This window comes from Hyalella azteca, unplaced genomic scaffold (genome assembly GCF_000764305.2).
Source record: "Hyalella azteca isolate HAZT.00-mixed unplaced genomic scaffold, Hazt_2.0.2 contig15854, whole genome shotgun sequence".
NCBI lineage: Eukaryota > Metazoa > Arthropoda > Malacostraca > Amphipoda > Hyalellidae > Hyalella > Hyalella azteca.
The window spans coordinates 37,021-144,621 of NW_025945688.1; the positions used below are offsets into that span (position 1 = coordinate 37,021).

The window sequence follows — 107,601 nt, forward strand, 5'->3', positions numbered from 1 at the left end:
GCCTTACGCACACCGGCCTGCCACCCACACACCGGCCTGCCTTACGCACACCGGCCTGCCACCCACACACCGGCCTGCCTTACGCACATCGGCCTGTCACATGTCCATCACGTTTTTCACGATATCATCACCGGAATCCATATAGGTTGATCGAACTTTAAAAATATTTTTAGACTCTACGCCTCCGCAATAGGCTGAAAATATAAACGTCGCAACACCAAAATAAATTTACCAAACCAATCACTCAAAATTTCCAGCCAATCCGCTCGACCTCCGCTGATCCGTGAACCAATTTCTCTCGGACATGTGCCGGTCGTCGCTTGGCGAGGTCGGTGAAGTAACGGCCTGCGATGCTGATATGTCGTCTGGTAATTGTGAAGTCGTCTCGGCACAAACAGCAGCACAAATTGAAGTAGTTTAGACACAAACAGCAGCACAAATTGAAGTCGTCTCGGCACAAACTGCAGCACAAATTGAAGCAGTCTCGGCACAAACAGCAGCACAAATTGAAGTAGTCTTCAAACAAACAGCAGCACAAATTGAAGTAGTCTTTAAACAAACAGCAGCACAAATTGAAGTCGTCTCTGTACAAACACCTTAACAAACAGACTCTGTAAGAACACATGCGCAATTTTACGCCGTCTCTGCACGAACACCGGCACAAATTGAAGTCATCATTACACAAACACCTGCATAAATTTATGTCATCTCCGCACAAACACCTGCACATACCGACGTCGTCTCTGCACAAACACCTGCACATACCGACGTCGTCTCTGCACAAATATCTGCACAAACCGACGTCGTCTCTGCACAAACACCTGCACATATTGAAATCGTCTCCGCACAAACACCTGCACATACCGACGTCGTCTCTGCACAAACACCTGCACATACCGACGTCGTCTCTGCACAAACACCTGCACATACCGACGTCATCTCTGCACAAACACCTGCACATACCGACGTCGTCTCAGCACAAATATCTACGTTTGAATTTCGTCCGAGTCTCGCATGCAAATATCACGGCAACGTCGACGCGCTAGCTTTAGATTATGATGGACCTATGGCATTAGGTTTGAATGACACGTGAATTTACTCCCGTTTTATAAAATCCGTCGCCTTTTATAGATCGGAAAAAAGCTATCATATTTGAAACGTGGAACTCGTTATGAGTCTAAGGCTGCCATGGAATATCTTTCGGATCTGGTCTTTGGAAAAATTTTGCATGAGATTGAAATAATTTAATTTCAAATCGCAAGAAGGATCCGTATTTGATCTTTACATTCAATTTGCAATAATGTATTTCCTGGCAAGGTTCAGACGAATTAAAAAAGGAAGTTAAAGTAGAAGTCAGTTAAGTCTTAAGGCCCGTAAGGTTAATAACAGATATAATTATGGGGGCATCATATATGGCCACTATAGTGTCTATGGAAAACCACAGCTGTTCAATTTCAACCTTAATATTGTAAAGACAGCAATAGGCTAAAAAAAATTACCAATGTCTAACAGACGTCTTCAGTTTTGAATATTATAATTTCAAAACCAGTATTTTTGTCCTATTATTTTCTCCAAGAAGTTACGCACTCTGTGCAGATAAACAAAATCATCTTTTACTCAAAAAACAAGCTCCGACCTGCCAAAGGCAACAATTTCCCGTATGTCATCAGACGGGCTTGAGATCATCGAGCTAAGAGCGCAAATTGCAGCTGCGGCTCTGGATCTGATCTCGCGCTGGAGTTCCGAATTCTTGTTTTTTTTAGACGAGTTGGCGCGAGTAATCACGGAGAGCGAGGCATGGCTTTGGTGGTTCGCTGATATGTGTGGCGTTTGGATAATGCGAGCTATAGCAAGTTTTAATTTAAAAAATTATGAAGCTTAAATTACTAATTGTAACTTTGTCAAAATATTTGCCAGAAGTATTCTCTATGAAGTATTTATATTTAGGTTTGAAACATTGCAGACGTTCCATCGACAGATTTAGAATACCCGATCCGTCTTGTATTTATTTTCCTTTTAACGGATGCATCTTATTTAACTTTAAGCGTCATCAGCTTTGATGATTGCCTTGTCACTTCTAATATTCCGTGCGCATTAAATTGCGTCTGCATATTACAAACCGCTGTAAAAATCTGGCAAACATACTGAATTTTCCAGACTAGCAGTTGTGTCATGTGCATTACAATAATAAACATGTCGCACTGCGCGCATAAAAGATGTCTGCGAGCTGTCCACGACCACCCCGCGGTTTATATACATCGCTCGGTGCGGTCTGATGTCTTCCTCCCTCGCGAATTACGCAAGCCCACGCGAGATATTTTGTACGGTATGAACGCGGCTGAAATAATACATGTGCATGCAAGAGATTGGCGCTCGGTGTAAACGCAACGATAAGAATACAAGAGCGTCCAAAATATTCGCTCTCGGTGTGATGGCGGCTGAAAGAATGCATGTGCAAGCAAAATTTTGACGTTCGATGTAAACGCAACTATGAGAATACATGAGCGCTAAAAGTATTAACTCTCGGTGTGATGGCGGCTGAAAGAATTCTCTTGGGTAACAAAAACAAGCCACTTAGCGAAGAAACTTTGTCTGTGGTCGCACAGGTGCAGCACCAGCGAATCTAGTTGCGAATAACATTCATTGATCTCCTTGACGCGCGAGGGAAGGGCCGGTGAAGTAGCGGACTGAAAATAATAGAATTCGATAAATAATTCTTCTAATAACAAAAAGATTTATTAGTGAATAAGTTGAAGTTTATCAAAAATCCAAGTAAAAAGTGGCTCTCGTGGTCCGTCATTTTTTCTGCGATTCTTCTAATAACAAAGAGGTTTATTAGTGAGTAAGTTGAAGTTGATCAAAAATCCGAGTAAAAAGTGGCTCCCGTGGTCCGTCATTTTTTCTGCGAGGAATCATCTTTTCCAAGTGTCGTTTACGGGGCCAAGTGGCAGCAAGTGTCCAAACAATATCTCGTTAGCAGACGCTTTCTTCTCTAAGCAATCAAACGGTGTAGCGAGCAATAAACGCTCCTTGTGGTTGATGAAAATTGTTTTGTGGTGACGCGACAACCTCAACAAAGAGCTCTGTGGTGACGAGATCATCACGGAGCATCATCTAAACTGCTAGGCGCAAACTTTTATTTGACAGCGCCCACGCGTGCTTCTTTACTTATTGAACTATGCATGGCACTTGTCTCATATACATGTCTGTTCCTATATAAAACTGTTGATTTTATGATTTTAGGTAATATTAACCTGAAACCAACTTTCCAGTTGACACTAATGTACTTCTTTCTCAATAAATTTAAGTTTACATAGGTAAGATGTGAGGTTTTCACACGTAAATACAATCGTTTCAGCTTCACTTGATTTGACTTTGGAACAATTATGCACAAGTTGATAGACGGCGCATAGTTTGTGTGTGGCAAAAACTCCCACGCCGAAATGTCGCTGGCAGAAGTCGGTGGTCCACACAGTAAAGAAAACATCAGCCCGCCAAACAAAATAATTAAGCTTAAAAAGGAGCAGCTAACTCTTCAAAGAACTTCAAGTGCCTCTTGCTGCAGCTCTTAGGAAACTGTTGAAGTTATGTTTTCGCTATAGCGAAGACGTTCATTTTATTTGAAACGAGTTAAACCAGCAAGGCTTGAGCTATTGTTAAACAGCTGTGATTGGGGCTACGCCCGAAGCCATCTATTTAATTTGCCTATCTGATTACAACATTATCGTAGAGCCCAGAAAATGCCCTTGAAAATACATCCCTTGAAAATACATAAACGAATACATGAAATAGCAATTGAGAGTGAAGGGTGCTGTGGTGTACTTGTATAATTTTGACACGTGTCTATTTGCTCGAGCTATAGTGTTCTAATAGAGAATTGAGATATCCTGCCAATCTAGCGTACAGATGAACTGCAATACGAGCTCGGAGAAATACTGCAATCGCTGCCAGTGAGTTAGAGATAGGAGATCCCAACATATTCCTAGCGTCCACTATTTCAAATTTATATAAAGATATTCAAATTTACATAGAGTACATAAGGTACATAAAATATATTTTATTTCTATCTGATTGGCTCATATTGTTGTATAATTCCTTTAATCATCGCAAACAGGATCCTGACCTGACAGGATCCAAAACCTGAAGATAGTTTTGTGCGTGCAATTGAAGGAACATATTCCTTAATTAGTTTTCATTGCCGTTTAATAATCTCCATTTGTAATTTTGTTGGCGCGCTTAAAATTCACTTCATTATAAGTGGAAAATTTAAATAATACCTGTAAATTGTGCATGACTGGAGGTTCATTTTCCCTTACCGTGCAACGATAACAGAGGTAGCGAACTTTCTTCTACAACGAAGGTAATTAAGGAATAATTGCATAATTAAATTATTATAAAGTTTCAGTAATTATTCTAAATTATTTAACGAGCAGCAAAGTAATCACTATAGAAGCGTCGGAGGGCTTGAGGTTAAAATATTCACGAGGACAAACCACTCGCTGGGCTCGCTTGTAAATTAGAACAACAAGGAAGCCGCTCGCCCACGGAGACCTTAATATAAACAAATTTTAAATTATTGAGCGAGTTTTAATGAAGAGAAAACAACGATGCCTCATTTTCGACATAATAATTTAGTAAATGAGATTAATTTTTATGAGCTTGCTAGGTAGTTGAGACAATCACAGGTAAAAACAATGAAGTTATAAAGGTATATGCGACGATTGCAACGCAATAATTGTTTTTTATGTGTTGATGAAAACATGTTGAATAATTTGATGTTTGCCCGTTAGGAATGATAATTATTTACCCTTAATCGTCAATAAATGACAAAAAATGTCAAAGTTAATTTTATGACAAACATTTTGCCATAAAAAGCAATTGAAATGATATTTAGTTAAAGCCGAAAATGCGTCTGCCATTCTGTCGCGTTTATTAAAGTTGTTCAAATATTTCAATATTTATTGTATCCTAACTACATATTAACCCTCGTCATATTATTACTATAAGGCACTATAGTATCAGGTATGTCAGTGTCTGTATATTACTCATCATATTCGATGAGAAGCGTTAATTCGACGCAGGACGGCAGGCGGGAGCTGCATGATGTACCGTCAACTCCCGCGGTGCATCATTAATAGAGAGTCTCCAGAGCCCATCATGCCTGAAGCAGGCAAGTCAATGCTTAATAATTCATATCGTAAATGAATATGGCTCATGTATTATGCACGTGACTGATGTTCATGAATTATGCACGTGACTGATGCTCATGAATTTTGCACGTGAATTATATTGAATAANTTAAGTTATAAATCTTGAAATATGCCAGTTTAAAATAATTATGGTTATGAGATATTATCAAAATATCACTTGTGCAGGGAAAACACTACGAACCTAAGGTTTAAATGCCCAGTGTGATGATCACTTTATGGGGGAAGAAAAATTTTAGGAAAATAGTGGAAATCAGCATCAGGGGTAGGAAGATAGACAGGAAAAATCTGAAGAACAGTTGAAGCTTTTGGTGCTTTGGAAACCGAGATGGAGACTTGAGGCTTGCGTTTGATTAGTGATCGTCGCAGGTAGCGTAGTAAAGTGACTCACTTCAAGAGCAAAAAACGCTAAAAAAGTGAATCTATTGATTTGATTTAGATGAAGTTATTAAATTTAAAGCTCGAAATTTGCATTTGAAATAATTTGAAATTGTTAGCCTTTACACGTTGAGTGCGGCTCGACCCATCAGTGGGTTGCAGGGTAGTTTTTTCCGGACAAATTCCGCGATTTAGTTTTTTTCCAATTGCGTCTGTCCACAAAAATTTCTGATGGCAGGATTACATCCTTAAATTTTAAAAATTAGGGAAAAAATTAAAATTTATTTATTGCCCCGCAACCTACAAATTTACGAGTATATTTTTAATAATAGGTCTTTGTCCGCGGACTTGGCAGTTTTCAGGCCAACTTGCAGCGCTGGTGAGTCGTGCGGCACTCAATGTCTTAAACTATGCCCGACTCCCCGATAGATTAAAAAAAATGAATTTAATAGAGAAATTAATTTAGTAGAGTTTATCGTATATTGAGGAAGTATCAAATATCGTCAACAGAACTGAGGAAACCAAATCAAACTTTTCTAAAACCATTAGAACTTCTGCAGCTAAAACCTTTAGAACTTCTGCAGCTAAAACCTCCAGAACTTCTGCAGCTAGTAAATTTATGATATTGATCGAGTTTATCGAGCAGTGTGCAAATTAATTCATTATTGTTTATAATGACATTATGATCGTGTGGAAATGAAATGACCTCTAACAACCATCTACATTTAAGATTGAAATGAAATTGTTTCGTTAAAAAAAGACAAAACTATTGGACGGACTAATAACCAATTGATTGAAATTGTTGAAATGCAAATATAATCGCTCCGGTTGTTACACATGCGTTATTCAAATCTGCATCTTTTTTCAGACGTACTCGAAAGAAAAAGGTCGAAGTAAGAGATTTACTATCAACAATCGTTTGATTACATTTGATTGAAAAATTATAGCATGCACTCAACACGTGTATTTATTCGGTGAAAAAATTCTTTACAGATATTGTTGCAAACATAGCACAACTGGGATAAGATTTATTGTTATCTCACTACAGACATTTTTACATCGTTTTGTGTTAATTAAGACAGGACGGCAGTGAGAGAATTGTACGTTATGGAGGTGGAGAACATTACTGTTTTTAACAGAACTCAATCAGACGTTAATATGAGCATTATAAACTCGGTGTCGCTTCAAACTGCTGAAGACATATTAAGAATGTGCGACAACCAACTACCGTACATACTGAAGCATCTTCTCTTGAACTCCAGCTACAGCCTCTCCGCTGCCGAAGTGACTCACCTGAAATGTGACAGCTGTGTACTGACTGATGCCCAGCTCGACATCCTCTACTCGGACCAGACGTGCATCAAATCAAAGTACGACAACCTTTTTCTGTTGTGCTTCCTCTTCAGCTTGATCTTCTTCTTCGGTTTGGCGGGGAACTGGCTGGTTTTATGGGCGGTCATAACAGGAGGGCGAGCCCTGTCTTCCGTGATGCATTTGTTCATAGTTAACCTGGCGGTGGGGGACTTGCTGATGGTCGTGTTGTGTGTCCCGGCCACGACGGTGTCGGTGTTCGTGCTACACTACTGGCCCTTCGGCGCCGTGCTGTGTGTTGGCTTCTCCTATCTACAGGTAAGAGGTCTCATACACGAATAATTGTATATTATTACAATTCAGTATCTTCTTTGAAGTGTCAATGTATGAATAAGTAATTCAATTATTTAAGATTTTAAGTAATTGTACTGTTGAAAAATCAGTTGAAACGTTTTTGTAGAATGCAATTTGTAAATTTTCTTTCACAGCGATAATATTACTAATATTACTCCTATTATTATTATATATTATTTGGTAAAATTTATCAAAATTCAAATTAAAGGGAAAAATTGAAATAAGAATAGAAAATTTAAGAGACAAAAAATTCTTTTGAATATATTTCAGGATGAATTACTAATCCATTGACTCCTCTATATGGATATTAATCCAGGTTACCTTTAAATGTCACATTGGTGATTAACATTTCAACTAAAGAAAGTAGGTGTATATAGGAATTAGTCAACATTTCACGTTTGCATATAATTTCGTTTGTTTACCATCGTCACAATAGGATTTCGTGTCTAGCATTGTATAAAAATTTGGAAATTACATGGATGTGAGCTTAGCTACTTCAGTTAACTGAGTGCAAAAAAGATAAGCAAGCACAGCTGATCGGAGCTATAGTGCAACTATAAAACTAGCTGATTTCTTAAGATGTGACGCCCTTAAAGCATTTTTTAAATATATTTCAACTCGTCATCATAGCATCCTGCACAGATCTTCAAAACACGGCAGAGCGCCTGCTCTTCATGTTTTGCGTCTGATTTAAAACGTCAATCATTGATCAATCAATTCAACCAGAGAAATTTACCGTAAATTTTTTTGGCAAATAATACGTTGATTATGCACATGCAGTCCGTTCAAATTCATATTCCCTATTAGCATTGTTGTAAGGTTAGCTTTCAGGGGTGAGACTGTAAATGATATGTTAGAAACAATAATCATTACAATGTTTTTTGAGGCAACTAATGACAGTTCTGAACTATAAATTTTGTGAGCTATATTTTTTTGGAATGGGAATGAAAACAAATGGCTGAAATATTCACTGTATATCATTTTAAATTAGCGATCGTAAACACTGGTCTTTTATTCACGGACTAACAGCTACTATTTTATTCATTATCCACTAGCAGGTGTTTCATTCACGGACCACTAGCAGGTATTTCATTCACGGACCACTAGCAGGTATTTCATTCACGGACCACTAGCAGGTGTTTCATTCACGGACCACATATTACGCCGTATTTACTGGAATGATAAAAATTTTGCATAAATAAGTAATGTTGATTAGAGAACTACTCAGGTGAGCTTTTTGATATGTAAACCTTAATTTAATTCACGATTTAAAATTTAATTAATTGCTTAGCTTTTACTCGGTGACTAATTATTATACGTTTTTAATGAAGCCGAGCTTCATGTTCCAAATCCCTTCCCTGCTCACCCCTCTTCCCCCCCCCCTCCGCTACACAATGCTTAATGATTTCAACCCATATTAAAAGTGTAATTGCAGTTCCCTTCAATATGATTAAATAACACAAAAATTGCTGATGACATGAGCACGATTAGCCGGCCCTATTGTATTTAAAGTGGAAGGCCTCAAGCGAACTTCCTAAAAGTTATTATAGATTTGACAAATAAATCTCATCAGGTTTAAAATATGAAAAACGAAATGCGTTCCCGACGCTCACTCAGGTAAAAAGCAGCTTTAGTCCTTAAACAAAAGATCACGAACGTTTAAAAACATCATTTTAATGATGCCCAAATATGGCCGGAAGAATATAAGTGACCGACAGAAGATTTTCAAGATTTTCAGCGATGGCTGCCGATTTCATTCATTCTCATTTGAACGGTCGCATATCGTATATCAATTTCCAGTAAATATAAAACATAACGAATTTAATCTACGAACGATGTTGACTCTCATTCAAGTTCGATGAAGTCGATTTACTTTTGCAGCAATTTTCTATAGAAAACCCTGTCTTGAATTCGTATGAATTTTTTAAGCCCCATTAAGGCTAGCGCTCCGCTCCACTTAGCAAATAAAATCCTATCTCCAATAAAATTGCTTTCGGATGACTTCTCTTCAAAAACCGTCGCAAGTCGCAGTTCCTCACACACGGAGCGGAAGCTCATGCTAAGCGCTCTGTTGTGCTGTAAAATTGCGAGTAAAATTCACAATGATTCCATTCGTGCTTATAGCGATCATGCATAATTTCATTTTTAATTTGGAGACAAAAACGACTTTATATAGACATAGAATATTACATTTTTCACGATGCAAGAACTTAGTGTATTTTTATGAACCAACTACCGAGTGCGTCTAATCGATTCTCTATACTATAGTATGCAGCGGCGCTTGAAATGTTCAGGACTTAAGGCGATAACACAAGCCACTTGCGAATCCGCTTAGTGGGAGCTTCACATGAGGAACTTTTGGTTAAAAGCAACATCGTGAAATCATCAGTTCACTTTGAAATTTGCTCGACGGCCTTATATGTCACACATAGCAATTTTGTATTTTCGTGATATACGCTTGCCTTATTTCACTCAAGATCGAGTTTTTGCGGTAATATCAAGTGCCTCTTTCATAATAGATTCGAATCAGTAACGAGCATCCACATTTACAGTCAGAGCAATTTTGGTGCATATATTAACAGCGAATATGGTAAATGCGTCGTAATATAAGCTAGAAATGCAATAATTTTGGTAAATCATTCCATTCCATAACATTTTTCAATTCCATTTGTAAATCCGAGGCATGTTTCGTGATATAATAATAAGAGCAAAGTATATTCAGTTAAATATATGTCCCTTTTAATTGTAATTCTGAAATATATCAGTTTAAAACACAAAGAAGATCTCCAAAAGTAAGTTTCCAGGACATTTCGAATATAAATTAAAATATTTAGACATATAGTATTCTCTTTACCGTAGCAAATATGATGGTAAGGATTAAGCTGGCGCCGAATAAACTACACGTTTAAGTTAAGGCGTACAACGGGCCGCGTTCTTTACTTCCTAGCAATCAGCGGCATTCAGTGCAGTATTTCTTGAGTACATGGCGGTGATCACCGGCGTATACGCGGTTCTTTCAGTGGATTTTCTTCGTCTACACGAAGGCTAAAATGTACGCTGACTCGAGTCGGCCTGGCGACTCCGACTCATTAGCAATAAATTTGAACGCAAATTACTTTTAACCTTGTTTCTAAATTGCAGTTGATTGCAATTGTTGAAATTACTCCGTCAAAAAAATTCCAGCCCTTCAACTGCGTTTGTATACTGGACCCGACGTACAGTGCGAGGTATGAAGTATCTTTCAACTTTCAGCTTATAACATACAGATATTACTAATCTTCACAATATTATAATAATACGCAATTTTACACGTAGAATGTGGTCCTCACAGGCACTTATAAGTCTCTTCTGCATTTCATTATTAATAGAACACTCAATGCAGTAGACTGTACAACACACTGTGTGCATTAATTGTATTACCAAGCATTGTGTGCACACTGCCTATTGTCCAATGCATAAATCGTTCTGATGCATTGAAATTTAAGCCACCGTCAATTCTGAGGGTGCTTGCAAACAAATAAATATAAATATGTAGAAAAAATACAACCTTAATGATAGATTCTAAAATGCAGCTCGACAGATGGCAGCTTGGTTGGAGATCACGAGGCTTAACTTTTGTTCACATTCAAAGAGATGCAGCGAACCAAACAGGACACTATATAGGATGGATACGGCCAGAGAATAATAAGATAGCCACGACTTAAAAGCCTATATCAATACCATTTGTCTCAAATGCCATTTGTTGACGTCTAAAACAATTAGGGAAAACCTTTGTCGCTGCGTCTCAGGTTGCTCCAGAACAGAGACCATTGCTCAGATTTTCAGACAAATCAACGCCAAAGTCACGAAGACGCGACAGAATCTAGACCTGATCCAGCGAGAGACTTGTGCTCATCACACATCCCCCAAGAGAGGCGCGGCCATCAAGGCTCTTGAGAAGAACTTGACGTCGCTCGTTCACAGATCCTTTATCTTGCCGAGGGTCATCATTTCGACTGCGAGCTTCGCGTCGATGACTCACTAGCGTCGGGGCAACGAACGCAATCGAGGTTCGCAGGAAAGTTTATGCGCTTGTGTTCTGTTCGTGGTTTTAGGAAATACGTCAGTTTATATTGAGAAGACATTTCGGGATGAAACAAAATATTGATTCTTTAATCATTTTTCTGGGCGAGGTTATTATCTAGAAATATAACTCCAGTACTCACTGCAGTGAGTGACAGAGAGTGCATTGTCTAGTCGACGAAAACGTGAAGTCACGGACGGACAGACAGACGGACAGACGGACGGACGGACGGACGGACATGGGGAGCACAAAAGTGAATTTTTTTTCATAAATGAGAAAATGCGCTAAAAAGGCGTCTATGTCGTAATTATTGGTTGTCAGGCTCCCATTTCAGTCTGGGTTATTAAATGAATGTCTATGAACAGCGTTGGAGTCGAATAATGATGGTCAATAATGAATTACAGCAATATCGAAATTTTTCTTTCACTTGGTCCCATGGGAGTAACAGTTATCGAGCTGAATTCATTTCCACAATGAACAGTTACATAAATATTACTGATAAGAAAAACGAAAACGAATTTCTTCAAGTCTGAAATGAAAATCGTGTTGTCCTATGTTTGTTTTTCCCACGTCGTATTCAACAGCGAGGAGAAACTGCAGTGGACAAAACTTTGTCTTTTGAATTTAAAATTAATGTTAAACGAGATTAAACACTCTAATATCACAGCTCACTCTAACATCACGCATCACGTTCACAGCTGAAAGTTATTTTTCATCTCTTTAATGGTTATAAACAGATTTGCACGCTAAATTGAGAAAATTTAACAGACCCATGGCACCATGTTTACAAAGTATGGTACTCGCAATTTTGTACAACAATTTAAACGAATACGAATCATGCATTATATCACTCATGTGACGTTCTTCACCAATTGTTATGCCTGCCAGAGTAACATTAAACACGGAACCCTGTTGAGGATAGACTCATTAGTCGGATGTCTGCTTAGATAACACCAAGACGCTAACGTCACATTACGCCTGAAGTCTGTTAGCTCGTGAGTCAAACTGAAAGGAGGCGAGACGGAGAGGAATGATGAGGTGAAGTCTTTAATAGGATGAGAAAGTGTCCTGTAAGTGTTTACAGTTCGTTAGGAGTTCCTCAGTTTGCCGAACAAGGGTTTGTGATTAAACCTTGCTCGAAGCAAGAACAATCCGCAAGTATCTGCATGCCTGAGATAACAAGTTTTCGAATGAATTACACATAGGTATTTCAGCTTCAAATTTGTTAAACATTGCATTAAAGATAGTAAATTTTGCGCCGAAAAACATAGACAAACTAATAAATGTACAACATTTCTGCTACTTTTCCTACGAATAATTGAGACCGTGAATACGGAGAAAAGTACAACGCTTGGTCGCGCAACCGTTATGTTATAAAATAACTTCATGATTTAAGGGTAACTTGAACCGCGTATTGACGTCATTTTCATTAATTTAATTTAATATTTCTAAAAGAAACTTTATGCGTTATTTTGCCGCGAATCTTTAAACAATTGAATAAAAAATTTCCGTTTGGTTAACAAAATGACCAGCATCAATTTTTGCAACGGATTTCACATGTTATTTGGACGAAATTCTCGCTCGCGATGCTTTCGCTTTCGGAACCTTTAATCCCGACTCGCTGAATTGCAACGTTCAAATGGAGTTTGGCTCGGAAATGTTTTTTTAGTTTTGAATGCATTTTTATAGACCCGATGAATCTGACAACTTTTCAACTCTCAGTGGACACCGGGAACGCGCTCATTTTTTCTCTAACTTTTTCGTTCGTATAGCACTTCCACTTCTTATTTTGTCTATTGTCTACTTCAAACTTTTTCTTACATGGAATGTGAGGATCCTGTCAGTTTTCCACCGCCAAAAAGTGCTGTTCAAAGCGCCTTACTTTTATGGATTATCATTGAAGTTCATGTGATGGTATATCTCACCGCCGGATGATAGGGAGGATAATATCGCAGCCGGATGATGTTGTTGATAGATTCGTAACTGGATGATGGTAAGGACATCATCGCAACCTGATGATGGTGTTGATAGAATTGCATCCGGATAACGGAGTTGATAGCAAGTAACAGTTACATGCAGAAAGAAATATTAATATAGTTCTGCGATAAATGATGAAGAGCTTTTAATCTATAGATATAATAATCAAATCTTCAATAAACTTCTAAAATCAGAAGATTATTACACCCAAAATGAAACAAAATCGAGGAACTCATTTGTCAGCGAATTTGTCACAATTAAGTAATTAAGTCTGTTCTAAATGCGGCTCTAATATTTTCACCTGAATTGCTGCACATTGTGGTCGTCGATATTTTTTATATTGCAGCTGAAAACAAAGCAGAAACTAATTGGGAAGATTCTTAGCAGTGTAGATTTTTATTAATATGAAGTTCTGATGAAGTTCGCAAATGCTTAATTAATAAAAGGCAAAAGGAACAATAATTATCTTAATTGATAAAATATTTTTACAAAATTCAAATATATAAACTAAGTTATGTTAAAAATTAAGGTAGGATCAACTTTATATATGGGATGAATGCTAAAAAAATATTGATGAATTCCCGATCTCTTTCGAGTTACCGGAGTAATTTGTCAAATGTCGGTAAAACCTAATCAATACTGATCATAATTCTCATGAATTAATCAAACTCTATTGAAAAAGAAAGTGAAATCCACGTGAATAATATTTTTTGAAACCTAAAAAATTTGTTGTAATGTTTTTCAGAGATAATGATCTTCAGCAAATGAGATTTCAAAATCTCTGTCAAAAATTCTAGATGGGGACAAAGTATAATATAATTTTTTCCTCACAGTAATTAGTGCCCAGCTCTCATTGTGCAGAGGTACTGTAAATAAACCTATGTTGATCATAAGTATTGCATACGATTTAGAAGCCGCACGCCCATTTAGAAGCCGCATCGACGCTCTCGCTTCACTTAATGGCAAATCTGATTATTCTCCATTTGGATTCTAGACCTGCGATTAAAACAAATCATCTCGCATTATTTTAGTTCGAAGTTAGCTGGTACTGGACAGACACAAATGGACAGAATCTGTAACGGTCGCAACTGCACTTGAGTTTCTATTATGTCAATACCTGTTGAAAAAGATACCGTATCAAGATAGCAACTGCGTATATAAAAAAAATAAATTGCAATTAGGACTTTAAAATACTGCGAATAAAATGTCATCCTTTAATTGGAAAGCAAACATATTTTTTGACCGAAGACAATTCTCAATATCAACAAACACATCAGAAATACTTAAAAAATTTTCGAAGCCCTCTTTGATATCCAACAAATTCTCTAAACTTAATTCAGTTAATCAAATTTTAGAAATTCTAGATCCTGGCGACTGTTCCTCAATCCCTTTGTTCTCTAAAACAATATAAATCGACATTTGAATCAACAGCGTCTCAAAGTTTGCAAAAACTTTTTTGATCTGGCTTCCTTCCCAATTTTGTCATCCCTCACTCACTGCATCGATGAATGTCAGCGAGCGACTCAATCTTTCGGAAGTGAAGACCTTCTTCATCTGATAGGAATTTATCTGAAGTTTTTGTCTCGTGGAACAGAGGAATTAGTTTCTGTATTTTGTTTCCTGAAAATATTTTTTGTGCGTTCTTGTGGTCTTGCAATTAGAGAAGCCTGCTGAATGCTGAGGCAGGTACGCATTTGTTCTTGATCAGAGTGGGATGTTTATCGAGACAAATTCTTGAAAGTTATGAAGGCGCGCGAAAAAAGAAGGTTATCAAGAAAATCGTTGCAGTGTTTTTCTCCTAAGCCAATGTGCATTCCATTGTGTATATGTATAAAAATTTTAGTTTTTTATGCAAAGCAAAAGAAAGTGAGCCAAAGAAAGCGTCCACTATGCTTAAGGGCCTTATTTTATGTAATTTTTACATGAGAGATTTTATCCTGAGTTAAGTGCCCGACCAAACGATGCCGTAATTTGAGCTTAAAATCCGAAAATATTTTTTAGAAGGTTCGAAAACATTGGATGTAATGGTCAGATTAGTTGAAAAATTCATCCACTCCCAAATTCAAAGTCTGACATACATCATACTGATTGTCATCTAGAGTGGCATGTTCACCATATTGCCTGACGAGCAGGGTCTACTGAATAGAAATGATCCATAGACCTAACAAATGGGTTCCGTGTGTCCTGCCTACATCAGCGTCTGCAACTGCGTAGATTACGACTCATGAACAAGGATAACAACCTTTGCTGGTATCTCTGTTGATGACTCGGCGAAACTGGCCGACCGAAATCACCAATAAATGAGAGAGGACTCCGAGTATAGTCCTTCAAGGCGCTGGCTAAAAATTCAACTAACGTTTTTTTTTGTTGGATCTCAAATTTCATGTGTCCAATTATTCACTCAGCGCCTGAGGGAAATGCAAATCAATGTTGTTGGCTTAAATTTTAGTATCTACTATGCTTACACATCCTTGCATCTTTTGCTCACGTCGTTTCATATAGAGCTCACAGCTTTAATACTCGATGTTATGCGTTTAAATTTTTAGGGAACACTCGCCGATTATATTATAAAATAATCCATGAGCGCTGTTGAAAAAATCCAAAGTTAGAGCGCTGTTGTTTATATGATTAAGAATGTGTTATTAAACCCTGTAGTGTATGTGTGGGATGGGAGTGCTCCGAGACCGCGAGGGTGTGTTTGTTCAAATTAAATTGCGTCGAACTTTCCGCGCGGGACGTTTCAAAGGCGTTGCCGAGAGACGGGTCGTCTACTAAGGGGTGTAGGTAAACTGTGCGCGGCGACTGAGCATATATGCAATACGCACCAGAGATGTACTGCTGAATCTCCGGTGATGCAACTGACGGGGTTGATGCTGCTGGTAAAATGCAAGCTACATGCAACCTTGGATGCCATTGTTTATGAAAGTTGTTTGATTTTACGTGTTGGAATTATCAATTCCGTTTTAAACCCCATTAGAAAAATATTAAGGTGAATATGTGTCAGGTAATTTGCACTCTAATCAAAGTTATTTTTTGCTATTTATCGTACTTGCGTCGGATTAATTCATGAATTTTATGTTTTCTATCATTGATTCAATACCGACATTGATATGGAAAATTACTTTTCATTTGAACATTATACCTTAATGAAAAATTTTTATTATTGCTTCAATTCATTGGTATATGAAAGGATCAATGACAAATTTTGAGCCTAGTTGTTGCGGAACATGTCTATTTGTAATTAAATTCTATCAAATTAAACATAATTGTTCGTTTCAATTTTTTTTAATTCTTCATTTGCGATCGGTGCAACGTTGGCTGAACCCTATATTCAGAAAAATCCATACGATTCAAAATCGGTAAAATTTACTTCAGTTCTATTTTCTTCCGCAATGTAAAGATAATGATTATATAGTAACGATCGCCAGGAGTTAAAACTAGGAGCCCACCGTTCAATGAGAAGTGGATTCTCTGATTTTTTTTTCAGTTTTGGTAGAATATTCATGTCAGTTTCTATGTTAATTGAATAAATGGTTTTATTTTCAAGGCCTTTTATTATTCAACGCTGAAAAACAAGAATATTTTTCCCTGCAGCAGTTCTATGCTATCAGCTCTATCATTCAGCTGCGGTGCTCTCAGCGCCATCACTCAGCTGCGATGCTCTCAGCGCCACAAGCCGACAGAGAAATGAACCCTCACATGAACTTCAATGATAATCTGAAGAAATAGGGCTCTTTGAACAGCACTTTTTGGTGGGGGAACTGACGAGATCCTCAAATTCCATGTTGAAAAAATTTGAAGTTGACAACTTAGAAGTAAGATTATGAAGACACGTGTGTTCTATGGAAGTACGATCGAGCAGTAGAAAATAGTTCAGCTGTGCTGTAATCGTTTTCTGATGCATAAATTTTGAACTCAGCATTCCGTATTTACGGACTGTGTATAAACTTTTCTCTCTACGATATAGCTATCGATTTCAAAATATTATAATTGAATTTTGAACACAATACTGTCCCTAGGACAGTAAGGGTATGATGGCATATCAATGATCTAACACGTATTTCAGCTGTTCGCTAGCGGCTGAGTTACATTAAGTGAGAATACGATGCGAACTTACTTTGTAACTACTAAAATTTTTTATCACTTTAATGAAGGCGTTATAGGGACTTTTTAATTGAATGAACTTTTTTTCGTGCCAAAAACCTGAACTCGCATCAGTGTATCGAGGATCACTACTTAGAATTAATTGTATTGGTTATACCCATTAACAGAATTTCATTAATGCGTAAATTTATAACTGAAACAGTGTACAACTGATTGGATGCTGAAGTAAATTTGGAGACATCCCATGCAGTCACCAACGAGTAATGTTGGTTATGAAACGTTTTACTTTGAAGTTGTTCATGTTCGTACGCAAAAATGCTTTACGCGGGGCGATTGCCCGGGACAACAACGGAGCTGGCAGGTCGGGCTTAAAACTGCCGTAGCCCGGATGACGAGTTAAATTATAAAACTGTAAGCACAGAATGGTATTATGTCAATAATAAAGCATAACTAAGGACCATTTGTAATATGTACTATTACGGTGAGCCAGCATTCGCTGGGCGCAAAATAAGACCTATTCTACAAAAACTCACCAGTTCATCCCACTTCACGCGGTTCAACAGACAAAATTCAGACAGTTAGATATAAAGCCTTCAATCAACAACGATAAATAAAAAAGAACAGTGTGTGTATGTGAGAAGTCTCATGCTTGTAAACTGATCTTAATTAGTTGCAATACATTTTTACTCCTCGGTGTACATAAACTTACTTTATACTTTCTAGTATGATGCTTAAAACACAGATCAGTATCATTGAATTGCGCTTGACCTTCGTTTTGTAAAATCGCAGCTTCGGATAGCTGAATTTCATCCACCGTAGTTTCTTCTCGCTGATAAATAAGGACGAGGAAAACAAACGTACCATTACCATTACCATTTTTAAGTTGGGCTGCAGGAATTATACTTATAGTTTCTTTTCCTCATCAATATTTTTAAACGGTTCAGAGCAAAAATGCATACAACACTATAATTTATACTTCCATGAGGCTAACTGGAAAAAATTCAGAATTATTGCATATCAATACTGCCCGTCTTAATGCAACGTCAACGCAGTTCGTTAATGTTTATTTAGCAAACCAGATTGAAATGGAAGCTTTAGAACCAATAATAATGACATAATGACCTCTTTTTGATAATAACCTCGTCAAACATTTTTGTAAATCAATACATTAAGCACCAGTAACTGACATTAAGAATTAATCATTATTATGCACCAATAGAATTGACGCTCTGACCAGTCTTTAATTTATCAAGTCCAATTAAGGTAACAAGCGTGGTGCTATGTTTTCGCAAATAATATAAAACCCAAATGATTGAAGGCTGAAGAAGACCACTCTAGAGAGGTGTAAATCGAATTTGAAAAACTTTGTGAAAGATTTTATTTGGCGATAGAGATTGCGACGTGTAACAAAGCCAGTAAGATTAAAATTCAAGAAATTACTACGCATGGCCGGAGTCGCCAGACAGGCTCGAGTCAGCGTGCATTAAAGCTTTCACTTAAGTGGACAAAACGCGCGAAAAGAACCTCAGGCGAAAAGAACGTAAAATATTGCACGGAATGCACCTGATTACCGGGACCCAAAGAGCCCTGTCTGCTGTACGCCTTAACTGAAAGGCATTGTTTGTGTTAATTCGCAGCCATAAAACTGGTCATTAATTTTTAGCAACGAGCTTCTGTGATGAGAACGCTAGGCGGCTAATTTCAAAATTTCCTTATAAAATGTCGTAGAAACATGATTTTGGGGCTCCTATTACAGTAATCAATTTCAGAATTAGAGTTTGAAGGAGACGAATATCAAATTAATATATCTTGCTGTAAATAGTTGTGACTCATTTAATAACTCGAATGTAAAAATTAATTCGATAAATTTATGGAGAAATTTATATAATTGTTGAAAGAAGCATTTTAATGTGCAGATAATCCATCCAATGAGAAACAAAGTAAGCCAAAAAATACTGAATTGCCATGTATGATATAAAAAATTATGCTGCAAATAGTTTTAAGCAGAACTGACACAATAGGATTCAATGTTGCTTTTAACCAACAGTTCCTCTTGTGAAGTTCCCACAAAGAGGAACGAGGCTTGCTGCATCGCTCGAAGCCCTGAACATTTAAGCGTCGCTGCAGCGACTTAAAAAGAGCCTCGGATATAAAGTACGTAGCAGTAGGTTTTCAAAATACTCTAAGTTCTTTGGTCGCCAGAGAATGTAATTTCGAATGATGAAGTAAAGTTGTTCTTGCCTTCATATTGCAAATGAAACGATTGCAGGCTTGCAATAAGCATGGTGGGAATCGAAAAGAAATATATTCGAGGTTATATGGCACAAGAAAGCGCTCAGCATGAGCTAAAGCTCCGTTTGAAGCAACTGCGACTAGCAAGAGTTTTCGTAGAGCATTCATTCGAAAGTAATTTTAATGCTGATTGAATTTTCTTCACCAAAAGGAGCGGAACTGTTGCATTAATAATGCTTACACTATTCATGTTTACACAAGTCAGAATTTCCTTTACAAAATTGCTTCAAAAGTAAATCGACATCACAGAATCTGGATGAAGGTTTATTCGACATATTATGTCGAATCAATAATATATTATGTTGAAACGAGATGTGTCTTCACCGTTAAACAAAAATGAGTGATGCCCGATATCAGACATCGGTGCAGTTCTCAGTTATAATAATTTTTCGATTACTTGTCCACCGCTAGCAGCTAAAGGGCCACCTGCATCTTTCTGTGATGCTTTTAAACGTTCGTGATTCATAGCTTAAAGACCAGGGGCCATACTTTCAAAACTCGCCAAGTGAACGTAAGTACTTACGATCTATTTTCTTGTCTGTGATTGGTGGATTTTGCTTGAAAGGCCGTCAATGATTGACTGATAAACTTACGATCTCTTAAATTTTTTTTAAATGCCCCACAACTGTATAATACCTTAGTGACTAGGCTGAGTTCGCTCCATCGCACATGACACTAAACTGCATGTTACGTTACATTTGTATAACATATAATTGCGTGTCTTAACTTGGCCAACAAGTGAGCGTTTGGGGTTAATTAGGGTTATTCTGCGGTAGGCGAATGTGTCTGAGTTCGATTTTTACTTTGTTTAGTGGTGGTGAACGTAATGAGATTTATCTGTGAAATCAATTATGTATTTTATGAAGTTTGTTTCAAGACAGTCACTTGAAATATAATGGGCCTATTTAATAGTCCTCATTACCTATTGTATCGGGATATGGTAGTAAGGAACTGTTCTTTTTTGCGAGCGTCTCAATCATTACGCATTGTTGAGCTGTGATGGGAAATTTAAGAAATGAAACAGTTTCAATAAAAATGAAATAATTTTTTTTAAAAGGGGAATTAAATAGTAGTTCATTGTTAAATGAGTGCCACAATGCACGTTTGATTCGCATTACTTTAGTTTGAACATTTTGTTCCTGCTGTAAAGACGACATAATTACGGGATTTGCTGACATCTGGGACTATTTGCTCGGGTCAACACCGATGTAACAAAACCACGAACTTTATAAAAATCATATTTTTTTAATAATAATAATAATAAATTTTAGTAGACCACAAATAAATACTTACTGGCTAACCATAAATAGGAGAATGGCTAGTATTGCATTAATAAAATCTTGTCCAATACTAAAATACTCGCTAGAAGTTCATACATTCTATATATGCAGGTAGTCTATCAATGGAAGATTTGAAAATAGTTCAGTATTAAAATATTTGCTCTGGTTTATAAAAAATAGCTTGCTAGCAGATCATTAATAAAATTCTTGCTACTAGTCTCTATTAGTCAATAAATGAAATATTTTCTACAGGATCCTGAATGGGATGCGTGATAGTTCCTAAAATTACAAGCCATGAGTCAGACTGCCTACTATATACTAGCCCAAGAATGATGTATGTACTTGCGTGTAGTCTACAAATAAATACTTACTGCAATTGAATAAAAGCATATTCATATTTAAATATATTTATAATAAAGAGATTACTTGCCTCAGGTCCATGGATAAAATACTTGCTCGATATTTATTGAATATACAACTTTTTTTAACCCATTAATAACAAATTAGTTAATGATATTTCAAATTAAAATATAATTCAAAGCTTCTTTTTTTTCGCAACCGCAGTTCCATTAGACTTGAATTTGCCCTTGAATGTCAATCCAATTTGCGGGAGCAAAAATGATTGATGAGCTGTCGCTGGATCGCTTGCACGGATGATGCTTTGAGGCTGGCGTGGACAGGATACGGAGGGCACTGCAACACTCAGATGGCTGACTAATTTATCCATGCGCTCGTAGGAATACCATAGAGATGGTATCACATGAGGAGAGGATTTCGTTGCGCAAGTTGTAAAGGATTGCATGGGAGCAATTGAAGTTTGAAATTATATTGACTGCAATTCTGTATTAGCAAGCAAGATGCGTGTGAAATTTTCTGGGAAGAATGATGATTTAAACAACAATAACAATGACAGACAACTTTTATAGTTTTATGCTTTCCATTACGAGTCCTCAGCTAGCCGCGTACAAAATTAGCTGAGACTATTCTAGTAATCTCTCTACCAAGTCAAAAAACAACTGAAGTAAAAAACAACTGAAACAACAGAGAAAGTAATTCAAAAACCTTGAATCAATTGGGATGATTGCTTAATTCACCATAATCATTCACGCGTCGCGCTCACAATGATTCAGGATTTCAGATAAAATTTAGAATTCCGGGCAATGAATTTTTCGCAGAATTTTGTGAAGTCCGTTTCCCAAGTATGGCGGAGATTCTCGTCAAGATCCTCAAACTCAGCGATAAAAACCCAGCGATGAGCAAGAAAAGTCTACGAACTGTCCGCTTATTTGAGAAGCTGGATAATAAATTCGACCATATATGGAGCAGAAAAAATTTCTTGAGACTCGCAAACGCTCAATTGTTCTGATGTCGACGCTTAATGCGCGTTTACTTACGCATGTTTTGCTCTGAATAAGGTTGACATGAATTAGAAGATAAAATGCAATTAAGGGTTCATTGACTCTTCTCAATTTACAAAGAAAAAATATATCCAGAAATCAAGATGAAATCTTGTTTCTTCTGAAAATTTTTTCTTCTTTTTCCTCAATTAACTATTTAACGGTATTGGTAACATTCCTAAATCATATTAACCATACATGTATGTTGATATCTAATGGATAAATAAATAATTTAATTGATAATTGAGCTAAAAGGAATACAAAATAAGATCAGTACTCACTGAAGTGACTGACATGCAGAGAGCGCATTTTCTCGCGTCCGTCCGTCCGTCACCGACGGACGGACATGACGAACACAATAGCGCCTTTTTTCCATAAATGAGAGAATGCGCTAGAAAGTCGATATTTATTCATGTCTCTAACTGCAGGGCATTTATAAAATGCACTTTGCGCAAAGGGCATTTATAAGGACACGAAGAAAACGATCTTGGAGTCGTCATCAAAGCATTAATTTCTGAAATTATTTGAGATTAAAAGTCGATAATTAAATTTAATAATGAATCTCCGCTTAATTGCAGATGGCCAACAACCAGCAACAATTATATAGATATAAGCCACCTATATATTCTTCCAGGGTAAGTCTCCAACTGAAATAGCATAAGAAAACTTTTGTTTATGATGTCAACAACCGCAAACTGACGACTTTGGAAAGTCAACATTAAGTTTTATATTCTGGGCAAAACTAAGTGAAAAAGAAAATTAGATACATGTGTTTTTTCCATTACGTGCTAAAGTAAATGTTCCATGTGAAGATTCCTATCCTGAAAATATGTTTACTAATAAATTGCTATTTCTCATACGGGATATTAATTATAGCAGGAGATATTTGTTAGCAATGATAACTGTTCGTATGTTCTAAGATCTTCAGTGCGAGAACATGTGTACTGTTGAAAGCAGTGAAAAAAACGTATAGAATGACGAGAACTATGATATGATTTTTTCTAGCGCTTGTTAAAGTGACTTTAGACCTTGTTCTCTTTGTTTCAAGTTGCCCTTCAAGTACATAAAATCAATCGTTGAATTAGAGATTGGTATATTTTTCAGATAATCAATAGGCGTGTAATAACACATCACAAAGCAAACGTAATTACTGTTTGAAAGAAATTGAACACGTAAATAGATTTCAAATACCGACAATAATCTCTTTAGAAATTCATTCTAAATTCTTATATAAGAGTTGGCTCAACCGCTTCGATATTAAAGTCCCGAATCACTTTACTAACTCCGAGACTTCTTCGGAACTTCAACTTGATCCCCCCAATTAGAGTGGTGCGACTGCCACTCTTGACCGTACTTATCATACACGAACGTCTCGGCCGTATAGTGACTGCTATAATGTGCCACATGGCCGTACCGCTGCAAGAGACCGGAGTTGTAGCCGTACTGACGTACCGTAGTCGATGTGCCTCCTTCACGGCTGTATTTTCGTCCCGTCGCGTCTAAAGATGACTCACGGTCGGCCTGGCTATAAAATAATAACGAAGGCACTTTGAATGGTTGCGTTGTCATCAACTTCTATGATATTACTTCCGTATTGTTGCTGCTATTGGCTGTATGCGTACGTCCTAACGATAATTGTTGTTCGGGACCCGTAAATTGAATTGTGTTAAAGAAGCCTCCTAAATAGCCGCACTTCTCACTGCTAGCGTAGTTTCGATGTTCACCGAATATAAATTTTGTAGAGATCCATCCGCGACTTTGCGGGTAGATTGGTGTTGCTCTTCTACTAGAGTCAAATGTGCAATTTTATGTTAACGTTTTAAAGTCATCGGTTTACATAGGTTAACTTTATGAACTCAGCAGATTTCTTATCTAGATTTTTTAGAGCCTGACTTACTAGTAGACAGACGACAGAAAGTAGCACTTCACTGAAGACCACGACACCTTTTTCCTCAAGTCGGGAAAAGAGCTTGGTAAGCTTGCAATGAGCTTCGTTAAAATGAGAGACATGAATAGATTTCTCGGTTTCCCTTCAGAGTTTTTTGGCTGACTCTGCCATCAGATGTCATATGATATTTGTACTTGAAATCTTTAGAGCATTGAATATCACTTTAAAAAATTTTCCTTAAAACAATTTTATTTTAGTAAAAAATATTCATCTGGCTTATGTGAACGTATTCTCTCCCCAGCATGCTGAACAATTCACATAGAATTGCTATATCCCCTAATTCCTCACAATCCTTTCAGAGCAAAGCATGCATAAGTAAACGCGCATCAAACGTCAACTTCAGAACAATTGAGCGTTTGCAAATCTCATGAAATTTGTCCTGCACCAAATTAGACCAAATTTATTATCCAGCTTCTCAAGTCTCAGTGTCTGGACTTTCCAGCTCATGGCTTGGTTTTATCGCTGGGTTTGGGGATCCTGAAGAAACTTCGCGCAAAGCGTTAAAAGTATGAGATAAAATTTTGCTAAAAATTCTTAGCCTGGAATTCAGAATTGGCTGTGTAATTTTAGATGAATTTGATGTGTAATTTTAGTCCGAGTGTTGCATCATTACAGCCATAAGAGTTACAGTGCTCTCCGTATCCTGTCTACGCCAGCCTCAAAGCATCATCTGTGCAAGCGATGCACCGACAGCTCATCAATCATTTTTGCTCCAGCAAATTGGATTCACTTCAACTCTAATGGAACCGCGGTGGGAGTACGCAAAATACATGCCATAGAAAATTAAATCTTAAAATTTCCTACAACCAAGTGGCTGAAGGTCTGATTGATAGAAATTAAATAGCGTTCTTGGTCTTGAAACCACTGATTTGAAACCAATTGATTTTCATTTGAAGTTTTTTGAAGCGTTCAAATTGATTTGAATTCGGGTTGCGTGCTCCATCCCATAAATAACTTTTATTTATTTGCTCAAAGATATTTATGAGAAAATTTCATTATAATAAAACTTCTTTTGCTGAAAACACTGCGCACTTTGCTTTAAGGAAAGCGATACGCTGCACAACGAATATCTACCAAACTCACGATAGCGTGGCAACGGCTCTAAATGTTTTATAGCCAAAATTAAAACGCGCTGCACTTTGAACGACAACTTGCAAAAATTATGAAAATTAGTGAAACATAGAACGTGTTATTGAATTATACCATATTTTGAATGTACAGCCATTGAGTTGGATGAGTTCAGAATGATACTTATACAGAGACTAATTCATTAAAATTTTCACTCCCATCAGCAAGAAAATTAGCATGCATCATTTCACATAAAATTGTTTGAAACTCTCAATTCAAAAGCCTTTATTTATGCTCAGATAATGACTGAGTTTGTTTTCAAATAATGTTTGTTTTCAACCAAAGATTTTCATCTGCATCGTCATAAAACCTCAGTTCCTGTGATGAGTTATTACATGTCGCTATCTTACTGGCATAAGCGTAACACTTAGAGCTAGATTAATTGTTCGAATAATAGCTATAAGAAAAAAGTTTACTAAAATTTATCATAAATATTTCATGTTGTAATCATAATGTGAATGATGTATGCACTATAGTAATAAACATAGTAATCAACAACTTTTTAGGGATTTCCTGAAGCGAATATAAACTTTGGAAAGGTATCAAATATGGTCTTGATTTTATTCAAACGCTTTCTGTGGTTGCGATCTCTTGAAAATTGTTTTATCTCGCGTCTATATACTGCCTCCAATTGAAGATATTCGTCACGCATTATAACCATTCATTCAACGACACGTTTTCATTTAGTACATTTTAACGGAAAATTTTCCAATAAAAGATTAAAATGTATTGAAAAAAATACAATAAATCATATACATAAAAATACAGTAAATCATATCATATCAATGATATCATAGTGTCATGATAGTGATGTCCGCGCTGAAAAGTAGGCCTGCTGTGGCCTGTCGTCGATTCTTATACTTTTCGTGACTTAATTGTTCAAAGGAAGTCTAAAAACAGGTACTTTGACCGGATCTTTTCAAAACTGAAGATAGTTTGAAATAGCTACTAGACTTCCACCGGGCTTGATATGGTGCTAGGCATTTCCTGTCTGAACATATATTTTTCCATAGCTTTATTTAGTCTGTTCTTGAACGCGTTCATACTCGGAGCGCCAACGATGTAATCGGGGAGGCTGTTCCACATGCAGGTAAAAATATTTCTGTAAAAAGTAAAAAGAATCGAGCAATAAGTATGAAATTAAGCTCATAGAAGCCCAAGTCACTTCCAGCTAATTAAATGGAATGACCTAAGTGTTTGCATACGGTTCCGTGAGCTCCGAAGTAATTTTCTATGAACTAGTAAACCACTTAACCACTTGAATTGTACTGCAAATAAATTGAACACATAAATGGACTTCAACTATCGATAATTATCTATATCGAAGTTCACTCTAAATTCTTTGTAAAACATAATAATGCAGAGTAGTAGTATATTATAATTTATAATACAGAGTAGCCAATTATATATGTTTCCAACCAAGGTTCTTTGAAATTTTTTTATCAACAAATACTAAGAACAATCACTTGTGTCGAGGTAAATTTCAAAGCTCAGTTTGTTCTAGAAGATGGTGCATGCTTTAATTAATTCATTAATAATTTTATTAATTTGCCATGTCAATAAATACCAAGTTGCCAGTTTTTAACAAAATCAATTACGACATGTGTTTGTGTATGTCGAAGCGTTTGAATCCTGGCGCTGTTAAAATACTGGGGCTTTTCGAGCGCCTATCCTCAATACCTATTGTCACGGGATACTATATTCGATCAAAAATTAATTATAAATAATTATAAATGTCATTTGAAAAGGGAAAATTTCAATTTCCTTCTAATTTCGAAGCGGGACTTGAATGTATGTTTCAACGGTCATTACTTCAACAGACAAAAATAGGGTATTGAGGTGATCAACAGGATTTGTAATAAGAGCAATTTCTAGGGTCTAGCTGGTCAAAATGATTTTCTAAGAGTAATCTCCACTTGAGCAGCGAGGGAGTCGTCTTTTAGTTGACATATAAGTTTGATGCAGCATTTACGTAAATTGGGGGTTCTTTACATGGAAGCAGACTTAAACTAGAACGCTTGAATGGAAGCAGGCTCCAGTATGGAAGCAGGCTTTTTGATCAAAATGACCCTAGTTTTAGCCGAATTTTGATAATCTGGAAAATGTAGCTTTTTCCGCCAAGATCAAATCAGTCATAAAGAGATGAAGCATTCAAAATAAGAAGCCGTCTTGTGTGGGGCCCACAGTGTACACAATGGGGTGCAGTTATTCTGGGTTTCATTAATTAATGGCACTTGCTGTTCGAGATTTGCCACGCAGAATAATTGCGTTAAGTAACCTTGCTGATACTTTCTTTACTGCGTCTCCAAAAGATGTCGCTTCAACCATGACGCTAATCGTGCAGGACGTTAGCCATCAATTTACGATATTAGACAGTAAGCATTCATTCCTGTCTGTTTGATGGCAAAAAATCTTGAATCTTTATTTCTGCCATTTGGGTGAAGTTTTGTCGGAATTGCGAATAACAAACTTTTATTACGTACAATCTTTACAATAAAAAATTCATACAAATTTTTTGCTAAGCGCAATCTTGGCAGAATTGGATAATTTGTTTTCGAGCAATCCACTTTTCACGAAACTGTTGCTAAAGTTTCCGATTCAAAAGTTAGTTTAGTTTTTATAAAGCGACGATTTTGGCAAGTTGATAGTTTGAAGGCCACAAGAGCATTTGCAAATAATGCTCCAGCTCGCGATCACGATAAAAAGAGTATCTACGAATTTCCGGCTGGTAATAATGCAGGGAATAAATTTTTCATTCATACTGAAATTCCAGCTGTCAATAAAATATTTTGTAACTAAGACCAGAATTTTTTTTTGTTTGTTTGCAGTACAATACGAAGAAACTAGCCGACTGACAGATTTTTCAATGTTGCATAGAAAAAGTTGTACGTTCTGGAATTGAAATCGGAATAGTTTTTGCTCGCATTCTGAACTTTGAAAATGGAACTTTGAACAGACATGCCAGCACTCAAATCTTGGAGAATGGAATTTTGAACTGGTCTGCACTGTAAGCTCGGTGCATCAAAGATGATATTTGTTAGAAGTGGTGCTATGTGTTGACAGAATGTGAACAATATTTTTGAACAAATAACCTTATTTTGCCAATTAAACATTGTTGAGATTGCGCTCTTTTTGTGTTTCTTGTTTTTGTAAATTTTTAGCTTATAATTCAGCAGAGGGCAGTGAAGAATGTTTCACTAAATAATTTGTTTCTTCATATGCCTGGCATTAGAATGGAAAAAGAATACAATCTTTATTGAGTGAGTTTGAGATGATAACGATGTTCTCCTGCATCGCTAGCAACCCAATGAATCATTTTAAACTTATTTTCGGGAAATTGGAGTTTAAATTACCGAAGGTAATATTCGGTTTAATTAATTTCACTTCCGTTTTAAGACATCCATAAGTTATTTTGACATGGCGTACACGACAGGCTGGAAAATATTGCGTGGCATTAATTGCCATCGGACTTTTGCTCGGAAGCGCATGGACGTTTCGAGGAGTCGATATTTTGGAGCAACTTCGCTTATTTTGCAGGGAAAAGGAGATTGCCTTCTCGGTATCGGCTACCTGATAAATATTGCGGACAGGATGACTTGCAGGACACCATAGGCCTAGGAATTGGATGAATAATTATGATATGAAGAACAGTATATAAAAATGCTGCAAGTTAAAACACAAACTTAGACCACACGACTATAGCTGGGCAGGTATTGCTGGACGCGCTTAACTTCATGCGCAAAATGTGCTACGCACGCAGTTCCGTTACTGGAAATTATGTGTCCCACAGGGCCCATACTTTGAAGGTATGGCCCAGGGCCCATACTTTCAAAAAAAGTTAAGAGATCGTAAGTTCATCTGCCAATCGTTGACGGCCTCTCAAGCAAAATCCACCAATCATAGACAAGAAATAGAGCGTAAGTACTTAAGTTCACATAGCGAATTTTGAAAGTATGTGTCCCAGATGTATAGTTGCAGGATGCCGGACTTATCTTTTTCTTGCGCAGATTCGGCAATATCCTCGAATGTCCATTTCATAATCATTTTACAAACTTTGATTTGAGAAACAATGTGTCGTTATGAAACGGGTCGCGAATGAATAATGCCTCTGAGGAAAAACGAAGTATCTTAAAGTTACAGACTTAGAAAAGTTCCAGGAATGAGGTTTTGGAGCGTAGAATATTGTCAGACATTAGTTGCAGCTCAGTTATTCATGTTTTAGTATATTGTATTATATTACCCGAATTAGGTTCTCTGTTTAGATTCATGAGCTGTCTCTTATACACATCTAGATGTGTATAAGAGACAGACCTTGCTGATACTTTCTTTACTGCGTCTCCAAAAGATGTCGCTTCAACCATGACGCTAATCGTGCAGGACGTTAGCCATCAATTTACGATATTAGACAGTAAGCATTCATTCCTGTCTGTTTGATGGCAAAAAATCTTGAATCTTCGTTTGCGCCATTATGGTGAAATTTTGTCAGAATTGCGAGGAACAAACTTGTATTACGTAAAATCTTTACATCAAAAATGCATACAAATTTTTTGCAAAGCACAATCTTGGCAGAATTTGANTGCTGAAACAGTTCAAACAGCTGAAAACATATTGGTTTACTAAATGGGTTCTATTTGTGAAATACACATTTGTGTTTAACCTTTATCTTTTAAAATTTCAGCGTACTAAATTTCAAGAGAGTGGCGTATTTCTGTGGGGGGCGCTAGAAATTCACTAGGGGGTCAAAGGGGGCGCCAGCCTGAAAAAGTTTGGGAACCACTGGGTTAGGCGAAGACGATATTTGCACTCAGCAGGCGATAAATCCCTTTAATATTTTAGATGGTTGGGCTATACCGGTGATAGCGAATAGGTGACTCTTTAGCCTAATTTTAATTATTCAGTTGGTGACAATATTAGTGTACAAATGCCTATTTTCGCCCCTTTAATAAAATAATTCAAGTGGTCTAGACGGTGTCGGTGTTAGCTATAATAGATGACTCTTAACACTCTCTTTAATGTTTCGGGCGATCAGGTGGTGTCGGTGTTGGCTAATATGTGACTCTTAACACTCTCTTTAATGTTTCGGGCGATCAGGCGGTGTCGGTGTTAGCTAATATGTGACTCTTAACACTCTCTTTAATGTTTCGGGCGATCAGGCGGTGACGGTAGCAGCTAATATGTGACTTAACACTCTCTTTAATGTTTCGGGCGATCAGGCGGTGTCGGTGTTAGCTAATATGTGACTCTTAACACTCTCTTTAATGTTTCGGGCGATCAGGCGGTGACGGTAGCAGCTAATATGTGACTTAACACTCTCTTTAATGTTTCGGGCGATCAGGCGGTGTCGGTGTTAGCTAATATGTGACTCTTAACACTCTCTTTAATGTTTCGGGCGATCAGGCGGTGACGGTAGCAGCTAATATGTGACTTAACACTCTCTTTAATGTTTCGGGCGATCAGGCGGTGACGGTAGCAGCTAATATGTGACTTAACACTCTGCTTAATGTTTCGGGCGGTCAGGCGGTGTTCTTGTTAGCTAATTGGAGACTCCTAACACTCTCGTTAATATTTCGGGCGGGCAGGCGTTGTCAATGCATAATACTTTATAATCTCCCATTCAATGCGCCGGGCGGGCAGGCGGTGTCGGTGTTCGTGTCGGCGTACTCACTCGTGGCCATCTCGCTGGACCGCTACATGGCCATCATCTACCCACTGCGGCCACGCATCACCCGCCACCAGGCCTGGGCAGTCATCGCAGTCGTCTGGGCCTTCGCCTTTCTCACCTGCGTTCCTGTCGCCCGATATTCTGAATTAGCAATTCCAAGTAAGTAGTTTTGAGTGAACGATCAACACACGTAATGGTAGTTACGGGAAAGTTCAATTGAAACCAATAAATTCTTTAATTAGTGTCTTTAGTATCTGTTAAATATCTTCCCAATTAAAGAAACATAACATACTACTTGCATTTGCCTGAATATTGTTTTTAATCGTGATGTTTCATTTCTGCCCGTTAATCTATTCGTCCGTTGGCCAATTTGAAATTTGACTTATATCGCATTATAACTTACGGATTATAAATAATGTGATTTTCAATTTTCTGACCGATCGAGTAAAAAATATTTTATAACTCTTATCGATTTATAACCTGTCAATACAGACATTTGATTCCAAGGGCTGTGCTATCAAATAAATAAAGTAAACATAAATACACGTAGCGGCCTCAGTCCACGAAGCGGCCCAATTTCTCGTCTGTGATTGGTGGCTCGGTGGGTTTAGCTTAAAAGGCAGTTAGTGATTGTCTGACGAGGTTATCAAATTTTTATAATACGGCCCATGTTAATAAAGTAACCTTCCAGTAATCCCCAACAGCTGAAGGTTACCACGTGCACCACAAGGTGCCGGTGTGCAGCGAGGTGTGGCCTGAGCACCTGAGCGTCTGGAGGAAAGGGTACGACATCACCCTGCTGGTGCTGCACTATTTCCTGCCTGTCTTCGTAATGATATTCACGTACAGCAGGTGTGGGGGTGTGCTTGTGGTGGGTGTGCTTGTGGTGGGTGTGTGGGGTGTGCTTGTGGCATGTGTTTAGGGTGTACTTGTACAAGGGGTGTTGGGTGTACCTGTACAAGGTGTGTTGGGTGTACCTGTAGAAGGTGTGTTGGGTGTATCTGTAGAGCGTGTGTTGGGTGTACCTGTACAAGGTGTGTTATATGTACATGTGAAAGTGTGTTAGGTGTATCTGTATAAGGTGTGCTAGGTGTATCTGTAGCAGGGGTTTTGCGTGCACCTGTAGCAGGTGTGTTATGTGTACCTGTAAAAGGTGTGTTGGTTGTACCCGTAGATGGTGTGTTGGGTGTACCTGGATCCTGTGTATTCATTTTAACAGCAGCACGTGTTGTTATGGTGTTCCAATTCTAAGCTCAAACTATAAATTTTTAAATGCGCATCAGAAGAAGTAAGACATTAGTTATGCAACCATATAAAATTACATAATTAATTTGGTGCAACAGTTCAAAGTAATGTGGTAGTGGTAGTGTCATACTGAATGTTACATGAATGTTAAAGTCGCATATTTCGATGCCTTGCAGGATCGCGTGGCGAGTTTGGGGGTCGAAGGAGAGCGAAGCTATGCGCGCTATCAAAGCCTACAGTCAGGTGAGTTTGCGGGCTATCAAAGCCTACAGTCAGGTGAGTTTGCGGGCTATCAAGGCCTACAGTCAGGTGAGTTTGCGGGCTATCAAGGCCTACAGTCAGGTGAGTTTGCAGGCTATCAAGGCCTACAGTCAGGTGAGTGTGTGGTCTTTGCTCATTTTCAAGGCTGACGATTCGACCCTGTATCAAGTTGGGTAAGTCCGCCATATTCCCGGCATTTGTGTTTACCGAAATAAAGTCCCATTTACCGAAAAATTTTCGCCATTCCTGTCATCTAGAGGTCATATTTCACTAAAATCCATGTTCTGGAACTTGTTCAAGTCATAACATCTCGGTAAGCGGGACTTGGACACAAATGACCGGAGTAATGCTGGCTTGCCCGACTTGACACGAGGTCAACTTGGCAATTAAATCCAAGTTACGTTGACTCTAATACAAATTGTTCATGGTATCCCTTGTTTAGTTACCTTATTGTTCTCTTTTTTGTTATTTTGAGCTTAGCACCGCATAAATGTGGGGGTTAATGGAGCGAGAGTCCACGCTCGAAATTTTTACTGATCTTAAATTTTATTTTAGGTGATGGAATTACGAGGCTTGCTAAACGGAGGGCAAAGTTCAAAGTTGTAGTGCATTGAAGGTAATGGCAATTGAAGTGATTAATTTAAGATTTTTTACATTTTTAAAATAAGAAATTAAATTCTCTCCAATTTTTACAGCCGGGTTGTATGAAGGCTGGAATAAGCGTTTCTATACAATTAACATAACTTAAGAATGTAAATTATTATACTATATGAATGGACAATAATTAAATAAAAGGATCCTATGTACGGGAAATTATCGCTTCATAGCGAAGCTGAAATCGCATGCTAGAATATATTACATGCAATATTCTTCACGCAAATTATTTCTAGCCCTGGGCGTTGTTCACAGTTGAAGTGCGTGGATGCTAAGATAAAGCAGAACTCGAAGGCAGTCCCTGAGATGTAAACAGCAAAGTTACGATTCTGAGTTGTTGACTAAAAGCGCCCTCAACCGTATAGTCTGAGCAAGAATAATGTGATTTCCTCCTGCAGATCTTAATCTCAAACTGAAATGAACAAGTTTCATAACGGAACTCGATGGACACGTATTAATAGTTAACTTTTATAAATTTGAGCCAACAGAAGTTCTGGCATTACACTAAATTGGTATTGGATAACTTGTGAATTCTGCAGGGAAACAACAGTCAATATTTGTTTTTAGAAAATTATCTTTCCGTCTTTCTATAAACATTGCAATGATTGTTTTACTAAATGTAATCGTCGTTAGTAAACTCTCATTTTAAATCAAATATTTAATTATTTCTATCACTGAGAGCTTATACTTCTGTATTTTGTGTATTTAATGCACTTTTATTCAGACTGTTATTCCATGAAAGACTGGCAAATCAGCGATCGACTTCGTTCCACCTCATTGAACGCCTTTTTGAATAAATTTATGCTTCTTTCGAAGTAGGTTTTTCCTTCAAGTTTTATTTACGTGACTTTTCAAAGCAGATATCGCGTACCAACGACGGTCATAAATTGGCTCCAAACAACCGGGGATCGAGCAGGCACTTCGCCGCTTCACTTGTGCGCTCGCATTCTGCAGGCCACAGAACACACGGCGACCATTCGCCTGCTAAGGTGAGACTTGCTGCTGCTGTTCTCCTCGCCTGCAAAGGTGAGACTTGATGCTGCTGTTCTCCTCGCCTGCTAAGGTGAGACTTGATGCTGCTGTTCTCCTCGCCTGCTAAGGTGAGACTTGATGCTGCTGTTCTCCTCGCCTGCTAAGGTGAGACTTGCTGCTGCTGTTCTCCTCGCCTGCTAAGGTAAGACTTGCATGTGCTGCTGATCTCTTCGCCTGCTAAGGTGATACTCGGTGTTGCTGTCCTAATAGTCTTTTAGGTCTAGCTTTGCCAGGCGATGAGCACACAAATAGCTAATTTTTCACTTGAGAAAAACTTCCGCCACTAATTTTGCTCCTTTGTACAATTATCACAACATATCACAATTCGCTACTCCATTACTCTTTTATTCCCAATATTTCCATCCTTTCGTTCAGTTAATTTTCGTTTTCCACGTTCCAATTCATCAAGCGTTAGATTGCGATCTTAAAGTTCATAGTTTATATTCTGTTCAGAAAAAAATCCAAAGATCTATAAATATGGAAAACGAATTCCCAACTTTCCAGCCAACTATATATATATCGGTCTGTTGCAAAGCTAAACACATTTCCAAGTCCTGGCCTAGCAAAAATATTTCGTCTAAGTTTTACGCCAAAGCGATAAGCTTAAGTCAATAAAATTGTCGTTTGAAAAGATTTCTCTCCGAGTTCCATCAAAGATTTGCGATTACAAGGCTTGGAGAATTTCGTGAAACCTCAAAAAATTTACACCCATGACTGTTTATTTGAATTTTTTAGAGTTTATTGTTGTTTATAGCGGAAAAATAGGAATATAGAAGGCGCTTGCACCTAATAAAAATGCATTTTTTTTCTGCGTTCGTTTCAGGTATTGATGTAGAACTATAAGCCGATAAAAAAATAAGTGTATCCGATGACCATAATCATTATCATTGAGCATAAACTGAGAAGCTAACTCCTCAAATAAGAACTATGAGAATTGGAGAGTCTGTAAATTTACTAAGCTTGTCTGTTTTGAAGGAATCATTTCCTGTGAGAACAGTTTCCCAGTGGCTACATAAAAGCAGTTCAGGGTACCAGGATTGGAGCAGCGAGCCCTGTGTTCGATCCTAACTTCTTGCGACAGTTCTGGTTAAATCGGCGAGGAGCCCGGACGTTTAAACATTTCAAAATTGCGAACTCGAGACCCGCAACAAGCTGTGAATATTCTGCGATGTTCAGCATCGGTGACAAGTCTAGCGGCTGGCACCGCAATATAAATAATTTGCATGTCAATTGATTACATTTTATGAGGATTATTCTACAATTACCGTGGATTTTGCGTAAAATATCAAGGTTTAATAATGGCGACAATTGATTTATATTTATTGAAAAAATTCCATACATTTTTACTCAAACAACATAACAATAGCTGAGTAGCTGCTAATCAATCGACTCGCCAAAGATAATAGCTTGTTCAAGAAGATGCACTGTCTCGTGGCACCCCGTTTGTTGTTACCCCTCTTATCATCAAACATTTACCGTGCCAGTGTGTAGTATCATTTTGGGCACGCCATCCCAGTTTATAAAATTAAAATAACAAGACATTTACACAGTATTTTTCATTTGGGAACTCAATCAGCACTTTACCGAAATTGCTCTACTTGTGAAATAATTTCGAGCCTGAGGAATGGTCTGCTTTTAGATGAATAATTGATACGCTTTAATTTTTTCGGCTAGGAATGGGTTTCTGCCAAAGAAACATATTGCACCTTACATAAAAGCCATATATACATATATAAACATTGTACGATAGATTTTTAGTGAGTTTTGTTGTTCCATTGAACTCAACAAATTAAAGTGAGATAGCAAGAATTCGATAAGCAACGCAAAAATGCATCGTTGTTTGACTGTTTATACAAGCAACCCGAACAGAGAATTGGACTCTTGGTTGGACAAAGAGATCAGTTTTGAGATGTTTGCGGTTAACATACTGGAAAACCTTACCGATCATACATCATAGGAATAAAAAATTGATTTAAATTTTCAAAATACTTTTTTAGATTCTTTAAAATACAGCATTTTCTGTACAAGTTAATTGATCAGCTGGAAGGCATGAGGTATTTCCGGAAGTTCGAACGATTATTGTACTTCTGCTTAGTGCCCCGCTTGCCAACGGACAAGTTAAGTGGCGCTATTATGTAGATTGGATCGAGATTAACTGAGTTAATTTAATTAGTAAAGAAATTGTAAGGGCAAATATTAAGTTGTTTTCGGATTGGCGCCGTTACCATTGAGTTAGCAGAATATCTATAATAAATGTCTTGAAATTTACCTAGGTAAACTGTGTTAGTTGACATATATTGAAATTAGCTTTTAACTAAGCTGACTTTTATCGGTTTATAGTGGAAGAATCGAGTGATACATGAAAACTAGTCTAAATATACATACAGCTGGGTATTTGGGCTGCTGATCCTGGATTAAGAAAAACGGATTAATATTTTTCGGATAATAATATATTACAAGCTGTGATGGTAGTATCCACTTCACGCAATCTGCGTTTTCTCGAGCCACAGTAACCTCATTATAAACGATATGGAATGCTATCATTTTCTAATTTTACTCGCAAAATTAATCACTCTAAAATATATGTGAGTACACAAAAACATGTTCAAGGTACTCCTCGCCATCTTCTGATGATTTGAAACTCGAGGAGTACTTGGCAGACATCCTAAAGGGATCCTAGTCTTACCCCTCACTAAATTATGCCCTCTTTACGAGCTGAGCAAACTATAATAATTGGAAGACTGGCTCGTTTAAAATTAATTGCCTGGAAAATTTGGATGCGGTATTTAGCGGAAAATCCCGATGTAGGTATTTGCATGAAATGACGTGGTGGCAGGTATGTGAAATTCTTCACTGCGCCCGTTTTAAGCTCCCTTAACAACTGAAAGTATATTTTAAAAAATAATTTAGAAACGATTTTTTTATTTATTATATATACGATAAAATTGTTTGTGATGACGCCCCTTTGTTTTAATTTAATGATGCAATCCATGATAAATTCATATATGGGTAGAATATTGCCATATATTTTCCACATAATATGAAATAACTGTTTATAAAATTCAGAAACTTCAAGATATAATAGCAAAAATATTCGTTTCAAAATCACTAATTTGGTAACCTATACGATAAACTCATCACACTTTCAGGACCTCTACGCTACAGAGTGTGTATGAAAATTTGGAAATTCTATATATACTTTCCCCCATTTTCTTCTTGCTCTACAATGGCAGGCATCGTATTGATTCAATAGGTAAAACTTGGCAACATCAGTGATAAAGAACATCCGTTTGGACAAATACTGTCAACTTGTTAACTTTAATCCTACATTTTTATTCTCTGCCGCAAATAACGTTCGCTGGTCTAACAGATGATCCGCATGACGGTGACGGTGGTGCTGGTCTACTCGCTCTGCTGGCTGCCCTTCAACATCCTTATGGTGCGTACGTAAACACGGCAATAATATAACGCAATTACGAAAAATTGTTAATAAGTGACTACTTGACACCTTCTATGCCTTAATAATGCAGTTATCAGGAAACTGATATTTATGAGTCGAAGGCAAAAATTGAGGAATAAAATGATATGAGGGAGTCGTAGACTTCGATTGACGATTATAATATGGGAGAGATACGAAAGTAACAATTGAAGAATTGAATTATATACGAAAGTAATATCTCGGAATCAAAATAAATGAATGTCTGAAATGCCATCCTCATTCATCTAGCTCCACACGTCAGCTCAGCTCCTTCCTTCCTCGTCCTATAATCCTACACAGGCTGATCCTGCAGCTCATTCATTCATTGCTCAATATCTGGACTATACATGCGTGCTTTAATTCGCACCGCGTCAATTTATTTATTAGTGCAGGTCATTGAGAGCCTACATTTGTGTTATTTGCATTCAGTTCTTCAATGCAGGTCCTGCAACCTACATGACCAGCATTAAGTGAATACATCTTTTCACTGCAAGACATACATTACTTACACGACCTGCACTACGTGAACACATCACTTCACTGCAAGACATACATTTGTAGCAACATCCCGCTTGACTTCTTGAATCAAACCACCTAAGAAGCACTTCATTCGTGTGTGAACCTTGTCATAGCCGTTTTGCTCCTTGTTAGTTCATCTCCAGCACTACGCCAATAAACTTGTCTCACACCTTCAGTCGTATCTTAGCCTCTCCCTAACCTTAGTGTACTTAATTATCTTAGAAGTTCCGACTTATTACCTTGGGAGCTTTACACATTATTTGCATGACCTGCATCACGTGAATACATCATTTCACTGCAGGACATACATTACTTACACCGTTACACGACCTACATTACGTGACTACATCATTTCACTGCAAGATATGCACGGCTAGGAGACGTCTATACAAAACCCGATCTGCACGGTCCGCACAACAATCATTCAACCATTCACTGCATGTGTTGCAGGATCTGCATAACATACATCAATACATTCACCATGTGTATTCCACTATTTACTACATGCAATTCATAAATTCACTTTGAGTGTTTCACTGTTCACTTCATGCATTCATTCATTTACCACAGGTATTGCTCGACCTGTGGTACATACATTCATGTATTCAGTGCACAGCCTGCACTACATTTATTCATCGATTGATCACAGATGTCTCCCATTCACTGCACACACTCATGCATTCACTGCAATGCTATTGTCAGTGACCTGTTGTTAATTGACGAGTTCATCCCTGGCCTGCACATGGCTGCTTTGAATGATCAATCTTAAATTTATAATAATTATTTTTCGTATCAATTCTTATGGAAGATTTCACTATTCACTTGTTAAGATACGCTCCTGGGAAGCAAGTTCAGAACTCAATATACGTACTGTATATACCCGTCGTTATTTTCTCATTTTAGATGTACTTGCTGTTCGTAAAATGACTGCTGGGTCGGAGCAATATTGTTTTATTATAAGGTATTGTTATTGTTTTGGTATTATAAGGTATTGTTATTGTTATTGTTAACAGCTGATCTAATTTATTTAGCAATTATTTGAGTGTTGATATACCGTACACGGCATATGAATATTTTGCAAGAATGAAAGAATAGTTAGCTATAATGAAAGGTACACTCATCGAATTAATTCCATTTTCTCGTGGAAATGAGTTCGAAAATTTATGGTGCCATTTTTTTGCTTAGTATGCATCAAATTTAAATTGGGGTAAATTTTGGCAATTTTGACGGACATGAATTTTCATTTTTACAACATTCCAATCCCGTAAGTTTGCATCACCGTTCTAAAGAAATCAGTTGAAATTTGCTCACATTGTAAGTGAAGTTCGCGAAATTTCCGAGAAGGTTTGCCATGAAAAGTTTGAATGAATATTCAAATGCTTTGCCAGGAGAGCCTCGTCCGTAAGTGTGGAAACATGGCAGAGATGGAACTGAAACTCTTAGAGAATTCGAATCTTGAAGAAGAGATTTTTACTCGAATAATTTAGTAAAATAGTTACGGGAGATCTGCATGGCTAAACTAACTCTTCTATTTTAGGTAAAAGGAGCTCATATTTTTGTCCAGGCCATCCGACGCGGTTGATGGCTGGAGAAGGGCTTTTGGGGTTTTAATCATTTCACATACATGATGATAGAAGTCTTATAAATGGCATCAAGTAAAGAATTGGGAGAGTTAGATATGCTCCGTTCAAGAAAGAATCAATGGACGTGCACAAGGTTCGAAAATCATTTGCAGCTATGAAGGTCGCACATGAGCTAAGGACTTGTAATATGAAATACGAACTTGAATAACGTATTCGAACTATAATGCTGTTTTTGTAGTAATATTTCACCGCAAAATTCCTATTTAGAATTCACTATAAGAAACTTCAACGCAAACACTCGACTCGACGATGATGTGCATCAGTTGCAATGGTATGAACTGCACGAGTCTTACTGCGTTCACAACAGAGATAGAAATTACCTGCAATGACAAACCATTCTGAACGACTGTATTCCAGGTTTAAATCGAGTCTGCAGCGCTATATTTTCTTTTCTGTAATAGGGTGCAACGTGGAAGGTATTTTTTGTACCAACATTATTTTCATCTAGCCTCATCATTTGATTGAGAAATTTTGCTTCTGAAAAGATTTTTCAAAATCCGCACCTGTAGAAATACAAAAAATGACCATAAATGTTAAAGCGATCGATAACTTCATTTCAATATATGAATAATCAGGGAAGATTATCACATTATATCGGTAGTTGCACTCAGAAGAATGAGTGAGACTTTAGCCAAATAATAATGCACTTTTTGCACTATGTGAGTTTGACTCAGTTTTGCCCAGCATGAAGACGTATCAATGCTATACGTGTAGCAAACGCATCACTATTTGAACAATATGACCTATCAATATCCCTGAGTTTATTGGGCAATTATTCACTATTCAATTTCGTTGCCCAGGATGGTGTACCGTTGGATGCCAGAATGTTGCCAGGATGTGTTGCACCGTCGCATGGATGACACCTCATCACACCGGCTGCAGCGTTCCACCACATGCACCACCACCTGTGGTGTGCACAACTGTTCCCTGCACCGCAGCTCGCGTGGACAGCAGCGACCTTTGTTCACCCACACCAGCTCCTTCGGGGCGCGTGAGGTGGCGTCGTCTAAAGCAAGCTTTAGGTAAAGTAATCAACTGTGGTAGTTAGCAGGTAATTCAATTATCAGATAATTTGATCATCAACTGTGCATCAATGAGAGTAATGGACTCTGACTTTACTCTGACTTTACTCTGACTTTACTCTGACTTTACTCTGACTTTACTCAGACTTTACTCTGACTTTAATCTGACTTTACTGATTTCACTCTGACTTTACTACGACTTTACTCTGACTTTATTCTGACTTTGCTCTGACTTTACACTAACTTTTATCTGACTTTACTTTGGCTTTCCTCAGACTTTACTCTGACTTTACTCTGATTTTACTCCGACTTTACTCTGACTTTAAGCTGACTTTACTGTTAACTTTACTCTGACTTTACTCCGACTTTACTCTAACTTTACCCAGACTTTACTCTGATTTTGCTCTGACTTTACTCTGACTTTACTTAGATTTTACACTAACTTTACTCTGATTTTACTCTGGCTCTCCTCAGACTTTACTCTGACTTTACTCTGATTTTGCTCTGACTTTATTCTGACTTTTCTCTAACTTTACTTTGACTTTATTCTAACTTTACTCAGACTTTACTCTGACTTTATTCTGACTCTACTCCGACTTTAGTTTGATTTTACTCTAACTTTAACCCAGACTTTACTCATACTTTACGCTGACTTTATTCTGACTTTACTCAGGCATTACTTTAGCTGTACTCGGGCTTCACTGAGGTTCTACTTTGGCTCTACCATAGCTTTACTTTGGCTTGATCTGACTTTCTTATGGCTTTACTCTGGTTTTACTCATGCTTTACTCTAGCTTCACTCTGGTTTTGCTCTGACTTCTCGCTAGCTTCACTATATCTTCACTCTGCGTCATTCTAGCCGTGCGTAATGACGTTATTCTAAAATTGCCGATACCCGGTAACGTCATGCTATCCTGGTAGTTATAATATATTTTAAACGAAAAACATCCGCTATCTAATTATATTTTTTCTCAGAGGGAGGCAGAGTGAGGAGGTGTCGGAGGCTACCTGCATCCCACTGGGCGCTCTACAGCCCTCTGTGGCCATTCTGCGCACCTGCAATACTGTACTGCAGAGCAGCTGCAGTGTTGCAGAGGTCCAGGAAATTCCTTTGCAGCTGCAATATGGCAATACAGAACAGCTTCAGGGTATCAGTCGAGGATACCTACAGGGCTGCGAAGATGCACCCAGGGGTCAGATTAACAGAAATGTAATAAAAGAACAAAGAAACACTAATCCTATAAAGCAACGCAGTATGAAATTTCACACAGGTGCCAAAAAAGCGTCACAAGTTCAAGAAATGACAAATAACGAGGAGGAGGAAGAGCTCGAGCACCAGAAATTGTCTTCAATCGATTTATGTTTTGACAAATTTAAGGAGCCTGACGTCTCACAGCGCATCACTCGTACTCCCGATACGTGCTCGGCGATGCCAGCAACTGCATTCCTAAACGCAAGTGCAAAAATCTCAAGCACTAGTTTAGCGCGATTCATGAGTTCAGAGAGAAATTTTCAGGATCCAGATGATGCAGAACTTGTAAGCGTGAAAACTTCGCAATCCAGCGTTGTTGACACTAATAGCTTTAAATTATTTGGCAATAGCTCTCCTCTACGCAACCTGAGTTTGGTAAAAGATTCCAGGAAAATGAGTCATTCGACGCACTTGGAAAATCTTGTTGATGTGGCAGAGGGCTTTGTCATCGAGAACAAAGCAGCGCTTTGCACTGACTTTGGCAGGAATATCAAAGCGAGGATTTCCAAATCTGACATAGACATTTCAGTCCGATTTGCTGCAGGAGTGAAGGATAGGAAATGTAATGATACTACGCTGAAACTTGATATAAATACCGGAACTTTGCCTATAAACTTACAATCAAAGCAAACTCGTCTGTTTGGTTATCCGAAGGTTTCTTCGAGCATTCATCCAAATGAATCTCACTCGAGTAACATTCCCGTCATAAATTTACAATCAGACACGAGTTCACAAGACGGTGTACCTATCACGAAAATCACATTCCAGGAAAGATCAATATCTCCCAACACATCGCTTCGTAGCCCAGTACGAACCCCCTATCGAGGTTGCCATTTTCCTTCCAACGAAAAAAATTATGTGAATAACTTACAGGATAATATTTCAATAGAATCGCCGAAACCTGAATACATTTGTTACTCGGAGACGATCGGGCCCGATCCCGGCGGCGACGACAGGCCGAAGTCTGAAATAATAGAGCGCGACAGCAGGCTAGATGCCGGTCGTGCATGTCGGGTCTAAACTGGGCAAGTGCTACTTTACACAAACTAGAACAATTACACTAGAACACTGGACTATAATAACCTTAACATATAATAATGAGCCAGCAACAGTACAAAACTATCCTAATTTGATCTATATTCCCATTTATCTATGGCCGGTTGAAAGTTTGTTGTATGCTGTTTATTTGCACGATTAAATGAAACGCAACAATTTGTTTTAAATAAGTGCAAAACAAAATGTTTTGAAACATTCGTAACAAGTCCCACCTACTCGCCACATTGGGTTTAGAACGTGAACGTCGAGGAATTTAGGTTCAGATTCTATAAGAAAACAACACCCACACATGCAAGGTTCGCCTCCTGGTCTATCTCAGCCCGAGTAGTGCTGACAAAAGTTATGAGCGCTTCAAATATTTTCTAAACAAAGTGAATAGGCAGGGTGGCCCAATGGTTACAGTTCAGAGTACAAGGATTGGAGCAGAGAGGCGCGGGTTCGATCCCAGCTCTGTGCGCCAGTTTCTGGTCAGAATCGACAAAGAGGCCGGGCGGTTAAGCACATGCAGCAGAATTGTAGCAGTGAGTTGCGAGTTCGAGACCGCAAAATGCTGTGAAATGTTCTGCGATGTTAAGAATCGGCGACAGATCTACGGCCTACTAAACGCTGATACCGCTATTATTATAATATCATCAAAACGGCCAATAATCGTCATGGTGGATCAAGAGTCGAACAGACCGCTTGGACTAAACGTTGCAGCACTGTTTGGTGCAATCTACTTTAACACTTGTAAAGAATGTAACTGCAACCTAAAGATTATAAGTCTGAATACAGAAAAATAGTAAATAATTTCAATTCAGTAATAAAAAAAATTTCAAATAATTTAAGAGGTAAGGTTTATGTATCCACGTAGAAATCCTCTGTCATTTCTCCCCACCAATAATTTATACTTCGAACTAACGCAATTATTGTCCAGATGTAGTGTATGTTATCATGATAAAGAAAATTTAAGGAGCGATAATCTATGTTTTCTGTAATCATTAAATCATTAATATAAATAATAATTTTGTTTCGTGCATAAAATGTTGAATTCAGGAATTTCTTGCCTCACCTACATTAACTTACAATGGGTACCTCATCAATGAACGTCCGACAGTCGTAAACTGGCCATAATGATGTTTTATAATATGTTTATTTTTACTGAGTATCGACATAAATGTACATAGATCATTGAAGTAGAACGCGTCCCACTCGCGTGTATCGGTTCATCTAGCAATAGCGTATCTGTGGTAAAAAGTTTATGAATGACCTATAGTGAATTATTATCAAGTAATTGTTGAGGTTAGCATAAATTCCCTTGAAGAGCATATCAAGAGTTCCGTGTCCCAGTAGAATTTTCGTGTACAGTGGTCTTCTTTATGCTAAAACTTTAACATTTGCGTCGTGGCATTAGTGAATAAGCTCTACTAAGATGAATTATTTCAAATAAATAAATCCATTTAATCGACTTGCTCTATTTTCCCTCGCTTCAGTTTCATCAGATTACGTGTTAATTCTGATGACATAGCATATAGTCAATTAACTTCCTATTTTGTCCACTATATGACGTTTTTCGGTGTCTCAGCTGGCCAGAAGGCGTTAAATTTAGAGCACTGCCGGCACTGCAACCCTTTTTTTCAGCGCTGTCAGCAGTGCGATCCTTATTCTCAGCGCTGTCAGCAGTGCGATCCTTATTCTCAGCGCTGTCAGCAGTGCGATCCTTATTCCCAGCGCTGTCAGCAGTGCGATCCTTATTCTCAGCGCTGTCAGCAGTGCAATCCTTATTCTCAGCGCTGTCAGCAGTGCGATGCAATTTATCAGCACTGCTAGCACCGTGATGCTATTTTTAATATTTCAGGGAGTAATAAACAAGTAACATAACCGTCAACTCAAATTTTACTAAATGGTCTAATGAATTTGTCCTGGTAAATAGATTTGGGATGTAAGGAAACGGTGCAAGGCACTTGACCGTGCTTAATGCACGCTTACTTACTTAACCTAACAAATTTATAAACGATGCGTGGAAATTCCAGAACATTTTTCTACGTAGAATATTCATCAGCCTCTATGAGTAGTTACTGTGATAATAAAGTACAATGATCTATAAAAAAATAATTCAATTTCTTATCTAACCCGTCATATAAATATTTTCTCAAAGAATTATTTCCAAGAATAGACATAAAATTCTAAATCTTTTGTCCTTAGTTTTTTTCACTACACCATATAAGCGAACAAAACTTTACGTAAAAATACCCTAGACTTATAGGAAATTTATACGTAATGCAGGGAAACCTTCTCAACTTCTACGTATATTTGTACGCACACTGTCTCAGTGAATCGAGAATTAAAGACAACAATGAGCCGATTGAGTAGAAATCCTCTAAGACATAGAAGTACAAAAATTAAATCCATTACTAAACATTAAAATGTAAATTTACAGATTTTCAGTGAAAACACACATCGATAACCTTTAATCGTGTCTTGGAATATCACAGTCTGACCTATCACGACAGCAATAAGACGGCAATATAAGTAAATAATATATTTTACAATCAAATAAAATACTGGTATGAGATTAGTAACAAATATGAGCGAAAGTGGACACAGAATTACACAAATACGATTGATCAAAAGCGTTTGAAATAAACCTTAACTCCCGATAATTGTTATGCTATTAGAAATTGCAGTTGCATATCTACAATTTCCAGTCGCTAAGACATTGCATTCCCCCGAGGAACGTTTATCCAGCTCTGGTCAAATGAATTGATAGGTTTAAACTATTGGAATTTATTAGCTTAGGTTTAAACTATTTATTGAAGCCCCGAGATTCATCGGAATAGCATTTTTTTATTAGAATTAAACATCACATTCAAACTTTAAAAGTGCACTAGAATGTGCACGAATAACTTGCCGTCTTAGGTCCCACATTTATTGTGCGTGTAAATTCACATATCTTCTGGCATAAAAAATACAGAGTGAATTATCCATGAGAAGTATTTTTCTAATGAGATTCGGACTTAAACTTATAAGAACTAAACTTTACTATGCATATCAGGATTTCTGGAATTCTTCTCACTTAAGTATCAGGAGAACAAACCAGCAGTTTTTCTCGGTAAAATAGTATCATTGATCTCAGTATGCCTGTATTATCGGTGGTCTCTGTATGCCTCCAGTATCAGTAGTCCCTGTGTACCAGTAGTATCAGTTGTCTCTGTATGCGTGTAGTATCAGTCGTCTCTGGGTGTCCACAGTATCAGACCAGAGCATTTTTTGCTGAGCTTAATTTTCAATGTGCAATCTTTGCGTTAATACGAGTGAGCAAAAAAATCGTAAACCAGCCTAACCAATGACGTGATGCCATATATAATCTCTGAAAAGGAGACAAAAATTTATTGACGGTCACCCTCAGCCATCTCTATGGCAACTCTGTTGAACGCACTGATGGTACAATTCAATCAAATCTTCACTCTGAAGGACTGGCAGGTTTAGACTTTTTAATGAACCATATTTCGTTTCTGCGGTTTATGGGTTTAAAAGGTGGATCGTAGCCAACCACGTAGTAATGAGTGAAGTCCACGTCCGTTTCCCCCGCCGCCTGGAGAAGCTCGGCCAGTTCTTTGGCTTCCTTGGCCACGGCTTCGTCAGGGGCGTAGCCACCGAATCGCCTGTGAAACGTATTATTTGAACGGCAAACTGCATTAAGATAGCGGTCAGTTTTAAAACATATTTCAAAAACAGGCAATTTGAATGAGAAAATACATAAAAAAGCTCTCAGTGTCTTATGTTTTGTAAAGCATTTTTCGTTATAATTTTCAACTTCAACTCAATCTTCTGAACTTTATTTCCTTAATGAAAAAAAATTATTTCACACCCGTCAAGTTCAACTAAGTTGACGTTCAACTCCAACGTATAAGTGAAAAACCAAATACCTGTCATGGAGCTTAACAAACTCAGTGGTTATACAGTTCAGAATACCAGGATTGGAGCAGCAAGCTATTGGTTCGATCCCAGCTCTGTGCGATAGTTCTGGTCAAATCGGCGAGCATCCCGAGCGGTTAGGCACGGCAAGATTGGAACTGTGAATTGCGAGTTCGAGACCAGCAACAAGCTGAGAATGTTCTGCGACGTTAAGAATTGGCGACAGGTGTGACGGCCTAGTCATCGCTGGCACCGCTGTATTATTATACTGGTAATACACTTAGAAAATCAGGAGGCCAACGGCGCACCTGGTGAGGACGGTGAGCTCAGGCCGCTCCTGCACGAAGACGTCAGGACCTCCGTTGGGGGGGCTGCTCTGGTGCTCCTCTGGCACGAAGAAGCTCATGGTGAAGGTGGAGGCACATGTGGGGCCGGCGCCAGGCTCGATGTATGTCGCCACGGGCGTCGTCATGTCCATGCGAAGGTCTGTAATGTGATACGTTTAAAGTTACGTGATAAAAAATAACCTTAGAAGAAATTAAACGAGTAAAAATAAAAAATAAAAGAAATCCTAACAAATCGTGATAGAGTTTCGGCAAATCAATTGCCTTGCACTCGACAACCGAAATCAAAATTATACGATGAGCCTGATAGAAAAGAAAGTTTTCACTCCAAGAAGACCTCAGGGAAAAATCATCGCCAGTACGGTTCAGAGCGTATTCTAAAACATTGTGCAATATATCATAAAAATTTCATTCTGCGATTGTTGGTATGTAACATTGAGGACCCAAAGAAGAGCTGTAAGATGAAGCATGACAGTAACATAGAAGCTCTATAAAGAGCTTTAATTTTAAACGTGACACTCACTGAGTTCGTTCTTGCCGGAGATGTAGTTGAAGAGTTTACGAAACATGGGCGATACGAGACTATCACGCTCCGGCCCCTGCATGGTGGTGCAAGCCCATTTACGTGCAGGGTACACTCGCTCCTCGTACCCCTGCCGTATTGATACTCTTGGTCAATCATTAAATGGAAGCTGCTTTCAGCGGCTTCTCAGAAGATTTTTGAGAAAAGTCCAGCTCATGAATCAGCGAGTAAATAACAGGTAGGAATAATTGACCAGTACACGTCCCATACAAATGCGAACTTCAACCACTTTCCACAAGATGAAACATTCGATAATTTAAATTGATCAATTATCATGAAAATAAAGAAAACTTGACGGAGACGCACACCTCCTTCTCCGCCGTGACTGTGAAGGGCGCCGTCTCAACGTCCCCCAGCAGCGCTTTGATGCCCTTAACCAGACCTGCCATGCCGCCTTTATCTGCACGCCGAGACATCATTACTGACGTGAAGACATGATACGTATCTCTCTGCACGCTGCGCGAGGCATCATTACTGACGTGAATATGTCATGTACATGAAGAGAAAACTCAGAACAGGCATGCATAATTGTATAGAGGCTACATGCTCATTGTTCATACACAAATAAATGACAGAACAACATAAAATTTCGGTTCAGTGCTACAGGAATCAATTAGATACAGAGCAGACTATTTGAGCCTTGTTTCATCGAGAGGCGAAAGAACTTGAAAGCAAGATGAAAAGAATTAATCCCATTTTACCCACATATCAGTGTGTTACACAAGGTCACGTAAACAAAAAAATGTCACTTTTCCGGTTAGCTAGAAGCACGAGAGCGAATCAACACGACAGTGCCCAACACATCAACTATAGATAACATAATATAGTCATAAAAAGCAATGCCTCACTCAAGAAAAAGATCGACAACGAAGCCGCACGTCCGTCACCCAGTCAATCCTCAGTCGCGTTTTGATAACGAACAAAAGAAGTATAGCCAAATTCGGATTCCTAATAAAAGCTTTAGTTATCATAATAAACTTTTACGCTTCTTATTTATAATAGTCAGATTATCTATGAAAATTGTAGAAAACCCATGGACTATCGACTCCAACACTTTAGCATCGATTTTTGTTTTGATTTCCCGCCCTTGGTTGATGTTTAAAAAAATTAAATTCTGCTCCTAATTTTATAGTTGATGAAAATACTAGCGCAACTAGTATTGTTGACTAATGGTGATAAACGCCAACCAAATAAATAAGTTTAAATTAATTAATAGAAGCTGGGATTAGGTCCGGGTAGCTATAGCATTCAACAAGTTGAAGCGATTATAACACGTAGCAATACCGAACAACCCCGGGGGCTCGCGTGATCAGTGTCCTTGGAATAAAAATGTTGAAAGGGATGCCTTGTCAGAATGAAAACAAATTTAAAGCTTAATTCTGAGCCGGATGATAAGAGGTAGGTACCTTTAATAATAGCCAAATCAGAGTAATAGCTAAATCAGATAACTTTTATAATAAACTCATAGACGTTATAATTTTGCATACCGCAACTACTTCAACAAAGCAGATAAGTTTTAAACATGGAGAGAAAGCTGATGATTCCCTCTATTTTCAGTTCATTATCATATTTATGTTCATCATGATGATCATCACTCATTACATAACATATAGTCATTCGTCGTAAATTGCGTAACCTTTTTTATAATAAATACTTAAGATTGACTTTCAAGTAGATGTCCGAATTCTGATGTAGCAGTTGGTAGCTCTCGGACTCTGTCCATTGTCTTGGCAATTACGTAACGATTGGAAGATATGATTCAGCATTAAAAACGTAATTACAACTGTATAGCTTTATATGGTTCACAAGAAGGCCCGTGATATCCTAATCTAACAAGCAATATATTTTGAAAACCAAAAACACAAGGCAGCTGACCTAACATTTTCATTGTAATTCCAAAAAAAACGTCTTCCAAGCGCGGTGTGTGTGCCACTATACAAACATAAGTTCCTGTCACATAAAATATTAACCAAGTATCGGTTTTGTGTTTAAAATACTTATATGATTCTTATCATTAAATTTAACACACATAAATTGAATATACGTGAACCATTTTATAAATGACACGCATATTGACATTACCCACTGGTGATTGGATTCGGACAAAGAAATAGAGCCGAGAGGAAGAGCGACGTCAAGTTTACAGCGTGGCCACTCGTTCAACACTGAGCCTTCACGACGGAGTACGGACGGGTGGGCCGGGCCCGGGTGGCTTCGGGTGGAGGTGTTAGAATAGAATAGAAGTGTCGGCGTTGAAGACATAGGCCCATGGCCTGTTGCCGATTCTTGAACTTTTCGTGACGTGATTCACAAGGGATCCGGCCTTTGGAACCCGATCTTTCCATAACTGACGATTACGGACGGGTGGGCCAGGCCCGGGTGGCTTCGGGTGGAGAGGTGTTGATGCAGCGGATTCGTGTGAATATTGACAGAGTCTTTGTCATGAAAGCTGAGTACACTGTACATCGAATTCTGCACTCGGAAACTTGGTCAAATAACAAAAAATCTTCCAGAACATGTTGCACTAGTTTGGAGTTGATTGCAGATCAGTTGGAAAATGAACAATAGAGAGTTAAAAGTATTAAACAATTTCATTATTCAAGTGGAATTATTGCTGGTTAGTTTATTATACAATAATATTGTACGTTAAATTTTACAGCAATATTTATGCAAGTAGAAAGTCAATGTTGGCATAAGTCACCTGGCAGCTGGCAAGGAAATCTTACACCTAAGATCTCAATAAAAAGATGTACACCGCTGTAGGTTGAGAACATAAAATCACACCCTAGTCATTTAACAATTAAACGTATAAAGAAGAACAAGAGTTTTTTAATCGTTCCTGCCAGGATACAAACAAGGATATGGAAATTAGCAAAAACTTCTTTTCAAGATAGGCAATGCCAGGAGGAAATCCAGTTTCCGGCGACAGGATGCAAGAAGGCAAGAACAATAATTGAGTTAAGAAAGAAGGACATTTAAGTATAATAATTTGGCCATAAACTTTAGGCTTTCTGAAGAAAAAATTGTGTGGAATTTAAATGTTACTATCAAGTTTGAATCATCAATGTTTTGAGGCATCCAGATCGCTGCCGTCATCAGCAGTTGAGGTGAGCACCGCCATTAGACTACGGATTTATGCGACGTTTTATTCATGCTCGGCATGTATCACGTCTGATCTGAGAAAAAAATTATAAATAAATTATATAAATTATATCCAAGTCTATCGACTAATTTTTCATTGAACGTCGTTGACAGCATTACACATTATGCGTATCATTCCAGCACAATATTGCATCCAGAGCTGGGCAGCGCTACTTTGAAATGTAGCGGCCGCTACCGCTACCGCTACATGCTCTAAAATCTAAATGTAGCGGGCGCTACCGCTACCGCTACAATTGCTTAAATGTAGCGCCGCTACCGCTACCGCTACTGAAAATGTAGCGGCCGCTACATGTAGACGTTCATGTTTCATAGCCAAGGGCTGAGCGATTACCGTCTCGAACCACTCCTGGACCACACGCAGCAAGCCATTAAACTATTTAGTGTGACGAACACTGTACAATAATCCCCAACCTATAGCGGGAGTTACGTTCCAGACCTCGGCCAAGATAGCTGAAATCCGGGACGGGGAATTGATCGACTGATAGTATTTATTGAAGTATATATATAGTATATAATTGCTGACTAAGTTTTTATTGCTTTAAATCATTATAAACTCTTCCCACACTCTTACTGTCGATCGACTGCCTCAGAAACCTACGAACAAGCGAAGAACCGCGACAAGTGAGGCGCGACATGACGAGGGATTACTGTATAATGTATATGGATCATATGGATCACAAAGCACCACATTTACGGCTGATTATCGACATTACGCATGGAGTGACGGTCGGAAATCTTGTCTGAGCACATTCCAGCTTCTTCGTGTGTATGATTATCATACTCGTAAAGCCCTGCACATATTTCTGTTTTTTTTTTCGTGTATGTACGTATATGATCATAATCATAAGGGTGTAACTGAATTGTTAGTCTGAATAGTTAGTGATGGCTGGATGATGGTGAGCATCTCAATGATGTCAAATCCATTAATTTGCAGCAGACCTTTTCTGAAGCTGTTTTAATGTTGATTTAGAGCGTGCATATTTTGGGTGAGGCTACATATAACTTCAGATGTTCATTACAAGCAGTTATATATTCTTTATATTATTTAAAACAATAAATGGCATGCGTGATTGCATAATTCAACACTGATTAGTTACTCTTCATAATATTATTAGTGATATCAAATTGTTCCAGTGGCCCACTCTATTGTTTTTGCTAACAACATGATATTTCTGAAATATTTTAATGCGAGTCAGTTTCTCAGGAAAGATTTTCACTTATTTCAATCACATCTGCTGCCTCGCACCTTCCGAGATCTGTTATCACTCATTTATTGCGTCACGCTAACGAATTTAAATCTAACTAGCTCTTTTAGATCATATCCAAACATATATTTTTAAATACAATCATGTAGTATCATTCTTAATTCTACGGTCGAATTAGGGCAGCATTCAATGCCTCTACGCCAATAACAGTTTGGGAAAATTTTCAGCACTCGATGACCTCATTAATTCATCATAAAATAATCTAATGGTTACATTGAACAGCTTAGTATACTTCATTCAACTTGAATGATAACGCTGCGTTTGAATGAACTCTGCTTTCCCTAATGCTAAAATACTTTCGCTCGGTTCAGTTTCCCCAAGACTGTCCATTATGCTAATGGTTTTTGTGAGAAAATTGCACAACTGTCGAAAGCGGCGCTTTCGCTCCTGAAACATCCAGGGGAAAGTTTATCGTGTAATCATATGATCATCATGAAACTTATTATAACACTTTCTGTTTTTTAATGTTGAATATTAGAATGAGACAGATATTTTAAACATTGTAGAGTTATTTTGGATTCGTTCAGCTCCAAAAGAATTTGCAAAAGTAACGTTATGGAAACATTTGACAAAAAATCGATTTTATCAACATCTAGCTTAAGGATCAAATGATTCTTCAAAATTCGATAGAATGATAAAGATAATTTTAACGGGGCTGGCAAAAACGCTTATCACATAGTAATTAAAATTTATTAATTAAATCTACTAATCCATTTGTGCCGATGATGGATTATTATTATGCGTATATCTAATTGAAATTATCATGGACTAATTAATTTCAACGATAAATCTCTCCAGCCATGAAATATTCGAAGGCTGCCAGTGCAAATGAAGCAGCAGGCGGAAGTGTCCCGACGACGCGACAAATCTGACGCCGGTTGCGCTCTGATCGCTGGTGATTACGCCCACGCACGGCGCTTGCGTAACCCGATGGCGCTCAGTGCGTACGCAGCCATTGCAATGGGAACGATCAAGCGTTCATCTCTACCTACAATGATACGCTATATTTATAATATTCATCACGCCCTAAATTTGTCTTCAAGTTATAATGGATCCAGATGGGTTTATATGAACAGACATGACGAAAAAATTGTTAAGAGACAAAAAAATTAATGTTTCTAAGATAAAAGAAGAAAATATTTAATGAACGGTCAGTGAGATTTTGCGGGCGGCATTCAAACTCAAAAATCTATGAAAGAAAATTTATGCATTTTTGTAATAATTCACTTAGAATATAGTCACTATATGCACATGTTCGAATTACTCTGTCAATTGATTATTATACAATTTATTATCCTTAATCACCCAAAAAGTATGAACTACCTACAATTACAAATAATGCTCACATGAGGCGCGACTAATCGACAAGGGTTGCATGCGATGCGAAAAACAAACAAAATGCAACGAAAAGCCGGAAGCTTTTCAGGTGGACAAACCCAGCCTACAGAGAGCGCCGGAAATGTGTCGACATTCTATAGAAATTAGCAGCCTGTGCAAGTCTGCAAACGAAAATCAATTTAAATTCGCTAACAAATTGGAGGCTCGTTTAATTCTATACAGCACTACGCCTAACGCACACAGTGATTCGGCAGCGTTTGATATGTCAGGTGTGACGCAATTGAAAATCTGAGGGCTTTGCCGGTAGTGAAACAATGCACAATTAAATCGAGCACCGCGATCAGCAGATAATGTTTGATAGTTGCAATCAACATTACGAAAAGCAGATGCATTATTGTCGTTTTATCAGTGCATAAAAAAGTATTTCAATTAGATTTTTTGAATTTGATCATTTCTTATAAAGTTTGGGTATTGATCTTTAGTAAGCTGCACATTTTTAATGAAGACGTGGCTGCTGAACTCACCTTTACGAATCTTTGGTTTTAAAGCGTGATTTAAGCATCGATAAACAAACTATATTCATGATTTTGTCATCGAAAAAGCTCTCACGACGACGGAGATTTCAGACCGTCAACTTAAAAAATAACTCAGTACTCACTGCAGTGAGTGACAGAGAGCGCATTTTCTCGTCGACGAAAACGTGAAGTCACGGACGGGCATGACGTGCGAGTCGCGAACGGACTTGACGAACGCTATAACGTTTTTTTTTCCATATATGAGAAAATGCGCTAAAAATTAATGACCATTTCGTAATTTTCATAATAAAATATGAGGCCACGTCAATTTCAGGCGAACGCACGGGACCAGTTTTGTCGCCGAAAATAGTGAGAGTTTAAATTAAGTCAAAAAAATATTGACTCGTACGACGGGACTAGCGATGGTCATGCCGGCACCCAAGACGAGCCTCGCACTGCTGCTGGCGCTGCTCGTTGCTCAGGGGGCGTCGCAGGTCCTCTTCGGGGGCGCCTGCCCCCCACTCAAGCCCATGACCTACTTCGAGCCCAACCAGGTGAGTCAGAGAGTCAGAGAAAACTTTTAGGTTCTACAGAAAAGTCGTTAACATATTAAAAATTTCTATGGTAACCTTATTTCTGATCTAACGACGTCAACGAAAATATTGTTCGATGTGATGAAAAACTAATAAAAAAAGTTGTCAAGAAAACCATATTTTCTAGTCTTCAATCAAACCTGTTTAAAATAATGAATTATACCAACCGATCCTTATTTTACACAGAATGTATACTTATTAAAGCTCATTAATTTTGCTTTCCGTTCAATGAAATCCGTGAAATTGTATTTTCTATTTCCACGAAACTTCTGTTTATCAAAGATACGATTAGTTTTCTACAGACAATTGTTTTTTCTCTTATGATGAAAATACTCCTGATTTCAGATTGACATTATGATTTTGGTATCCCTGTCAATGTGCTTTTAATAAACTTTTATAACCATCCAGGCACATATTTAATTCCATTCAATAAATTTGTACAACATTAAAAATCGCCGGAATTTGAGAGTTTGGTACAACACTGATCAATTAAAATAATGTAAACCGCATTGTCATGCATTTGGAGGTTAGTCGATAAATTTTTTTAACTGATTGCTTCCATCTTGATATATCATCCACTATTCGCAACTTTCGAAAAATTCCCAGCACTTCTAATAAGAGTAGAGTACACTTACTTATTTGTAATGTAATTTCCTTAGCTTTTACATTATCTCACCTGTTTTGTTTGCAGACTCTTTCTGATAATTTTTCTTGTCTACAAAATAAGGAGCCATTTCTTCTGTTGCTAGTGGTGAACGAACTTGCATCTTTGCGTTGCTTAATGCAGGAGGCGAAGTAGACTTGATACTCATCTGTGATGTTTTATTTTATACCAAAATAAATATATTCAAGCACGTGGGAACCTAAGTTATATCTTATATGCTCGAACACACAACCTTATTCGTGCAGTTTGAATTGAAGCTTAGGTAATTTTAGTTTTTCTCTGCGAGTAGAATAGGTCAATTTTGTTAATTTCAAATCTTTGGACCTTAAACGAGCTTAGAATATCGAAGAAAGTGGAAAGTTGCTGCCGACCAATGAAGGGTAGGAGACGTCGTACATGTCATGAATAGTGATGCCACAATTATTTTTATGAGATATTTAATTCCTACAAAACACTTTTTTATAGTTTTTTATTTTATTTTATTTTTAAAGCTAATATTTTGATTGTGTGCTATGTTTATTATTATTTATGTGCTTTTATTATGTACGTATAATATATTATATTTATTATGCATTAACATTCTTGGTTTAATCGAATAATCAGGAACTTCTAGGTTATAAAGGTAATTAATGATAATTAAAATGAGAATGAAATACAATCCATTCAAATGGTTTTCGACTGACGTTAGTCCATACAGTATTTCTGTATTATTATTGGGCTGTGATAATGCAAAATTATGGCATGTTGATCGTGCTTCTGCGTCCACCTCCGCTAATCAGTGTCAGGGTTGCCAGATGGCCTAAAAAACGGCCAAGTCCGCGGACAAAAAAGGCCAATAAGGGCCGATTACTCAATATACGTATACTAGTATTTCTATAGGTTCCGGTGTAAGAATTGCATTTTCCTTTTTTATACTTTTCAAAATTTAATAAGGCCTTGGAATAAGGCAAGCACTGCCATCATAAATTTTAGCCGGCCAACACAATTGAAAAAAACTAAATCGCGGAATTTGTCCGGAAAAAGACCATCTGGCAACCTTGAGACGGTGTTACCGTCGCTATCTGTCCTTGGCAGTGAAGGCGATGTCAAAGTATTAATATAAGTATTATGGTAGACATACATATATCATCATACATATATAATACATGTATGCCGAATATATGTATGATGGTAGCATGAGTGGAGACTGTTGCAGGCGATGACAAGAAAGATGGGTGTGAGTGGACGTAGGTACAGGAGGAATGAGAGATTGCAGGATAAGTGTTACGTGGGTGTTGAGGAGGAGAAGGAAACTGTGGAGCTCTAAATGGTGTAATGTGAGGCGTGGTGGAAAAAGAAATTGCCATGATATAGAATTATAGATTGTTCTCAATGAGGCGGGTGAGAGTAATGGCGGGTGAGGGTCCGTGGAAAAACTTGTGTTGATGTGATGAATGAATTTAAATGCTAGGGAGTTTATACAGCGTGAACAAGTGTAGTCGACGCAAAAAGACTTTTATAGAGAGGTGGTGGATGGCATGAATAGTGATGCCACAATAATTTCATTGCATCATTGCAATGATGCAATGGTGATTGGCGACGGAACATGTATAAATAACTTAGCCCTACCGTTAACCGATAACTTCACTTTATACCCTCTACTTTAAGAGGATGTTAACACTTTACATAGTACGTAATATTTTAGCCAGATATATTTGATCCTTCAGAGAGGTGAGATGACAGAGAATTTCGAGTATATAACTGACATGCGTGGCTGACTTGAAGCCTCCTCTATCCGCATTCCAATTCGGGCATAGAATTGAATGCGGGGAAATTTCAGCTTCCCACCATGAATGCTTTCTTCGTATGGGTGAAATTGGCAAAGCAAATGACAAGCAATTTCATTAGCAAAACTTCTCTCAGAGATTTTTTCATGATGCCTAACGTTGTCTTCTCTCGTATGTCATATTAAGCACCAGGAGTAACACTGTTCCAAAACATTGACTTCAGCACAGTAATCACAACATTAGTCTCAATTTTGCTCCATCTGTCACATCCACCTATTGCCATCGTTAATAGGTTTTAACATGATATCTCAGTAGGAAGTGTTATAATTTTATTTCTTCATTTGAAAAATCCAAGTTTCCATGATTTCTCGATTTATTCCATTTGTCAACGACGTTCTTAAATTTAATATTGATAGTTATTTCGATTCTAAAACTGAGAGTATCACTTAAAAAGTGAGAAAATATTACATGGTATATGCACTTTTATGCACTTAAATGACTTTTTCTACCATTAAATTATTAATATACACTTTTCGTATATTTTTAGTCAAATGACTAATATTAGAGAGAAAAGTGTTTATTTTTATTTAAGAGCCATATGTTTTTAACGTTTTTTAGCTATATTAAGTCGAGAAAAACGTTTAATGGTTCAGTGCCTAGATTTTCTCGAAGCTAGAGAAGATTAAATTATGCCAATCGCAAAACCGTAATGAAAGTCGAGATAATACTTATTATAGAAATCAGCTTCTCAAGGTTTAAACTAAAATATATAATGCTCTGAGCACTGTTGGCAATTTCTGAAACAACTATTTGTTGAAATGTTTAAAAAACTTCTTATAAGTTTTAAGTGAAATTTAAGTGAAACAATAACCTTCCATAAAATTTGCGTAACATGCAGCGCGTGAACAAGTCTGGCTTCTTTCGGTCAATAAAAACCTCGCACAACAAACGCATAAACGACCAAAACACAGCTGCTTATTCATTCGTTATAGACCCGAGTTATTAATTCTCTACAGACTATCCACAAAGGCATGGATACATCAGTCAGTCCATAGCGACGGTAGCCCGACAGGCAGAAAAATTACGAACAGCCATGCAAAAACCCCGCTTCTTTATTGCTCTGCAAGCGCGCTACTCACAGACGGTCAATCATGATCAGCATGGTTTTTCGGCACTGGCCGAAAAATAAAAAATAAATATTTTTACTGTGCATTCGTGTACTCTTGGCTGAATGAACATTAATTTGCTGTATACTTAGGCAGAAAATTTTAAACTCAAATTGGGGCTTATCAAGTTTACCGAATTTTACCTTTTAAGATTTTTCGACTGCGAATGTTGTTTTTTAGGACTTTTCGACTGCGAATGTTTTTATTTCCGTTTTCGAATGTTGCTCATTGATTAATTTTGAAATTACGATCTTAGCCTCGATGAACCCGGAAGTGGAGGAACTACAGTATTCCAGGGCGAGGTTATGAGGTGAAGACAGACCCATCATAATCAGTGCGTGGGGGGGAGGGGGAGGTAGCTGGTGGGTGTCTGCGACCATGCATAGGGGTCATGATGGTTCAAGCGTATTGACAAGTCAAATAAAATACCCTACGTATTTGACTACTAAAAGCTCCCCAAACGTATTAGGTCAAAAAGTGGGAGCTTTATAATAAAAGCGATTGTCAAAAATTGTCACATTTTACGGTCTGTTTTTTTTTTTATTGTTCAATATTGAACTGAAGCTTTCAAAGATTCAAACGTCACGTGTGATGAAAAACGAGTTCTTTACAACAACAGCAGATATTGTGTTTAGTGTTGGGGCACCGGTGAGCAATCATAGCATTTTCCAAAGGCGAAAACTCTACACAAAAAATAAAAGTGGTTAGCGTATGATTGTGGAGGCTAGTGAAACATACGCAAAAGAAGTACGAGTGGTACGTAAAATGAATAAGAATAATGATAAAATATTTTGCGCGCTCAGTGTAAAATGAGAACGCGTGCAGAAGCGGTATTCTGTACGTCACGACTGTCATGCGCACCTGCACTCTCTTATCATTGTTCACAATGAAATTTAATATATTAAAAATGTCGACATGTCAAGTCAAGCAGCAGTGTAATATGAAAGTAGATTTACATTCATAACAAAAATTCATCGCTAAGAGAAATGATTTGTGGTGTAACGAATTCTGATATTGAAAATTCCAAATATTCATCAACAATCATTTCAGTAATAATTAATTATAAAAAATAAAACATTTCATTACACTGTAAAACTTGACTCTTTGCCACTAAGATGGTGTAACGCTTTAGAAGGATAGAACAATGAACTTTAACAATTTTAGCATATATTCAAATCTTTAATTCGTTGATTTGATATTAAAATTGATTAAATAAATGTGACTTTTTAAAATGTAAATTTGAAAAATTCAAGAAGTCTTTTCTTCGAAGAAAATTTTATTTGTGTAGTTATGATCGATCTACCGTGAACATGAGAAAGAACTGCAATGCGCTTCACTGCACTCCGCGACGCGAACACGATACCATCACCGGATGCTGGCGACTAGTGAACACATGGTGCAAGTTGCCGATACTGGGCCAGCATTTGAGCTGCACAAACACTATAGCGAACCTTTGTGAGCCCAGGATTACGTTTCAAATTCCTATATACTCAGTCATCAATAAGAGCTATTTATCTCAATAGCTAAAAATTCATAAAGATTCAGAAAGTAACCACATTTCCACAACCAATTAGCGATTTTTTGTTTAAATCTCGGAATTCTTCAGGATTCTCCGAAGAAATATTAATTCGTCATTAATTCAGTGACGATTCACTAATTGCCTCAACGTGGGGCCTCAAATTAAATATGGTAAATCTAAAACTACAGAACAGGATAGAGCCATGTTTTTATCGGGCTTCTCCTTATATTTATTATGATTTGCGCAGCAATGAGCAATTCAAGTATCTTGCACATCAACATAACCAAACACATAGTTTGCGCTGCAACGAACATATTTCAGTCAAGTGTTTTGTATACGAGTCTATTACGCATGAGATTTGTGTTACAATGAGTATAAATCAGTCGATTATCGGGCGTATCAGCAATTCCATGCATTTGACTTACTTTGTTTAGACTTAAGAATTAGCTGCTGCTGGAGCACAGACAAAGACATAATTGTATCAGTGAACATTATTCTGTTAGTCCGCGGTCAGAACAGCAGCCAAACAGAACGAAAATTTATCCTTTGGTCAAAGTCTAAATCGACATCACGTGCAACTTTAGATAATTAATATCGGACAGTAGTGTACCAGGTAGCTCGATATCTCGACCAGTGTACATAGAGCGTCTAATGGATGCAGGGCATTAGATGTAATGTATTCATTTGAATAATGCAAGAATAAAGACTTGTGAATATAAGTAGACTGGAGCGAATAGTTGCACCATTCTAGCTATCATTCGCAACTTTATTTCTATCATCATTCACATCATTTGCAGCATTATTTACAACATAATTTACACCATCATTCATAACATGTTTTACACTAACATTTCCTCTTCATTCGTCACTAACATTTCCTCTTCATTCGTCACAAGATTTGCACATATGAATATGGATCATCTGCAAATTCGAACATGAATGATATCATTCGCAACTTCATTTGCACTTTCATTTGTAACATTATTCATAACATTACTATCACCATCACTAGCATAATTTCGTTTTTGGTCAGCGACAGGGGCAAATTGCTAAAAAAAATGGGAAAAATTGTTGAAAAAGACTCGCTATATCTTTTTTTTATGGTTTGAAGGTTTTAATAGTGGAGCGCTTTGTTCAGGAAAAAATTGATGGAACCGATGTGAAATCTCCAATACGAAAGCGAACCTCGGAACACTAATGCTTGATTTAATTTAAGCTGTTAACATGTTTCAGCTGGGTTTTACCAGCAAGCCGAAGCTCATTCACTTCGAAATCTTGGTTCTCATCTCTTCTGCTCGGCACATATTTCAAGGTTAACCAAGAGCACGAACAGTGCTAAAAATCTCAAAGAATTTCTCGCTACTCGAGCAATTCTCATCAGTAGTTTTAATGACATCAAGGCCCTGATTTCACGCCACCTCTTCAAATCACTTCGAAAACTCAGAGGTTACTGTTGGTGCCGAGACGCACGATCCTCGCACATACCCATTCAACTCCACGGTTGAACAGCCACTGACGACAACCGTCGTGGTGACAGTCAATCAGGCATTTTTAGTTTTGGTCAGCTGTGCCAAACCAGCCTCAGGATCTGCCAAACATTATGAAACATATCATTTAGTTCGTCATAAATAAGGTATGACGATCTTCATATGCAGCACACGGAATAGTTTTTCAGTCTTCATCATTGTGCATTGCTCTATCTCGATGCGCTAAAAAAGCAAGTAAACGTTAAAAAAATGCGAGATTGATGCAGTGCGTTGCGGCTGAGAGACACACGCAGAGCATTTGAATTTCTCGATTCGATAATCGGTGAAAGTTCTAATGTTGAACGATTTCAACTCTCATACCTATATATTATACAGTCATTCTAAACGCATCTCAAGGTAACTCGTGTGAAGATAATGCTGTCGTGCAAAAAAATTAAGATGATGAGCTCATTAATATGACGGAACTCGAACGAGCGTCGCCAACTATTCAGATTTTACTAATATCCAGAGAAAATCTTAGCTACAGAAGAATTTGCATTTTTTACGTTAAATTCACGCATGTGTCTGGGCAAATTCGAGTTCTCATTAACGTGCATTTATTAAACAAGAGTGGCTTGTTTTGATTTTATTCGAATTTAAACAGTATTGTACCGGATTCAATATGGTACCTTTTAGAAATTTATTCAAATTTGTAACGACTACTGTCGCTTTGTCGTCAGTTCTCGCCTCAATAGCTTTTGGTTAACTGTCAACAATTTATGGTATTGCTTCTCATTTTCTTAAGGAGTTCCAGCTTAAATATTTCATTCCTTTTCCCGAAGAAGTTTCAACGTTCATTGATATCCTCACTTTTTCAGTTTCTGGGCCGGTGGTTCGAAATCGCTCGCTTCTTCGTGAGCTATGAAGGACTCGCAGGCTCGTGCTGGGTGGAAAACTACTACTTCGCGCCCAAGCGCGGCCACTTCACGGTGCTCGAGTGGAAAGATCACCTGTTAGTATGTTCATCATATCTTACTATCGCACAAAAAAATACATATCAATATTATAAAAAATTAATGCCAGCCATTAATAATTAGATAGTGCATCTGTATGAAAATAGTATTTGTGTTATTCTCTATGGAGGGTGAGCGTGAGTCTCTATGCCACTGCTAGTGAATAATGAATTAATAACGCGTTCACCACATGCAAATAGGACTTCTTCAACGTGAGTAAGTACCGAGTTTTCATGTACTTTAGGCCATTTAACCTGCTGCCTTCATTATCATAACTTTGGAAATTACCACAGTTTAGACTCAATAATTTTCTACAGGACAGGGAGAATTCGCAATATAGAAAACGGCATCGTTCATGACAATAAACAGCAGGGACTGATACGTTACGAACTTCAGCGACCAAACTTGCCTTGTGAGTACCCACAGAGAATTTATTTCCTAGTTCAGAATAAATTATGCTTAACTAAACATAATGGTAATTTATCACCCAAGAGCAGTTCAGAGTAATTTTTTTTCTTCTACTGAAACGCTTGCCGCCAATGACCCTGGGCAAATATTACTTGCCTTGAATATTTTTCTAATTATTTGCAAATTCTTTATTACTAGGTTGCACTCTCTTAAGACCCATCGGTGCAAAAACATTTCATGATATGCAAAATTATTAAACAAAAAAATAAATTCCAAGTGACATAATCTCTGCCAGTCTTGCGAGGCCACTACCTGATCCTAGCAACGGACTACAGGCGCTATGCTCTGGCATGGCAGTGCGAAGACTTGCCACTAGGGGTCGCCCACACAGGTTAGCCGATATTATCAATATTATTATCAAAATATTTTTATTATTATTAATCTTTATAATCTCAATATTACTCTTCTTTTGAACAGCCTATGGCATGTAGTAGACGACAGGATAGTTTCAGGGGGGTCGGGATATATGTACATCGTACGGGGAGCTGTACTTTTCTTGTCGACATTAACACCTCCGAGGAATTTCTAATCAATGTATAAGTATAGATTTGGCATGCTGAATAGCAGGCTGCAAAATATTTCAAGCAAGTTTTCAAGCTCTTCAATGTTATTTATTGACCTCTTCTGTGTTTATTCAGAGATCCTGTGGTTCCTTTCGAAGGACCAATTCCCAGATCCGACCGTGACGCAGAAGGTCCTAGAGCTTACCAAGAAATTTGGACTCAACCCCAGCCACTTTGAATTTCAAAACAGGAAGGGATGTCCGCATTAGAATTCTCCTCCCATTATTCGGACGTCCAAACTCGATGGATTTTAAGACAGGAAACAGCACGAGTTAATTTTCATTAGGTTAAATTGTTTAGTCATAAGTCAAGATTCGCATTTCTTGCTGAGGCAATAAAATGCTCTGTCTGAAAAGAAATAGAATCATACAAGAAGTCCTCGTAAAGATTCCGAATAGAGCGCCAGTTCATAAATTTTCAACTCCGTTCAGTCCTATTAAATCTCAAGAAATGTTAGTAAATGAAGAATATGGCCACATACCTCTAATGAAGTCTCAGAGTTCCTCAATCCGACAGTTGATATTCGATGAAAATGGCTGCAGACGTTGAGTTAAATGGGATGAAATTTGTGCACTGTATTACAATGCAAGAACTCAAGCCAAGTCGACAATCCTCGTGCCATGTGCACACCAATGGCCTTCTCGTGAACATGTTGGGAGTTGATATCCGGTACATGTGGCTAGAGCTAAGTTTTGAACATAAAAAAACTCGACTGGTGTACCTAAATTTGGGTACTAATTTTGGCTTACGTGAGCAGCTCTACGTAAATGCTTTGTCTTAGGCTCTTAGTTTGCCTCGCTTGTACCAGCAGTCTGTTCCTCAATAGGTTCTCTGAGCTGCGTGTTCAATCTTACAAGTTCACCCGCAAACTAAGAATCTAACGTTAGGGCTTCGTTATGTTACCACTAATTTATTCAGACGATTCCAAATGTTTTCAACATGAATCTAATAAAATAAGCAATTTTCTAAGGCTTTTAAAATCTGACCCACTTTGAGACTCCAGAGAGATGCGACGTTCGCACCTCAAAGAACCTGAAAACTCACAAACGTATATAAAACAAGAGCAAATTCGAACACATTTAATTTGAATACAAACGCAATATCTTGTACAAAAGCAAACATGAAGTGCACATGCACAAGAAATTTTACCAAAGTATCATTAAGCACAACCGTTGATCAGAGACAGATTATTTGTATCTTGAGTGTTGTGAATAGCTAGATCTATTCATTACGACAGTTGCAACGAGAGTTAATTTAACGGCGACGGGCAGTCGTCGTATAATGATCCGCGGGGTCATTCATTCCTTGGTCCTTTCTTTAGGTGTCGAGATCCTAACCATCTTCGCAGTAGTCGCGTAGACATGGGCTAGAGATTTTCTAGCTACATTTCCGTAAGAAACTGAAGATGTCTACGAGCAGGCGAAGACAGAGAAGGTCGCTAACTGTCCTGGCTGTCTGGAGGAGCGTCCGTTGTCATCGCGATGTCTGTGGATGTTAAGGACTTCAGCGCATTGGAATAATTCTCATGAATATTTAACTGATTGAAAAACTTAAATTTATTCAGCAAATCCATTTGACCGCGCAAAATGCATGCAGTCGAAATTTTTTTGGAGTATTTACATTATAATTTTGTTAATTTAGGAGACGCGAGATGACTAAGACATATTTCGCATTAGCAACCTTCGGAAAAAGAGGAAGTATCGTCCGCTTCCGCTAATCTTACTAAAGAAACCCAGTGACCAATTGACCAATAACCAGAGGTTATTGAATATTTAAAAATTGAAGATTTGAATATTTGAATTGAATATTTGAATAGAAAAACTGAATATTTTTTCAATCCTAATCGAAAAAGGATAGAATGGGACATTCCACATCAAGATGAAAGCCGCTTGAGTTGATTTTCTTCAGTCATCCGGCTTAGATTTATCTGATAATTAATTAATTATTACACAAGTGCAATATTCGTATTACTTGAAAAATGAATGAAAATTAAGCCTATACTTTTTTGTAAAGATATTATATTTCATTCCTATATGCCTCAAGTTGGCGCGTAATTTCAATCGCCACACCACTTCTTACGAAGCTGGAAACTTTAAAACTAACAAAAATACTACGATGCAACTACGCCAGCTGTCTGAATGAACTATCAGCGAGTTTAATGAGAGTTTATAGAAAAACATGCGTTGGCAACGTAGTTCATGTCCACTTTATTTTTAGTTTCTAGTGCGGACATTCAATTTTACAGCTCTAAACCTGTGTAAAACGCTGCACACTATCTATGTACGAGACAGTGAATACTGTAGAGGCGTAAAACGATGTGCGAGATTTAGATTCCTCTCTTATAATCTATAAAGTTTTCTAAACTTATATTAGGTGAATGCAACCCATTTTCATTCTCCGACCAAACCATTTTCTATGGTTCAAAGATGGTAGCAGCACAAGCTAGCAAGTGTTAGATTTGCGTTACTGCGAGGAGAGACCAAGGAGACGTGCATACCAGCATTATCATACACGTAATATTAAATTGAATCCTTGAATAAAAAAATATATTAACATGATATTAAACGAAAAATTCCTTGTTCACCCTTGTGTTAAATTTGTTGTTGTTGCGGTGCCACTAGAAAAGAGTGAAAGTGAACAATAAGAAAGAGAATTTGTGTGTACAAGTACTAATAATCGCGAGACATAAGCTACGAATACCTTCGACTCCTTCCAATTCGCTCAGTAAAGCAGTTTTGCCCCAAGTGGACATCGTCGAGTCCACACGTGAGTGGTTCAGCCGCTGACTTCTTTCGAGGCTTGTATCCTGCAGTCCTTCGGAGTGGGCCTGTGGATAAACAGTCGAAGGAAAATTGGTTAAAAATCTCCTAGGGTTGGTAATCTCCTAAGTGCTTGGAACAGAATATTGCCTTCGCCTAGTTTTAGAAAGCTCCCCAGCCTCGTATGACTTTTGGCATTGCGCTTCTATGCAGGTTTAAAAAGCTCAATATGCTGTTGTTCGGAATAGATACCAAAAATTTTATAATCCCACAATACCGCAATCCCAAGCATTCCAAGAATTGAAGGAATTAGAATCATTTTACGCATCCCAAACACCCCACGCATCCCAAACACCCCACGCATCCCAAACACCCCACGCATCCCAAACACCCCACGCATCCCAAACATCTCACACATCTCAAACACCTCGCACATCCCAAACATCTCACACATCCCAAACACCTTACACATCCCAAACACCCCACGCATCCCAAAACACCTCACGCATCCCAAACACCCCACGCATCCTAATCACCTCACACCTCACGCATCCCAAACACCTCATACATCCCGAACACCTCGCGCATCCCAAACACCCCATGCATCCCAAACACCTCATACGACCCAAACATTATCAAAATCCCAAGTTACATTTCTTTCACAAAATTTTTTACAAAATTGTTAATAATAAATGATAATTCTTGTTTGCATAAAGACAAAATATCCTCTTGCAACTTGAATCGAGCATTAATAGTGTGCGAGACAAAATAATCATCTATATTAACATTCATCTCTCGGACAAGTATATACGATAATCGCCTGATCAGCAAACACTTAAAATTCAATGCAATATATTAAGCAACTGAATGAAGTGAAAACGATGGCATGAACATATATCATCTATGTTAGTACGGTTATCTGTAAACAGACAACTTTCCTCTAGTCTAAACCCTCAACTAACTCTCTATTACAAATTTTATTCAAATGGTTCAAAAATTTTCATTTAATGAATAACTATAAACCAACCGTTTGGTCAAGTTGAAGGTCCTCAATTTCATGGTCCGATACCTCCTGATTTTCTTCGTCAGTCTCCGACTCACTTTCGTCAGATTCGTCCACAACGGAGAAAGAGACGTCTTCAGGGTCAGTAGGAATCAATTCATCGTTGATTCCTTTAACAAATTTCTCTACATACTCCTGGTACGAGCTTCTAGATGTGTCCAAATCAGATGCCTCAAGAGATTCGGAACTTTTGTCAAGATGACACCGATTTCCAGGAATAACATCGACGCAAGACATGGTCTCAGTTTCCGCAAAACAATTATTCCCCTTAGCTCTGGACGACATTTTTTGCAGTTCGTCATCAGAGGCAGACGTTTTTCTTGTGGGTTCTAACGTCCTTGCCAATTGACCATCCGGGGAATATAACTGATCGACGGATCCACGGTTCACTGTCGTGGACACCGACAACCTTTCTTTTTCTTGCCTAGACAAGCGGTCGGCTGATGTGGAGAACGAAAGGTTGGAGTTGTTCAAAATTTCGAAGCCGGGCGTTGCCTTCCTAACGACGTTTTCTTCAGGGGAAATGACGGTTTGAGTGCCAGGTGATGTGACTGAGATTCTCGGATTACTTCTGGTTTGTTGTTCGTCTTTTGATTTTTCCTGTGGAAACATTTTTGTTTGAACGAACATGTTACGATTTTGATTGGGAACAACCTTGATAATCCCATTTATTTTTTGGTAGAAATACTTTTTGTAGAAATACTAATTGCAAAATTTATCTGCAAATACTGCGTATCAAAAAATAATAAAGGAAATATAGCAAAACTAACATATATTTATGTTAGTGCACAATACAACTAGAAAACTTAGGAATTGTGCATGTAAAAATGTGAATTATTGATAACTCCTCGAAGGAGTTACTCGGGTCGACTGAAAAACATCCAATTTTAATGGTAACTTAGACATCTTATTATTTAGTTTTTGGTCTTCATTCTAGGATATTTGCTTTCGAAATTTTTGATGTACAAATACTTGCAAAACGTATTTTTATAAATTGAAAAAAAAAACACTCACTTCCAATGGTTTCTTCTCGATGAAAACACAGTCCATGAAGTTCATGAAAACAGCCAGCAGGTCAGAGAACACGTTACTCGCTGCAGCGCCTTCACTAGGAGTCCGTGCTACGCCTGATATAAAACTTTAATAAAAATCGTCCGCATATTGCCTGCATTATGAAAAACTTGACTTGAAAGTTTTAGCATCCGCATAATTTGTAAAATTCCGCAATTCGGTGGAATCTTTTATGAAATATTTATTACACAACTCTATTATGAAAGTCTATCACACTACTACATTCATTACAACAGATTAAATTTCGAAAATAAATTCCAATCTGGCATTTCAATTTGATACGAAATGATATCGATGATAACAAGTGATATAATCACTTCCGTTAACCTACTGCAATGTTTTTGGAATGGGATGGGTGAATATAAAGCAGTAAATGCAAACTTAGGTATCAATATCATGTCTGCAACTGTTGGAAACTTTTTTTGTTGAAATATATGAGATATGCGCTCGCATATCCCGATTTCTTATTGAAATAGAAGAAATAATGTTCCAAGATCAAATCGGGTAATACGAAATATATCGATGATATATTTCGTATATATTGATATATTAAGCCTTCGATGCGAATCACATTTGCTTTATATTCACCCATCCCATTCCAAAAACATTGCAGTAGGTTAACGGAAGTGATTATATCACTCGTTATCATCGATATCATTTCGTATCAATATATCGAAATATATCATATATATATATCGAAATATATGCACCTGCAGCTGATTCCGTCTTCTCTGAGGAGAGGTCGCTACTAACGTCCGTTCCGCCACATGAACGGCCGACGCTCGCTGTCCTGTCCACTGACGAATTCGACGTCGACTTCCGAGAAATTTTCTTCCTGGTTTAGAAGTGCAAATGTGATTCGCATCGAAGGCTTAATAATATTTTTTTTCTACGGTAAATCATAGAGACACAGACTTGGTGGTTCAATCTAAACAGCAAAATTCCGTTCAAATTTAATATATGGTTTAATCATAAAGTTTAGATTATGGATTTGTCACTCAACTTTTCAAGCAACGCAGATCTCGTAAAGTGTATTGCGGCAGCCAGGATCGTGAAGTTCTTGCACCAGCGCTCCGTCATCCGAACAGTCGCCTGCAGTAAAGAGTTCGAAAACTTAGCTTAATCTCCAACCATTAATCTCCAACCGTAATCTCCAACCGTAATCTCCAACCGTAATCTCCAACCGTAATCTCCAACCGTAATCTCCAACCGTAATCTCCAACCGTAATCTCCAACCGCAATCTCCAACCGTAATCTCCAACCGCAATCTCCAACCGTAATCTCCAACCGTAATCTCCAACCGTAAACTCCAACCATAGAATCGTCGATCATATACTTTGATTCCCTACCAATATACAGCAATCTAGTTTTTATAAAGTATGGATATTGTGATATTTTTCTGACATTGATTGTCCCTTAACGCAAGTTTCAGTTTCAAGTTCTGGAAAATGTAAAAAAATCACTTCTGTAAACCATGGCAACGTGACATCAATAGAAGATAGTTCATCTTTGACATTTATTATTGTAGCACAGAAGAATAGGGCATCAGCTACTCTACTTTTCATACATAATCTACTCCAACTATCTATCAAAATTTCATCGTAATTATCCGGTATTCTTTTTTTTTGAGGCTCTATTTAAAAAAACAAGTGTGGGATAAGATTCTCACCGAGCTTGCGCCGAAGAGGTTTTCCATAAAGAAGGAATTGCATCGTTCCGCGATGAAGCCAAACATGAATATCAAGGACATCTCGACGCAAAACGAGACATTGCATCTGCCCTTAACGAGCAGATAAGCGATAAGAACTGCGTATGTTCCGTAGAAAGCAGCCTGTAACAACGAAGCATGAGAACACGCATTCACGAACTTGTCGATTATTGTTATCGTGCATGTATCAAATTATTTCAAGTTGAAGATTTGTACAAATGCTTGCATTAAATTTGATTGTTATGCAGAGGTGAGTCAGTGTTTCACTCACTAAATTCTTAGCGGCAATGAAGTACCTAGAAGGCGTAGTAAGTAGACAGTGTCTGAAAGGAATTACGTATGATGTTGCCAGTCCCTAATTACAAATTTTTGAAATTTGAATAGAAAATTACGAGCACGTATGTATGATCATTGAAGTTCCACGCAAACTCGCTACTTTTCAAAGAACAGCTACTGTATGATTGCCTCTTGACGACATTCAGACACCACGATACGTACGGAGTAGATCAGAGCAGAAAGTTCAGCCGTGAGCGAGTACAACGCGTCCATTCGCTGTACCATCATCCACTGACAATTTCCTTCACTGTGAACACAAAACATTAATTAGCTGATAGCAATTATTCAGACAACTTACAAATTAATTATATCTCTGGCCGGTATGTTCGGATTTGTCCTAATAATGTAATTTATTTTCAATAAGTCATTGTCATACTAAGTCTAAACAAACCAATTCAAAAGCAACACTATTCTTAAACGTGTCATTGCGTCTGAGAGAGCAACATGGTACGAGACATTCATTTCATCGCATTTTTCACGCATATTGATCATTCATAATTCAGATTTGAATTTTAAAGAAAGTAATTGAAGCATTGCTTCCATTACAAGTGCGTTGCCTTTTGATTCCCAAAATATTCGTCACATTTTCAAAATAGCCTTAATTCGCGAATAATATCTTTGTTTTTATATGAAATTTTTGGGAAAATCAACCTTAGAAAAGAAGCATCTGTTGCAAGAGGTCAATTTAATATTCAATAGTTTTTCTGGTAAATAATTCTATTATATCCGACAAATCTAGGCAATAAATGCATTTACGTTTTTACTTAGGACTGTCTATAAAAAACATCAATTTCCTCACGTAATCTCGATTTCTTCTTCAGGCACTTTTTCGCGGACACAAGTGATGCTGTTACACACCACTGATACGTCCTCTACAACATCGACATACGCTGAATTGTTCTGGATGTCATTTAGAGCGAAGTTAGTCGGCGAAAATTTCTCTTCCAAGCAATCGTCAAAGCGCTGCCGCACTACATTCACATCCTGAAATAAAAATTGGAAAAAATGCACGAACAGTTGACTTCGTTGGAATAAAGTGCATTACAATAAACTAAAACCAAACCAAAACACCAAAAATAAACTGCTGGAGGTACTGTATGTGGTATTGAAGCAGTTTAGAAAACAGTCTTCAGTTAATTAATTAGTCATATGTTTAATCCATTAATGACCATCCACAGTTTAAGCATTGCGCCATACATCGGTGAAATCCTTTTGACCGCCACGCTCGGCGTGAGCACTTACAGTAATACGTATAAAACTTACTTGGTTCTGCTCATTGCATAGAACATCAAGCTGTCTCAGTACCCGCCCCTGGCAAGCAAGCAAGTTCTTCCTACACCAAAGAAGAGAAGTTCTTAGCAAGAGGGTCATCCAAAATGAACATTGACAAAACGAATTATTATCACGAGGCATGACAAAAAAATTCACTCACTAAGAATTCTGGAAATGTACCTATATGAAATGTCAACAGATTTCATAAATCCATTTCACTTATTTAGGGTTTCATATCGAAGGAAACCAATTGACATGGCTGGGCAAGTTTTAAACTCAGTCTTGCATCCGAACGCTAAGAACACTCACAGCGTTTCTTCGACGTCATAATCCGCGCTAGCCGCAAGCCTCCTGCATGCAGAAAAAATAAAGTACAACTCGATAAGTCTCAATCACATCATGTAGTACCAGTCCTTAGAAGCTCTAGTACATTGCATGTGATATCAACAAGAAGAACATTGAATGGCATGAGCAGCTTGATTATTAAAACCTCTAACGGTTTCCACCTGAATTCCGAATCCAAGTACGTCATCTTTTGATATATATAAAGTTCATATGCCGAACCATGATACCCCATCAAGCCATCATCCTTCGAGGCAGGATTAGAATTTTCCTACTTGTTTCTGAAATGTCGCGGCTTCAATGTGACAAATTTTTGATACATTTGGAATCTTGCGGCCCGATCGTGAATTTTGTTAATTATATAAGAGGCAATTCATCTGGCAGAAATCTTGCAGTTCCGGAAATGGTTGGAAAGCTCTAGTCACGGCCCTAAGGTTAGAAGTTTTCCATGCTTGCTTCGATGTATGTTCACTTGACTGCTTAAGATCGCGAATTCACGAAGAATTTAAGAGCAAAGAAACTAGCCAGCAAATTCACCAGTTCTATAAATGAGAAAACGTTTCGGAGTCCGACTCCATGGTCAGTTCAAAATCCTAGAAGTTCAATAAATCAATTAGAAAAATACAATTCACATTGAAGACAAAAACCTAAGTCGACAAAAAAACAAATGCACACGAGGTGAAAGGCCATTCAATTACCAATTTCAAAGGAATGGGATTCAAATTTTCATTCAAACTAAGTTTTTTTCAAAACTATTGAGCGATTTTAAAATTCGTGTCAGAAACACCGTACCTACATGGAAGCTAGAACTCTAAAATCAATATCGGACACCGGGACATTGTAACATCCTTCGATTCCCATAGAATCAAATTAAGCGTTCCAATATATTCGAACGGACTATCATCGGCGAGTGAACGATTGCGTAGTAGGTACGGCCATGTTGTTCGAAGAAGTTTTGATGAAAGTCAACCAAGATGTTGCTCCACTAAAGACTATCAAAGATAGTAAGCCTACGCTCGATTCCCCACATACCATCGTCAAATGTCTACTCACCAGTGGAAGAGGAGCAGAAGGCAGATGCTCAGTCCAGGAACGCAACCTCTGTTAACTTTAGTTGCCATTTTTATTAAATTTTAGCAAATTGGGCCAAATCTATGATCTAAATACAACGCCAAATACTGATCGAACGCCAGTCAAACTAGGTACCTGGTCTATGAAGAAAAAATTGAACTAAATAAGGTAATCCTTCAGCATCGGGAGACGATGTTCATCCGAATCAAATACTTCAAAATTCATTTTAAAAAAATTCTTGATTTAGAATAATACGTAGCATTTCATTTCTGAATGTTAAAAAAACTTTAAAAAGAAGATAACACTGAAAACTTTCGCAGTGTGGAGTACCACAGAAGTAAAATACTTTGATCAAGGGCGAAATTAGCATGGCCATCTCTATGAAAATATCTGTCACATTCTTCCGAAGTTCGTTTGCCAACCTTCGTCCAACTCTTAGTTTTTAGCCAACAACTATCAGTTTTAATCGACTTTCAACCGGCGCATGATCAACAGAAAATAAATCGATGCAAGAAGCACTGCTTTATACCAAAGTTACGATGCAATAATCTTGGCTGAAGGCTCACGATAGCATGCATCTAATTCTACGTCGTGATCGAGTTAACAAACTGAAGACTGATCAAGAAATCGAGATTCATTATGAATGACAATTATTATATAGTCCCAATTCTTCATTTAATAAACATATTATAATTGATTTTCAGTCTATTCCACGGTTGATTCAATCAATAAATATATGAAGCTCCAGCATTTTAAACTACGGCACAGAATCACCAGAACATGGAGCAACGTCTCTCAACAATAATTGAAGTCAACAGAAATTTTGCACCATTCATTCGTAGCGTTTGAATGCAAGGTGAATCTAAACTAAAATGGCAACCCCGAGAAAATTTTTTTATTCACTTACGATGGAACTTGTAAAAAATACATTCATATCCCAAAGCAAAATACTCACTATAGCAATGAAAGTATTTCATAGTTATAGAATGATACTTGAGTCAAGTCTTCTTATTCTTAAACAACGTCAGGTACGTACTTGTCTAATATGTATTATTTATTACACAGAATGTTCATGACATTTTTCATTTGAATTATTCATTTGAATAATGTCACTTTATGACATTATTCAACCTATACCTCAAACTCTTTTTATATTTTTTCGTAATCTATCGTTAAATGCAGCAGTTATCATTTTGAAAAATTCTCTATTTAACTGTCACCTGGCAACTTAATGAGTTCAGACAACGCCGTCTCAAGATTACGAAGGAATGCGCTGGAATAATTAACAATTGCATAAATAGGGTTCCAACTTTTTACGGCTGTAGAATTACGGTTCCAATTACCAATCACGGTTTCCAAAATAAGGCCCGAATAAAACCACTGATAGCGACAAACACTTTATTCTACACAGTTGATTACAGCGCATTTGATGATAAATTGATTGCATTTAATGATAAGTTAGGAAACTGCTGTCAGTATTTACAGAGTGATATCGCATGGAATTTAATTCTGATACGCGAGGATACGCATCTGCTAAATGAAAGTGCATGCCATAACATATTTAGAAGGTGTAGGTTAAAATAAATACATACATTAATTTTGCTCAATATTTTGCGAGGGAAAGTAAGTGCCTCCCGTATTATTCACCATTAGAATGACAATGCAAATGATTATGTCTTGTTAGCAATTAATTAAAATACTGCAAGGCTTAGAAGAATATTCATGTCTAGATTTGAATTTTATTCAATATTCTTGCAGAAGCAAAATGATTCATTCTATTCCGAATATTTTTTTACGAAGCAATCAGTAAGCAAGCTAAAAATTCTTTAACAATGATGAGCTTCAATTGAAGAACCTAGAAACATTCAATTTCGAGGCTTTTACAGAAATTGACCTCGATAATCTCTTAAAAGGACCACGACATAGCTTGAAATGCGGACAAAAGAATGGAACTTAACTTCTACATTGCTTGCTAAATCATTTTTGTCAAGAGTGAATAGACTAGGTTCAAATAATTCATGATAAAGGTATATTTCTTCAATTCGAGTCTCACTGTGTTTCGAGTCTAAACACATTTTTCAATGTGTTTTGAGGATATGAATCACGGAAAACAGAACTTAATAATACTACATATTTATTTTATCTATAATGAGCTTGAAAATTGTTTACGTAATGATCTTTTTGAGCCTTTCACAAGGCTCTTTATTGGAGGAGTCCCCAGTCACCAAGAAGCACAATGATTTTCTCTTGCACTCCAAGTCGCAGTCGTTAACTTCTGTCGGCTCAGCCCAATAGTTGTGCTTGAATCTGCAAAAATCGTCGCATGAAAATCTGGAAAAAATTCATTTTCTGCAAACAAAAATAATATGTCAGAGAACTGAACAGATCATCACATCAATTACTATAGCTTTAATCGTTCGCCTCAACTTCTTTTACTCACCGTGTGTGAGTGTTAAACAACTGCTGGTCAGTAGCCATGATGTGAACCACGTCACTCCAGCTCTGCGGGCTGAGGTCGCTCATGTTGAACGCTTGTTTAGCGCTGTAGCGGAGGTCGAACTCGAGGATGTTGCCGGGGGAGTTGGCCACTGTCAGGTTGGCAGTGTAGGTGTGGTGGTCAACCACAGCCTAGAAGAAACGTTGAGGAATGTGTCAGAAATAAATCGTGTAAAATAATTGAGCTATGGCAGATAACCACTTCCTGAAAAGCGTTACAGATTTATTATTGCGTTGAGGCTCAATAGATGAATTGAAACAGGTTACATATTCGGAGTGCAGGTCAACTATAGCCTGGAAAAAGTATTTTTTGTAGTTTCTTAAGAGGAATTTTAATTTAAGATGTAGCGTCAAGTATTATCGAGTGAGAATGTAGTCAGTGCAACTTCATCCGAAAAAAAAACTAATCATGCGCATTAAATGCCCAAATTTATTGACTTAATTCAAAATTCTAGTAGATTTGAAATCATATGAAATAAACAGTTTTTATGTGTCGTCAAAATACAACGTAGCCGGCTTACTGAGCACGATTGTGAATAGCATAGGATCTGTCTCATCATATCATGCATCATGAATTTTAATCAATGATTGCGTTCACTGCAATTTATGCAGAAAAAAATGAAGGTTACATTTTATACCTTGTATAAGAATCCAACGATATAGTTTTACATTTATACTCATTTGAATAATCTCTCCACAATAAAAAACACTCAATGAATTCAGTACCCATGACGACAAGTTGCCAAGCCCTCCGTCCACTGAGTAAGTCCTGAAGGAGGGAGAGTGCTCCCTGAAGGTCGTAGCCGATGGAGCAATGTAGGCAACCGACGTGGGTCGGGTGACGTCATCAGGATCGTAGAGCACCTCCCACTGGTCCAGGTGCTGATGGCCTGAGAATATGCCCGTCACAATGTCCGCGTACCTGTAAAACACATCGCACTTACCACGTGTAACGATCAAAATGTGGTACGGGTGAGAAGTCAGCATCTTCACAGTCTTTGTAAATCAGTTATTACACTTTAATTTAACATAGCTGCGATAATTAGGTATATCCCACAAGGAGGAGATGAATAACTAATACTTTGGGATTTAAGACCCAAGCTCACTTGGTTACAATTCGAGCAAACTGTCTGCTCCAGCTGGGCAGACACTCGGGATAACCCGGAGGGATGTGAGTGATGATGTGCACTTTCTCGCCTGCAGCCTCAGCCTCCGCCAGCTGCCGGTCCATCCAAACCAGCTGCTCTGTTGGATCCTTATGTGCGATCATCAACCACCTGACACATAAACATTTCGGCTTTAATCGAAGGCAATCGGGTAACAGGGATCATACCAACTTTATTTACATCTCTGCAATGTACATGTTTTTGGACTTTGGACGATGAAATTTCCCGAATTTTTTATATCCCTCCTTCTTTTTCTTCCTGATTTCTGAACGGTAGCGAAAATTTCAAAGCATTTTGTCAGTTAACTATTTAGAACACAAAATTCATGCGATTTGAAGAACTAAAAGCTGTTATAACAAACAAATAGATTGACCTTCTTTGATTTTGTTCGAACTCTCTCACGTAAAAGCACCGTTCTCACACGAAATCACCCCTTAAAAATTAATTTTTAAGAGATTGTTTAATTAATTATCACGATAAAGTGAGGAGCGGTGATCTAACCAGTTCATGGAGTTACAGTAGTTGCTGTTGATGGACAGGACCCTGAGGCCAGGGTAAGGCGTGACGGTGTAGTAGCCTCCCTTCAAGAGGGTAGGCATGGAGGCAGACGGGACCCATGACTGCCATTGCTCAGCCAATGATTCATACAACCACGCTGGGTTGAAGCCCTTGTCGTACACTTCTGGCACTGGGAAACTGAAAATAAACAGCAGTGAAATTGCTAGTTCCCATGATTTGGGATTTTATATAGAAACTAATGTTAATACTTTGATTGGATAACAAGGTATCGGCCTCTGAAGGGGCCTGCTGCTCATTATTTCCATGTACCACACAGTCTACATGTTTATAGTGGTTCCCGTGAGATCTCTGTTGAAAAGAACATCTCATGGATTCGCCTCTTTCCAATATCCACTTTTAGCTATTATCACAATAAACCATTCAAATGAACATGCATAAATGTAAACCAGTAAAAATTATCCCGGAGATCCACCTGTTGATGGGTGATGTCTCGTGGTTGCCGACGGTCATCACCACAGGCGTGTTGGGGAATGCGACTTTGATGCGCTCTGCCGTGAGGGCGTTAATCCTCCTAACGGAATCCTTCGTCTGCACCCACACATCGTGAGGTGGGAGATCGCCGGTTATGTACCTGTGATTACACACATAGAATGAAATATTTATGTTTTCTTAGTGTCTGAATGATTCTCGAGCTGGTAATATAGGATGCCAGCCGTTTCTAATTTTTGGAACCTAAAATTCATGCCATGACAAGCGAGAAGACCATAACGAGTACCTAGCATTTGAAAAAAAATCATTTTCCATTGATTATAATGATTTGCATCCTAAACTAAAATATAATCAGGTATTTAATAAATTAGTGTTTATTACATACACCAAGTCCGGCTGAAGGTCTGCCCCCGCTTCCAGGATCCGATCAATGGAACGCAGCGGCAGGTCGCAACGACCAAAGGCGCCCCAGCGGCCAGCGTATTTAGGGAACTTCGTCATGGAGGAAATACTGTTGGAAATGATAATTTAGAGGTTAATTCAGACACACAACACTGGAAATAAACTCTTCTTCTGTCTCCTTTGGTATGGACTACAGAAAAATTACCGTGATGCGGTAGACTTCACGTTTCTCGTCATAACGGAATACTATCAACTAATACAGAACGCAGGTTAAGTCTGATCATTGCCTTTTTTGTAAAAATTCATGTCTTATTAAAGTTCCACCTTTCTTTCACATTTGATAAAAACCCGAGCTATTTTTGAATATTTATTGTTAACAATGCTTAAAGATATTGTAGCCATATTTTACTGCAAGTAGTTTCTCTTGTAGTTTCAATATGATGAAGTTAATATTTGCAATATAAGTGAATGATGAGAGAAAATGCATATATATATAAAGAAGAAATTCAAATAGCTGACAAGTTAATTATACAACGATCAATAGAAAATTCGAACTTATAATGGATTTTTTCCGGATTTCTCTATGAAAAACTACACGATCAAATAATATCTTAGAGAAAACACCCATAAATCAGTATAGAGAAAATATTTTTCTAGCTGTATTAACAATTATTGCACAAAATAATTTATTAAAAGTTAAATAACACTTCCAATCAACTATGTTGCACAAAATAAATTATTACAAGTTAAATAGCACTTCCAACCAACTATGTTGCACAAAATAAATTAATACAAGTTAAATAGCACTTCCAACCAACTATGTTGCACAAAATAAATAATTACAAGTTAAATAATACTTCCAATCAACTATGTTGCACAAAATAAATTATTACAAGTTAAATAACACTTCCAATCAACTATATGAACACAACCTAAAATATCAGTATATCACCTCTGTATATCTGTGTTGGGGTCATCAGCGTTGGCCATGACCGAGACCGCAAACGCCTCCATGGGCCGCTTGGGGGCGCTCTCGTCTCTCCTGTAGCCCCGCTTCTCCCTCGCGTTCGAGTTCCTGCAACACAGCGGGAAGTCGCAGTCCGCGTCCGAGCCCGCGGTGTAGTCCGGGTCCGTGTGCAGGTCCGAGATGTGCAAAATCAGGAAGTCGCCCAATGCTTGTGTCTAGGCCAAGGATAAAGTCATTATCTCATGCAATTATTCATTCTATAGTTGACGTATAAGACGGAGTAATAATTTTCTGCATTTTTTATTTTCCGTTGAATTAAATTTCACATGCGTTTATACTGTGTCATAGAAGGTTGCAGGATTCTAAAAAAAATTTTGATGTAGTTTCTGAAAAAAGTATGATTTAAACAATATTCAAATATTCTGGAATATAGAATAACAAAAACATTGACTGGTATTGACTGTTTCCCACCTCGGGAACAGTGGGGTGAGGGCGACTCTTGGTCCTGGGCAGCGTGTCGATGGTCCAGCTAGGCAACGCGATGTCTTCACACGTGCCCGCCAGCATCATACTGCAGAACACCTCCGGGTTGTGCTGCGTCGTTCTCAGCACGTACATCACTTCGTACTGTAATTGAAGAGAGAAAAATGTATGGGCTGCTAATCATAGTACTTTATATATAAATCAGTAAGACATTGAAAGGGAATAAATAAAAACAGGGACAGCACTGAATCTCTAGTTTTAACAAAAAAAAAAATAATATACCCTCATGTCAATAAATCAGACATGCGGCTCGTAGTCTCCAAATGTATTACCCCAACATTATTAATGATTCCTCGGCACACTTCTTTAGGGAGAAGCTTAAATTCGATACAGATGTAGATGACGAGTGATAGAATCTCCCTGTCAGTCTTAGCGAGATCCGTCATGAGCTTCCGACCAGTAACGACGCCCGTCTTGCACATTGTACACATTAGGAAATTGCTGCTTCTGTACGGGAGAGGGAAGAGATAAACGTTAATAATAATCAAGTCATTCAATATTGAATAATCTGCAAGGAAGTCTAACCTCAAATGCTAAGAGCCAAGAATTTCATCGCATTCAGCCACAAATGGTATCTCAAATAAATATACAGCCCTGACTTAAAAAATAATGTTTTACAATTCCTTAAATTTTTTATCTTAATCAAGAATAATTTTATGCCGTGCTATAAATAATTGGTTGGTATCGTGAAATTTCATTATAACCTGTCTATATAATTTTGACAAAAATTAACTACGTGCACTCCTACAATGGCATAACCAAATAGTTAATTCCTTACTCTCCTCCATCCAAGGAAATCGAGTTTGCCATCGTAAGGAAGTGGGATATCCCAAGATCATCCAGAACCTTCTGATCGGTTTCGTTTTCTGTTATCCACGTCGAAGATTCCACTTTTCTGGCTAAAGTTGTGTCAGGAGGAGGAACTGATCGCTCGATAATATTTCCTTTGGAGTTCTGAACAGCTTCATAGTTCCCAATTTCGTCCACTCCCTGAGTGGCGAAAACTGTTTTTTCATCTGATGGAATCGACAACCCTGATAGAATTTTTGGGATGTCCAGTTCGGCAAAATTTATCTTTGAAAAATCAATTCCACTCAAGTCTATTGAGCTCACTAACTTGCCAATATCCATACCTCCGAGACTAAAATTCGCAGGTATTTTAGTTAAATCAATGTTACTTGGGTCTACATTACGAAAAACCTGAGAGAAGTCAATATTCGAAAAATGAGGCCCTTTGATTATGTTAGTGAAAGGTCCGATGTCTGAGGATGATATAAGACGTCCAGAGTCTTGAGCCTGATTTACGGGAGGAATTTTCTCTCCAAATGTCCTTCCGTCAGAATAATCTTCATAAATTGCATCTAATTCGCTTCCATCTTGTAAACCCGGTTGTCTTGGATCACTTAAGCGATGCGTTGATTCGGTATGTAACAAATGTAAGGGGTGGACAAAATTTACAGTATTCGGCTCGGGAAATTTTGATTGAGTTTGAAGTTCCAAGTTATCATAATTTCCTACCCCAGTAGAGTGTTCAAAATTATTTTGACTAGGTAGTTTCGATGCGAAAGGAAAGGTTCCTGCTGAAAGACTAGACTGAATAATTTTTCTCGGCTCCTGCTGATTTCCTGGAACCTGATCCTCAATATTACCTCCATTGAAATTATCAATCACCATGAAATGTGTTTCCGGAGTCAGTTTACCAAAATGTTGAGAATCTGCTACTTGGAATACTGGATTGCGATGTTCTTCTTGAGGGGCGGCATGAGCATGGCTAAAGCTAGGAGGTTGACCCAACACGCGATCTAAGTTTAAATTAACTTGCGATAAATCGAACGGTTGAATAAAGAAATGTGAGAGCTCTTCTTCATCATTGCTGCTATTTGTACTCGTGATATAGTGGCTTGGAGGCCAAGCGTCCGCCATTTCACTATCAGGATGCAAATTTGAAAAATGCTGATTTTCTCTATTGGACTTACTGAGAAGTGGAAATGGAACATTGGTAGCACTAAATTCATTTCGCAAGTCCAAAGAAGGAATTTTTCCAAAATTTAATTTGCTCAAATCAAGGCTAGCTACATTGAAGTTGGTAGGTAAGCTTTTGAAATTAAAGTTAGCGATGCCCAAGTCACTTGCCAATTTAGACAAATCAATGTTGTCAAATTGAAATTGAGGCGAGCTTTCAAGAGCAGGCGCACTCTCATTGCTAGGCAATGCGCCTTGCTCTTGAAGCCCTGACAAGTCAAAATTGCTGAAGTCAATTTGGCTAAAATCTAAATTAGAAATTATTGAAGAAAGATCAATCGAAGGCGGCTGTCCTATTGCAACGAATTCGACGTTGTCTTCATTCTGTGCGGCGGAAGGAGCGACAGTAGCTAAATTGGATGGGGTGGATAAATTCTCTAATATATAATCAGGTCCTAGATTTCTTATCTCAACGCTAGCGCCTTCGGGAAGTTTGGCATAGTCGAGGCCTGGACCTCCATCGTTTGCCTCGGTGTTCGATGCATAGTCTTCGTTTGCATCGTCCACCATGGGTGTAGCGGTGAGTTCGGGCAAACCACGGTAGTCAAAGCTCAACTCAACATCCTGTGAGGTGCCAGTAGATAGGGGCTCTGTGACGACTTCTTTCCCAGCACTAGCTGGAAAAGAAGTTGTTTTGACAAGGATTGATTCGTCTAAATTATTATCCGAATTCACGGTTTCATCTGTGGTTGGAGTTACTTTTTTGTTTTTGTCTGCTGCGACTGGATTTAATACAGCCTTGTGTACTTCGGTATTATCGTGTATGCTTGGTGTAGGAATTGTTTCAGTAGCATCATCTGGTCCAGCTGTAGTACCGTTATATCCCGCCTCAGAATAAGTGTAGTCATAATTCGACAGGTCATCTTTGGTGGTCGTGAACTGGGTTGCCGTTTCATCTAAATAATCATAATCTGTAGTGTAGTATTGAGGAAAATAATCAAATGAGTTTTCTCTAGTTATTTCAGATAATGATTTTGAAATGGAAGCGTTCGATAGAGGAGGTGGCTGTTCTTGAACCAAAAAGACTTGCAAGTTATCGGTCAATCCCTCACTCAATTTTGGTGGGTTGTCATTAATTGCCTCTTCTTCATCATCACGTTGGATCACCAAGCTAGCGATAGGAGATAGCATTTCGCTATTCCCTTGCAAATCGGTATTTTCGGTTAATTCTTCAGGTTCAGTTTGCGTTGAAGACGTTATTACCGCGGCCACTGTAGGCGATATCACTGGTTTGTTTGTGGTCATTCCTAAATCAGCTTTCATTTCTTCATATTTATTCGTTAATTCCTCAGTATTATCTCCAGAAGTCTCTGTTCTATCATATTCCGGGGCTGACGATGTAAAACTTTGTTTTTCGTCTTCGTTTACGCGCTCGTCTTTGACTGAAGGCAATTCCACTCTGTTAATATCATCAGTGGTCTTAACTTCGGATTCCGTACTTGTTTCAGTAGCAGATATGGCAGAGTCGTCTGTTTCCGTCAATTGGTCATAAAACTCAGTCATTGAAACGGAAGGTGTTTGATCAGTGGTCAGTGTTTCCGCTCCAGATTCCCTCACGCCCTCAGAATCATAGTCATAATATTCTGTAATCATGTCCAACGGAAACAATTCTCCCTTGTTTGCTGATTCAGGCAATTTATTGATGTTACTAGGAACAGTGGATGACTCAAGAGTTTGTGGATGTGGTTCCCTGCGAGTTTCCTTATCAGCGAAACGTCTTTCCTCTAACATTTTTCTCTCCATTTCACCACCGTCTTCTATTTTTACAGTGTATTCTTCGTTCAGAGGCTCTGAATCAGTTCTAGATTCCTCAATCATAGCTGACCTTGCAAATTCTTGGACAATTTTATCATTAAGAGTAGAATTCGATGTTAGCTCCTTCGTGCGATCTTCTGAATTCAATCCTTCGATTAGATCTGCAGAAATTACTTCTTGAATAACAACACTCGGATCTTGACGTTCATCTTCGTTCGGGTAGCTATTGGTGGCTGGTGTGAAAATGTTTTCATTGTGGGGTGAATCTTCATGCAAACTGTGCTCGAAATCGAGCTTGGTTTCTATTTTACTTTGGTTTTCTTGGCCTCTAATTCCACCAGATTCTTTCCTATGAAGTGGCAAAGTCTCTTGATCATTCGAAAAGGGAAAATCTTCTTTGTCAGCAAGGTTACCAGCGTCGTTGGGAGCCACGTCTTCGTATACTGCGTCGTCATAGCTCTCCAACAAGCCTGTAGGTCCATCAGTTATTTCATCAACATTTGAAGGAAGCAATTCCGTTGCGGTTTCAGCACCACTGGGACTTACTTGTGACTCTGTAAACGATGATATGGCTTCAACGTTCGTTGGCGTTTTTATTCCATTTTCGGCAATTTCCTTCATCTCTTTCATGTCATTTGTCGGAATTATGAGAGGTGGATCCATTTCTCCATCGCCACCATCTTCTATATCGGCCCCAATAGAAAATTTCACACTGTGGTTCACTTGAGGCGACTTTTTACCGTCTTTTGTAGTATCAGTAATTAGAATATTGTTTATGCCAAGTTTATCACCGCCTGTTGTTTGATTTAGCAACTGATCCTTCTCCATTTGAAACTCCATTCGTCTAGTGAAAGTGACGCTTTTGCTGACGCTGGAGTAGCCGCCCAGGACCTCAACCGGCCTCGGGCGCGGTGCTCCCGAAACCATACCTGAAGGTGAAAATACATTTTTATGGGTATAAAAAGTGCTTAGGCCTACGATGAAAAAAATTAAAAAATTTATAATTTCATAATGTTGGTTTTCGACACTAAAGAATATGCTGCATTACTGATATTCAATAATACACTTCCGTTATCCTGTTTAAATTATGATACTTTCAACTTGGAAAGAAATGCAACGTGGCACAAAATACCATGAAATAAAAGCTTAAACTAACTTGGTATAAAAATGCATCGGCAATTAGTATGCACAGGTTTTGATGCTCGCGGTACTGTTAATTATCAAGGTTATACATAGAAGGCCACTTCTATACAAATTGTTCAAATCATTCTATTGCTAGTAAATCCATTCTGTATGCGACCGTAAGTCAAATACTCATTCATCATTTAAAAAAATCATGATTCCTTGTAGCTGCTAACATCGCGGACATGCCTCCTTTCACTCTAATATTTTCGTGTGCACTCCAGATGATCGCAACCGAACAATGTACACGTTGTGTTACTTACCATGGAGAACATAAATAAGGACGATAACAAGGACCATCCATCTCACTATCATCTTGTATTAGTTGAAGAAAACTATTCGTTTGTAAAATACGAAGGCGATTATCAGCGTCCTATAAATGGCCGATGTTTGTCCGGCGTCGATCCTGCTCAGATTTTCAATGAGGTCAGACTTTGCTCTAGAATGACTGCTCCTGAAAAGAAAAAAACATAGAATTATTATAATTTTGATTGATGCAGTGGCTAAGGAAAAAGTTGTGTTAGATACATTACATTTTGATGTTAAATAAAGTCGTACTTGAATCACAGAACAAATACGAATCACAGAACTCAAGCAGGATAGAATTTGGCACCATAAAATCATTTATTCAGTTTCGACTGAAGAAACCAGTTAAGCAGTTTATTCAATACTTTCATGGTTAGAAACTTTGTCATAGTGGTATAAAATAGCGGATAAATCTTCAAATACACTTTTATTCTAACCAATCCATTGAAGGTTAGTTTCTGCCATCGATGACACAGATATATTAAGGTCTACTTTGCGGATGCATGATTCAGCACGTTGCGCTTGACACACTGGCATGAGCCAATGCACCATGACAGAGGTCTTGGAACACGTAAGTACTTCCAAGTTCCTTTCTCTAAGATGAGCGAGTTTTTTGAGCCTTGTGTCTGATCCAGTGTTCCGGTAGAAAAACAAGCGCCGAGTATTGGAGAACGTCCACTCAAAAACATTCTGGACGACCTGCTTCGCTAACCCCTGCGATGCTAATTTTTGTAACCCATTACTTACGTTAACATCAAATGAGGTTTTAATTTTTTGCATTCAGAATTAAATTTAACGAGTGTTTAATGAGTTATTTAAGTTTGCAAATATAGGGAAAGAATCCGACGTAGAAAAATAAGATTTTATAAGTGAGTTTTCGGAGGAAAAAAAAGAATGCCATATCGACAAATAATAGATCAGCTATACTATAAAACCCAAATGATTAGTTTTAATTATTCTGTTGTCTGAATTAATTATTCTTCAATAATGTACGTTTCTGATTACACCGCCGTCTGTCATGCGTTACACAACCACCGAAAGTCGACGAATGATGCAAGAAACGAAAAAGAGTTCAGCCGTGAGTGAGCGTTGCGACCTTCCCTGTTCGTTAACGGCATTCACTTCGAAAATCATCGGCTGCCAGGTACCATATCTTCAGTCACTCATGGTCGTCGCGAACGATTCTTTTATTCCAAAAGGACATACATTTCCATAAGAAAGCTGTCAATTCTTGACACAGAGTGTCAGCGGGTTTAATTTATAATATACTTGAAATGCTCACTGAAGAGAGGTAGATCAGGTAATTTAATTGTTGGTCACAAGCACTGCGCAGTCTCACTGGCATGTTCTTGAATACAGCTCACATTATAACCGGTCTACCCACGAGACGCAGCAATCACTAAGTCAATTTGAACAAAAAATAAAAGTTTCAATCTACAAAGAAGCTAAGATGCTTGGCGATCGATAAGCGACTACCGCATAGCGACAACGGAACAGAAAGCCAACTTTTGTCGCCATTTTACACGGCGAGACGTTGCGGTGGCGAGACTTGTTATAGACACTCATGCAAGAGTCAAATCTGTAACTGCATATGCTATACATTTTGCATCTGTGGTGTCAAATGCATAAAAAAACAGAAATCTTTCATAGAAATTATGAAAGAAAGCGCCGCTACATTAGTTGTGAAAAAACACCATGACTTGTTCTACAAACTCTGCAAGTGACGATGCATGCATGAGCTTTGTCGGTGGAGCTGCATTGGCGGTATCCTGAGGACGATCAAGTCTCACTCACAGCCGGAGGCACCTCGAGCAGACCAGTCCTGGCCACCGGCCTACCTATCAACTGGGCTCATAAAATATAAAGAACGGCCGGATTTTTCCGGGTATAATTCAGCGCAATTTCGCATTATATTGAAGGGCGAAAGGACACCGTATGGGTTTACACTTCGTTTTTCGACTGCATTCCCGAAAAACTTGTGTCATTGGAAACATGATGTTCGCAGAGATCGTAAACTAGTCACCAACTAATGGACTTAGTAATTATTATACCCTATCATTCAGATTGAATTTCAGTATTTTTGAATATGAACGATACAATTGGATGATTGAATTGAATTATTTTTCTTTCCCCACTTGGATACCAGCGTACATATACCCTGAAAATCTGTACCACACTCTCCATTATATGGCGCAAAATGACCAAGATTTCACGCGCTACAACTAAGCTAAAATTATAAATTAAAAAAAACTGGTGAGGGTTAAGAAAAAAGCTTCATCGTCGCCACTTTTTAATATCGTCGTTAATATTCATTTCGTTATTACAAATACTTTATTCCACGATGCATAGTGAATACTTCGTGAGTACATATACTCTCATGGTGATTTTGTCGTTATATTAGAATGGAACTAAATTTACGGGATCGTGGATATGAAGTACAACATTTTTTTCAGTTTTTACTGAGTTATCAATGCTATGCGCCTTCTATGTTTCAGAACGGTTAATAAAAAATTATTGCATAATAATCAATTGGGGTTACAACTGAATTTGGCAAAGGTTAATTTTCAGACAAAAACTTAAATCCAGAAGTGCACTTGGCCCCTCGCATGCATCGCAAAAATGATTGCTTGAAAAAACCAAACTTCGTCGGTGTGAAATTTCTGGCGCAGTGCAAAGTCGGCAGCGACAGAACACTTGCACACATAGATGACTCGGCAAGAACATCTCACCTCCTGCAACTTCCCTTCCAGCGAGGATTAAGTGGTCAAAAATTGTCTTTTTTAAACTTCATACGCCAATTTCGTGCTTTCTGTTTACTGAATCAACATGAGAGGATGAGCTGTCGACAAGCCTCACGACACAAACATTCCCTGCTTTGGTGAAAACATGTTTATCTGATCGTTTAGCGAAATCAACGCAGCTCTGTTCTCAAAGACTACACTACAACCACCGAATGCTGTGACATTAGTAAGTTTTGTAAATACTGCACAACTATCACATCAGGCGAAGAAAAAATAAATAGTTGAACGTATGTAAATTACAAGCATTGGCGTTTACTCAACGAGTTGCGAAATGCCTTTCCCTGAAACAGATACTTTCAGTTTTTGGTTCTTCCTCTCTGTTTTCACAACCTCATAACAGTTACATCCAGTTTTGAACTCTGTTCGGTCTTTCACAATATCAAATCATTCACTTTAAATTTTTAATTTTGTGCCTCCCTTTTCAAAATTTCATATGAGTTACTTTCGGTTCTTAAGAATTTTCTACCTCCCGGTTTTTATAATTACACAACAGTTACTCAAGCTCTTAGTTCTGCATCTCACTTTTCATGACCCTATAGAAGTTACTCTCAGTTTTCATAACTGTGCTTACGTTTTCGTAAGTCCAAAATAGTTACTTTTAGTTTCTAGTTCTCCGTCTCTGTTTCCTCAACTCTCGGTCTACTAAACAAGTTTCATGAAAGTACTAAATTAAATGTGAATTTTCGTGTGAACGCTGATGAGAAAAGAAAAATTTTAAATTAAAAGATAATTTATTTGGAAAAATCATAGCTAATTGCAGGCTAAAACGAATAAAGTGATAATTTGCAGCTACGATTCAGGTTCTTTCCCTTTTTCGAATAAGTATATCCTCAGTAATTCCATTCGAGGCGTTACATTCATTAGCTCGTGAAGCTCTTGAAATAAATATTGAATGTAATTGCTGATGGTGTCGTAATTGTTGCGTAAGGCATTTTAAGCTAGCAATGCCCGTCAATTTCCAATACTATACGTACGGACATGGAAGTGTGCTGCTTACTTGATCACTTTCATTGCAGCTTATGCACTTTCACTCCCGCGTTAACCCAGTAACATGGAAGACATCGTAAGTCGCGTCAGGCTGCGTATAGGCAACGCAATTCAGATCAGGTATGCCATGCGGGAACGTATGTCAAGAAAGAATGCATCGCTTCTTAATAACCATACAATTATTAACGAAGAACTCCACTTTTTATAAATATTCCAGCGTAAAAATGCCTGCGTTATCAATATAGCGCAAATAACCCTAAGTTGATCAGCCGTTTTTTATAAATTTGTGTCGAAGGTTATATAAAATGTCATCTTATGAACTAAGTAAATTTGTTCTTTTGACAATATTTTATGATATATGTGTCGTTTTAGGGTTTATTTGGATGATACATTGACGTACAATTCTAGCTTGATTAGCTAGAAATGTCATAAGTGATGAGGTAAATTTGCGCCTGATTGAATTTTCTTCCAAAAGACCTGCGCACACCTCAGACTGTGAATGTAAGTGAATGTCAGCCGGTTAAACATTTCAGTAGATGAGAAGAAAGTAAAAGGCTAAAAAAATTGTCAAAAAAACTATTTCTGCGTTTGGACCTCGCGGGAGAAAGGCCAAACTTGGCGTAAGGGCAAGGACGTGTGATGAGGCAGGCAGGCGAAGAATGTTTGAATGCATGTTGTGTATATAACCACCTTACAATAGTTATTTAAATTAATTGCCAAAAATATTTCTAGCTTAATTATTCTAGCTTGGACTTGAACAAAAATATTTGCTCCACGAAATATAGTCCAGTGTGAGACAGGTCTGCGAATTAATATACAAGCGCATGTACGAAGCGTGTGACGTTAGCAATTGTGTTACAGCGCTGGCAAATACAGGGGATATACATGTTTATTTGTTTAATTCTACACAGTCGCAATAAATAAATTAATTAAACAAATAAAGTATATATTTTTCATATACTTGTTCGTAACTGCGTCTGGCGCGGTACAAAAAAATTTGAAAAAGTCGATAATAACTTTTTAAACAGGTTTGAAAATCATGAACAACTGCAAAGATTTTTCGTATCGCGAACTCTATAGCCTCATTACCCGCTGCTATTATAGAGTGCGTGATATGAAACATTTGAGTAAATTTGAACCCGAAAGGAGCTGATGCATTCAATGCAATAAAAAGCAATCCCGTCCAGATGAACAAATTAGAAAGGAGCTCTCATGATTCATTATTACCAGAATTTTTGAACGAATGAGAGAAGAATGTCGAATTGTTATTATTAACTCGTATACTGTCGCTATGCCATTCAAATCCCAACGCTTTTTGAAAGGCTTTTAGATCCCAATTCCACTTTTAGCGCGCTATTACTTCTGATTTTCATTTTATTGCACTAGGGATACAGAATAATATAAATGTACCTAAACCATATTAGGCGGATTAATGCGTCAGTAATGTTTTTGTTCCATACCCTAAATCTTCCAAGGGAGTAAGTACAGCATAGAGCTCCTATAATACTGAGCTGTGCGATGGCCTGTCCTGTTCAATATAATCACTTTTTTATGATTTCAGTCCAAGGCCATGCGGTACAAATTAAGGCTTAGGTGTAAATTCCAATTCCACTGCACGCAATCATTTGCCTCTATCCAAATTGACGCCGAGTTATGCAATGTGGCGGCATAAAGTGATCGTGTATAGATAAGTTTCTCGTTCAAACGGAGTACCAACTGCTTCATAATGGTAATAATTAAATATAACTTCATTGACACACAAAAATCATTTACAGAACGGTATATTTTTACAAGACGTTATTTCCCAGTTTATGCAAGATTCATTAAGGCGTGTAAAATTGAAACTTATCCTAGTTCCAAGTAATGACAATTAGGGACTCCGTCACCGACTGGTCTTTTTAACAATTAAGTCTAAACAATAGCCCCTTGTTTTAACATCATTAAATTTCCTAATTGACGATCACCATTTTAAATTCTACTGCCTGTTAAAATATTTTTTTCGATTGCTTGTAATGCTATTCCTACGCACCTTCTACTAATCAAGGTCCCCTTAGCCTGATAAAACATCTCTCGCCAAGTCGCCGGCAGCTGGTATCAAGGATACCTTCTTGCAGCGCGTTGCGGTCTCTGAAGACTTGTTTTGAAGACCAACACTACTTTGATATCCCACAGTAGTGGCAATCGAGGATTTTATAGTGAATGAATGTGTAATGTTAATAAAAGTGAAGGTAAGCATGCTGGTAAATTTGCGAATCGAGGCTATGAGATATCAACAGCAACATACAGCATAGTGATGCCAATTTTTCGCCACTGCGCCAGCTATAACGAAGGCTGCACAAATGAAAGTTATATATAAGAAATGAGCAATATGTTTTGTGTCGTCCTTGCTACACGCATGAGCAACCATAACGCAAGAGGTGGAGCAATGCCCAGAAAATATCTAAAAAAGCGTGACACGCAGCGACCAGCAATGACCTTCTGCATTAAAAACTCGCGGCCTAATTTTGTTTGCACACCAGATGCAAAATAAGAATTATTTAGTAAAAAAATTATACCAACACTGACAGGTTCTGTTTATCTTGTCGAGATTTACAGACCACTGTCTGTGTTCGAGGCAAATCATGCAAAAAACGCAAAGAAAATTTTTTGCTGAATTCCTGCGAGTTGAAACCGTGCAAGCGTTGCATGCACACTGTGCTTGAGAGCTGTCAAGAGGTCAATGAACACGTGACCTGCGTCTCACAATCGCTCGAAAGTTCAGTACAAGAATAAGAGTCAAAAGTTAAGGGCAGACAAAGGCTGGGTCGTAAGAATAAGAATAATAAGGGGCATAGTGTAGTCCAGCGAAGGCCTTGGAAGAAGGAAATGAATACTTATGATCGACGAGGCCAATGAGCGCGTTGATGAAATACATACTGTATATGCAGATCCTCACGAAAATGCACTGGCTTTGAATTTAGAAAGGAATAAAAAATTTTAGTGTGGCCTCCTGAGCACTTTCTCGCAACAATTTCTGGCCTATGTTTAATTAACGAGACTCAAGAAGGCGTAATATGAGCATAGATGGCAGATGTTTGGTTATGCCTATGCCTGGGTCTTGATTTGAGCAAAGGATAAAATCGTGAAAAATTATTTTTTACAAAAAAATAAGATTACGGATCAACAAGTATCACTTGTAAGCAGGTTAGGCAGATGATGGACAAAAACAAGGCCTCAATGTGAGGGTAGGAGACGAAAGTTTTGCTTTGGCGTTACGAGAGAATACCACTTCACTTTATTTCATGGCTCTAGTAAATTTGAGCGAAAAAATATATTTTTGTGGGATGACAGTGTATTTATTTTGCACCATATTCAAGCTATTCGTGATAAATTGATGTATGTTAGAAATTTCACTTTCTATGCAAACACATTTATGTATATCCGTAAACAATACTCATTCTTCACTACACACTATATTAACTATAGGATGTGTTAAAATTTGTATTTGAATAGCAAGTTACTTACCCGAGACCATTCATCATTGTTTTAAAATATTGTGTTCAATCTCAATAGAATATTAGAAAGGCAATCGAATGCGTTCTATACCGAATCAGATTGCAATCACGCATTGTTCTGTACGGGCTCCTTGCATGCAGAAGTGACCCAGTATCATGTTTTCTTTGTGTAGAAACATCGTCCTATTTCAATTTTCTACGCATAAACTTCGAGATGTGAACATAAATATTTTAATAATAATTTTAATTTAATTAGCTAATAATAACAATAATTTCAAGAATTCGCTAATTATAATAATAATTGTAATAATTCGCTCATTGTAGTTTTAATAATTTGCTCAAAATGTGTTTAATAAAGATATAAAAAATAGATATTTTCCCAGTAAACTAGGCAGTTGCCGTTCTCTTCGTACTTGAACTCAGCGTTCAGTTCACGGACAGGAAACTGACGAAACTTGACGAAATTCTAAATACCACTCACGACGATACTGCATGCCATGAGGGGGACTTATGTGGGGATCTTTTGTGTTGTGCAATGCAATACCTTGCTCATTGATGCGAGGTTACCACAATAAACTGCCAGTTTCCCCATCCAATCGCTTGTGGTGAGCAAATGCGAGGCTAAGCCTTGTTATTTTCCTTTTTATGGTGTCTGACACAACTGACAATTTCAGTGGCGAACAATGTCGCACAGAAGTGAACCCAGAAACACAAAGAAGCGGCAAAGCCACAAGCGATAGTGAATTTTATGAATGCAGTTTTTGGAGAGCTTTTTCGTGTATATGACCTACTTAACATTTTTTCCATTGCCGCATGAATCTAGAAGACCTCACATCAATATTAATTAAAAAATGGAAATTATTAAAATTTAAATTTTTCTTTCATTTTTATAAACATCGAAAATCACTTAGATAATTTTAAGAAACATGGAAGGAGCTAGTTTCAGGCATTACGATAAAATAATTATTAATAATATGTAAAATAATACCTATTAAATGATATAATATAAAAAATTAATATAATAAATCAATATATATTTAATTATATTAATGATATTATATAATGGCAGTATAATTTGAAATAATAATTATTCAATGTGATATATATTAATCGTATTACTTCTTAAATCAAATAAATATTAGCAATATATTCTACGACAATATTGCTCATACAAAACATCTAACATGAACAATGGACATATTCAGATAGTAATAATCATTTACTCAAAAATTTAATGATATACTCACTATTAAAGTAAAATAATTTCTAATTTACAAAAGATTCCCTATGAGGCGAAAATTAAAAAAAAAACGAACCAGAAATAAGTCCAAACGAGAGCATAAATATTCTATTACCAGAGCTTCTGAAAAGACAATCTGGCGTGCAATGATTTAATGTCTGATACCGTCACAGTACCATCACTGCAACAATCACACCGCCATCACTGCAACAATCACACCGCCATCACTGCAACAATCACACCGCCATCACATCACTGCAACAATCACAGCACCATCACTGCAACAATCACAGCACACAGTAATCAAGGTAGGCGAAGAATTTACAGAGTGAAATTTTTAACATTGCTGGAACATGATGATTGTACAGGTACTCAGAATGATATCCTTCATGTATTGAGTGGAAAACAGAAATATCATTATAATTACTGACGAAATTAACCATATAAAAATATTTCAATTAAACCGAATTTGATTAGAGGCCAGCTGTAATTGTTCCGTGTAAAGAAACTAGTTTTTTATTAGTGAATATACTTCAATTTTTTATAATAATACATGCGATAAGTATCGAACAATACCATCATTGTGAAAGTAATTAATTTGTATATTATCAAGTTCATTTCAAATTGATAAAATTTAATTAAAAGAAAACTTTTAGTTACCGTAAGAATTCAAACCTCGCATCTTAGTTTGTTTAACACGTTAGAATTCATATATAGTATGTTTAAGTTGGACTTTTATGAATTTTTTCTAGCCTTTGAAAGACTAGTTCTCAGCATAAATTTAAAGAATGTTTCCACTCCTAACCGCCCAAAGTTTCTTGGGAACTGGCAGAGCTTAGCTTACCGTCATTTTTACGGCTTTAAGTCATATATTCTTTTTCTATTTCAGCCCAGTGACACGCTTCTATTGAAAAACTTGGCCAAAAATAAAGACTTGATCATATGTTTCAATTAAACCCACATCCACCGTCTTTATGACAACAATCACCCGTCTCAGCAACCACCTCTCACAATTTGACCCAATATGAAAGCAGTCGTGCCCCAACATCGGAAAGTATTTGCTAACAAAGAAGCTCTACTCACCAGAATCTCTTGTCTTTCGATCAAACTTCTTATTCAAAAATTATCCTCTCTATTTTTCGTAAATTTTGTTCATGAATTTTCCAGACTTTTTCATTGATGAAGAAATGATTCTTTTTTTTAATTATGTTCTCAGAATGTCTTTTACCAGGCAGAGCAGAAAAATTTGCAGAAATTTTCACTTTGAAAAAACTAAATTCAATGTACGTAAAAAAGCTGTACTGGGTGCAGTGCAAAAAGCACTACCGCAATTCGTGTTGAAGCTCAATTAGAGTTTCACATGCCCTCTGGTATTAGCTGCGACTGAAAGGTTGAAAAAAAAGCTTAAAAGCACAACATATACAATAACACAAAAAAATGTATTTCAAATAACTCAGATAATACCAAGAATTTAAAAGAAAATAAAATAGCCAAAAAAATGCACTATTTTTATAAGAGAAAACATATCTGAGTCCAGCTCCATTGTCAGTTCAAAAACCTAGAAATCACTGGAGCTGGACTCCGAAACGTTTTTTCTTATAATGCAAACGTGGGTTTTTTGTCTATTTTCTTTGCTATACATTTTTGGTGAATTTGCGATTTAAGAAATCAAGTGATCTTAATAGCAGAGAATCTATTCGACTACACTGTACCACCTAAGTGATAACATGTCAAATTAAATGCAAATTCATATAAACTTTCTCCGTTCTCATTTAAACGTAAGAAAATTGTAAAACCTTAGAGTCGCCAGCATGAAAATTCACTCATTAGAAATGTATCAGTGCGCTAGTTCCATCCCCGTTGGTCTAAAAATATTTGAATTAGCAGAACAATCAATCTTGATGTTGAATTTTCACATTTGCGATATGTTCCATCGACAGAACGACAGACCACGATGATGAACAACACCGATTTGCAAGAACACAATTGTTGAACAAAAACAAATTCAAAGAACACAAAAAACTGTTCCAACTCCCAAAAGAAATCAAATCCTTTGTCGTATAATTCCCATAGTTATTAAACCGTGTCCTTAATGAGCAGCTATCCTCTTCCGTCTCAACAATTGATGAAATCAAAATTGTAATACATGCGTAACCTGCAAATCATCAATAATCATCCTTATTCGCAGGGGCATATAGATCTCGCCAGGAGGAGGGCGCTACACATCACTTAACACGGCCACGTGCCGGCCACTACTGAAGGAGGTGCGGGTGCCCACGCAGCAGCGGCGGGCACTGCAGGCGCTTGCACTACGAGCGGCTGACGCGACCTCGAGCTCCGGCGCACACCTTCACCGAGGCAGCGATTGGCGCGTTTGCACCGCCGCACGCGCTGCGTCTATCCTTAGGAAAACTGACGTTGAAACAACGTTGATTTCAGGTTGATTTAAGTAAAAAACGTTTAATAATCAATAATATTTCAATATTAGTTGTTTGGCGGGTAATGACGTACAGGGTGTGTAGAGTAACGTGTATGGTGAGCATCAGGATGACATGCACCTATGGGGTGTGTACGCATAGTGATGTTCAGGGTGAGTGGAGCGAGTGTTAGAGTGACGTTCAGCCTGGGCTTGTGTTTAGTGACGTGCAGGGTGAGCAAAAATATTCCGTCTCGCTTTAAGAAAAGACGTGAATATTGTATGAAATGGTGAATGTGTCGTGTGATGTACCACGTCATCGCTGCCTGAAATGAAACGTGGCGCGAGAGCGAGATTTTCAATTACTTTCATAAGACTAAGCTCGATTTGGAATACATCGAGAAAATGTTTACGGCCTTCATCTATAAGAAGTAGTTCAAAAATTTAATATTATAACAATAAGCCATTGTCATCGCCCACGTAAAACTTAATGTAAGAATATCAATGTCCTCGGCATTATTGTTACGCCCGATTCTTCTTATTGTATTGTATTAGAAGAAGGTCATATAAAGGAACAGCTATCTCATTAATGTAAAAATTCCAGTAAATTTTTCCATGCCCGTCGAATGATCAACTAATTTACTTCAATTATTCCCACTTTTCCAAGAACTCCTCCTGTATCGTTAAAGAACAAGAGCAGTTGTCGGACTTTCGAAATAAGTGCTTGCGTAACACGGAAGGACTGCGCTAGAAGCTGCCGGCGCTCACTGCGCGCTGCGGAAGCTAGCGAGTTGCAAGTTCCGTCGTGGTAAATCTATCGACCTAGTCACTAATTGCTTGGAAATCTATAGCCCTTCGGCAATGTTAACACTAACAATTGCTATCATGAACGTCATTCTGAAGCTTTGAGACCGACATGCTGCTAGCTTCATATGGCCTGACCGAAATAAAGAATATTTCTGAAAAGAATATAAATCCTATATTTTCATGATCTTTTTTTAACATTTCAACAAGAACATACAAGAAATTACTCCTGCGTTTTAGCGTTAATCACTGAAGCAAAACATATTTATTTACATAGGTTCAGAATATTTTTTAAGTTTGGTGAAAATAGAATAGGGATATTTCCACCATTACAAAAGCCAAATTTCATGCCTGGGAAAAAAATAACTTGCAACAAATTTCTCGCAGATTGATATAAAAAATCCAGGCTCCTTTTTAATACTTTCATTATTTAAAGAACAGCGTAATAATCAAGAGAAATAATTTTAGGCATTACGCGTTGCATGGTTAGTACATGACGATAATTGTGTCCTTTAAATGTGCAATAAAAAAAAAGATTGGGTAAGGTAAAGTGCGCCGGCTTTCTAACAATATCGTTGCCTGATCATGAATGACGTAAATTTACAATAAGAATGAAAAAGTACTTCGACTTTAAGCCCCCAAAAGTTGTCCGTATGCCGCATGACGTCTTTCTGCTAATTAGTTTCGAGGAGCTAGACAGAGGGTAACAACTTCTGCTTTTACTCCTAATGAAGCGTTCACGAGACCTATAAACCAGGCGGACTTTCTTCACACCGCTTCAGTTGCTATGAAACTTCCTTCAAGTGTGTGCTAATTTTTTGAGCGTTTACACTGTACAAGCGAATCACAGGATTTTTGTCTCTAACTTACCTCAAATATGACAACACCTACAAAGTGACGACGTCTATAATTCAAAATGCGATTTATGTGAAGTTATTTTTCTCGTTAAGATTGATTGAGTTCCAAGTCCAACTCAATATATAAGGCTCAAAACCAATAAAATTAATGGCTAAAGTACATTACTAACTGCAAAACAATTATAAATCTACTGGTAGTTGCCTATGTTGATACTAAAGTTCTCGAAGCAAGTAAAATATGTCCCATTTCAATAATATTTAAAAATTAGCAAGCTAACGGGACTCAGGAATAGCAATATCATACAATTTAACTTTTCATAGCAACGCATTTCGTACTTTTTCAAGTGCTAAGGAGCACAGGAATGAACAACTTAGTTATGCGGCTCTCGAAAAGGAACATGTCAATCAGGAGTGATTGGTCACTCCAAGCCGCTTCTGGAGTCGTTCTCATTTATGCAGGTAAATGCAATTCACGATTCAGTGAATAAATTATATAGACTTCATATTATTGAATAATGTATACAATTTCTCTCACTCTTATAACGGTTAGGCCGATAGAAGATCATGAAAGATCTGTTTAAATAGCTTAAATTACGCAAAAAACTTCACATTTATAAATTTTGAGGCAAATCGGACTTTTACGCCTTACGGAGAGACAGAAATGTTAATAACCACGCTTATCTGACAATATATTCTTCATGCAGGGTAGTTCAGCGCTTGCGAGCTCGATACTCCCTTTGAGTTTAGAATCCCGTTATCCCAAGTCCTGTCAGTCCTGTTTTCCCTAATACCATTAAAAATAATATAGCTTATCGATACTAATTAAAAAAATAACTTTTCAAACGCATATCATACATAGAAAATATAACTCTCATTTGACTCTCCATCAAAAAGAAATTTTGTGCCATTTGAATTAAAATTACAAATAGTAATTTCCATAACGTAATTAATTTATAGTTACTTTTTATTAACTATAATAAAAATTTTCAGTTAAGTATAATCCAGTTCAATAAGAAATGGAATTTCGTATGCGTCAGTTGTGACGCTGGAAAATCTTTCCTGAGTATTTCGCCTAGGGGTTACTGTCGAATTCTCAATTATTGTGTTGCAGTTTTGACAACGGTGGCAGCTGCACCTCCTTCATCGTCAGTAGTACAAGATACAGAAGTTCTCGAAGATGCAGTTGTGGTAGATCGTGAAGAACCTCTAAAGGCAGTCGAATCCCTCCAAGCTCCAGTTTACGTCACCATTATTCAACGCCATAAACAGGCCGACATCTTTAAGCCGACTGATAACTCCAAAGAATACCATCATTCAGACCCCTACCCGGAATCACTCACGTACGGGGATCTGTATCATAAGAAACCTAATTACTACGAAGAGCTCCCAGTGAAATCTTATAATAAGGTTTATTCTAAGACAGTTCACAGTGATCCATATTCTCAACCCCAAACTATCAATAACGATAAATACGACACAGGAAAACCTCATTCGCTGTACCATTCCTTGTACCATCCTTACGATTCTCCGAAATCTACTGTTAGCGACGCGGAATATGAACACGCTTACGTAAAAGCGAAATCCCATTACGCCAAAGACTCTTATTATAAAGAACCTGAATATAATTCTCATGTACCGATATATTCTATCTCTCACGAACCGATAAGCATCCCAGTTTATGAACATGCTCATGAGTTTGTTCATCCAAGTTATAATCATCACGATTACAAATTCAAAAAGGGTAACTATGAAGAAGTATCCGAACATGACTCGCACGGAATTCAATATAGGTACGCACCTCAACTTGACTATCATAAACATGAAAAGTCCGACGTCTCAGACACCTACGACGACCGAAAGCAATCTTATCCTAAGTCGTTCACATTCTTGAAATCTCCAGGTTATGACTACGTTTCCAAGCCTCGCCAAGAAATTCGCTCAGAAATAAAATACATCGAACCCACAATAAAGCCTCTTCATTCGAAAACTCATGAGACAGAGCATCACACCTCTGATTTGGATGAACTCATTCATGATTCCATTTTCTCACCATTCGCTGCAAAAGACGCGTCGACTTCAGCGCCAGGGAAGAGAATCAGAGACGCTTCCAACCCCAAAACTGGACTTAACGATTATGATGTTCAATTATTAGTTGATCCAAAGCATGGAAACAAGGTTTACCGTCTTCCTCAGATTCACCAAGATTCTTTAATGACCCAGTTGTACGGTATTCGGCATCCCCGTTTAGCCCAGTATTACTCCCCGTCGCCGATTCACTCTCCACATACAATAGTTTCCAGCAAGCCAATAACCCAATCCTTTGAAAACACCGCTCTACATCACATTGAACCAAACTTTACATACAAGGCGTCCCCTGAAATTCATCACGGATTGGTGCCCAAGTACGAAAACCAAGACTACACACCCACCCCGAGGAGAGCTCGTAGCCATGTGCAAACTCCAGCACTACATGCCGACGACCTTGCCTACAAGGAGTATCAGGATCTCAGTGTTGCCCGCCTTCCGGCTGTAAGTAAAATAAGAATTTCCTCGACTCATGGTACTTTTAGTTCACACGACTCAATGAGTGAATTTCGAAGTAAAAAGTCTCTCAAAAGCATTCAATATAAAAAGCATTTTGAAGAATCTAGAGAGGGCAGTAAGAATTCAAGAAGAGTCGATTCATCGAATTTGCCGATGAGCTTTGTTATTCAAAATTTGGGCTATCCAGTATTTGCAAGCCCTCATTCGTTACAGATGAAAAAGAGTGAGGAGATGACGAATAACTTCCGTCCGGGCTTGACTCTCTCCTTTCCTTTTCCTGCAGTATCGGCGGCGAAGAAGGCGAGGAGACCTGAAGGAATCAACCTGAGCGAGAATTGGAAGCACAGTTTTGAGCTCCTAACATCGGCTGAAGGGACAAGCGGGCGGAAAGGTCCGAACAACACCGATGCAAACCTAACTTCGCCAATGAATACCTTCAGTACGACAAATTCGAATGTTAATGACTATCAAAATACTACAAACGAACCTTCCACATGGCAATATGTAGAAAAAATGCTGCGTGTTATCAAACTCAGCTCAGCAGAAAGTAAACACACAAATAAAACGTTCTCTGAATCTCTTTTACAGCAAGTATCTTCATTACTTGAAAATAACCGTTCACTATTTACAAATAACAAAAATATTCTGCATCCAATTTTCATTATCTTAGAAAATCACGGAGACAAACGTCAGCCATCACCTGAGACTTCTGTTCAGCAGTCAGCACAAACTCGTGACAGTTTTTCCAAGACCGTACTCCCTACCACACCAACCGACCAAATGTTAAGTGAACTAATGAAACTACACAACTTGAGCCTGACATCTTTTGGACCCTCAAACGATACAGTAAAAAACTCGAATCCTTTGGTAGCAAATTTTGAGACGGCCAAATTACCTTCGCATAAGCAAAGTTCAGGTATAAAGTTCCCGGATAACGCGCATTCTGCTAATTCTCACAGCAAATACGGCAAATCAAACAAACTAATTCAACTCTTACTACGACCGTGGGATAAAAATGTTAATTCTGTCCAGAAAGCTTCACCCACTAGTACTAATGAACAAACAGAATTATCTGATCAAGGACGAACCATTAGTTCGTTCTTCTCTTTACCTGATGCCACGATGAATCAACGTCAGAACAACATGTACAATAACGTTATTAAATCTGCTGTTACTCAAGATCTAAACAATTTCTCGCTTTTAAATTTGAAAGACGTTGCTCGAACGTCTATTCTTCCTTACTCTGCTTCTCAATATCTTATGCCTGCATCCACTCTTCACTTCGGTTACGATACTAATTTAAAATTTAATGATATTGGTCACGCTACAACAGAGGCGTCTCCTTTCGGCGTTCAATCAGAACCTTCCATGCCTATTGCACCACACCCTCTCAAGATGCAGAACACATTTCCACATCAGACTGTTCATGCAGAAACCAACCATCGTCTTACCGCTCAGTCACCAAGCCCTCTTCAAAATAACGAAAGGATCGGTAACGATGTTCTGTCACACGCCGCCGGATGTGGCTGTGGCGTCATGCAAGTGGTAGAGCCTAGGAGGAAATTTGCTCCGAGGTTTGTGAATGCTACTGATGTAGTGCAACGACTACTAGAAAGTGACGACTAAAGCATGCTTCGAACTACGCAGACCCTTTCACACGCAAGAATATCGAGCGTTTTCTCTTTGACTGTTAACTCAAATACAGCCATGCTTTATAAATGTCAGCAAATTTCAGTCAATTACTACTTTAATACTCTGCAATAAGTTAGTTGACTCAGCTGCCTCAATGAATTGAGGCAAATCCTCGTTGGAGTTATTCCTAAATTTAGTGTTATAAATACAATATCTATGTGATTGTTTGATATGTTACGACTTAAAAAAGAAAAGTTTGATTACATGTAAGAAGTTATTTAGTTATGTCGATAAGACATTAAGTGTCTGATCGCTTCTTTATTATTTGAATGCTTTTTTTCCAGTTTTAACAACATGTTTCAGTCCTTTTTAGCTGCAATCATCCTTCCTAGAAAGACTGCAAGTCATTTTGTGCTCTTGAAAAATAATCATAAGTAATTGTGAAACTAAGCCGCTTTTTTAGTCGAAAGATAATTACAACTTCTTACGTGTTGAATATGCCAAATGATTCTACGCGATTCAACGAACGTGAGACACGAAAAATACCACTGTGAAGTGTGTAAGATCGATCGCGTTTGGACGAGTGTTTAGATACTTGTTCTGCCCTTTATTCTTGAGCTCATACTCGTCGACGTCGAGTATATTTTTGATGCTCTTTCGATATTCTGTGATTGTATAGTGGAAACGTGGATAAATTTCATCTTCAATGTGTCCATTTAACACTTTTTTTACGAATATATAAATGCTTTTTTAATGCTATCCGAATGCCTGACGAGTTACTAGCTTTAGATAGAGCTAAACATGTTTTCCATAGTCATACCAAAATAAATGCTTTTACTCATGGGACAGAAAAAATACCACTGTTATATTAATCACTGAAATATACAAGAATAGCAAAATACTATAAACTATAAGGGCAGAATGTCGGATTAACGGTACATACTGTATACTGGAACCATTCATAATTCGAACTGAGCAAAAGATACGAATTGATCTTTAACACAAAAAATGACACTGAATTGAATACTATCCAGTGAATTGTTCCGGTTCCGAGTGTACTGCCGATTCAACATCATGCAACCATAGGTTTCCTATAATATTATTCTCGCAGATAATTTTCTTAATTTCAAAAATTTTATACATATCATTTCGTGCAAATTTTCTTGAATGTTATGTATATTTTATGTTGAACATTTTTCTTAAACTGAACTACTTTGAAATTTTATTCTGATGAGTAATATTATTACATGATGTTTATGAAATGCTAAAAATATCATGGAATATGCCTATACATAATGAAAATGCTCATAATAACGCAAATGACGACAAAGGCTCAGCTAGTACTAAAAATACTTGACTTTCGTACACTCATGTACACTCAAAATAAGGCTCACAAATGCCTTGAAAAAACTGGAGAACAAACGGCTCTAATATGTGATTATGCCAGTTAAATACGAGGCTAAGACTTGTTATTTTCCTTTTATGGCGTCTGACACAACTGACTATTTCAGTGGTGAACAATGTCGCACAGAAGTGAACCCAGAAGCCCAAAGAAGCGGCAAAGCCACAAGTGATGGTGAATTTATGGATGCAGTTTTTGGAGAGATTTTTCGTGCATATGACCCTACTTAACATTTTTTCCATTGCAACATAAATCTAGAAGACCTCAAATGTTGAGCAAAAAGCTGAAATTGTTCATATCTATATTTTTCTTCTTTTTTTTTATCAACATCGAAAATCACATAATTATAATTTTAAGAAAAAGGGAAAGAGCTAGTTTCAGGCATTACGATAAAATATTACTTTTACAGTCATATTCTTGATAATATTTAATATCAATATAATTTGAAATAATAATTAATCAATATTATATTTATTTATCATTTTACTTATTAAATAAAATAAATATTAGCAATATATTCTACGACAATATTGCTCATACAAAACATCTAACATGAACAATGGACATATTCAGGTGGTAATAATTATTACCTCAAAACTATAATGAAATACTCACTATTAAATTAAATTAATCTCAAATTTACGAAATTTTCCCTATGAGGCGAAAAAATTCAATAAGACGAACAGGAAATAATTCCAAACGAGAGCATAAATATTGTATTACCAGAGCCACTGAAAAGGCTATCAGTGTCTGATACTATCACACCGCCCCCACTGTAACAATCACACCGCCCCCACTGTAACAATCACACCGCCCCCACTGTAACAATCATACCGCCACCACTGTAACAATCACACCNTCAACCTAAAACCAAGACTCCGGACACCGACTTCAACCTCCAAACCGAATTTTTTGACGATGACGACATGAAACGGCATCAAATATTTACAATGACATAGATCCTGCCATCATTCTTATTAACGATCACTCTATCACGGACAAAAACATTCCTCTCAAAATATTCAGTTACAACGTCCATAGCTGCAATAAAGATAACACAATTCACTCCGGTGCAACCATAGCAGTAAAACGCCATGTCCCATACAAACTACACGACAGCTTTCATACAGACATGCTCGCAATCACAGTAGATACCCAAAAAGAACCCATAACAATAGCAGCTACACACATGCCACCCAGTATAGACAATAGCAACTACATTGAGCTCCACAAACTTTTGAATAGGCCCCATCCCATGTATCACTTCGCTGACATAAACGCGAGACACACTACAATAGGTAACAGCTCCTCCAACCACATAGGAAGACAAGTACACGCACTAATATCCCAATGTAAATGTACCCACATCGGCCGCTACTTTTCAACCCTCATCACCCACAACAGCACAACATCACCTGAAAGAGTCCAACACAACAATAAAGCATTCAAAACATAACGCCATTACTAAATCAGACCACATTCCCATAATAGCCGGGTCGCTAGAAGAAATAAACACATACTTGGATAACTGAAGAAAACACATATAGAAAGACGCCGAAATCTCATTCCCTACCATAACACACTGCATCATTCTCGACATCAAACCCACCCACGAAACATTATTTATTCAAACACAATACCAACCTACTCTCCACTACATTCACACCCACGGTCCATAGCTAGCGCTCAACAGACCACTTATCACCCTGCGTCAACGACTACACACAGCGTACAGACACCTCCAAACACAGACATGGCTGGACCACATTAGCACATTAAAAACTCAAGCAGATCCCCAATAAATCTGGTCATCCCTAAACGCATGATAGGCACCAACACCTAACAAGCTGTCCCATACCTCAAACACAACATACAACATGGCACACCCGAACAAAAAGTACCCATCTGCTCGCAAACACTGGCAAGGAATGTTCACTCAGGATGACACAAACAATGAAGACTTTGACATCGAACACGTCCACACCATGCAAGGCCATATCAGCCACAACATAAACCTAATTCAACCATATAATCATGGCGACCTCTCCTGACTCCACCCTGCAGACTTCCCACCTATCAGTATAACAGAATTATAAAGTACACTAAAACACATCTGGTCCAACAGGCATCCCAACCCTCCAACTCAAATACCTACCCAAAAAGGTGATCCACTATCTACTATACATATTAAATCATGTCATTTCCTGCGGTTATTTCTCGGATTCACTGAAATACGCAATCATGAACTTCCTCCTCAAACCCAACACATCACAACATCAAGTCCAAAATTACAGACCCATCTCACTATAGAGTATAGATTTGCACGGGAAGCTCTTAGACAAAATTCTCAGCAATAGATTATACGCACACCTTTCCATTCACAACATACATAACACAAGGCAACACGGTTTTAGGCAACATAGAGGGACACACACACAGCACTAGCCAGATTCCTCGAAACACTAGTCACCCACTTATCACAAAGACACAACACTGACATAGTGCTCCGCGATGTGACCAAAGCCTCTGACAAGGTCTGGCACACCGGACTCCAATTCAAGATCATCCACCTTCGCCAAAACATTCTCAAACTACCTTACATAGAGAACAGCATCCATAAGAATAGATTCACATAGGTCTCAACACTACATATCCACACAGGTGTCCCCCAAGGGGCTTAATTGTATATCTCCCCACACTATACAGCTTCTAGCTTCTACACCCACGACCCCCCACGATTCATACACAAGCAAAGGAAAAGTTTTAGGTTTACGCTTCACTACACACAGCTTCAGCTCCCAGGTAGCGAAAAGAAAAGTAATGGAACTCATCAATCAACACAATATACATAGATTTTACCACCTCCCACCCAACATAAAACGCATCTTATACCTCTTCTTTGTCAGATCATCCGTCATTTACCCCCCAATAACGTTACACACTCAATCAAATTTAACCATATCCAAACTGCAGACTGTACACAACAAAGCCCTCCGATAAAGCAAAAACACTCACTGGTCAGGCATCACATCCTCCCAAACACTACGCGAGCAATGCGGCATTCTTACAATGAACACAGTCCTTCATAGCAAGCACGCAAAACTTGGTCCACCTTCAAAACAAATGATCCCAGCTCTTCAACCAACTCACATTCCCCCAAATTAAGTCATAGCAAGGCAGCACCGGTTATTCGAAAGCTCCATATTACACGCTTTAGGTACCCCACCTTCATCTCTGTACAAATTACTATACAGTGGACCGTGCTACATCCGGGCGGCAGATGTTTCCATCACGTCTGGGTGTGGCTGGTCCCAAATCAACCCACATCATCCAATACACTATCACGCTGACGGATTAACGCAACTCACTGAGAGCGACACACAGTAGAGAAGAACTACTGTAACCCAAAGACAAAATTTACCCTCTGATTCTCGAGCGACTCACCACCATTTCCATTTCTGGGCCGTCGATCCCCGCCAGGGACTTGCCCCTCCCCCCTGGGTCCCACACCAGGCAAGCCCNCACTACACTTCCTTATTCGCTTTCGTTCGCAAGTTATACAGATATAGGAGGAACGACCGGCTTTTCTACCGGCCGGTTCAAAAAAGAGCCGTTCACGTATAGCCATATAACTCGCAAACGAAGGCAAAACGAAAAAAATGTAACGAGCTAAACATCACCCGTTGTTGAGGTTAGGTATTACAATACTAAATTTCGTTCAAATTTTTTCAGTAGTTTGGAAGAAATTCCTTGATCACTGTGAATTTCGGCCCGTATTACCATAAAACTATGGCAAAAACAATTGAAGGCAAAATTAAAAAAAATTGTCACGAGCTTTACATTAAGGTTAGGTCCTAATGAATACGTGTACCGTGTTTCATCGAGTTAAGTTCATTAGTTTGAGAGATATTCCTTGATCATTGAATTTGAAAAATTGGCCGTGAGACCGCCCGCGAGTCCGGCCGTTAATTTGTCGGAGACGAAAACCCAGGAGAGGTTAAAAAAATATAACTCAGTACTCACTGTAGTGAGTGACAGAGAGCGTATTTTCTCGTCGACGGACATGGCGATCACAATAGTGCATTTTTTCCATAAATGAGAAAATGCGCTAAAAATATAACTCATGTACTCACTGCAGTGAGTGACAGAGAGCTCATTTTCTCGTCGACGAAAACTTGAGGTTACGGACGGACGGACAGACGGACGGACAGACAGACAGACGGACATAGCGAGCACAATAGTGCATTTTTTCCATAAATGAGAAAATGCGCTAAAAAGGAAATTAATTGAAAGTTATAAATGGGATTTATGACTTAGTGCATGTTTCTTTTAGACGACACATAATGAATTTCAGTTTCAAAATAGGGATT

The 107,601-nt window shown here is 37.9% G+C and overlaps 5 protein-coding genes across 7 annotated transcripts; 2 read left to right on the plus strand and 3 right to left on the minus strand.

Annotated features, from left to right (window-relative positions):
* Positions 1-45,120: 45,120 nt before the first annotated feature.
* Positions 45,121-55,898, minus strand: LOC108682874 (heme-binding protein 2). 3 transcript variants are annotated; one of them, XM_018172121.1, is made up of 5 exons: positions 55,637-55,898; positions 48,396-48,487; positions 48,028-48,157; positions 47,469-47,646; positions 45,121-46,907 (listed from the first exon to the last, which is right to left on the minus strand). In XM_018172121.1, the coding sequence occupies exons 1-5, from the start codon at positions 55,770-55,772 to the stop codon at positions 46,706-46,708; spliced, it is 738 nt and encodes a 245-aa protein (XP_018027610.1). In that variant the 5' UTR covers positions 55,773-55,898; the 3' UTR covers positions 45,121-46,705. The 3 variants fall into 3 exon arrangements, with proteins under 3 accessions (XP_018027610.1, XP_018027611.1, XP_018027612.1); XM_018172122.2 differs by lacking the exon at positions 55,637-55,898 and adding an exon at positions 50,174-50,264; XM_018172123.2 differs by lacking the exon at positions 55,637-55,898 and adding an exon at positions 50,170-50,264.
* Positions 54,702-64,551, plus strand: LOC108682875 (apolipoprotein D). The gene is made up of 5 exons (XM_018172124.2): positions 54,702-54,921; positions 62,420-62,553; positions 62,872-62,966; positions 63,258-63,353; positions 63,661-64,551. The coding sequence occupies exons 1-5, from the start codon at positions 54,790-54,792 to the stop codon at positions 63,792-63,794; spliced, it is 591 nt and encodes a 196-aa protein (XP_018027613.1). The 5' UTR covers positions 54,702-54,789; the 3' UTR covers positions 63,795-64,551.
* A 99-nt stretch (positions 64,552-64,650) lies between these two features.
* Positions 64,651-73,369, minus strand: LOC108682868. The gene is made up of 12 exons (XM_018172115.2): positions 73,190-73,369; positions 72,104-72,145; positions 71,786-71,855; positions 71,322-71,506; positions 70,685-70,769; positions 70,148-70,309; positions 69,482-69,570; positions 69,189-69,313; positions 68,422-68,534; positions 67,372-68,007; positions 66,286-66,412; positions 64,651-65,070 (listed from the first exon to the last, which is right to left on the minus strand). The coding sequence occupies exons 1-12, from the start codon at positions 73,255-73,257 to the stop codon at positions 65,024-65,026; spliced, it is 1,749 nt and encodes a 582-aa protein (XP_018027604.1). The 5' UTR covers positions 73,258-73,369; the 3' UTR covers positions 64,651-65,023.
* A 1,222-nt stretch (positions 73,370-74,591) lies between these two features.
* Positions 74,592-94,739, minus strand: LOC108682873. Its single transcript, XM_018172120.2, has 13 exons — positions 94,660-94,739; positions 85,012-85,202; positions 80,568-84,495; positions 80,062-80,236; positions 79,718-79,873; positions 79,232-79,461; positions 78,263-78,388; positions 77,861-78,019; positions 77,371-77,565; positions 76,810-76,980; positions 76,430-76,625; positions 75,648-75,835; positions 74,592-75,514 (listed from the first exon to the last, which is right to left on the minus strand). Exons 2-13 carry the CDS (start codon positions 85,061-85,063, stop codon positions 75,373-75,375), a joined length of 5,718 nt encoding a protein of 1,905 aa, XP_018027609.1. The 5' UTR covers positions 85,064-85,202; positions 94,660-94,739; the 3' UTR covers positions 74,592-75,372.
* A 2,852-nt stretch (positions 94,740-97,591) lies between these two features.
* LOC108682870 lies at positions 97,592-102,977 on the plus strand. Its single transcript, XM_018172116.2, has 3 exons — positions 97,592-98,112; positions 98,765-100,182; positions 100,481-102,977. Exons 1-3 carry the CDS (start codon positions 98,016-98,018, stop codon positions 100,523-100,525), a joined length of 1,560 nt encoding a protein of 519 aa, XP_018027605.1. The 5' UTR covers positions 97,592-98,015; the 3' UTR covers positions 100,526-102,977.
* Positions 102,978-107,601: the final 4,624 nt, after the last annotated feature.

Coding starts and splice junctions, on each gene's coding strand:
- LOC108682874 (XM_018172121.1), bottom strand. CDS start 55,772: ATGAGTATCAAGTCTACTTCGCCTCCTGCATTAAGCAACGCAAAGATG. Junction 48,158..48,395: donor CAGTCACGGCGGAGAAGGAG/GTGTGCGTCTCC, acceptor TCAATACGGCAG/GGGTACGAGGAGCGAGTGTA. Junction 46,908..47,468: donor GAGCTCACCGTCCTCACCAG/GTGCGCCGTTGG, acceptor TACGTTTCACAG/GCGATTCGGTGGCTACGCCC.
- LOC108682868 (XM_018172115.2), bottom strand. CDS start 73,257: ATGGCAACTAAAGTTAACAGAGGTTGCGTTCCTGGACTGAGCATCTGC. Junction 70,310..70,684: donor TTTCTGCTCTGATCTACTCC/GTACGTATCGTG, acceptor TCGTTGTTACAG/GCTGCTTTCTACGGAACATA. Junction 66,413..67,371: donor ACCTTCAACTTGACCAAACG/GTTGGTTTATAG, acceptor GTTTATCCACAG/GCCCACTCCGAAGGACTGCA.
- LOC108682875 (XM_018172124.2), top strand. CDS start 54,790: ATGGTCATGCCGGCACCCAAGACGAGCCTCGCACTGCTGCTGGCGCTG. Junction 54,922..62,419: donor CCTACTTCGAGCCCAACCAG/GTGAGTCAGAGA, acceptor TCACTTTTTCAG/TTTCTGGGCCGGTGGTTCGA. Junction 62,554..62,871: donor CTCGAGTGGAAAGATCACCT/GTTAGTATGTTC, acceptor AATTTTCTACAG/GACAGGGAGAATTCGCAATA.
- LOC108682870 (XM_018172116.2), top strand. CDS start 98,016: ATGAACAACTTAGTTATGCGGCTCTCGAAAAGGAACATGTCAATCAGG. Junction 98,113..98,764: donor AGTCGTTCTCATTTATGCAG/GTAAATGCAATT, acceptor ATTGTGTTGCAG/TTTTGACAACGGTGGCAGCT. Junction 100,183..100,480: donor GTGTTGCCCGCCTTCCGGCT/GTAAGTAAAATA, acceptor CTTTTCCTGCAG/TATCGGCGGCGAAGAAGGCG.
- LOC108682873 (XM_018172120.2), bottom strand. CDS start 85,063: ATGATAGTGAGATGGATGGTCCTTGTTATCGTCCTTATTTATGTTCTC. Junction 80,237..80,567: donor ATTTCCTTGGATGGAGGAGA/GTAAGGAATTAA, acceptor TCTCCCGTACAG/AAGCAGCAATTTCCTAATGT. Junction 75,836..76,429: donor TTGGCAACTTGTCGTCATGG/GTACTGAATTCA, acceptor CGTTTCTTCTAG/GCTGTGGTTGACCACCACAC.